We start from the raw sequence: 114,982 nt of genomic DNA, 5'->3' as shown, positions 1-114,982 counted from the left end.
GTTTGATGTTGTGAATGGTAGTGAGGGAAGAGGTATAGGGGCAGGTTTGGCACTTGTAACACTCGCAAGGTTAAGTACCGGGAGGATAATCAGTGGGGCGAAGGACAAGTGGACAAGGGAATTAGTGATCCCAGTGGTAACTGGGGGGGGGGAGGGAAAAATGTGCTTGGTGGTGGGATCCCGTTGTAGATGACAGAAGTTGCAGAGAATTATGTGCTGGATGTGGAGGCTACTGGGGTGGTAGATGAGGACAAGAGGAACCCTGTCCCTGGTGGGATGGTGAGAGGATGGGGTGAGGGCAGACATGAACAAAATGGAAGAGGTGCGGGCAGGGGCAGCGTTGATGCTGGAGGAAGGAAAGCCCCTTTCTTTGAAGAAGGAGGGCATCTGCTTGGATTTCAAGTAAATTTTCAGCTCAGTCACTCCTGTTAAGGTGGGATATACTATAATTTCTTACTTGGAGGCAGGAGTGTTTTAAAGTGAAGCAGTGCACTTGGTGAAAAATATTTCATGTTGTGGAAAAATTGCTGTTCTTTGCATAGCCAGAATTAATTAATTCAGATTATCATAGTCAGTTGCTTACGAAAATTGACTTTGAGAGAAAGCTGACAATCTCTTTGTGATTGCTTTTCTTTCTGATTTTCCGGATTGATCATCTATCAGCGTACAAATTGTGTTTTCTTCAGAGTATCTGCAAGTGACTACATCCAGCAAATCACTGAGCAGGCTGGTTTTCATCAGTTTGACTAAGGTGTTAGTCTAATTGGGGTCCCCTTGAAGAATTCATAAATGGGTTGCATTTTCTAGATTTGGGAAGAGAAAAATGTTAAATTTGTCCTGAATGTTACAATGTTAAGCCTGAGTTTGTTCTGAAATCAATTCATCTCAAGGAGATGTATTTAAGTTGCACTTTTTCCATTTTGGTACAGACCATGCCCTTCACAGTCAAACATGTGCAGCTGCTGTTTAAATATTAGTGATGATTACATGGTTTTATTTCCCAGGTGGCAGAGGCTTTTTCAGCTGCTATGAAACGTTCAAATACATACGTAATATGTGACGTGTGAAATACTTTTCACTCCAGTACTTGATGGTATTCTCCCAAACATTACATCAGCAGGAATATTCCCTTAGTTATGGAGGACAGTAAGATTTGTCAAAGATTTCCTCAAAGGAATTCTCAAAACTGGACTACCATAATCAATATGGAATCAACATTCCATCCAGCATCAGCTTTTGTGATCGTTGCTGTTTGACTTTTGACATGGAATCTTTATTTCTTTCTCAAGCTAATCTAAACAACTGTCTGTGGCTCAACCAAAGAGTAGACTGCATTTCCGACCAGAATCCAGAAACAAAAGCATCTTCCATCGTTCGTTCAGATATTTTTCAGGGTGGTCTGACAATGTTGGCTACCTCGTGGGTGCTTGGTGTGAACTCGCTGGACCTGCTTCCATGCTATGAGACTGACATCGCACCTTTTGATTCTTAAAAAATTGAGAAAAGATATATTTTCAGTAACAGTCAACCAGTATGAGATGCATCGAAGCATGGTGAAGGTTTTGCATTCACTGAAAACCTGCACATTAACCTGGGGTGTCATGCCCCTTAGGTTAAAGGACCCCTGCAAAAAAGTATAATTAATATTTATTTATTATAATTAAATATGAGCAGCACCCAATCAGACATCGGAAGCCTGAGAAGATGTATTTCCCTCAGGTTCACTGATTGCATAGAAAAGGCAATCACTCACGGCAGTTTGGAGCTTTGAGCAACACGCAATCAGCTTTCGGGATTGATTGACAAGAGCAGATTAAAGTAAGCCAGGAGAAAGCAGAGTGGCCATTGTTGGAGTGGAGATATTGAGGCTTTAGCTCCTTGAGACTTGCCAGAGAAGATTTTTAAAAACCTGTAGGTAGAGTTTCCCCCATCCCCACACAGTTTATTGTTTTTCCTCTTTATAGTTGCTCAGTTATGAACAGTAGAGGTGCCAAACAGGACCATGGAATGTTCCTCTTGTGGGGTGTGGGAAGGCAGGGAGATCTCCAGTGTCCTTGATAACTTCACCTGCGTGAAGTGCATCCAGCTGCACCTTCTAACAATAAGGAGTTGAGCAGAGGAAGGTCACTGTGGTCAGGACTCTGGCTCTGTAACTCAGAAGGGAAGCAGCAAGAAGAGGCGAGCTATGCTGATTGGGAATTCATTAGTTAGGGCAACACAGAGGAGGTTCTGTTGATGAGAACAAGATTCCTGCATGGTATGTTGCCTCCCGGGTGCCAGGGTCCGGAACTTAGATTTGAGTCCTCAGCATTTTAGTTGGAAGGGTGAACAGCCAGAGCTCTGGGTTCATGAAAGTACTAAGGACATAGGTAGGAAGAATGATGAGGTCTGCAACGTGGCTTCAAGAAGTTAGGTGCTAAGCTAAAGGGCAGGACCTCCAGGGTTGTGACACCCCTCTATCCTGAGGTGTTGCCCGCTTGTCCTGGACTCCCTCACCATGGGAAGCATCCTTTCCACATCTTCTATGTCTAGGCCTATCAACATTTGGAAGTTTTCAATGAGATCCCCCTTCATCTTTCTAAATTCCAACGAGTACATAGAGCGATCAAACATTCCTTGTATGATAATGCTTTCGTTCTCGGAATCATCCTTGTAAACCTCCTCTGAACCCTCTCCAATGCCAGTACATCTGTTCTTAGATGAGGAACCCAAAACTTTTCACAATAATCAAGGTGAGGCCTCAGCAGAGCATTATAAAGCCTCAGCATCACATCCCTGCTCTTGTATTCTAGACCTCTTGAAGTGAATGTGAACACTGCATTTGCCTTCCTCACCACCAACTCTACCTGCAAGTTACCCTCGAGGGTGTTCAAAACAAGGACTCCCAAGTCCCTTTGCATCTCAGATTTTTGGATTTTCTCCCCATTTAAAAAATAGTCTGCACGTTTATATCTACTACCAAACTGCATGACCATGAATTTTCTAACATTGTATTTAAATTGCCACTCTCTTGTCCATTCTCCCAGTCTGTAAGTCCTTCTTGCAGCCTACTTGTTTTCTCAACATTACCTGCCCTTCCACCAATCTTCATATCATCTGCAAACTTGGCAACAAAGCCATGTATTCCATCATCTAAATAATTTATATACAGCTTAAAAAGAAGCAGTCCCAACACCGACCCCTGTGGAACACCACTAGTCACTGCAGCCAACCAGACGAGAATATTTTTATTCCCACTCACTGCCTCCTACCAATCAGTTCTAACCATGTTACTAACTTTCCTGTAATACCATGGGGCTCTTAACTTGGTAAGCAGCCTCATGTGTGGCGCCTTGTCAAAGGCCTTCTGAAAGTCCAAATGTACAAATCCACTGCATCCCCTTTATCTATGCTACGTGCAATCTCCTCAAAGAATTCCAAAACATTTATCAGGCAAATTGTCCCTTAAGGAAACCATGCTGACTTTGTCCTATCTTGTCCTGTGTCTCCAAGTACTCCATAGCAGGTGGTGAAAAAGGCGAGTGGTATGCTGACATTCTTAGCAAGAGGATTTGAGTACAGGAGCAGGGAGGTACTACTGCAGTTGTACAAGGCCTTGGTGAGACCACACCTGGAGTATTGTGTGCAGTTTTGGTCTCCTAATCTGAGGAAAGACATTCTTGCCATAAAGGGAGTACAAAGAAGGTTCACCAGATTGATTCCTGGGATGGCAGGACTTTCATATGATGAAAGACTGGATTGACTAGGCTTATACTCGCCGAAATTTAGAAGATTGAGAGGCAATCTCATTGAAATGTATAAAATTCTAAAGGGATTGGACAGGCTAGATGCAGGAAGATTGTTTCCGATGTTGAGGAAGTCCAGAACGAGGGGTCACAGTTTAAGGATAAAGGGGAAGCCTTTTAGGACCGAGATGAGGAAAAACCTTTTCACACAGTGAGTGGTGAATCTGTGGAATTCTCTGCCACAGGAGACAGTTGAGGCCAGTTCATTGGCTATATTTAAGAGGGAGATAGAGATGGCCCTTGTGGCTAAAGGGGATCAGGGGTATGGAGCGAAGGCAGGTACAGGGTTCTGAGTTGGACGATCAGCCATGATCATACTGAATGGCGGTGCAGGCTCGAAGGGCCGAATGGCCTACTCCTGCACCTATTTTCTATGTTTCTATATTTCTATAACCTCATCCTTAACAATTGACTTCAAAATCTTCACAACCACTGAGGTTAGGCTAATTGGTTTACAATCTCCTTCCTGCTGCCTTCCTCCTCTCTTAAAAAGTGACATTTCCAATTTACCAGTCTTCTGGCACCAATACAGAGTCCAATGTATTTTGAAAGATCATTACTAATGCCTCCGCAATTTCACCACTACCTCTTTCAGAACCCTAGGGTGCAGTTCATCTGGTCTGGGTGACTTATCTACCCTTAGGTCTTTCACCTTTTTGAGCACCTTCTCCCTTGTAATAGTAACTGTACGCAGTAAGACGAAAGAGTTGATTGTGGACTTCAGGAAGGGTAAAATACAACCCTCAATTTTGGACCAAGCATTTTTGATATGGAAAATGAAAGGTATAACATGTTTTTGTAATTTATTTCTGGATAACTGTTTCATGTCTTTTGAACAGTTATCTAAGAAATTTGATTTGTCTAGATCCCATTTTTTTAGATATTTACATATAAGAAATTTTTTTAAATACTACGTTGCCTACCTTTCTGACTTCATACCCTACTGATATTACTGATAAAATTTTAGGTTTAAATCCGCTCCAGAAGGGATTAATGGCATTTATCTATGATATAGTTATGAAATTACAGCCAGGTATATCTGATAAAATTAAAAATGAATGGAAAAGGGAACTTCAACTTTGTCTACCTATAGAGAAATGGGATAAAATTTTTCAGTTAGTCAGTACGTCCTCTATATGTACTAAACATACACTAATACAATTTAAAGTAATGCACAGAGCCCATATGTCTGAAGATAAATTAGCCCGTTTTTATTCCCATATAAACCCTATTTGTGACAGATGTCACTCTGAGGTAGCTTCTTTAACTCATATGTTTAGGTCCTGTCCTCTTTTGGAAAAATATTGGAAAGATATTTTTGATATTATCTCAACAATTCTATGTTTTGATTTACAACCCCATTCTATTATGGCAATTTTTGGTTTGCCAATGGTAGAACATAGATCTTTGTCTTCTTCAGCCTGTTGGATGATAGCTTTTGTTACTTTAATGGCCAGAAGATCTATTTTATTGAACTGGAAGGAGACCAATCCTCCTACTACATTCCAGTGGTTTTCCCAAACTATATTAAGTTTAAATTTAGAAAAAATTAGAAGTGATATTTTTGATCCTTCGGTTAAATTTGAAGAAACTTGGAAACCTTTTATGCAACATTTTCATGTGATGTAATTTGACCTTTCCGAATCTTATTTATTAACTTAAAATATATGAATAGAGGAGCGGAGTTGACAACACTACTGAATGTGTTTGATTTGAGATATTGGTCCAGCCCTGTTTTGTTCCGTTTGCTTTTTTTGGGTTTAGTATTTAGTTCTTTTTTGGGGAGGGTTTTCTTTGTATATATATTTTTTTCTTTTTATTTCTTTTTCTTCTTTATGATTAATTTCATCATGAGTTTGGAAGTCTATGTTATTTGAAATCTTTTTTGTATATGTTTGTTAATAATAAGATTACTGTATTCCAATCTCTTTGTATCAACATTGTTACTTTGTTTATAATTTTGAAAACTAATAAAAAGATTCAGAAAGAAAGGAAGGGTAAGATGAAGGAACACATACCAATCCTCCTAGAGGGATCAGAAATGGAGAGAGTGAGCAGTTTGAAGTTCCTGGGTGTCAAGATCTCTGAGGACCTAACCTGATCCCAACATATCGATGCAGCTATAAAGAAAGCAAGACAGCATCTATACTTGATTAGGAGTTTGAAGAGAATTGGTATGTCAACAGATACACTCAAAAACTTCTATAGTTGTACTGTGGAGAGCATTCTGACAGGCTGCATCACTGTCTGGTATTGGGGGTAGGGGTGGGGGGCTACTGCACAGGACCAAAAGCTCCTGAGGATTGTAAATTTAGTCAGCTCCATCTTGGGTACTAGCCTACAAAGTACCCAGGATATCTTCGAGGAGTGGTGTCTCAGAAAGGCAGCATCCATTATTAAGAACCTCTAGCACCCAGAGCATACCCTTTTCTCACTGCAACCATCAGGGTGGAGGTACAGAAGCCTGAAGGCACACACTCAGCGATTCAGGAACAGCTTCTTCCCCTTTGCCACCTGATTCCTAAATGGACATTGAACCCTTGGACACTAACTCACTTTTTTAATATATATTATTTCTGCTTTTGTGCAATTTTTAATCTATTCAATATACATATACTGTAATTGATTTACTTATTTTTTCTTCAATATTATGTATTGCATTGAACTGCCGCTGCTAAGTTAACAAATTTCATGACACAAGCTGGTGATGATAAACCTGATTCTGATTCTCTTCCCTCACACCCCTCAACATCAGGCACACTGCTCGTGTCTTCCACAGTGAAGACTGATGCAAAATACTCATTTAGGTCATCTGCCATCTCCTTGGCCCCCGTTATCATTTCTCCAGCCTCATTTTCTAGAGGTCCTATATCGACTTTCATCTCTCTTTTAATTTTTTACATACTTGAAAATGCTTTCACTGTCCGCTTTGAATTTTTTTTTGCAAGCTTGCTTTCATGTTTAATCTTGTCAGGCTGTTTACTGGCAAATGTCTACTTAGTAAGTGGGAGGCCTTCAAAAGTAAAATTTTGAGAGCACAAAGCTTGTATATGCTTGTCAGAATAACAGGTAAAAAGGTAAGAGGTGTAGGGAAACTTGGATTTCAAGAGATATTGAGACCCTAGTTAAGATAAAAAAGGAGGTGCAATGCAGGTATAGGTAGGTAAGAAGAAATGAGGTGCTAATGAAGTATAAGAAATGCAAGAGAATATTTAAGAAAGAAATCAGGAAGGCTAAAAGATGGCATGAGGCTGCCTTAGCAGACAAAGTGAAGGAGAATCCTAAGGGACCCTACATCTATGTTAAGAGCAAAAGGATTGCAAGGGACAAAATTAGTCCTCTGTAGGATCAGATTGGTAACCTATGCGTGGAGCCGAAAGAGATGTGGGAGATTTTAAATGCATTTTTTGCATCTGTATTTACTCAGGAGATGGGCACAAAGTCTATAGAAGTAAGACAAAATGGCACCAACTTCATGGACTCAAAACAGATTACAAAGGTAAATTAGGAGTGAGGAGAAGATGGCAGCGCGACGCCACGCACGAGGCCGCTCCGAATGATATCGTATGTGTTAACTAGGGGGCCATGCACAATCTGGATTTGATGGAGACAGCCGTGAGAATCACGGAGGAACATCTGGAGTAACTTCTGAAATACCTGCTTCGCTGCCGCTGCTACTGTGCGATTGAGAATCTCCAGAGCGGAAGGCCCCAAATCCTCGGCTTTGCCTATTGCCTGTTGCCAGGGCCGGGGCCGAAGTGCTCGGCAGAGATGGTGCTCGGTGTCAGAGAGCTGGTTGGAGGCTCGGAGTTTTCGGACAGACTCAGAGTCGGACTGTGGTCGGATGCTTCCAGGATGCTGCATCAGTAAGTTTGCGGCAGTGGAGGTTCACCGTCTGTGTGAGATGATGGGACTTTCGAGAGACTTTGAGACTTTTACCGTGCTATGGTCTGTTCTTATCAAGTAACGGTATTGCTTTGCACTGTTGTAACTATATGTTATAATTATGTGGTTTTTGTCAGTTTTTAAGTCGGTTTGTCATGTCTTTTTGTGATATCATTCTGGAAAAACATTGTATCATTTCTTAACCCATGCATTACTAAATGACAATAATCCTCATAACCTCATAATCCTCATAATCTAAAATCTAATCTAAAAACTAGGTTGTATAAATCCCCAGGGCCTGATAAGGTGTTCCCTTGGACCCTACAGGAGGCAAGTGCAGAAATTGCCAGAGCCCTAGCAGAGATACTTAAATCATCCTTTGTGACAGGTGAGGTTCCAGAGTATTGGAGGATAGCCAAAGTTGTTCCACTGCTTAGGACAGGCTCTAAAATAAAACCAAGAAATTATCGGCCAGTAAGCCTGACATCAGTAGTGGGAAGGTTATTGGAAGGCATCCTAAGGAAACAGATGTATGAGTGTTTGGATAGCCATGGACCAATCAAGGGTAGTCAACGCGGCTTCGTGCATGGTAGGTCATGTCTAGCCAATCTCATCGAGTTTTTCGAGGAAGTTACCAGGAAAGTGGATGAAGGCAGGGCAGTGCATGTGTTCTACAAGGTTTGGCAAGGTCCTGCATGGGATTTGGTCAAGAAGGTTCAGTTATTTCTCATTCAAGATGAAGTAGTAAATTGGTTTAGAAGTTGGCATTGTGGGAAAAGTCAGGGAGTGGTGGTGGATGGTTGTCTGTCTGACTGGAGGCCTGTGACTAATGGAGTGCCACAGGGACTGGTGCTGATTTTGTTGTTGTTTATCATCTCTATTAATGATCAGGATGATAATATTGTTAACTGGACCAGCAAATTTGAGGATAACACCAAGATTAGGGGTGTAGTGGACAGCAAGAAAGACTATCAACTCTTGCAGCAAGATATGGATCACCTGGAAAAATGGGCAGAAAAATGACAGATAGAATTTAATGCAGACAAGTGCGAAGTGTTGCACTTTCGTAGGACCAGTGAGGGTAGGTCTTACACAATGTGTGGTGGGGCACTGAGGAGTGTGGTAGAACAAAGGGATCCAGAAATACTGGTCCATAATTCATTGAAATTGGCATCATACATGATAGGGTTGTAAAGAATGCTTTTGGCACATTGGCCTTTGTAAATCAAAGTATTGAGTACAGGAGATGGGATGTTATGTTGAAGTTGTATAAGATATTGGTGAGGCCTAATTTGCAGTATTGTGTACAGTTTTGGTCACCTTATTTACATTAAAAATGTCAATAAGGTTGAAAGAGTACAAAGACAATTTACAAGAATGTTGCTGGGTCTGGAGTACCTGAGTTATATGGAAAGATTGAATAGGTTAGAACTTTATTTCTTGGAATGTAGAAGACTGAGAGGTGTACAAAATAATGAGTGTATAAATTGGGTAAATGCAAGCAGGTTTTTTCCACTGAAGTTGGGTGGAACTTCAAATAGACGTGATGGGTTAAGGGTGAAAGGTGAAAGGTTTAAGGAGAACATGAGGGGAAACTTCTTCACTCAGTGCATCGCGAGAGTGTGGAACAAGCTGCCGGCACAAATGGCACATGCGAGCTCGATTTCAACGTTTAAGAGAAGTTTGGATAGGTACGTGGATGGTAGGGGTATGGAGAGCTGTGGTCCTGTTGCAGGTTGATGGGAGTAAGCAGTATAAATGGCCAGGCACGGACTGGATGGGCTGAAGGGCCTGCTTCAATAACTCTAGGACTCAATAAAGTTGGAGAGAAGTAACTTTGTTTACATGTTTGTTTATCAATGTTTTTCACTTGAACTTTCCTTCTGGACATTTAATAAAAAATAAGTGACCCTTAGTTTACTAAGATTATAAGTGATAGCGATAGATTTGGTTAGATTTTTCTAAGATGATGTATTCCGGAGATAATTCTAAAAATTGAATTGTGCTTGTGCTTGAGTGTATGAATTGCAACAAGGCTTTGTTCTCAGGCATTTTCTGTGTAAGGTGCAATGGTAGAGCCCTCAGCTTTGTCAAGTACTCCTCTCATTTGTCCCACAAACTCTTTGACCTCTTACCATCAGGCAGAAAATTCCACAGTATCAGAACAAGGGCTGGGTATATAGCTTCTCCCCCAGGCTGTGAGACTTCTGACCACCATGCCACCACCCAGAACACACTATTTACGACAGAGCCAGTAACATTATACGGTTGTATATTTAACAATATGTCACAAATGCACTTTATGTCAACTTGTACAGTACACTTGCAGAATATTTTATTATCTGTAAATATTTTTGTGTTAGTATTATTTTATGTGGTATATATGGTATATGTACTGTGTTTTGCACCGTGATCCCAGAGGAACCTTGTTTCTTTTGGCTGTATTGACTATGACAATGACAATAAACTTGAACTTGAACTAAATCAATATTAATTGCAGACACTAAGAGCTGCCGAGGAAAGAACTATTATAAGACGTCGGGACACAGAAAGGCATGAAAGGATTCAATTCTGTTAAAATTTCTGTTTGAGAGGTTGGTCATGACTGGAATGACCTCCTGCCTCAGCAAGGACCTGGACCCATTGCAATTTGCCTGTCGCCACAACAGGTCAACGGCAGATGCAATCTCAATGGCTCGCCACACAGCTTTAGACCACCTGGACAACACAAACGCCTACGTCAGGATGCTGTTCATCGACTATAGCTCTGCATTTAATACCATCATTCCCACAACCCTGATTAAGAAGGTGCAGAACCTGGGCCTCTGTACCTCCCTCTGCAAATGGATCCTCAACTTCTTAACTGGAAGACCACAACCTGTGTGGATTGGTGATAACGTAACCTCCTCACTGACGAACAACACTGGCGCACCTCAGGGGTGTGTGCTTAGCCCACTGCTCTACTCTCTATATACCCATGACTGTGTGGCTAAGCATTGTTGGTAGAATCTCAGGTGATGACCAGAGGGCATAAAAGAGTGAGATATACCAACTAGTGGAGTGGTGTCGCAGCAACAACCTGGCTCTCAGTCAGTAAGACGAAAGAGCTGATTGTGGACTTCCGGAAAGGTAAGAAAAAAGAACACATACCAATCCTCACAGAGGGATCAGAAGTGGAGAGAGTGAGCAGTTTCAAGCTCCTGGGTGTCAAGATCTCTGAGGATCCAACCTGGTCCCAACGTATCGGTGTAGTTATAAAGAAGGCAAGACAGCGGCTATACTTGATTAGGAGTTTGAAGAGATTTGGTATGTCAACAAATACACTCAAAATGTTCTATAGATGTATCGTGGAGAGCGTTCTGACAGGCTGCATCACTGTCTGGTATGCGGGGGGGGGGGGAACTACAGCACAGGACTGAAAGAAGCTGCAGAGGATTGTAAATTTAGTCAGCTCCGTCTTGGGTACTAACCAGGACATCTTCAAGGAGCGGTGTCTTGGAAAGGCAACGTCCATTATTAAGGACCTCCAGCACCCAGTGCATGCCCTTTTCTCGCTGCTGCCATCGGGTAGAAGGTACAGAAGCCTGAAGGCACACACTCAGCGATTCAGGAGCAGCTTCTTCCCCTCTGCCATCCGATTCCGAAATGGACATTGAACCCTTGGACACTAGCTCAGTTTTTTAATATATAGTATTGCTGTTTTTTGCACTATTTTTAATCTATTCTATATACTTATACTGTAATTGATTTAGTTATTTATTATTATTATTTTGTTTTGTGTTTTTTTCTTTTGTATCATGTATTGCATTGTACTGCTGCTGCTACGTTCACAAATTTCAGGTCTCATGCTGGTGATAATAAACCTGATTCTGAAGTCTGATAACTTCCTAAACTACCACTAGCTTCAATTTGAAAGCAAAAACTGGATATTAAATATCTGAGATAGGAACACATTGATAGATAAGCATCCTCTGTGGAAAGTGAAACAGTTATCATTTCAGATTAATGATGTTTCACCAGAACAACACTTCAAAAAAACTTCATAAGTTGCAGAGACAAGCAGAGGTTCAGAGTGAAAAAGTGGATATTTAACACTAACAAGAATAATTTCTTTGGAGATGAAATGTGTAATTACGACAATAGAGGAAGATGAATAACTCATCCGGAAATATACAGTCCCTTGTAAAAGTAGTCGGCCTCCAACTTCTTTGTTCATAAAAATTATTATTATAACCCTCTCCTTGCCTGCCAATCGCCTCCCTCTGGTATTCTTCCCCCTGTTTCTCACTTCCATGGCCTTCTGCCCTCTGCTATAAAATTCCCCCTTAACCAGCCCTGTATTTCTTTCACCAATCAATTTCCCAGCTCTTTACTTCGCCCCTCCCCATCCCAGTTTCACCTATCGCCTTCCTCCCCACCCTTCTAACTTTGTCTCCTCAAACTTTCTTCTCCAGACCTGCTGAAGGGTCTCGGCCCAAAATGTCGACTGTACTCGTTTCCACAGATGCTGCCTGGCCTGCTGAGTTCTTCCAGCATTTTGTGTGTGTTGCTTGGATTTTCATCATCTGTAGATTTTCTCTTGTTTGTAAAAGCAGTAAGAGGTGATTCAACAAAGTACTGAGCAAAGGGGGGGGGTGAATACTTTGGAACTGCTGACATTTCAGTTTTTGAACGTTTAGTTTTTCATGCTTTACAATTTTCTGTGTTTTTTTTTCTCCAAAAAGTTCAAAGTAATTTTATTATCAAAGTACACAATGTCACCATGTACAATCCCAAGATTCATTTTCTTGTGGGTCTACTCAATAAATCCATAGAATAATAACTACAACAGAATCAACAAAAGACTGCAGCATTCAACCACAGTGCAGAAGACAACAAACTATACAAATACAAATAGAAAGAAATAATAATAATAAATAAGCAATAAATATCGAGAATATGAGATGAAGAGTCCTTGAAAGTGAGTTCACTGGTTGTGGAAACATTCCAATGATGGGGCAAGTGAAGTTAAGTGAATCATCCCCTCTGGTTCAAGAGCCTGATGGTTGAGGGTAGTAACTGTTCTTGAACCTGGTAGTGTGAGTCCTGAAGCTCCTATACTTTCTTCCTGATGGCAGCAGCAAGAAGAGAGCATGTTCTGGGTGGTGGGGGTCCCTGGTGATGGATGCCATTTTCCTGCAACAGCATTTCACGTAGATGTGCTCAGTGGCCGTATTCACCACTTTTTGCATGATATTCCGTTCAAGGGTACTGGTGTTTCCATACCAGGCTGTGATGCAACCAGTCAATATACCCTCCACCACACATCTATAGAAGTTTGGCGAAGGTTTAGATGTTGTGCCGAATCTTCGCAAACTCCTTAGAAAGTATAGCGCTGCCGTGCTTTCTTCATAATTACACTGACGTGCTAGCCCAGGACAGGTCCTCCGAAATAACAACACCGAGGAATTTAAAGTTGAGGACCCTCTCCACCTCTGATACTCCGATGAGAACTGGTTCATGGACCTTAGGTTTCCTTCTCCTGAAGTCAATAACCAGCTCCTTGGCCTTGAGTAAGAGGTTGTTGTGGTAGCACCACTCAGCCAGACTTTCAATCTCCACCACCTTTGATTTGGCCTACAACAGTGGTGTCATCAGCAAACTTGAATATGCCATTGGAGCTGTACTTAGCCACACAGTCATTAGTGTAAAGCGAGTAGAGCAGGAGTCCAAACACACAGCTTAGTGGTGCATCTGTGCTGATGTAGCCAATCCGAACTGACAAGTGAGGAAATCGAGGATCCAATTGCACAAGGAGGTATTGAGGCCAAGGTTTTGGACATTATTGATTAGTTTCACAAATAAAATAACAATTCTCAATTAAATTGATCAAAATCCCTGGCTGTGAAACTCATTTATGTGAACAAATGGTTGGGGCTGAATACTTTTACAAGCATTGTAAGATAAAATATAAAATAAAACAAGTCAAAAGCCTGGAATGGCTGCTTTTTTATTCCTCACAATGAATGATCAGATATATGTTTCTATTATACTGAGGTTATAGTGGGACATTGATGATGCAAAACTGGGCTGAAAAGTGGCAGATGAAGTTCAACCCAGATAAATATGAAGTGATTCATTTTGGTAGGTCAAATATGATAGCGGAATGTAATATTAATGGTAAGACTCTTCGCAGTGTGGAGGATCAGAGGGATCTTCAGGTCTGAGTCCATAGAACACTCAAAGCTGCTGCACAGATTGACCCTGTGGTTAAGAAGGCAGACAATGCATCGGCCTTCATCAATCGTGGGATTGAGTTTAGGAGCAGAGAGGTAATGTTGCAGCAATATAGGACCCTGGTCAGACCCCACTTGGAGTACTGTGTTCAGTTCTGGTCGCCTCAGTACAGGAAGGATGAGGAAACCATAGAAAGGGTGCAGAGGAGATTTACAAAGATGTTGCCTGGATTGGGGAGCATGTCTTATGGGGATAGGTTGAGTGAACTCGGCCTTTTCTCCTTGGAGAGACAGAGGATTAGAGGTGTATAAGATGATGAGAGGCATTGATCGTGTGGATAGTCAGAAGCTTTTTTCCAGGACTGAAATGGCTAGCACGAGAGGGCACAGTTTTAATGTACTTGGAAGTAGGTACAGTGGAGATGTGAGGGGTTAAGTTTTTTACACAGAGAGTGGTGGGTACGTGGAATGGGCTGCCAGCAGTGGTGGTGGAGGCGGATACGATAGGGTCGTTTTAAAGACTCCTGGACAGGTACATGGAACTTAGGAAAATAGAGGTCTATGGGTAACCTTAGGTAATTTCTGAGGTAAGGACATGTTCGGCACAGCTTTGTGAGCTGAAGGTCCTGTATTGTGCTGTAGGATTTCTGTGTTCAGTTACTGCAGATGTAAGAAATGTGTGAAATAAATGTATGTTTGTTTGTCGAGCTAGTTGAATGATTTGTATGTGTGGATTTAAAAAAATGATTTCTTGGCCCGTACGGGGATCGAACCCGCGACCTTGGCGTTATTAGCACCACGCTCTAACCAACTGAGCTAACCGGCCAATCTGTGTCCAATGTTTAACCGGAGATAATTTATACAAATTCTCAATTATGTCAAGCAAGTTTTTTATATTTTATTATTGCAAAAATACTTTCAAAGATGATTAGATGTATGTGTTTCTCCTTTCAGACCTGCACCATCTGGTGGTCATGGTGTGCATGTAACATATGTTAAATTAATGTTTGTGCAGTACTCTCCATTTGTATCTTGCGTATTTGCAGCTCACCTTCCATGAAATTTAATTTATTGCAACCTTGCAACTATCGGACACGAGATGCCTCTTACTTTCAGTTTAATTTATGAAATGTATTTCACCTTCCTAAATGTGTTCTGATCTACTCATGGGGTGGTAACTCCATATTCTGCCCTCTGCTGTTCAAAGTTTCTTTTAGTGGGCTGTAACACATATGGAAAGTACCGGCTCTGACATTGGAGTCGCTTCTAATACCAAAAGTGATTTCACTGCTTTCTTGTAATTACAAAATAGACTGAAGTTCTGATGAATAGTTTCTGCCTATACTGATCGTTCTCTCCATCGATGCTGCATGCCCTGCTGAGATCTACCAGTACCTTGTGTGCGTTGCTCTGGATTGTAACAGTATCTGCAGAATCTTTTGTGATATTGAATTATATACCCCTGAGTTTTTAATGAATCCAATAATTTTTCAAAAAGATTTTATTCTTAAAATCTGCAGTAATGCATTTTAATGTGCCATTGTTTCCTTTACCGTACTAATTACTTGCAAAGTGTCAAAGTCATTAGCATCTCATCTTCAAATAATGCAGCAGTGAATTTTTTGAAAGGCTAAAATTTGGGCAAAGGGGGCAGCTACACTTTGCTGCTGCTGCTGCCTGTGTTTTATGTCAAGCCTGGGTGCTGGCAAGCCTCAGCTTCTTGGTGTGAATCAATCAGTGATGTTCATGAAAAAGTTGTATTTAGTTTCTTTCAACTGTTTATTTCCCTGTCATTACTAAATGCACCAAAACTGAAAAAGAATTTTAGAACTTTTTTGTATTATTTCATTCCATGTCATTTATTTTTTAGTCTTTGAAAGTTGTTTTTAACAGCAGCAAGGTGTCAAAACCACTAGGGTAATACGGTAAACAATTTGCAGTTTATTGTGCCTTTCAGGAGTGCTACGTATTAGAGGCCTTCATCATGGCCCATTCTACAGGCGAAGCAGTAATTGAATGCTTCTGTGAGATTAATTAGGGAGCTATGTGTGTAAAGGAAGTGCATGAGATTGAGCACATTCCAGCTTTTATTTCCCAGAGGGTCTTGAGGCTTTTGCAAATTGTACAATGTTGAGATATGGAAGGTGCTGAATTCTGGAATAAGTGATGAAGGGTCATGAAGTATTGGAGCACATGAGATTGGTGATCATGCAGGTTAGTATCTATCTATCTATCTATCCATCTATCTCTCTCCCCTCTCTCTCTCTCTATCCCCCTCTATTTTTCTCTCTCCCTCTCTCTTGTGCATACCCTTCTTTCCAACACTCCCTCCCTACCCCAAGCATCTTGCTTCCCCGTTTCTTTCCCCTGCCCTACCTAGTTCCATTTGCCTATCATCCACTCTACAGACTCAGCCACTCTGCCACACACTCTACCACACACTCTACCAGACATCCCACTCTGCAAAAACTCATTTCAGGGAGGTAGCACCATCAATTTGCGGGAGACTTCTGGGAGAGGTGGGATGTCTGCAATAGAGTATCTCTTTAGCAGCTCGCCAGCTAGTTTAAATAACGTTAGCTATGCTAATGAATGAATGACACCTGTTAAACTCACCTCAACATGTCTTTTACAGTCTTAACCCACAATAGAAAAGTTATTGTTGCAAACAGCGCAGTGAGCAACACTGTCATTATTTTGACCCCTATTAGGCAGGGGTACACTTTAGTGTAGTCTGGGGTGACGTACGTTTTATATATTTTTTGGAACACTCTGCCATGGCGCGCTCTCAATCGCATGCTCTCTCTCTCTCTCTCTCGTGGTCGCTCACACGCTCTCGCTTGCTTTCTGGCTGCTTGCTCACTCTCTCTCGCTTTCTCGCTCGCGCGCTTGCTTGCCTTCGCTCTCGCTCACGCTCTCTCTCGTGGTCGCTCTCTTGCTTTTCTCTCGCTCGCTCTCAAAAAAATTGATTTCCGTGATATTGTATATAATTTGCGGGCGTCAGGGAGCCACTATTAATATGCGGGAGACTCCCGGAAGTTCCAGGAGAGGTGGGATGTCTGCTCTACTGACTCAGTCACCTCTCCCAAGTGTTCCTTGCTTATTTGGTCCAATTGGCTTATGGTGGACTAGAATGTTATAGCCAAAACAGAAACATGGCTAAGAGTAAGTGAGGAGGGTGTGTTGCACTTAGAAACAAGTCGGGGTGGAACACTCTATCGGGGTTATATTGCTGTATCAGAGAATCCCCAATAGTCGGTAGGAACTAGAGGAGCAGCAATATAGAGAAATTGCTCATAGCTGAAAGAATAATTGGGCTTTGTGGGAGATTTTAATTTCCTCAGTAATTAATAGCTATCCAAAGGGTCTGTTCAGGGCAGAAGTTTCCCGAGTTAATACATAGAGGAGCAATTCTGGACCTTCTCTTCGGGATTGAGGCAGGGCAAGAAATGTAGGTGGCAGTCAAGGAGCACTTTGGCTCTAATGACTATAATTCTATTTGTTTTAAGGTAGTGTTCAAACTTCAAAGTAAATGTATTATCAAAGTAAGAATATATTGCCCTAGACTACTCTGAGATTTATTTTCTTCCAGGCATTCACAGTAGAACAAAGAAAACAATACAAATGATGAGCAGCATCTGCAGGAGGAAACAAATTGCCATTATTTCAGTTCAAAACCCTGCATCAGGGCTGAGAGTGGAGATTCGAGATGACCAGTGTACAGAGAAGAAGGGGAATAGCAAGAAAGGACTCCAAGGCAATTGGTGGACTGAAGAGCAACTTAAGAGGCAACTTTTTCACATAGAGGTTCATGGGGTAAGTAGTGCCAGGTAGGAGAGGTGAGTGGGGCTGGTCTGTGTCAGATAGATGGAGGCAGACACAGGGAGGAAAAAGTAAAAACAAGATTGAGGATGGGAGTGTGCCACAGGGGTCTGTGTCGGTATCTTTGTTGTTTATTATTTGCAAATGCACAAGGCTTACTCAGTAAGTATGCTGGTGGTATGAAATGACGAAGTGTTGTTGATATTGAAGAAGGATGTCCTTGATTACAAAGAGATCTTTATCAGTATGCCAAGGAGCGGCAAATGGATTTCAATACAGATAAGATTGAAGTGATGTATTTTGGAAAGTCAAACCAGCCTGTAGACCTATGTTATCAATGGTCTGGCATTTGGGGTGTCATGGAACAGAGAAACTTAGGGATTCAAGTGCATACTGTAGTTTGTTGAACACAGCAGCCTCACAAGTTAACAGGGCAGTGAAAAAGACACCTGGCATGCCAATCTTCATCAGTCAGGGCACTAAGTATAGGATATGCAACATCATGTTGCTTGCATAGGTCTTTGATGAGGCTGCCCTTGGATTATTACTTACAGATCTTAGTCACCTTGTTTTGAGGAAAGAAATGGTTACAACTGGAAAGAATGCAGAAAAGATTTACAAGGATGTTGCCAGTATCAGAGTGCCTGCGAAGAAGAGGTTGGCTAGGCTAGATCTTTATTCATTGGTACATGAATGAGAGGCAACTTGATAAAGATGTTTAATATTATGTGAAGTATAGATAAGGCAGATTTCACCAGGGTAGAGTATCCAAAATGAGATTTGGGGTGAGAGGGGAAAGATTTAAATGGATCTAGGAAGCAACTTTTTCACGTCGAGGTTCATGAATTTCTGGAATTAGCTCCTAGAGGAAGTGGTTGAGGCAGGTACAATAGTATAATTCAAGAAGAACTTGGAGAGGCAAAAGGAGGGGAGAGACTTAGGGGAATATGAGCTGAACACAGGAAATTGTAACTAGCTTGTTGGTCCTTGTTTGGTGTGGATTTGATTGGCTGAAGGGCCTGTATCCATGCTGTATTGCTCTACGACTCCAACTCTCAGATTCATTAATTTATCACACATACATTGAAGTGTGCCGTTTGTGATGACAACCAACACAACCTAAGGATGTGCTGAGGGCAGCATGCAAGTGTTGCCACACATTGTGGTGCCAACATAGCATGTTCACCATGTTGGAAAAACCAACAAACAAACAACAAAAACAACAGCAGCAAAACAAGCCGCTTCCCTCCGTCGCACACACACGGACTATGATTTGACCCAAGGACAGGCAACCTTCAGTGCATTCAGGCTCGTAGGCATTGGGCCTTTAACTTTCCCAGCAGACAACAGAGACTTGCAGATCCAGGCTTCAGCCATTGGGCCTTGATTCTGGACTTCTGGACTCCTGATGGAACTTAGGTCTTTGATCTTTGGTACCAATCCCAGCAATCATCAATGGGGTTTCAGGAAGAGGATCCCAAACTCCTGGCCTCAATCTCTGGACTTGTAAATGATGAAACCCTGAACACTAGGCCTCAAACTCTGATCTTGCCAACTTACATACCTGGGAGACGTCACTAGTGCTTGTGCCTCCTGCATCTATAACTTTTACCACTTTCCTTCTTATCAGATTTTATTCTACAGCCCTTTGTTATCTCTACTATCAGTCTCTGTTGCTATCTCCACCTTTCCCTCCCCCACCAGCTTCATCTCTTCTCACCTGGATGCACCCAGTTCCAGCCTCACCACTTTATGCTGGCCACTTCCCCTTTACGCTCTCTATCCCGATGCAGGGTCTCAATCTGAAACATCTTTCGGCCTACACGCAGACATCCCATCCTGCAAAAACTCATTTCAGGGAGGTAGCACCATCAATTTGTGGGAGACTCCAGGAACTTCCGGGAGAGGTGGGATGTCTGCAATAGAGTAGCTCCTTAGCAGCTAGCCAACTAGTTTAAATAACATTAGCTATGCTAATAAACGAATGACACCTGTTAAACTCACCTCAACATGTCTTTTACAGTCTTAACCCGCCATGAGCAATAGAAAAGTCACTGTTGCAAACAGTGCAGCGAGCAACGCTGTCATTATTTTGACCCCTATTAGGCAGGGGTACACTTTAGTGTAGTCTGGGGTGACGTACGTTTTATATTTTCTTTTTTTGGAACACTCTCGCTCTTGCTCTCGCTCTCTCTCTCTCGCGCGTGCGCTCTCTCACTCGTGGTCGCTCTCACTTGCGCTTGCTCCCTCACGCTTGCTTTCTTGCTCTCACGCTGTCTCTTGTGGTTGCTTTCACTCTCGCTTGCTGTCTCGCGCTGGCTTACTTGCTCCTGCGCTCGCTCTCTCGCTTTTTCTCACACGTTCTCTCACACTCGCTCTCAAAAAAATCAATTTCCGGGACATTGTATATAATTTGCGGGCATCAGGGAGCCACTATTAATATGCGGGAGACTCCTGGAACTTTTGGGAGAGGTGGGATGTCTGTACACGGAGCTTTCTTTGCAAAACAACTTTATATAAGTTAAGGAAAGCAGTGTACTTGATCAAAGGTACAATTAGACAGGACAATATCTTCAATTTATATATTTTGACATCAAAGTAGGATACTGACTCAGACACAACGAGATTAGGGTTGTCCAGTAAAAGTTTAGTCAATGAGTTTGCCTTCATTTACTCTGCTATCCGATTCCTAAATGGACATTGAACCCATAAACACTACTTCACTTTTTATATTATTTCTGTTTATCACTATTTTTAATCTATTTAATGTACATATGTATACTCACAGTAATCGATTTTCTTAATTATTTTCCTTTCTATATTATCATGTATTACATTGTACTGCTGCTGCTAAGTTAACAAATTTCATGACACATGCCAGTGATAATAAACCTGATTCTGATTCTGATTAAACAGTTTCAAGCACAAAGAGAACTTGAGGAATGTAATATCAGGCCTGAAAGATGTAGACCTTAAGATATTGCTGACAAAATAGAGCAATTAAATTCAGGGATTCGCAAGAGGCCAGCTTTGGAGAAGGACACCTTTTACAGAAGATGGGAGGAGCCATCAGAGAAAATCTTAAGTTGACACTATAGGAATTGCGAGGCAACAGTACGAATTTTGAAACTGAGGTATGAGAGCTGAGATGCATTAGCTAGCAATGCAGATATGGAGAAAACATTGATGATAACTGGTCAGAGAAGAGCTGAATGTAATACCATCCTGGCAGACATCTGACATCTGTTGGAAAGCGTGCTCAAGTGGAGAAGACAAAGGAGTGAAGGATTATTTTTATCACTGTAACAAACCACAACTTCTGATCTACCAATGGGTAGTTTCTGTAGGAACTATTTGTACAATTGATGCTTGCCATTTGATCACTAATTTAATTGGTTTGGCTCAACATTGTGGGCCAAAGGTCCTGATGCTGTGCTGTACTGTTCTGTTCTATGTACTTGCCTTCATTTCTATTCAGAATGTAGAGGATTGTCTTGTTGATTAGTCCTGTTGAAGGGTATTGGCCTGAAATGTCGACTGTTCACTATTTTCCATAGATGCTGCCTGACCTACCAAGTTCCTCCAGCATTTTGTTTGTGTTGCTTTGTTTTTCCAGCATCTGTAGATTTTCTTGTGTTGGTTGACTAACTTAGAAATCAATTTTGGCAGATGCATAGATGATTTATCTTCATTGCTGCAGAAATACCTTTCGCTGAGTCCAGTGAAAAGCCCAATCTGAAGTGACAAACAAGAGATTAGCAATATTGAACATTTATGCCATAAATTATTCCAATAAATTATTGAAGTCTTGAGTTCGAAATCAGCCAATTGACCATTAAACCCACTTCACCCATATCAAAGGTCAGAGGAACAACATTTATACACTTCACCTCTGATCTCAGATTGATGCTCATGAGTATAGTCCTTACAAAATAGCATTTCCCAGTTACAGGTATTTGGGTTCATCTGATGTCACAATGTCAATGCCAAGAATTACATCAATTTTAAGGAGCTCCCCAATTACACAACCATTAACAGAGATTAGAATATGTAAAAGAGACAAAGGAGACAGTGAATGATGGAATCTGGAGCAACAAACGACCTGCTGGAGAAACTCAAGAGGTTGAGCAACATTTATGGGGTGTGGGGAAGGGGAAAGACCTGTTGCTATGTTAAATTGAAACCCTGAAAAAGGATGAATGGAAAGAGAAGAGATAGCCAGAATGAAGAATAGAGGAGGAGGGGTGAGACAAATGAAAGAGGTGATTGGGAGAGAGGGTTTGTTGGAGAATGACAGACAGATTGAGTCAGATAGGGGAGGGGGAGGAGAGATCTTGGGGATAGAGGCAGGTAAATGACAGATGAAGGCAGACAAAAAAAGAGGAAGGCGGAGGCACCTGTCAGAGGCTGCTTAGCAGGAACATGAAGGCTGCCAGTGCTGGAACCTGACAAGTAAGATGCATGGGATCCAAGGTGACTTAGTTATTTGGATTCAGAAGTAGCCAATCCATAAAAGCCAGAGATTAATAGTCAAAAGGACTTACTCTAATGATGAGTGAGGTTCTGCAGGGATCCATATCAGGACCTCTGCTGTTTGTCATGTACAGCATATAAATGATTAGGATGAAAATGTGGATGGGTGAGTTAGTAAATATGCAGATGATATAAAGATTAGTGGTGTTATGAAGAATGTAGAAGATTGCCAAAGGAATCAGTGGGATGTACATTAGATCAGTTGCAGATCTTGGCAGAGAAATGGAATGGCAGGTGGAGTTTTATCCAGACAAATGAGAGAGAACGCAGTTTGGGAGTACAAATGGCAAGTCCCTTTTCAGAGTTGATGTACAGAGGAAACATGGGGTCTATAGCTCCCTGAAAGTGGTTGCACAGGTTGATATGGTGGTAAAGAAGGCATATGTTTGCATTTATTAGTCAAAGATTTGAGCTTGAGTTATTTAGTTATGTTGCACTTTATTAAACTTGCTTAGGCCATATCTGGAGTATTGCATTCAGTTGTGATTGTCACATTATAGGAAGGATGTGGAGGATTTGCAAGGGTGTACAAAAAAGTTTACCTGGATACAGCCAGCATTAGAGTGCACAGATTATGAGGAGAGGCTGGACAAACCTTAGTTACCTTTTCTAGGGTGGTGGAGGCTCAGAGAAACCTGATATTTTTTGAAGTACAGTGTAAGATTTAAAGATGGCGTAGACAGGTGGTATCTTTTCCCAATGGTCAAAATGTCTAATAACAGAGGGCATGCACTTAAGGTGTGAATAGGTAAGTTCAAAGGAGGTGTGTGGAATAAATTTTTTACACAGAGGGTGGCAGATGCCTGGAATGTGTTGCCAGGGATGGTAGTAACAGAGGCATTTAAGAAGCTCTTCGATCAAAACATGAATGTGAAGAGAATAGAGGGATATGTTCATTTTATAGACGTGTTCAATTAGGCATTTAAATACTAGTTTAATTTGTTTCTGTGTTGTACTGTTCTATGCTTTGCTCTACCCCATTGGTGTTAAGACCATAAGACCATAAGACATAGGAGCAAGACTAGGTAATTCGGCCCATCAGGTCTGCTCCACCATTCCATTAAGTCTGAATTATTATCCCTCTCAACCCCATTCTCCTGCCTTCTGTACCACGACTTCTGGCTGCTCACCTTTCCCCTTCAGAATGTTGTGGAGCCGATCCAAGACATCCTGACCTGGGCACCTGAGAGGTAAAATACCATCTGGGCGTCTTTTTCATACCCACAGAACCTCTTGTCTGCTGCCCTAATTATGGAATCCCCTTATCACCATTGCACTTCTCTTCTCCCCCTTCCCTTCTAAGCCACAGAACTGGACTCTAGCAGAAATCTACTTACTGTGGCTTCTCCCTGGAAGGTCCTCCGCCACCCCCCGCCCCCAATGTATCTGAAGTATTCTCTGAGTACATACAAGGTTGTTGTGAAATACATTTGAAGATTAAAGTAATCCAATAATGAGGAGAGCAGGCTACGATGTATAGTTGAGACAGATCAACTATAATGTATTGAATGATAGTATCAGTCTCATTGGGAGTATGTTATTGATAGAAAGAATGGAGGATCCAGTGCTAGAGTCTGGGCTACATTGATGCCATTTATCTGAATTCCAAGATATCTAGGGATATACATAAGGTGGAAGGCATTTAGGTGTATTGCACATCACCCAATAAATATCCAAAATATATATTTCTTATGGGATTATATTAGTGTGCAAAATTTAATCAGTAATTTATGATGCATGTTTGCGCCTCTCCAAAACATGACAAAATTTAACTTCCTGCCTATGCCCCGTGATGTCCATTTTCAACCAGCTTCAAAACCACACTTCCATACACCTACATTTTAATAGAATTATGAGGCATTTTCCCAGATATTGTATGAATGTTTCTCATCATTGTTCACTTCTTCAGAATGTTTATGTGAGATGAATTGGTCTAAAGTTTATTTTTTTGAACAAATGTACTGACTGCCCCACATTTGAAATGTGCTTATTTGAAGAAGATTCAGGAGTAATAGTTCTCAGACAGTAATGGTGTTCAGGGTGTGCCTCAACTCAAGATAAACGTGTTATCATTTACTTGCCATGATCGGCTTTGAAACAAAGTCGAAAAGGCAAGTACAGGGAGTTATGAAACAATGTGCATGAATTGTTTGGGTAATTATTACATAGAACATAGAACATAGAATAGTACAGCACAGTACAGGCCCTTCGACCCACAATGTTGTGCCGACCCTCAAACCCTGCCTCCCATATAAGCCCCCACCTTAATTCCTCCATATACCTGTCTAGTAGTCTCTTAAACTTCACTAGTGTATCTGCCTCCACCACTGACTCAGGCAGTGCATTCCATGCACCAACCGCTCTCTGAGTAAAAAACCTTCCTCTAATATCCCCCTTGAACTTCCCACCCCTTATCTTAAAGCCATGTACTCTTGTATTGAGCAGTGGTGCCCTGGGGAAGAGGCGCTGGCTATCCACTCTATCTATTCCTCTTATTATCTTGTACACCTCTATCATGTCTCCTCTCATCCTCCTTCTCTGCAAAGAGTAAAGTCCTAGCTCCCTTAATCTCTGATCATAATGCATACTCTCTAAACCAGGCAGCATCCTGGTAAATCTCCTCTGTACCCTTTCCAATGCTTCCACATCCTTCCTATAGTGAGGCGACCAGAACTGGACACAGTACTCCAAGTGTGGCCTAACCAGAGTTTTATAGAGCTGCATCATTACATCGTGACTCTTAAACTCTATCCCTCGACTTATGAAAGCTAACACCCCATAAGCTTTCTTAACTACCCTATCCACTTGTGAGGCAACTTTCAGGGATCTGTGGACATGTACCCCCAGATCCCTCTGCTCCTCCACACTACCAAGTATCCTGCCATTTACTTTGTACTCTGCCTTGGAGTTTGTCCTTCCAAAGTGTACCACCTCACACTTCTCCGGGTTGAAGTCCGTCTGCCACTTCTCAGTCCATTGGATAACATACACCTTGTGTATGCCCTATATTTCAAAGAATGATAATAAATGAGTAATGATAAGATTCTTGGAATTAATGCTGCCTAGAGCTTAGAACCGGGTCTTGCTTTCTTTCTGGCAATAATACATTCACAATAGGACTGATAGGATGGAGGACATAGTTCACTTTCTTGCCAAGGTAATGTTATATTCACAGACATTAGGTACAAAAGATAGGCTGGAGGTAGAATTATGACTTACATAGCATGGGAGATTCAGATTCAGTTTGACAGTGGAAAATTTGCATATGTAACTGGTCCCCTAATTAAATAAAGGCAATTGCAAAGATGTTGGATGAAAGCATATTGGGAGAAGAAATCAAATTCATGAACAGGCATGAACATTGACTTCTCAAACTTCCACTAATGCCCCACCTCCCCCTCGTACCCCATCCATTATTTATTTATATACACAAATTCTTTTTTTCTCTCTCTCCTTTTTCTCCCTCTGTCCCTCTCAGTATACCCCTTGCCCATCTTCTGGGCTTTCCTCCCTCCCCCTTTTCTTTCTCCCTGGGCCTCCTGTCCCATGATCCTCTCAAATCCCTTTTGCCAATCACCTGTCCAGCTCTTGGCTCCATCCCTCCCCCTCCTGTCTTCTCCTATCATTTTGGATCTCCCCCCTCCCCCTCCCACTTTCAAATCTGTTACTAGCTCTTCTTTCAGTTAGTCCTGACGAAGGGTCTCGGCCCGTAACGTCGACTGTGTCTCTTCGTAGAGATGCTGCCTGGCCTGCTGCATTCACCAGCAACTTTGATGTGTGTTGCTTGAAATTCCAGCATCTGCAGATTTCCTCATGTAACCCTGAGATTCATTCTCTTACAGGCATATTTAATAAATCTATAATAAAATAATAACCATAATAGAATCAATGAAAGACCACACCAAATTGGGTGTTCAACCAGAGTACAAAAGACAACAAACTGTGTAAATACAAAAAGGAAATAAATAAATAAACAATGAATATCAGGAGCATGAGATGAAGAGTCCTTAACAATGAGTCCATAGGTTGTGGGAACATCTCAATGAAGGGGAAAGTGAGGTTGAGTCCCTGTTTGCTTCAAGGGCCCGGGTAATAACTGTTCCTGAACCTGGTGGTATGAGTCCTGAGACTCCTGTACCATCTTCCTTATGGCAGCAGCGAGAAGAGAGTGTGGCCTGGATGGTGGGGGTCCCTGACGATGGATGCTGCTTTCCTGCGACAATATTTCATGTAGATGTGCTCAGTGGTGGAGAGAGCTTTACCCGTGATGGATTAGGCCATATCCACTACTTTTTGTAGGATTTTCCATTCAAAGGCACTAGTGTTGCCACACTAGGCTGCGATGCAGCCAGTCAGTAGTCACCACAATACACCTACAGAAGTTCGTCAAAGATTTAGATAGCATTACAAATCTTTGCAAACACCTTAAGAAGTACAGATGCTGCAGTGCTTTCTTCGGAATTGCACTTAATGTGCAGATCCTAGGGCAGGTCCTCCAAGAAATTTAAAGTTGCTGGCCCTCTCCACCTCCGATCCTCTGATGACCACTGGTTTATGGAACTCTGGTTTCTTTCTGCTGAAGTCAATAACAGGAAATAATATACTTAAGATTATATAAACACCTTCTACAGGTATGAAAAAGGAAGAGAGAAGCTCAAATAAATATAGCTGCCTTAGAATGTGGAACAAATAACGAGACAAGAGATTGTAAATTATTATTTTAGATTGATCTTCATGGTAAAAAATATAAATATAAATCCCACCAATATTCTCGGAGTTATGAGGAGCAAGGAAATATTTTAAAAAGGACTTCATGAGCGGAAAAAAAAGCAAATTAACAAGGTGAGCCAGAAAAGTCTTCTGAGGGCCTGCTTTATAAGGTCTTAAATGAAGTTGATACAAAACAAAATTTTTTTTTTGCATCCCCCTTGAGTGCTTCCTGTCTCCTTTTCATTTTACCTGGAGCATGGACCTAAAATTTGTGGAGAGATAAGAAAACCAATGGTTGTTTTGGGAGACTTTGAAAGGACAACTGTTTGTGGTGGTGGAAGGTGAGATGACCATCAAAAAGAGAGCAAGTACAGATTTCTTTTTCAAAAGTGACTGAAATCACTACCTAATAGGTCATGGAAGCAACTTCATAATCTTCAGTAGGAAATTCCTTGGATATGTTGGCAGTTGTTTTAAATATGAGTTTCAGTTTCTATTCAATGGATTTATTTTCTTTAACACCACATATTTTATATCATAAAAATGTGTTTGTGTTACACTTTCTCCATATCATATTTGAAGATTCCACACTGCTGATTACTGAGTTTTTGTGAACACTTCTGCCTGGAACTACAAACGTACTTTAACAAGGTGAGGAACATTTAAAAAGTAATTTCTCACTTCAACAACATACATTACCTTTATGCTAGTCTGTTTCAGGAGTGTTGTATTTATTTAGTATTATTGCTACTTTATTATCTCTCTTGACCAACTGCAAGCAAATGCATTTTTTCTTCTATGCTCTTATGCACTTTATGATGCACAAAAATTTTGTCATTTTCCCTCAAATTTCAGAGTACGTATTGCCTCCATAGATTTTGTTTCAATACAAAGCATTAAGACGCCCATACATGCAAGGCTTCAATAAAATCTTGTTCTACCATCATGTTCTGAACAGTCTATGAACACTACCTGGTTATTCCTTTTATAGCACTATTTATTTATTTTGTAATTTGCAGCAATTTCTTTGTCTTTGCACTATACTGCTACTGCAAAACAACAAATTTCACAACATATAAGGTAATGATAATAAACCCAATACTGCTTCTAATTCTCTCTTGAAAATGTCAAAGTGAAAATTTTTTTATTCCTGGGTCTATCCTGTCATAATTCATGTTTCTGTTTTAGTTTCTGTAATCATAATCCTCCTTAGTTTTATCAATAGTAGTTTTATTTTAATGATTTGGGTCATAGAGCAGATAGTTTAGTTGACTTCTTGCATAAAGTTCCATCTGTAGGATATGGGTAAGGTAAGTCTGTCACTGACTGGAAATTGAGATCTGCACGATATGTTGGAGGTACACATCTGTCTTCGCCTTCTGACCAAATGCCCTTGTTTCAGGATCACCTGAATTGGGCTTCAACTTTATACTCTGGATGTTCAGTAGTATGTAATTTAATTGAGCTTCATTAGTTCTGATGAAGGGTTATTGATCAGGGACATTAACTCTGAGTAGCATCTCTGAAAAGACAATGTGCTGAATATCCCCAGCATTATTTGTTTTTTTAATTTCAGAATCACATTTTTAGTTGCAGCGTACTTGCTTATCAATTCACGTTTTGACATTCATACTTGTTCTGAAGAAAAATCCTGCTTGAAAAAACAATTGTTTTTGCCTTGCAGATGTTAACAGCTGGGAACGCAATACTGTCACATGGTCAGCAAATTATATTGACTATTTTTTTGCCTATTTTTCTTAAGGATAATTTCCAAGAAGGCTAATTTTCAATGTATAAGAACCTAAGCTACTTGGAGCAGGAGAAGGCAAACTTATCTACTCAGGAAGATTGGGACTTTCCTAACCCTTTATCTCATCTGGAGTCCAAGAAACCTGTCTTTCGCAGCACTCAATATGTGCAATGAATTGACCTTGACAACTCTCCAGGATGGAGAACTCCTCAAGTTCCTACGGGTCTTTATCTCCACCATAAATGATTAATAAAAGGAAATTCACACTTGTTTTCTTTTTTGACTAAAGAAAGTTGAAGGAATTTGAAATGCTGACAAGCAAAGTAAGTATTTGTACAAATCTTTTACTTGACTTTGACCAAAACAGGAACTTAGTTTTGACCATCTTTCATTTTCTTTGACTCTCAGTACCCTGCCCACATTCTCCACAAAATGAAACTTGTTTTGTCTTTGAGTTTTCTCAATTTTGATGAAAGCTCATCAGCTTGAAAAATTAGCCTCTTTTTTAACCTCTCCATCGATACTGAGTATTTCAACATTTTAATTTTTTTAGTTCAGTTTTATTGCAACTGCAGTATTACACTCTGGGGTTTCAAGAACAAGTTGGAACTATGCCAAAATTTAAGGTTCATGTCCCCAGCCGCTGAGGAAAATAAATATGATGGAATAATAATATGCTATTATTCTAAATTTATGCTTTTTCATGTTCCTAACTGTGCATATTAAAGCAGCTCCCTGCCATTCTTGGTCTGAATTCCTTTTCCAATGCACCTATTTATGTCTGTTGACACTCACTGTCAAAATAAAGAAAATATTTTAAATGTACATAAAACAAAAGGAATGGGATGTTTCATTTTATGGAACTGCTTGAATTTTAAGCTCAGCTGTGAAAATCATGTAAAAGTGGAAGAAGTCAATCTGATAATCTTTGTTTAACTCAAAACTTTTCTAAGTGAGAATTCCTTCGGTTGGACAGTAACTTGGGTGAGGTCTAAATCTTTGTACTTCATCCCTGATTTTTATTCTGTTTTGAATTTCAGTGGAAGGAATGGAAGAAACTCATCTGAGTTACTTCCAGTGACAACAGGCAGAGGCTTGGATAAGATGATTGCAGAACTTAAGCCCGATGCTTCAATAGGCACAATAGCATTTATTGCTCATTCAGGGCCTTTCTTGGTTCCACAGAAATTAAAGACAGCTGAATTCACAGGACATGAATTATGATTTAAATTATGGATTTTATTGATAGTGGAAGTTTTCAAAAAAAATTACAGACCTTTCTCTTTTTGGTTCTTCCCACGCTTTGGTATTCCAACGTCAACAGGCACAAGTTATTGGTTCCCATCGTGGGAATGATCTTATTGCTACTGGTACACGTAGGATTGATGTACTGATGAGCATGGAAAATTAGATAATCATGGAAGGAGATCATTTGGTCTACCAGGGCCAGACAGGCTCTATGTAAGAACATCCCTTCTAAGATACAAGGACTGTATGTACACCTCAGAATTTTCAAAATTTAAACTTCATATATTTGATAGCATACTTGCACAGAATTTCAGGGTACTTTACACTCACAAGTACTTTAAAACACAGATCCATGAACTCTACCCTGTAGAAGGACAAAAGCACTGGGTGCAGAAGAGCACCACCAGTAGGTTTGTCTCCAAATCACACAGTATTCTGAATTAGAAATATGTAATTACTCCTTTGTCACTTCGAATTCACAAGCCAATGGCATTATGGTAGCAACTTCAATAGAAGGACTGTACAGTATATGTGTAAAATTGCCTTCTTCTTAAAGGCCATTGAGATGGGGTAACAAATGCTTGTCTTGGCAGTGATACATCTAGAAATTTTAAAAATACAGTTCTTTCCTCCTACTATTCAACAACTTGCAACCATGGAACTCTTGAGTGTTTTATTTTGCCGCAAACGTCTACTGTCAGAAATAACGTAGCTGGGAACTTTGTCACCCATACAATATTTAAACTTAAAAAATTCAAACCCATTTGAGGGATGTTTGCATTTCTGGGAAAGTCAGCTTCCGTTGTCACCAAGATGTAATGGGACAGCGAGTTTAAAGATTTTCCGTCAGATACTACGAGGGATATCTGATATATTTTAAAAATCAGAATTCTGTCGCACTTGGAGAAAAACTCGTAGTTGTGGTATTGTGCCCGTGCACTGAAAAACAGTTAAGTTCATGACTGGTGAAATGAAATAGACCAAGATTTTGCAAGTTGCTTCCTGGAAGGACCGTGGAGGTATGAATGGATGATCTGGAGGCATTATGTGGAAATCAAGGTTGATATAGAATATTGAGTTAACGCGAGTGAACAGTCGATTGAGAGAGTCAGTGTGGATGGGTTGATGATCTGATAAGTGCCAATGACAGAGTGAGTGGGCGATCCGGAATCAATGTGAACGAGAAACCGGTTTGGAAAGTGGTTCTGGAGTTAATGTGTATGAGTAAAGTCGGCGTGAGTGAGTGATCCGGAGTGGGTGCGCCGGCGGCGGAGAGTGATCCGGATCCGCAGGCGGGCAGGGGTCGCTCTCTCTCGCTCGCACTTGGAGCACCGCAGCCGCCGTACACACGCCGCTCAAGCACTGCCCAGCCCAGAGAGAGCGGCGGACAGGGAGGAGAGGCGAAGTGACACGGCCGCTACGGCGCCGGGGATCCTGCTCTAGCTCGAGCGCTACAGCGGAGGCCGATCCGAGGGTAAGGCCGAGGCCGTGGGCGGGCTTGACTTTCTCAGCCGGCCTCTGTCTGTCTGCTGTCGGCTCGGAGTGGGCGGCAGGGAGGACGCGGCCTGCCGGCGCCGCTCAAACGGTGACTCAGGGTGGCGGAGAGTGGGGTGGGGGCCCGGCGCTGACTCTCGTCGCCTGTGACCTCGGCCGATTCAGGAGGGCCCGGGCCGAAGCGGGGCCTGAGGGAAGATGAAGAGAGGCCACACCCGACATGCCGTTGGGAAGTGATTTCACCCCTTAAACTGCGGGTCACTTCTTCAGCGCCTTCCTTGGGCACGGTTTCCCCACTTTACCTTCCTCACCCAGGTTGTTTCTTAACCCGTATTAACCCATTCTGTACCTTATCCCCTTCCCAATTTATCGCTTTCCGGCACCCTATCTAACCCTTTACCTACTTTCCCCTCCCTACAATTCTCAAATTCTTCCTTTTCCGCTCTCCCCTCTTCCTGCCACCTTCTCCCTCCACTTGTCCTCTGCCCCCTCTCTCCTTCCCCCGTCCCTCCCCACCCATCTTCTGGCTCGCCTACTCACCTACTCTCCTGTCCCCCTCTCCCTCTCTCCGTCCCTTCCCTCTGGTTCCTCCCTTTTTCCATTCTCTACCCTTGACCCTAACCCCCACCTCTTCCCTGCTGCCTTTACATCGCACCACGCTTCTGGCACTGTGATATCTTGCATTCCCTGCCCCTATTGTATCCTCCTGTTGCCACCCAACCTTTAGCACCACCTGTTCCTCACCCCTTGGCCAACGACAATTTTATGTACTTAATATTCTGCACTCTCCAATGACTATTCAAACTTCCCTGTATTTTTCCATCTTTACCAATTTTTTTTTGTAAATCTCTTCTGACCCCTTGCAAGCACTTTTTTTATAATATGTTGACCAAAATTTTTAACCTGTGGCTTATCTGGTATTTAATATGGCATCAGCATGACCTCTACTCTTCTAATTAATGTTGGTTCATTTCCCTTTATGTGATTTACAGCATTCGACTTGGCAGATATGCTATTGCGTGTTACCTGTGGAACTTCCAAGAATATTCTTGTTAGAATTTATGTTGAATGCAAATTGTCTCAGTGGGTTTGGAAATAGGAAATAATTTTGTATGTCACAATTAAAATATGTTTTTTCTTAGCCTCTTTAAACTGCTGACGGAGCTCATAAAATGATGGGATGAATTGGTCCACTTTAAACATTACTTTCATTAATGCTCCATCATGGAGTAACTGCATAGTGGCAGAGCATACCCAGAACCCAGTCATTCTGCTCCATTAACCCAGATTGAGAACACAAAAATTAACAAGTAGTTAAATTTAATCCCCACGCCAGTTACCCTTTTAATTTTTCTGCAATTGAGTATTAGGGCTAAATCACGTGGTATAAATTGTGATTACCCAAGCATAGACAGAAAAGATTCTGCTGCTATTTGAAATCTTGAGTCACTCACACAAAATGCTGGAGGAACTCAGCAAGTCAGGTAGCATCTATGGAGGGAAATAAACAGTTGATATTTCAGGCCGAGACTTGTCACTAGAACACCGCTGTCTGCCTGGTGCCACGATGCAGGGTTCTTACATTTACAAGGATGAGATGTGATCCTTTTTAGATAGGACCATGAATTCTGTTTAAAACTGCAAGTACAGTGGATTCTAGTTAATTAGGCCATCGGTTAATCAGGGTAGCCGCTTATCTCTTAAAGAACAAAAACAAATTGAGAAAATAGCTGGGAGCCCCTTCGTTTATTTGGGACATGATACTGTTTAGTTGGGGCAGGCAACTGTTGCTGAACATTTCTAACTACCAACAGTCACTTGCGTGTTTGTGTTCAAAAGGCAGTGATTTTTGTCACCGATAGTTGAGTAATAAACAGTAAGGCAATTCAAAACTGTTTTGCCCACTGAGGTTTCAGGCGTTCAGGTTTAGAGATGCCAGAAATGGCTGGGAGTGTGAAACGATTTCACTACTTCAAGAAAGGAACTACAAAGGAGTGTTACAATTAGAAATGAAAATTTGGAGGATGTAATTGTCTAAAATGCTGTTTGAAGTCAGTCCTCTATCTGCACTAAGTGCCTGGACTGATTTTGTTCATTTACAGTCAATCAAAAGAACATTAGCATACACTTGAATGAATTCCTCCATCGATAACCATTCGGAACAAATACAGTTTTGTAGGACTGTAGTAGTTTTGATAGTGTCCTAATTTGTTCTGTATTTAATTTAAATACATAATTTGTTACCCAACACTTACAACACACTGGAGGAACTCAGCAGGTCAGGCAGCATCCGTGGAAATGATCAGTCAAGGTTTCGGGCCGGAACCCTTTGTCAGGACTGACGCGAGTCCTGACGAAGGGTTCCAGCCCAAAACGTTGACTGATCATTTCCACGGATGCTGCCCGACCTGCTGAGTTCCTCCAGCGTGTTGTGAGTGTTGCTTTGACCCCAGCATCTGCAGAATATTTTGTATTTATAATTTGTTACCCAGTTAGTTTTTTTTGTATACCTTTTAACTATCTCCATGAAAGTGGCATATTGGGCAGCCACTAAATTGGGCCAAAATATAGGTCCTGATGTGTCCCAATTAACTGGAATCCATTGTATTTTTGTGTTTTCCACATCTTCCTAATATTTAATTAGATGGTTCAACCTTGCAATGACTGACTGATGTTTATTAATCCTCCGGTGCTTTGTTCAATTTTAGCTTTAAAGGAAAATATTCATGTTAGAATCTGTGTTGCATGCCAATTGTCTTACAATTAGGCTATCAGGTTACAGGTTTCATGTAGGTATAAATCAGTGTATCCCAGTTTATCCAAATGTTACAAAAATATTTCTTTAAATGAATGGTTGTTGGGTTATATAGAAGTAACATCACAAACTTAAAAATTCTGCATCTGTGTGCCTTGTATTCATTGATACATTTCTTTGAAATCAAATAAAACTTAAGTAATTTTTTGTAATTGAAAAACTTATGCTTAAATTACATTGTTTGTAGTATTTTCTTTTTGGTATTGTTATCTTTTGGAATTTTATTATACTTTAACATTGTATTAATGTTTATATGGCTTACCTTTTTTGTATACTTACTCAATAAAAAGATTTAAAAAGAAAGAAAGAAAAACTAGGTAGAGAACATGAAGTAATCTTCGAAATATAGCATTTTTTAACAATTCCTTGATAACAGTGAATAATTCAAATTTTAGCTAAATATATCTCTGATTAGTGGTTTAGCTAGTAGTGAATTTCCATAGTTATTGAGGAAAAAACAGTTGAGATGAATAAATTAATAAACTATATTAAGACTAAGATTATGTTTTTAGCTAAATTCATAGAAAAAATATTTTTTTTACTGAAACTGTTTATTGGATGTCTGCAGTTTATCTGCTGTTAGAAATTATTCCTCCCTATATTCATAGGTAAATCATTGAAAGCATCTTTCTTGAATGTTTGGGAAGTACTTATTTTTGCTCTTTATGCACAATAGAAAATATTTATTTTAGAAAATGCTTTGGGATCCACAGTTTGATGTTGAAGCAATACAGAGTTGTCTATTTTGTTTCAACAACTGGCATATTGAAAATCATAATAACAAAAAAAATAATCAAAGTTTTGTCTTTGCCTTTTAAGTGCCCTACAATGTCCCTGAAACCACGTGTGGTGGATTTCGATGAAACATGGAACAAGCTCCTGACAACAATCAAAGCTGTTGTCATGCTGGATTACGTTGAGAGAGCGACTTGGAATGACCGCTTTTCGTATCCTTGATGATCAAATGAAAGAATTGTGGTTTTAGTCTGCTATATTATTGAAAAATGATGCAAACTCAAATGCATTTCGAAACCTTAAAAGCAAAATAGCATTCCCTCGAGGAGGGGTTTTCATTGAATTTGCAATGTATTCTATTGTGAAGAATTTTTGGATTCATTTGATTTCATCAACAATCCTATGAATATGTTTGTTATAGTACACGTGTCCTTGTCATGGGAAATTATTGCAGCCACTTGTTTATCCTTTTGTTAATTGATAATTTTACAAAAAATGGTTTTGATCGAAGAGCATAATAGTTCATAAATATTGTTTTAATCTGTGCCAATTTAATATATGTATTGCATGATAATTTTCAGATAGGCTATAATTCTGATTTTTCATCAAATTCTGTCATCTGATACTTCCAAATGATCATGGGCATATCATTACCAAAACTGAAAAAATGGACAGTTCAACACTATTCTGAAAACAGCATTTAGAAGTTATTCACCACTTAATATTGAACACTTTGAGACTTCTAAAAGTTTTATTCTTATCCTTTTTAATATATCCCATCATCGTTGATTTCATAAAGGCCCTTAATATTCTGCTCAGAGACATATATGCTTTGTGTGTGGCCTACCCAGAACCTCTGGGAGAGCGACTCTACACAGAAACAAAAATCTTTCTGGAAAATCACGTCCAACTTCTATACAAGGTATATCTTTTACTTCCAAGCCATTTAATGTAGACTTTTACATGCTGCAGTCAGCAACTGAAATGCAGAGCCAGAAAGGAATTGAAATTCTCTGCATATTATTTAATCTTTACAGGTGATCAATAATCGTGAATAGTTGTGAAAGATAGTGAAGGGAAAACTGTTAAAATGGTAAAAGTGGCAGCATAAATTATTCAACCTTATTGAGTGTTGCACAGACAAATACATTATAAGATTTTGATCAAGGTATTCAACTACATGTCGGCACTTAAACCACAATTCATGCAGACCTGTTCAACAGCGTGCTTCCAACAAATTTCCCTGTTGAATTGGTTTTAACATTTGGAATATCTTACGAGTGATAGTAATTTTAGGATCATCTCACATTTCCTCAATTTTATTATTATTCCCCATTTCATCCCAAATCATACAGATTAGCCCTCATGTTGTAGTAGTTGATTTAATCAGAATGTGGAGTATTTGGTATGATTTCCTTCACTTGACCCATTCTTTTGTGATGAAGGATGAAAATTGACTATCATTGCTGGTCCAGGTTCATATTGATAGAGAGCTTTCATGGAAAATACCCAATGAGGCACAGTTTTTAGATGAAATTACACTCACTGTTATTTAGTGTAAAACATTGAACCATTACGCTTAAGCAGTTTTAACTTTGAACTTTGTGTACTTTCAGTGCCCTCTGTGCATCCACAAGTACCAATTTTTTTGATGGATCCATTGCTGAAAATTTTGCTTTTGTTAAAAACAATTACTTTTCACCTTAACTTTTGGAAAACATTAAATTTGGATAATTAGTCCAAATCTCAAGCTAACTTTGGGAATAAATATCTCAGAAAATGACAAGTCTAAAGAAAAGCAACACACACAAAGTGCAGGAGGATCTCAGCATCTGTAGAAAAAAGTGCAGTGGACATTTTGGGTTGAGATCCTTCATCAGGGCTGGAAGAAAAAAAGATGAGTCAGAGTTAGAAGGTGGGGGGAGTGGAGGAAGAAACACAAGGTGCTAGGTGAAGGTGGGAGGCAAGGAGTTAAGGTGAGAGGGCAGAGGGAAAAGGGGGATGTGGAACAGAGAAGGTGGGGTGTTATTACCAGAAGTTCAAGAAATCATTGTTCGTGCCATCAAGTTGGCGACTACCCCAGACAGGACATAAAGTGTTGCTTGTTCAACGTGAGTGTGGCCTCATCGCGACGGTAGAGGAGGCACTGGATGGACATGTCATAATGGAAAGTGGAAGTAAAATGGGTGGCCACTGAGAGATCCCACTTTTTCTGGTGGATGGAGGGTAGGTGCTCGGTGAAGCTGTCACTCCATCTACATCGGGTCTCACCGATAGACAAGAGGCCACACTGGGAGCACCGGATATATTAGATGACCTTAACAGACTCACAGGTGAAGTATCGTATCACCTGGAAGGAGTGTTTTGGGCCCTGAATGGTAGTGAGAGAGGAGGTGTAGGGGCAGGTGTAGCACTTGTTCTGCCACACTCAGGTTAGAGGAGCAACACCTTATATTCCGTAAGGGTAGACTCCAACCTGATGGCATGAACATCAATTCCTTGAACTTTCGATAATGGTCTGCCCCTTATCTATTTCCCATCCTCTATTTCCTCTCTCACTTCATCTCCTTGCCTGCCCATCACCGCCCTTTGGTGCTCCTCCCCCTTTTTCTTTCTTCTATGGCTTTATATCCTCTCCTATTGGATTCACCCTTCTAGCCCTTGTATCTCTTTCATCAATCAACTTCTCAGCTCTTTACCTCACCCCACCTCCTTTCACAGTTTCACCTATCACATTGTATTCTCCCTCCGCTTCCTCCATCTTCAAGCTCTGACTCATCATCTTTTTTTCTCTAGTCCTGCTGAAGGGTCTTGGCCCAAAACATCGACTGCTTACTATTTTTTGTAGATGTTGCCTGGCCTACTGAGTTCCTCCAGCATTTTGTGTGTGCTTGGATTTCCAGCATCTGCAGATTTTGTCCTGTTTGTGAGTCTAAAAATCTTTTTTTTTGCAACTTTAAAGTTCCACACTTATGAGTATCATTTCATCGCAATGTGGCGTGCTTCCAGTTGTGTGTAAATTCTTGGCTCAATAAATAAATCTCCACATCAATCCTTAATTTCCATATTAAGTTGTCATAGATTTGAATATTGATTTATACCTTTAAGATCATTAAGGTTGTTCAGCTGGCATTACTTACAAAGTACTTTTGTCTTCGAAGTGATACTGTTGATATACTGTTATTTGCAGAAAGTTTTGGATTCTGAAGAAAAGATTTTGATAATGTACCATAAATATTGGGAAGAGTACAGTAAAGGTGCAGATTATATGGACTGTTTATATAGGTAAATATATTTGTTCTTTAAAATATATTTGTATTATTTTAAGGCTTATATTTGTTTTGGATAATTGTTCATTAGATGATAAAATATAAATATTGTGATTCTTATCAACATGGTGGAAATCTGAGCACTCAGTAGCTTGGGAAATGGTTTATATTGTTTTTGACATTGTAGCTCTTAAAATATATTTTGTTAATCCACTATATTCGCTGGTTGATGTTTGAAGAGTGAATTAACAAATGTTCAAACTTGCGTACATCCTTGTGATTTACTTTGCAGCTTATTATCTGCGTTGGTCGTGAAAAACTAGAACACTGTAAAAACACTTAAAATTGGAGTTGAAATCTTGATTACATTTGTAAACTTGCATGCGTTTATTTTTAGGTGTGAGTATCAAATGGCAGTTAACTTGAAATGCTGCTGATAGGTCTTCTTGCCTTGCTGAATCCCTGACGTTTTTAAAAAATTGTTCTGTTACCACAGATATCTCAACACACAGTTCATCAAGAAGAACAAACTGACAGAAGCTGATCTTCAGTATGGATATGGTGGAGTGGACATTATTGAGCCATTGATGGAGATAGGCGAGGTAAGCTCTTCTAAATAAAATATTCTTTTGATCAACAAGACAGCTTCTTAAGTCCATCATGCCTACTGTGGTATAGGCTGCCAACAGCAGCTCACTAAGAGGTCTCTGTCCTGGGCTGATAGAAGGTTGATTGCCTTCCACTTTCACCATATGACTTCATATGTCTTCTAGGCAAAGGTCCTTCCTGTCCCAGGGATGAGGTCTTTGAAGTTTCTGTATCTCTGGATTTTTAATCAGATGGAATTGCTAGTCCCATGCCCAATCCTCCTCCTTTTGCAGCCTGGGCATGGAAGAGTTATGTTAAGGGCTGTTTTGTTTGAATATTGAATGAAACCAACAAGGCAGAGCAAAATACAGCACAGAAATGGGGCCTTCATGTCCAGATTAGCAATTGATTACCCAAGTGTACTGTTACCAGTACATGGTCATAGCTTCTATGTCTTGGTAATTCAAGTACTTATTCTTAGGTGTTTCTTAAATTCCCGTTTCCATTTCCCTCTCTCATCTCATCTCCTTATCTACCCAACACCTCCCTTGGATGCTCCTCCCCTTTCCCTTTCCCTTCCATGGTCTTTTACTTTCTCCAATCATGTTCTTTCTTCTCCAGCCCTTTATCTCTTTCACCGATCAGCTTCCCAGCTCTCTACTTCACCCCTCCCCACCCCCTCCCCCCAGTTTCACCTGTCACCTACCACCTTGTACTTCTTCCTCCCCTCCCCAACCTTCTTGCTCTAACTTATGATCTTATTTTTCCAGTCCTGATGAAGAGTCTCAGCATGAAATGTGAACTTTTTTTTCCTGTAAATGCTGACTGGCCTGCTGAGTTCTTCTAGCATTTTGTGTGTGTTGCTGCAGATTGTTTCGTCTAAAGACCATAAGATATGGGAATAGATTTAGGCCATTTGGCCCATTGAGTTTGCTCTGCCATTCCATCATGGCTGATCCAATTTTCTTCTCCGCCCCAATCTCCTACCTTCTCCCTGTATCCCTTCATGCTCTATTTCTTAAATGTTATTAGATACCAGCCTTCATCATCCACAGTTACCCCTTCAGTGGAATGTGTACATAAAAGTTTCTCAGAAAAAAGATAAAAGGAGATGATCCAGCACAATTGTAATAGCAAAAGGCCACAATACTTTGATATTTTGTTGTGACAATCAGTTTGATTGAATTAGATATTTATAATGGGAGCGTACTGTAACTTGGAAAACACTTCTAAATGTTCAAATACCTTTTGTGGGACAAAGTAATTCATATAGATTGTCTGAAAGCTTCATAGACTGAATCCACACATGAAAAATTTGTGTTCTGAAAGCTGACCCAATGAATATATAGATAACCCAAATATTAGATGAGCAAATTTGCCTATGACCACATTTCTGGAAGTTCTGGAAGTTTTTTGATCTCAAAGTTGCTTAACTGCAGACATCTGATCCTGGTTGGATGTAGGCCAGTTAACGTATCCCTTTGTCTTGCGTGTGGCTGATGCATACGAGAACGTTCCATGGTCAGGTCAGTTTACAAACCATATCTCTTCAGCAGCCAGTATCCAATTGTGGACCAGTGCTCTGTAGAACTGTCCTTTCAATTTCAAAACTGATTACTGCTCGCAATGTGCATTAGAACATGTTTGACTGAAGGATTGTTTTTGTTGGAATTAATGCCTTAATAATAACAACTAATTAATAACTTCTGAATCTCGAAAAGGCTTCACCATTCATTGTGTAGATCTTATCCTTGTTTGGCCTCCCAAAGTGCATCACCTTCAATTCCACCACTATTGCTGTACCCATCTTACCAAGTGATCACCATCTTCCCACAGTCTACAGTTATCCTCCTTGCTATCAAAGCAACACTAATTTTCATGTCTTCTGCAAATTTACTTATCATACCCTTTTATATTTGTACCCAAATCATTAATTTAGATTCAGAAGTAAATGGTAGAGGAAGAGCAATGGTTTCTACTGGATATGGAACTAACATAAGAAATAGAAGCAGGAGTAGGCCATCTAGCCCATTGAATCTTCTCTGTCATTCAATCAAATCAAGGCTGATTTGTCTGTGGACTCCTGCCTTTTCCCATTAACCCTTATTTTCCTTCAATGCAAAAATCTATCAAACTGTTTCTTAAATACATTTAATGAGATGGGCTCTCTGCTTCCCTGGCCAGGAAATTCTCTGGATTCATTGCTCTGGGAAAAGTATTATGATAGCTTCCAGCATTTTCACAAGTACAGATGTTAAGCTAACTGACCTATAGTTACCCACTTTATACCTACATGCTTCTTTAAACAGTGATATAACATTCGCTGCCTTCCGATCTGGTGGGCCCTGTCCACGGTCCAGAGAATTTTGGTAAATTATCACAAATGCGTCTGCTATAACTTCCATTTCTTTCAGTATCCTGGGATACATCCCATTTGGACCGGGGACATGTCTGCCTTTAGGTCCATTAGTTTGCTCATCACTGCCTCTTCAGTGATATTGGTTGTATTGAGATCCTCACCTCCCATCACATCCTTAGCATATCTCTTTGCATGTTAGACAACCTCCAACATGAAGATTGATGCAAGGTAGTCGTTTGAAGCTTTGACTGTTTCCACAATACCCAATATTAATTTCCCCTTCTCATCTTCCAAGGGACCTGCTTTCACCTGAGCCACTCTTTTCTGCCTCATTTAATTTATAGCAGCTTCTGCCCTAAGTTCTTATATTTAATGTAAGTTTACTTTTATTGTGTCTTCCCTTTCCTTATTGTTTGATTTGTGTTTTTTTTTGTTGCTTTTAAAGGTTTTCCCAATCTTCTAGTTTCCCATTATTGATGACTTTGTATGCATAAGCTTTTAGCTTGATGCCTTCTTTTATTTCCATTGTTATCCAAGGCTGGCTGGCTCTCACTACCATTACTACCTTTGCTTTTAACTGGAATGCACACTTGTTGGGCCCTGTGAAAACTCTCTTTAAAAGTCTAACACTGTTGTTCAACTGTCTCATCATGTAGCCTGTGTTATGTTTACCAGCCTTCATCCTGTTGTGGTCTCCGTTAGTCAGATGTAACACACTGATTTTTGATCCAGCTATTGCACCCGTCATTCGTGTAAGAAATCTGGTTATACTGTGATCACTCTTTCCATAAGAATCCTTAAGTAGAAGATCCTTAATTTTACCTATCCCATTGCACAGGGCCAGATCTATGTTAGCATTTTCCCTTGCAAGTTCACTAGCATGCTCATCAAGAAAGCTATCATCGAAGCATTTTATGAAGTCCACCTGAAGAGTGCCTCAACTGACTTGTTCACCCAATTTGTGTGCAAATTAAAGTCTCCCATGACAACTGCTGTTCCATTCTTACATACATCAGATATTTCTTGGTTTGTTGCTTGTGTCACTGCAATGTTATGATTCAGTGACCTGTAGACAACTTTGCTTTTTCCCTTTATTATTCCTAATCCCTACCTACATGGACTTGACATTTTTTTCCTTAGATCTTATATCATCTCTCATGAATCGCCCTGGTCTCGTCCTTAATTAAGAGCACTACCCTTACAGTACTATGTTCTGTAATGGCCACTAAATCATATCCCTTTGCACTGATTTGTGTGATTTTGAATTTAGGATACAAGTTCACTGACCTTATTTTGAACACTTACGGGTATTCAGGTTAAATGCCCTTACTCTCATTATCCTTTTAGAATCTAATAGTCCGTGAGCCAGTAGGATTGATCGGTACCATCTGAGGGGAATAATGCTCATAGTGATTTTTGGCAAGGTATACATCCCTAGAGTTAGAAAATATGGGATAGCATTGCACTAGTGGTAGCTTTATTACTTCAAATAAGTAATCACTTTTTGTATATATTCTATATTAACATATCCCTTTGCACTGATTTGTGTGATTTTGAATTTAGGATACAAGTTCACTGACCTTATTTTGAACACTTACGGGTATTCAGGTTAAATGCCCTTACTCTCATTATCCTTTTAGAATCTAATAGTCCGTGAGCCAGTAGGATTGATCGGTACCATCTGAGGGGAATAATGCTCATAGTGATTTTTGGCAAGGTATACATCCCTAGAGTTAGAAAATATGGGATAGCATTGCACTAGTGGTAGCTTTATTACTTCAAATAAGTAATCACTTTTTGTATATATTCTATATTAACACAGTATAGCAGAAAATGTCCCCCCCCCCAAAAGGTAAAAAAGCCTCATTTGGAGAGATTTCTGGAGTTTTATCAATGTCATGATATTTTCCGTATTGTATCAAATCAAAGCAATCTTAAGCTTTTGTCATAGCATATAGAATTATAGTACAATAATTCAAATGTGGGGTTCCACACGGCCATATAACTTAGGCCCCATTTGGTTTTAAAATGTATATATTTAATCAAAGGCTGCTTTCCATACTTTCATAACTCTTAAGAATGTGTCCTGAGTTTCCCTGTTGTTGGTCAGAAGTTTTCGGGCACTTGTCTTCCCTTTGCCTGCAAAAGCGCTTACAGTGTCACATCCTGTATATGCGTGCAACCCGATGAGAGCCCTACAAACCTCTATGCCAACAGTGGCAGCAACCTTCCTGATGTCTACAAGCCTTGTATGGGTTCTAGTGCCACCCTTCTGGAACAATGGGGCCTCAATCTTGTCACAAAATGCTAAAGACATGATAAAAACATCTGTGTCTTCTGAGCAGATCACTACAGATTGGTGTCCCTCTCTTGTGGCATGGGCAGCATGGAGAAGTAGGCGGCCATCTGTTTCTTGTTGACACTGAAGAGCTGACACCTCGCTGTCTTGAGATGTGATTCTGTAACATTTGTCATTCACAGTTGCATACAGAATCTTCTCCTGTAGCTTTGCTCTGTACTCTGCCTTCCTCCATTCATGGACTATGAAGCCAATGAGACTATTTTTGTAACTGAATTTGGTCAGGAAGCTCCTCCACTACCTCACCATCTGTGTGCCTGTGATACCCTGCAACTCATGACCAGTCTCTTCACCCCGTAGAGATCTTTCACTATTAGATTATGAGAACACTCAGTCCTCTTTTATTGTCATTTAGAAATGCATACATGCATTAAGAAATGATACAATGTTTCTCCGGCGTGATATCACAGAAAACAAGACAGACCAAAGACTAACACTGACAAAACCACATAATTATAACATATAGTTGCAGCAGTGCAAAGCAATACCATAATTTGATGAAGAACAGTCCATGGGCACAGTAAAAAAAAATAGTCTCAAAGTCCCCGAGTCGTTCAACTCCCGAGTCCCCGATAGCGGCGGCAAAAGGGAGAAACTCCCTGCCATAAACCTCCAGGCACCGTCAACTTACCGATACCTTGGAAGCAGCCGACCACAGCCAACATTGAGTCCATCCATCCGAAAACTCCGAGCTTCCGAGCAGCCTCTCCGATACAGCCTCCCGAGCGCCATCCTCTGCCGAGCGCCTTCAACCTCTCCCCGGCCGCTGAAACACGCAAAGCTGAGGATTTCGAGGCCTTCAACTGCAGAGATTCTGGTTACCACACAGTAGCAGTGGTAGCAAAGCAGACATTTCAGAAGTTTTCCAGATGTTCCGCGATGCACTCATGTCTGTCTCCATCAAATCAGAATTGTGCACGGTCCCCTATTCTTGATAGAGTTCTCCTTGTATGTGTTGAACACGACATCTGTTCTGCTACTCTGACTGCCTTCCCTCAGAGCCATACCCAGACTTGTTGTGGCAACATCTCTGAAAGTAGCTTGATCACCTTTCTCTCTTTGGTCCAAGTTCATTCCATCAACCACTGTAGCAGAGTTTCCTGGGAGTTGCTCTTCTACTGCTACACTTTTCTGCAAGGTTGTGGCTAAAGTAGCTTTACTTGTCTTTCTCAGCAATCATTCTGGTGTGGACAGGGCGCAGGGCAATGGTCCAAGGGGGTGAGAAAGGATATCTTCCATACGTAGACTGTGCCCTTGTGCCATCACTATGATGCATCCAAACAAAGACCTGTCTGTTTTCAAGATGATCACCCTCCCATTTAATTTCATTTCTGTCTTCTTACACATATCACTGAATATTTTCAACTTGTTGGTTTTCATTGGGTCATGGAATTTCTTTGCTGGTGGGTCTTTCTCTAGTCTCTCATCCTTGAAGGTTGCATAGCATTGTTCACCGATCTCATATGCCTTCATCAGGTTGGAGGCAATGTCTTTGGTGGCTGTCGTTGCCGTAGAGATGCTAATGAGGTCCCTTTTCTCTGCAAATGGGTTGACCCATTCATGTGTGAGGCTAACCACTGCTGAAACTGCTTCCTCATCTTTCTGGATTCTTGGCCGCTGAAACTCTGCATGACAAAGATCTGATTTGTTGCCTTGCACCATCTCCCTTAGCTGTCCCAGGAATGCACTGCGGTGCTCAGCTGTTATGTAGTAACGCTTGATAGCTCCAGCATTCAGGCTGAACTGTGATGTGCCTCCAGGAGTCTGTGTGTCTTTGTTCACTGTGGCTTCAATAGCCTGGTCCATAGAGATCTGCCCGAAGGGGTTGCTACTTGACAGCTGCACTGAGAATTGGCCTGTCTTGAAGGCCTCATACACAGAAGGGTTCATCATCTGAGCAAAGTAAGGGGACAGGTACCTGGCATAATTCATCTTATCATAGGCAAAGCACCATGGGATCATGGTTCTTATAGCATGGAGGTGCAACTCCCAGTCCCCCTCACGAGAGGCGCGCAGAAGCCCAAGTACTACGTTCTCTACCATGTCAATGTATGATATCCAGAATGCGGATAGCTCTCCATTGTTGTGACGGAGGTGTTCCAGAAAGTCTGTCCACAGGGTTATCAGCTCGGCTAAGAGTGGACTTTGCAGCAGATTGTTCAACTTCTGTTGGTTCAAGTCACCGGCCATGTCGTTCACATAGAACATAAAACATAGAATAGTACAGCACAGTACAGGCCCTTCGGCCCACAATGTTGTGCCGACCCTCAAACCCTGCCTCCCATATAAACCCCCACCTTAAATTCCTCCATATACCTGTCTAGTAGTCTCTTAAACTTCACTAGTGTATCTGCCTCCACCACTGACTCAGGCAGTGCATTCCACACACCAACCACTCTCTGAGTAAAAAACCTTCCTCTAATATCCCCCTTGAACTTCCCACCCCTTACCTTAAAGCCGTGTCTCTTGTATTGAGCAGTGGTGCCCTGGGGAAGAGGCGCTGGCTATCCACTCTATCTATTCCTCTTATTATCTTGTACACCTCTATCATGTCTCCTCTCATCCTCCTTCTCTCCAAAGAGTAAAGGCCTAGCTCCCTTAATCACTGATCATAATGCATACTCTCTAAACCGGGCAGCATCCTGGTAGATCTCCTCTGTACCCTTTCCAATGCTTCCACATCCTTCCTATAGTGAGGCGACCAGAACTGGACACCGTACTCCAAGTGTGGCCTAACCAGAGTTTTATAGAGCTGCATCATTACCTCGCAACTCTTAAACTCTATCCCTCGACTTACGAAAGCTAACACCCCATAAGCTTTCTTAACTACCCTATCCACCTGTGAGGCAACTTTCAGGGATCTGTGGACATGTACCCCCAGATCCCTCTGCTCCTCCACACTACCAAGTGTCCTGCCATTTACTTTGTACTCTGCCTTGGAGTTTGTCCTTCCAAAATGTACCACCTCACACTTCTCCACGTTGAACTCCATCTGCCACTTCTTAGCCCACTTCTGCATCCTATCAATGTCTCTCTGCAATCTTTGACAATCCCCTACACTACACCACCAACCTTTGTGTCGTCTGCAAACTTGCCAACCCACCCTTCTATCCTCACATCCAGGTCGTTAATAAAAATCACGAAAAGTAGAGGTCCCAGAACAGATCCTTGTGGGATACCACTAGTCTCAATCCTCCAATCTGAATGTGCTCCCTCCATCACGACCCTCTGCCTTCTGCAGGCAAGCCAATTCTGAATCCACCTGGCCAAACTTCCCTGGATCCCATGCCTTCTGACTTTCTGAATAAGCCTACGGTGTGGAACCTTGTCAAATGCTTTACTAAAATCCATATAAATCACGTCCACTGCACTACCCTCATCTATATGCCTACTCACCTCCTTAAAGAACTCTTATCAGGCTTGTTAGACACGATCTGTCCACACATGGTCTAAGAATGATTTGATCATCCCGCACAGAGCACAGAAAGCTACCACCACTGCAATGCTATCACATATTTTCTAGCACTAGAGGTGTGTACCTTGCCAAAAATCACTATCAGAATTATTCCCCCCAGATGGTACCGGTGGCCCAAATTTGGGGCCCTGGCTCACGGACTATAATCAACTTGTGTCCTTTGGATTTGACTTTTCTGTACTCGACTTTTAACTTTACTCTTTGGATTGCTTCCCTGTGTTCTTCTGCCTGGGTTCTAGTCCCCCTGCCATACTCCCTCCCCAACAGCATTAGCAAACGATTCCCCGAGTATATGACAAACAAGAGAAAAGCTGCAGATGCTGGAAACCCAAGCAACACACACAAAATGCTGGAGGAACACAGCACCTATAGAAAAGAGTACAGGTTTCCCCCGCCATCCGAAGGTAAAGCGTTCCTATGAAATGGTTCGTAAACAGGAATGTCGTAAACCGAAGAAGCAATTACCATTTATTTATATGGGAAAATTTTGTGAGCATTCACAGACCCAAAAATAACCTACCAAATCATGCCAAATAACACATAAAACCTAAAATAAAAGTAACATATAGTAAAAGCAGGAATGATATGTTAAATACACAGCCTATATAAAGTAGAAATACTTCTCTACAACGATTGCCTACACAGATCTCTGTAGCGAAAATCTCACGTAAGCGCTCTGGGCAGAAAATCTCACGCAGGCACTGTTGGCAAAAACACGCTCTCCAATAACCCTTAAACTATGAAGCTGCCAAATCATACCAAATAACACGTAAAAATACACAGCCTATATAAAGTAGAATCACTTACGGGAATCAGGAAGACAGCGAGCACACTTATGATGGTGTGTCAGACTGAGTCGTCGCAGGTTGGGGTGGTGCAGTGGCCCCCACCCTCCGGGCCGCCGACCGATACATTACCGCGAAGAATGCAGGGATACAGCAGTAGCCGGGAGGCATCCAGCACATCTTTAAGAAAAAAGCCAAAATAAACATGCTAATTAATTAGGTGCTGCCCGGCACGTACATGTCAGCCCAGATCAGAGGCGATTGCATTGCCTCTGATCTGGGCCGACAATTATGTGTCGGGCGGCACCTAATTAATTAGCATGTTTATTTGGGCTTTTTTCTTAAAGATGTGCTGTGTGCCTCCTGGCTACCGCTGCATTCTCCGCGAATTGGTAATTGTCCGCAGCCTGAGGGCTGGGGTGGTGGGACACTGGGATGTCATCTGTTTCCATTAGGGCAGGCAGCTCACCTTCTCCTATGATTGCCCGCCTTGATGTCGAAGGTTGAGGTTCGTCGTCTGCTGTGGCTGATGTGGAAGGCTTGCTTGACTGCTGAGCCTCGCGCATTTTTCTACCATACAGTTCGTTGTAAGTACTCAAACCATCCTGCAAATATCCCCTAAACCTACGTACCCTTTCAAAATTAAAGTCGTACTTTATCATTGCAGCAAAAATCTCACGTAGTTGCTTCACTTTCGCTACTGCACTCGGTTCCGATTGTTATCCTTTCCTCTTCCAATTGCATCAGCTCTTCATCTATCAGTTCTTGGTCATGGGATGCCAAAACCTCTTCAACATCGTCTTCGTCAGCTTCCACAAGCTCACTTTGTCCTTACTTCATCAGCTTCCTCACTTTGTCCTTACTTAGTTCACCACGATCGAAATGCTTAATTATGTCTAGTTTTACACTAAGTGTAACACCGTTACGCTTTTCCAACTCCTTAGAACTCATCTTGCTAACGGCTGCTCACAGGCACGTATTTAAGCAATGCTGGCGAGAATGCTGTTCCGAATCCTGGGGAGAGCGGCTGCTCGGGGAGCGCGCTGCCGTTTATCGCACGCTGCTTTTCTCGCGTGCTGCTTTTCTTGCATGCTGCTTTTTTTCGTAACAGTGAAAACACCTTCTGTTTGCGAAAACAGGGAACTAATATAGGTATTTCATAACAGCGAGGTTTCGTAAAGCGAATGTTCGAAAAGCGGGGGGACACCTGTACAGGCCAAGTTGATATGTCCTGCTGAAGGGTCTCGGCCTGAAATGTGAACTGCATTCTTTTCCATAGGTGCTGCCTGCCCTGCTGATTTCCTCCAGCATCTTGTGTGTGTTGCCCCTAAGATATTGATTGCAGACCTCTCCAGGTGTAGACCATCTGGTTTGTACTGGCTCCAACTCCCCCAGAGCCATTTCCAATGCTTCAAGAATCTGAAGCTCTTCTTCCTGCACCACTGCTAAAGCCACATATTCATCCTAAGTATGGTGCTAGTTCTATTTTGATGAGCATGTGGCAGAGATATTGATCCTGAGATTATTACCTATGAGGTACTCCTTTTTGACATATGTCCTAGCTCCCCAAATTTGGCTTGTAGGGTCGCCTCCTGCTTTTTCCCTATATCGTTGCTACCAACAGGCAGCATGACAACTGGCTGTTCACCCTCCTCTTCCAGAGTGCCCTGCTGCCACTTGGAGACATCTCTGACTCTTGCATCTGGGAGGCAACACACCAACCATGATCCTTTTTGCAGCTTCAGGCAGCACTTATTCTGTGCTATTGACAAACTGCTCCAATTCTATGGCAACACACAAAATGCTGGAGGAACTCAGCAGACCAGGCAGCATCTATGGAAATGAAGAAACACTTGCTTCAGGCCGAGAACCTTCTTCAGGACTAAAAAGGAAAGGGGAAGACACTACAGTCTCTTTTAGTCTCGAGCTTTTCTGCCTGCTGAATGTGATGGATCTTACTGTTTCGCTAACTCTCCCAAACCTCGTGCCTTGTGTTGTGTAAAGAACTGAATGCTATTGAGCTTGTTACCACACAGATATCTCTAATGTGGGCAGAACAACACAGCCAAAAAGAAAGACACACCTGTGTACAATCAGGAGGTTGAGTAGAAGTTCACACTGGGTTCCCAGCACCTTAGCTGCTAAAGGCTAGCTTCCTGTTTATGTCAGTTTCTGACACAACACTATCAGCAACATTTCTGTATATCATATTGACCCCTTTTATCACTGGCCCATTAACAATCTAATTGTTGGGAATGCATTCAAGATGTCGAATAAGGGAGCAAAATATCTTCCTGTTTTTGATTTTTCTCTTGTTTATTTGTCATGTCATTGTTTATTTATTTGTCAAGTGAGAAAACCCGGGAAGTGCTGTACTTTTCACTGCATTATGCTAGCAACATGAAGAATAACAACTGAATCATTTTATTGGTTTCCATTAAATAGATTGCATCATGTGATCTGTAAAATTAGTCTTTTTCCTTGCTGATACTTGTTAGGAATCCCTACTGCATCTCATTCTTTATGACATCTCGGGATCTTGCTGCTGTTTGCACATTTTTTTTTAATGGAAATCTTATTGTAGTTCTCCTTCAATACTCCAGCTCCATTTATTCCTTGAAAGTTTGTCCCTAATTGTGTTCCTACCTCATGGTATATGTAAGTTAATTTCATTCCTTCAAGCGTACACTTTTCCTCTATATTTTTGTTTTGCCAGTTTTTAGCTGGTCTGAGCTCTCTGCTTACCCTATCTGTCAGTACACAAATCCCACTCTGGTTCAGCTTAGAACCCATCTTATTAGTACGGCTTCAGCAGCACTCTTATCCCAGAAAAAGGTTTTGTACCAGTTTTTTGCCAGTGGGGGTGAAGGGGGATTGTTGCTCGTGGCCACTTACGCGTGGGAGGGGGAAGCTGGGGGGAAGACTTTGGGGTTCTCACGTTTAACTGTTGTTCATTCTTTGGGGCACTTCTCTGTTTTCGTGAATGTTTGCGAAGAAAAAGCATCTCAGGATGTATATTGTATACATTTCTCTGACATTAAATTCGATCTTTGAACCTTTTTTTACTTTCTTGAATGTTTTTTCATCACAGTATCTGGTTAGTCTAATGCCCAACTAATAATCTAGAGCAAGGGTTCCCAACCTTGGGATCCCCTCAGTTAATGGTAAATCTCATTGGCATTTAAAAAAAAAGGGTTGGAAACCCCTGATCTAGAATATATGCTTCGGGTCCTTTTAATTTAGGTTCCAGCATTTGATTCATGTGTTTTTTTTTATATAATTTGTTCCAGCATTAATCTTGATAGTTGGATTTACCATTAACTCAACTACTTCAAAATAATTGCCATGTGCTTTGTGATATCCCATGCCTAGAGCACACCCTTCTTGATTCCAATTCAGGGCTGTAGAGGGCATTGTCTCTCGAACTACACAATCCCCTTGCTCTGCTGCTTCTGTGTCGTTTCTCATCATGCACTACATCCACCTTTCGGTCACTCCATCCTAATATTCCTTGGGAAGCCATCTGAACAATCATATTTTCATTCTCTCCTGTTCTTTTTGTTTTAGCATAACCTTCTAGATGGGGCCCATATATGTGGGACCTTTTGGTTTGGAGTCACTTAGCTCTTTGACAATCACGCCACCGTGAGCCTCTACTTTCCTTAGATATCTGACTGTGTTCTAAATAAATAAAATATATAGAGATTTCGTTTCCATCCTCATGATTTAGAGTGTCTTGATCTTTGACTACAACTTATTCTAGTCAGAATAACTTAAAATGAAAGAGCTTCCTGTTGCAAAAATTTAGTAGAGTTGCTGGCTGCAGTCTCCTATGTATTGTAGTCCTAAAGCATTATTGACTTTATTATCTATAATCTTTTAAATGTATTTGTTGATATTATGACTTGCTTATGAATAGTCTTTTGCATATAATATTAAAAATCTATTGATAGAACAATAATTAGCTTTGAAGATCATTTGAACAATTAATTGTGGATGAGGCATTGTCAGCTGAGATATTTGTTGACATTGTGTTACTTCTTAACACAAACTCACCACATTCTTTGTGTCTGGATTTAACATTATAATGCCCATTTATGGACCTAAGGCAATTGCAACTAATATGAATGTACTCAGACTATTTGCATTAATATTAAATTGATTTGTCCCTTGAAATGGGGAACTGGTGTTCATTGCTTATTTTAAACCCAGTTTGTTAATCTCATTACATTAGTCCTATGCTTCTGAGAACCAAGCTGCAAGAATTATTTCGGAGGCTTGAGCAACCTGTCAAACTATTCATGATGCAAGTCTCACCCATTCCCTGTGACAGTCTCTGCTCCATCTTCTCCTCTTTGGCCAACCTCATCATCAGATATAGCTGTAAGACCAGGGTTGGAAAATTGGTGTTCATGCACCAGGTGCTTATTTTGATAATGCCGTTCAATGAATTTAATTCATACCATGGTTCCTTTTTGGGTAGGTAGATGATCCACACTTCATGGTGGATGCAATTTCACTTATGTCTGCATGTCATACCCTTCTCAGTCGTTCAGTTTGTATTGTTTTTCTTGGAGAATTTCTAAGCACAAGGGAACGGTATTTTCAAGGAGATTATCAGATATTGAAACTTTAAAAATTAGGAATGTTTTGCTCATGGATCAATTTGGTCTGTTACATGTTGACTTTTGGCTTTGAGTGTGATAGTTCCTGGTCCCTCCATTTTCTTACTTTTTGTTTCTTGTTCACTGCATGTTTGGGCACAGGATATGTTTCAGCTTTGTTCCAATACTTGTTAATTTCCAGCTAGCTCTTGATATGTGGAAGAAGCTGATGATTGAGCCATTACAGACCATCCTTATCCGAATGCTTCTTCGTGAAATAAAAAAGTGAGTTTTTATTTACATGAAATTATTGTCTGGGATTGGTTATACCAGCTATTTAATAACAAATTTATATTACACTTCAGTGCAATTATGGAGAATTGTGGAACAGTAATCATTGAGTCATTCAGCTAAGAAATCATGTCCATATTATCTATTGAGTACCCATCATTGTTAATTCTAATTTTCAACAATTGGCCCATTGCCTTCAATGCCTTGGTGATTCAAGTACTCATCTAGATTCAATAATGTTGTGAAAGTCATTGCTTCTCCCACTCCTTTCAGCAAGTATGCCCCAGATTCCATCCAGCCTCTGTAAGGAAAATATTCTTTCTGAAAGCAACACACACACAAAATGCTGGAGGAACTCGGCAGGCCATGCAGCGTCTCCGGAAAAAAGTGCAGTCGACATTTCAAGCGGAAACCCTTCGGCAGGACTCGGGTCCAGAGCACACATCATCTGTACTTTTTTCCATAGATGCTGCCTGGCCTGCTGAGTTCCTCCAGCATTTTGTGTGCGTTGCTCGGATTTCCAGCATCTACAAATTTTCTCTTGTTTATGTACTTACTCAAATTCACTTTAAACCACGAACCTCTATGCTTTTTGGTTTTAAATCCCAAATTCTATGGGAAGGCTTCTTGCAATATTTCCTATTTATTTCCCTTTTAGCTTTGCATTCTTTAGTTAGGTTCCATCGACCACATCACTACCTATCCAACTTTTATTTTAAGTTACCAATTTAGCTTGGGTCCCATGGGGCCTAACTTTTTCGATCTGCCAGTCAGAAGACACCTTGTCAAGGACCTCACTGAAGTCCATAGAGACTACATCAACCATACTGCTTCATTTGATACACTTTGTTAACTGTTTGTAATTACTTACTGCCTGTTATGCGGCTGGCATTTAGGGCAGCAATGAATAACCTCTATCTCTGTATATGCCATTGTACACAGATACAGAAGGACCTATTAGCTATTTCTGTAACAATTTATTTGACCAGTCAGGATTATTAGCCCTGAGCTGAACCCCAAATCCTGTGGACCACTCTTAGTCTGACCGCTACCCTTTGATCTATTTGGCATGAGTGGCTCTGCCAAAAGCCTAAGTATAAGGCCCTGACTCCATCCAACAAAGCTGTCCAAGTCATTGAGGCACGCAAGCTTCCAAACCGTGACATGGTTGGGGTCCTCTTGGAGGACCTGTTTGAAAGATTCAGTCAAATTGGTCAGTCAGGATTTCTTCCTGAGAAAACTATGCTGAGTACCTTGATAGGTCAAATATGATGACAGAATATAGTATTAATGGTAAGACTCTTGGCAGTGTGGAGGATCAGCGGGATCTTGGGGATGAGTCCATAGGACACTCAAGGCTGCCGTGCAGGTTGACTCTGTGATTAAGAAAGCGTAAGGTGCATTGGCCTTCATCAATTGTGTGATTGAGTGTAGGAGCCGAGAGGTAATGTTGCAGCTATTTCGGACCCCACTTGGAGTCAGACCCCACTTGGAGTACTGTGCTCAGTTCTGGTCGCCTCACTATAGGAAAGATGTTGAAACCGTAGAAGGGTGCAGAGGAGATTTACAAGGATGTTGCCTAGATTGGGGAACATGCCTTATGAGAAAAGGTTGAGTGAACTCGACCTTTTTTCCTTGGAGCAACAGAGGATGAGAGGTGACCTGATAGACGTAGATAAGATGATGAGAGGCATTTATCATGTGGATAGTCAGAAGCTTTTTCCCAGGACTGAAATGGCTCACATGAGAGGGCACAATTTTAAGGTGCTTGGAAATAGGTACAGAGGAGATATCAGGGGTAAGTTTTTTATGTAGAGTGTGGTGAGTGCATGGAATAGGCTGCCGGCAACGGTGGTGGAGGCAGATACGATAGGTTCTTTTAAGAGACTCCTGGACAGGTATATGGAGCTCAGAAAAATAGAGGGCATTGGGTAAACTAAGTAATTTCTCAGGTAAGGACATGTTCGGCACAGCTTTGTGGGCCGAAGGTCCTGTATTGTGCTGAAGGTTCTCTATGTTCCTATCTTTGGTTAAACCCTGCCTTTCAAGATTTGATAAATCCCATGCTTCAGAATCTTTTTCTATATTTCCCTGTCATTGCTTGAATGTTTGACAGTTAGGTGTGACAAAGCTTGCATTATTCTCTGGAGAAGGAACAATATTATAAGAGATGGTTGGCGCAGTGTCATTCTTACTTTTCAATGCTGCATGATCAGATATAAAATTGTCTGGTTGGTGTAATGTTTCACATTAGTATAGACAGAAGTCCCCAAGGATTTAAACTAAGTCTCACTCACCAACTGCTTGTATCTTTTTTTGACTCATTATGTCCAGAAGTATCAAACAGCTCATAAGGGGCTTTCTGATGACAGTGCGTTCTTTGTTCTACTGTCGGGTTTTGTGGTACTTAGATTGTACAGGATAAGTCTCTGAAAACAGCAATGAGAAAACAATTAACAACAACCTGTTTCAATGATGTTGGCTGAGAGAAAAATGTTCGGCAGTATTTGAGAGAACTGTAGCATTTTCTAGTAGAAAATGCAGCATAGAAGTGAGTGAGCTAGAATAGTAAGTTGAAAATTTTGAGGGGGCCATTAGTGAATGGACTACAATTTGCCAGGCAAAAGGAGTTCAATAGATAACTCCAGACTCAACAAGAGTAGGCTGGTATGAGTTGGGAGATGAAATGGCAGAAATTGTGGGGAATATCAGTGTGCAATGAAGTGTACCTGAGCATGGTTATTTGGACAACTTTTTTTGAGGTTGCTCAGTGACTGTGATGGATGATGGATTTAATGCAAGTTGAGGCATGGCAGAACTTTGAAGAGGTTTGACAGTAGTTCAGTCTGGCAAGGGGAGTACTGGGTAAGATTTGATAGGAAGCACTATTTTTGATGCATGCTTCATGGAAGCATGTTGAAGTGAGTTGATGATGGTTAGAACAATGAATCTGAAGATCTGGACAGAAACTGGACACAGGTTGGATTGAATGCAAAATTAAGAAGGAGGTGGAATTAAGAACCAAAGTCTGGAGATTGTGATTTTTGAGTTGGAAAACGTTATCCACACCCTAGTATTGACTTTGAGTCCAACAGAAGGCAATGGTAGTGCAGCGGCTTTGAAACTTGGTATTGTTCCAGAAATATGGAAGTTTACTCTGTGAGGGTACAATGATAAAATTTAGGCACATTGTCAGGATGAGAAGTGAAACCAATCTTGGAGCTGTTTTATTTTTTGGGTACAGGTGGGTTAAATGATAGTGGAATCATATTGGGAATGTCTAGAGATTGATGTCAAGCAGCAATGGAGAAGAATGCACGAGCTGGAGTAAATAAGACCATAAATGATCATTGTATATTATTTTGAATGAAATATGATATATGTGGCCAAGTTAGGATAAACTAATTAAGAGGTGATAGTATTTGGATTTGAAGGAAATTTAGTCTGAGAATGAAGAAGATTGTGTCTAGTTTAGCCAGAGAAAATAACGGCAAGCTATATCCATTAGCTAATGGTTCAAGGGCAACTGACACAGATTTTAGGCAAAGAGATTAAATGTGGAATACAGAAAGCTTTTTTAAATTTGGTTAAACTCTTGACTTCCCTGCCTAGAAGATGGGTGGAAACAGAATCAACCATTAGCTCCGAAAGGGGATTGGATTGGAAACTGATGGAGAACAGTTTGTAGGACTATTACAGTGGATGAATGAGATTGATAGTATTGTTGCACAGGCGTAATTCTATGGCCAAAATGAAGATGTGGGAGATAGCAGATTATGGAATATGGAACAAATAATGCTAGAAAAACTCATTGTGTCAGGTATTATCTGTGAAAGCGGATGGAAGTCGTACAGCAGGATTGAGAGAAGAGGAAAAGTTGGTAGTATATAATGGATGAATGGTTGGGTGGTGGGATTGAGGCTGCTGGATAATAGGTGGAACAAGATGGGGAAGTGCATAGCAGTCAGATGGAGCCTGGGTGGGAGCGAGAGGTGGACAGGGGCTGGTAGGTAACAGGTGAAACCAGATTGGGAGGGAATGATGGGCTGATGAAGCCAGTTCCATTATGGGAAGAGAAAGTTGAATAAAGTGAAAAGAAAAATAGGTTGTCATGCGAGAGCATGTATGATTCTGTGTTTGTGGGAGGAGGATACTTGTGGGTTACCTGAAATAAAAAAATAATAAGCAACATCATTGGTTTGTAAGCTGTCTGAGCAAATATGGCTAAATGTTCATTTCCTGCATCATAAAAAACTCTTTGAGTCTTGAAATGATCTGGGTTTCAGTTGTGGTGGAACAAAACTCAAAGCTGACAATCTTATTTGCATAGTTTGGCTTGAGGAACATGAAAATGAAAATATGCCTTGTGCACATTCTCGTGCACTTTGTCATTGTGGAGAGTACTGTGGAGTGATCTCTATATTCCAGAATATGCTGGAATCAGTGTAGGATTTGACTGCGAGGAGAGTTTTGTTGAATTATCCAGTAATTTATTATTTTGGTTTTGCTGTGTATATATGATCTCAGTTTATAGAACAACTATTTGGAATTTCAGTGCAGGAATAATACCAATATGAGTCAGGGGCCATTTCATTCAGAAATTGAAAGATGAACTGGATAGAGATAGAATGTTGTGGCTGGAGAAGTGGGAAAGGATGGGGGCCTGAAATCTAAAATGAAGAAGTGGTGCTGAGAAGTCTTCCTATCCTTAGGAATGTTTCAAAAAAGGCTCATTGGAGTAACCGATCAATGATTTAAACTTTTATCATGTTCAAGAAACATCTTGAAGCACTTAGCATAAAATAAATTACAAGGAAATGCAGTTGATTTTTCTCATTTAACACAGCAGAATATTTTGAACATAAAATGAAATGAATAACTTGTCCCTTTTCTTCAGATAATACACTTAGATTTCTGAAGATGTTTTGTGTTACTAAGGTAGAGAGAGAAGTTGTGCAGACTGGGACATTAGAACACAGGAAAATGAGGGGTAATCTTATGGAGGTGCCTAAAATCATGAGGGTCATAGGTAGGGTGAATGCACTGAGTCTTTTCCTCGGGTTTAGGAAACAAGAACTAGAAGACTTAGGTTTAAAGTGGGAGGAAAGACATTTATTTGGCACCTGAGGGGGACATTTTTCCGTGCATTCCATATGTGGAAGTGGTTGAATCAGGTATGTTAAAAACATTTAAAAGACACTTGGACAGGTACATGGAGAGGACAGGTCAGTGGGCTATGGGCCAAACATGGGAAATGTATCTTGGTTGGCATGTACCAGTTGGGCCATAGGGCCTGTGTATAAGCTCTATGATACTAAAATATGAAAGCATACTGAACTATGAGGAGAATTGTAATAGACCTGGAATAGGATTTTTATAGGAACTCAGCAGGCCAGGCAGCATCTATAGAAAAGAATGAACAGTCGACATTTAGGGCCGAGATCTATTCTTATGAAGGGTCTCAGCCGGAAATGTTGACTGTTTACTCTTTTCCATAGATGTTGCCTGGCCTGCTGAGTTCCTCCAGCATTTTCTATGTGTTTCTTGGATTTCCTGCGTCTGTAGATTTTCCCTTGTTTGTGACAGGGTGTTGATACTATGTGAAGAGAAGGATGAATTTTTTCTAAATGTAGATGCTAGAAATATTAATTAAAAACAAATGCTAGAACACAACTTAGGAAAAAGAAAGAAAGTTAACATTTCAAATCAAGACCCTTCATCAGAGCTAGTAAAGTGAGAATCCAAGTTGATTAAGCTTTGTCAGAGGTAGGGGATGCTTGAGTAGGACCTGTGAGATAAAGTGGGGTGAGTATTGCTATGGCGATTGGTGAGGCCATCCAGTTGACAGATCAGGCAGAGTGGGGGAGAGAGAGAAAAAAAGGAAAAAAAACAAGTAATATTACAGGTGGATAGATAAGAGAAAATGTTAACTGAAATGATTAAGTTTGATATTGAATCCAGAAAATGGAAAGTCTGTAAGGTGCTATTCCTTAAGCCTGCATTGGGCTTTATTGGATGAATACTGAGAAGGGAATCTGGAAGAGTTATTCAACATCATGAAGAGTACTGGTGAAGTAGATAGAAGGAAGCTTTCCCAGTTGTGGAAGGATTTAGAAAGTGATTGCAAAAGAACTATAAGTGTCATGTTCACACTGCCAGTTGTTATGGTGATGAAGGCACAAATAAATTAGCAGTGGAGGCAGATTCAATTTCTCTATTCTAAAGGGGGCTAAGGAAGGAGATGGATTGAAATGAGTTATTTACAGAGGAATTAACTGTACTATATTTAAATAAGTTCTAAATAAGTTTATTATCCAAGTACAGGTTTGTCAACATATACAACACAGATTCATTTTCTTGGAATATTTAATAAATCTATAATAAAATCAATGAAAGATCGCACCAACTTGGGAGTGCATCTGGTATGTAAAAGACAGCAAACTGCAAAGAGAAAAAGAAAAAAATAATAAGTAGATAAGCAAAAAGTATTGTGAACATGAGATAGAGTTCTTGAAAGTGAATCCATAGTTTGTTGGAGCATTTCAATAATAGGGAAAGTGTAGTTGAGTGAAGTTATCCCCTTTGATTGAGGAGCCTAATGGGATGTAAAGTCAAAATGGGCTTAGTGGGTCAGTTGGCCACTTCCTTTGATGTAATCATTCTGTGAGGTAATAATGTTAATGGAGGAAAAAGTATCAATAATCACATCTTTTACTTTCAAAAATCATTTTTAACCTACATTTTACGATACAGATTAATCCTTTGCTTAATGTTTTGTCCAAAAAGATGGGCGGTTTTTACATGTGGTACTTTTTAATCTCAGTGAAGTGTTATCTGAAGTTGTCTGCTGAAGTATAAGTATCAGAAGAGAGAAGAGAAGAGCACAATATCTAGCTCTGTATGACACAATGGTTATTTGCTCCTATCATTAAAGATTAACTACTATTGTGCTTAAAGTAGAGGATTGAAACCAAACAAATATGAAAAGACGTTTTGTTACATTTTACTTTCAACATTTTGTGACAGTGATCGTTGTGGAGAAAATCTAAATCAAAAAGTAATCCATGGGGTTATTAACTCCTTTGTTCATGTTGAACAGTACAAGAAAAAGTTTCCCCTTAAGGTAAGCAAATTTCAAAATTATCGATTGTAATTTTAGGAAACATTGTAATGGATGAATTTTCTGGGTTAATGAGGGTATGTCAGTGAAGTACACAGTTTTCAGAAATGGAGGAAAACTGATTTTTATATATACTAAAATGGACATAACTTTTTTTGTAATTCCTTCATTGACGCACCATCTGCAATTGTTATTCAGTTGTCATTTAAGAGTTAGTTATGTTGTGTGTAGGTAATCACATATGGGCAAGATTAAATTGGCATATTCCTTCTCTGAGGGATATTTGGGAACTCGAGATTGTTTATTGACAGTCCAGTGGTTTCAGAGTCATCACTGGTGATATTTTTATCCAGGTCTATTTAATTAATTTAAATTCCTCCAGGTGCCTCAATGGAACTCAGTCTTGTTTCTTGATTGGTACTCGATGCCTTCCTGCAATTTGGAGTGCATACATAATTTTATCTGCAGAAATCGGAAGATTGTCTTGGCAGTGAGATAGTGTGTAGTACTTTGATTCACAAAGCATTAATGTTGATAGAAGTAGAAGCTAAATGCAGCTTTGAATCTCACATATTTCCAGGCTACCTCTTCAAAAATGGAAACTGATGTATCTATTAATTCGCAGTGTCAGTTGTAGTTCTGATATATGGTTTTAAAATATATTTGAAATGGAATCTACAGTCAAATAATATTCTGCTAATTTTTTTCTGCATCCTCCAACTCTTTGATTTTAACTTTTTGATGTTATATTTGTACTGATTTTAATCTGAACAAATTGTCAAAATTTCAATGAGTTTTCATTCATGCTTCCAAAGATTTGTGTTTCTGTACTGATTGAAACAGAACTCTGAAAAATGACCTTGTATGCATACTTCGTGTCTTGTTAAGACCTCCAATAAAATTAAATGTTATAACTGTTTATTGCCCCTTGGAAACTTGTGATAATTAAAATATGGTCCCTTGCCTATGTGAGACAAAATTCCATTTTGTCAGACATAATCACTATTAGAATGTAATCAATTATTTAACTGGTAGAGATGTGAACTACTAGCCCACTGCCTGGAATTGCCACCCACATTCACTTACCGCCTGCTGACTGAGTTCTAAATCTGGAAAACTAATCTTGTTGGCCAAGATAGTACAAGAACTGAGTCAACATTGAGTCATAATTTGGTCGGAACAAGCCCTGGCATAGGTGACAAAGCCTTGCCTCCATCTGTCAAAGCAGTCAAGTGTTCTCAATATCTGTAACATTCAGAAACTTACAGAAAGCAAATTAATGTTTAAAGAATCAATTTTAAAATATCAGACAAAAAACTTAAGAACACTGCCATATAATCTGAAACATTAGACAAAACATATCTTGTTCTTGCCCATAATCTCTACAGCTCAACAATCCTGATTCAATATTTGGTTTGCAGACAGTCTGAGAGCATTATTTTCAGCAGTTAATCTAAGTAACCACTGCTCTATGATCAGGTTGCATGGGGAGTGCATTTAGCAGTGGAGCTGGGCCAGAAAGTTTATCATATTATAGTTTCTGCAGGATTCTGAAAGCTTGCATGTACTTACTACATGGAACTACGAGCAAAACACAAGTAATTGCAGTCCAGTATGTTGATGATAAAATGTTTTAAGTGCATTGTTTCCTGTATTTCAATACATCTGTTTTTAAAAAATAATGTAACAGTTGTCAAAAAAGAACAGATATGACCTACGGGAGGCAATCATGAGAGCAAAAAGGCAATTTTATATGTAGTTAAGGGCATGATAGTTGAAGGAGTGTTTGCATGCCATTGTTTCTGTTAAGGCGAAACCTAACAGCATAAATGGTTATGATGATTCATTTGCTGATGTGATTCACTTCCTCATTACCATCATCAGGGAGGAAGTACTAGAGTATGTAGTGCCACACTCAAAATTTTAGGAACAGCTTCTTCCCCTCAGCCATCATAGTTCTGAACAATCTATGAACCAACCAACACTACCTCGCTAATCCCTTTTTTATTGTTTATTTATATTGTAATGATTTGTTTATGTCTTGCACAATACTGATTTTGATAGAACAATTATATGGCTTCATTTGTTTGACATTTTTATACAGATAACTATAATTCTGTTACTTAGCAATTGTCCTTCCAATATCAGTTTTATCAGGATCTCTTCGAAGGTCCATTTTTGCAGGAAACGGGAGAGTATTACAAACAAGAAGCTTCAAATTTCCTTCAAGAGGCAAACTGTTCACAGTATATGGAAAAGGTATGCAATAAGCTCATGATTATTTTCAGCTGCTTTTAATAAATATCAGTTGGACCTTAACTCAAAGATGAGAATATTCAGTGCACTAATGTTACTGCAGGTTTTAGCAAGATTGAAAGATGAAGAAGTTCGATGCCGAAAGTACTTGCATCCTAGCTCGTATGCCAAAGTGATTCACGAATGCCAGCAACGAATGGTAGCAGACCATCTGCATTTTCTACATGGAGAGTGCCAGAATATCATTAAGCAAGAAAGACGAGAAGGTGAGTAATGTCATCAGTTTATAGTTACTTGACTGTCAAAAGGTTTTTGTTTTGTCATTGGTCTGTACAAAATAGGATTAGGAATTTTTTTTTCTTACTTCCCCACCAGTTAGCTCACTAGGTCCATTTCTTTGCAATTAATTTCTTCCTCATCAAAGTGATTGCACAAGTAATTATGTCAGTGACGTTACTTCCTTGTTGCAAGCTTCATTCGCCTCTCATTTTATTCTACCTTAACCTTACCTCTACTATTATATCATTAGGAGCTAATTTCAAGATTTTTCCAACTTGTAAACTTGGCCCACTCACCTGAAATTATTTAAAACTCCTTCCATATGCATGGGATTGATGCTAATAACTTTCAGTCTTTAAATTCTGCAACTCTGTCCACATGTCTGATAATCGGGCTGCCAGTGAACTGGAATTTTGCCCAGCAAAAATTTGAGACGGATCCAGTTTATTCATCTGGCATCACATAACTTCATCTGCTTTTTCATTGCCTTGCTCAATTGTTTTCTCAAGTTGAACTACAACTATCATGTTTTTATACTGTGTTGTTAATGTTCCAAAATATGCAATTGTATGGAGATGCATACACATATTTTGGATCAAGTGACCAAAAGTGCCTGCAGGAGGAACGTGAGATCATGAGGTGTGTGGTATGTTGCTACGAAGTTTTATTTTACACTAAGGTTGAAAGAGTATGTGCTGCTTATCATGAAGATCCCATGTTTTCATAACATTGCCTGTTTCTGCCATTACTCATTGATCAGTGTTTATTTCTTCTGTGCATTCCAGTTGGAACCTCCAAGCTTCAACATCAACAATAATTTTTCAAAGTTCTTCTGCCCTCACTTCTGTAGGAGCTTGACTTTAACTACTAGAGTTCAGCGGTTACTATCCTCAAATGTGTATTTCACAAAAACTTCTTTTTATTTCAGATTGTCGGTGTCTGCAGTTTTCACTCATTTGACAAAGCTTGACATTTATTATCTCCTTCTCATTGACAAACTACTGTATAAGTGGCTGGAGAGGCCAGTTAGCCACAAGGACACTGTCCAGCTGGAGTTTTGTGCCATCTTTTATCAGTATATTTTTAGAAATTAAAAATGACCCTGTGAACATTTGAGGTTAATATACTTTGAATTATTAATTCTAACAATTACCAGAGAGGCGACCACATTTTGATGTTTTGGACTCTATAGTAAACTGGTTCATTTTGCTACTCATATTAGAAGACATTTTCTCTCTTGTTGACCAGTAACAACTTATGCTTTTTCCCCACTCCATCTCCACTTCCATATTCAAGCAGATATGGCAAACATCTATACTTTACTTCGCGCAGTTTCAAATGGTTTACCTCACATGATCCAAGAGCTTCAAAATCATATTCATGATGAGGGCCTTAGATCCATCAGTAACCTCTCTCAGGAAAATGTAAGTATAATTCTTGAGGATTCCTTGTCCTTATCATTAAAGCATATTGAGCTTTACTTGTTTACGGTTTGGAGACAATGCTGGTGATGTGTACAATTTGCAGTCTCATTCATCAGATTGTTTGTAGCTTATGCATATGATTACAGTAGTTATGAATGAGATTGTTTCTCTTCCTGTGGTGTAATGGCCTTCTTTTCCATTAACAAGTTACTCTTTAAAAGAAAGCAAATCAGCTTGAAAAATAATACCATACATTTATCTGCTGTTGTCATATTCACTATTTTGTATTTCAGTGACTCTTTGATTATTCAGTCAAAAATGAAGCACCCATAATCCTTCCAAATATTACCTCTTTTTTGGGAAGTTTTCATTGTCTTAAACAAAGAGGATCTAAAGTAATTTGGAATAACACCTTGTAAAATCATTTAGTTCACCCCCAAGGTTCTGTATCCAATCTCAGTTAAGGACTAAAGATTGAACATTCACTTGACTCTAAAGGGCAACACTGAGCTATATTCAAACCTCTTCCCAATTATGACTTGAAATTCCATTGGGTTTTATTTCTGAATTGGCACAATGTGTTTGCCTACAATCATTCAACCAAAGCAAGTCACACATCTCTCCTGATGGTTACAAAATATTGCTCTATGCAAAATGGGTGTCTCAATTATCAAAAAATATATAGCCAGCTGTCCTGTGGAAGTTGTGTGTTTTCAGAATGTCTTAGTTAATAGAAGATTTTATCAATATGTATGTAGATAAGTGTCAAAACTTTCATAGAAGTTAGATAGACTTTCAGGGAATAATGTGGACAGCTACAGTAAAACTGTCCCAACAACAATTGTAAGTCTTAACCGTTTTCCTTTAACAGATTTATTTTACTGCACACAGTTTAGCCTCTTCATTTAAGCAAGAATATACCTACAATAAAGAGGGCTCAAAATAGTCTCACCATTGATTCATTGGGTTTAAAATTTTGTCCAATGTTCACTGTAGTTTAAGAATTGAATCTTTAAGGTTAGAATTGAATCTGCCTCCACGATAACCCCTGCTTGTGCATTCCAGGCCCTCCATGCTGTGTCCTCATCACCTTGGGTTACTTTACCAATGATCTTCATTCTGTATCTCTTGGTCCTTGATCCTTCCATCAATGGAGACAGTTTCTCTCTACCTCTCTCTGTTCCAAGAACAACAACCACTGCTTCTTTAGTTTAGCCACCCAATGAGTCTCTCAACACTGAAATCATTTTGCGCCTTCCGTAAGGCTTTATATCTTTCTTTCTTTATTAATCTTTTAATTGATTTAGAGAAAACATATATACAGACAAAGGGAGAATTATCTTAAATATATATATCAGCAACAATATAAACAAAAGATGAAATTGATACTATCATAATCATAGTAATAAGCAAATATGCAATATATAATAAAAAAGGACAACTAATTCTCCTCTTATCAATTCATAAGGAAGGGGAAAAAAACTTTAAATTTAAAATGAAAGGGAAAAAACCCCTACTGCACTAAAAAAAAGGGGGCAGTCCATTTGGAGGATACAGCCAAGAAAAAAGGAAAGACTTGCTGATCAAATCTAAAACTTCAAAAAAAAAATTGGAAGAGTAATAAATCAAATCAAATGAAAATATAAAATAATAAGGTTGCCATATTTGCTCAAATGTAAAGGGTGTATCAAATGTCCGACTTCTTATTTTGTCTAAACGTAAACAGGACATAATGGAGGAAAGCCAATAAAAGACTGTAGGTGGATTAGAATCCTTCCACTTCAATAAAATGGCTCTCCTTGCCAATGAAGTCGAAAAGGCTATCATACATTGAGCGGAAACAAAAATATTTCCAGCTTCCGATGGGATAATCCCAAAAATTGCCGTTAAGTAAATTAGGTTGTAAATCCAGATCCAAGACTTTTGATAGCATTTTAAAAACATCTCTCCAAAAGTGACCTAGCTTTATACAAGACCAAAACATATGAGTTAAAGTGGCCATCTCAATATTACATCTGTCACAAACAGGATTAATATTGGAAAAAAATATGCGCTAGTTTATCCTTTGACATATGGGCCCTATGCACTACCTTGAACTGTATCAAGGAATGACGGGTACAAATAGATGAGTTATTAACCAAATGAAAAATTTTACTCCATTGATTATCTGAAAATGACTCTTGAACTTCCAATTCCCAAGCGCGTTTAATTTTATCGTTAGATGTCATTCGTAAATTCAATATCCGTTTATAAATTATAGCTATCAGCCCTTTTTGAAGTGGTTTATGCTGAAAAAGAGCATCTGTCATATTAAGTGGATAAACAGAAGGGTAATTTGGCAACAGACCATGTAAAAAATTCCTAATTTGTAAATATCTTTTTTAAAAAAGTGTACATTAGATAAGTCATATTTATCCTCTAACTGAGAAAAAGACATTAAACAATCCCCTAAAAACAAACCTGAAAAAGTTATTATTCCCTTGGTTTTCGAAATTAAAAAGGCCTTATCCAAAATTGATGGTTTAAAAAAATAATTGAGATGGATATTACTAGAAAGAATAAAATTATTTAACTCAAAAGATCTACGAAACTGAAACCAAATTCTTAATGTATGTTTAACAATGGGATTAAAATCTTGTCCACTAATCTTAGAAAACAAAAAGGGAAGAGGAGCTCCCAGTAAAGAGACCAAAGAGAACCCCTTCACTGAGTTTTCCTCCAAATCCAACCATGAAGGACATTCATGTATATCTGAATAGTGAATCCATAAAGTAATGTATCAAATATTAATTGCCCAGTAATACATTTTAAAATTTGGCAAAGCTGTACCACCATCCTTTTTTAATTTCTGCAATAAGGGTGTACTCAATCTGGGAATTTTATTGTTCCAAATATAAGATAAGATTATAGAATCTATTCTGTCAAAAAACGTTTTCGGAACAAAGGAAGGAACTGCCTGAAATATATATAAGAATTTCAGTAAAACTATCATTTTAATAGCATTAATTTGACCTATTAATGATAATATCATGGGCGACCATTTAGAAAGCATTTGTTTGGTGTATTCAATTAATGGGAAAAAAATTATATTTATAGAGGTCCTTAAAATTTTTGGTAATTTTAATACCAAGATAGGTAAAGTGATCTTTAGCAATACTAAAAGGTACTTGATGATTTGGATCCGAGTAATTATTAATAGGAAATAACTCACTTTTATGTAAATTTAATTTATACCCAGAAAAACTACTGAATTCAGAAATATAGATAACATAAAAGGAATAGATCTTCTAGGATCTGAAATATAAACTAACAAGTCATTGGCACATAGCGAAACCTTGTGTATTTTGTCACCTCTGTTAATACCCTGAACAGTATTAGAATTTCTAAGAGCAATAGCAAGGGGTTCTAAAGCCAAGTTAAATAATAGAGGGCGAAGAGGACATCCCTGCCGAGTACCCCAATATAATCTAAAATAGGGAGATTTTTGATTATTAGTTATAACTGCAGCCATAGGGGCATGATCCAGGAAATAAACTTGATCCAGGAAATAAATCCTGGGCCAAAATTAAATCTTTCCAAAACCTCAAATAAGTAAGACCACTCCACCCTATCAAAGGCTTTCTCTGCATCAAGAGAAACAACACATTCAGATTCTTTAGATGGAGAAGAGTGAATAATGTTTAATAATCTTTGAATGTTAAAATGTGAATATCTATTTTTAATAAATCCAGTTTGGTCATTGGAAATAACATTAGGTTATTAGCCAAGATCTTAGAAAGAATTTTAAAATCCACATTCAATAGAGAGATTGGTCTATAGGAAGCGTATTCAGATAAATCTTTATCTTTTTTAGGAAATAAAGAGATTGAAGCTTCTTAAAAAGTTTTCGGGAGAGTCCCAGAGGATGTAGAATCAGTGAAAATTTGACATAAATGAGGTGTAAGTGTATCAGTGAAAAACTTATAAAATTCCACTGTATATCCATCCGGTCCCAGAGCCTTAGCTCATTGGAAAGAGGATATAGCCCTTGCTATTTCCTCTTGTTTAATAGGTGCATCTAATGTATTCATATCTTGAATAGAAATTTTAGGTATATTCAATTTTTGCAAAAATCTACTCATAAAAGTAATATTGTCTGAAAATTCAGATTTATAAAGATTAGAGTAGAAATCCATAAATATCTTATTAATTTCATAAGGATCTACCGTTTCAGTTCTATCAGGTCTTCGTATTTTCAGGATCTGTCTTCTAGCCATATTTACTTTTAACTGACCAGCAAATAATTTGCCTGACTTGTCTCCACGTACATAAAATTGGCTTTTGGATTTAAGAAGTTGCTGTTCAATGGGAAAAGTCAAAAGCAAGTCATGCTGTGTTTGGAGTTCCACCCTTTCCTTAAAGAGACCATCACGAGGCATTACTGAATAAACTTAGATTAAATTATGAGGACATGCAGTTCTCTTTTATTGTCAATTAGTAATGTATCCATTAAGAAATGATACAATGTTCCTCCAGAATGATATCACAGAAACACAAGGCAAACCAAGACTTAAAAAAACTGACAAAAATCACATAATTATAACTTACAGCTACAACAGTCCAAAGCAATACTGTAATTTGATAAAGAACGGGCACGGTAAAAAAAAAAGTCTTGAAGTCCCATCATCTCACGCAGACTGTAGAAGGAAGAAAAACTCTGTTCCTGCCATGAACCTCCAGCATCGCAAACTTGCCGATGCAGCACCCTGGAAGCACCCGACCACAGCCGACTCTTGAGTCCGTCCGAAAACTTCGAGCCTCCGACCAGCCCTCCGACACCGAGCACCATCTCTGCCGAGTGCTTCGGCCCTGGCAATAGGCAAAGCCAAGGATTTGGGGTCTTCCCCTCCGGAGATTCTTGATCGCCCAGTAGCAGCGGCAGCGACGCAGGATTTCAGAAGTTTCTCCAGATGTTCCTCCGTGTTTCTTACGTCTGTCCCCATCAAATCAGGATTGTGCACGGTACCTACTTACAGATACAATATCATTTCGGAGCAGCCGTGCGCGCTCTTTATCTATTTCTTTAATCCTATTAGTACTCAGTAAAAGTTCTGCCTTAGTTTTCCTTCTTAAACCTACTGAGTATGAAATTAAAACACGAGGAATTCTGCAGATGCTGGAGATTCAAGCAACACACATCAAAGTTGCTGGTGAACGCAGCAGGCCAGGCTGCACCTCTAGGAAGAGGTACAGTCGACGTTTCAGGCCGAGACTCTTTGTCAGGACTAACTGAAGAAAGAGCTAGTAAGAGATTTAAAAGTGGGAGGGGAGGGGGAGATCCAAAATGATAGGAGAAGACAGGAGGGGGAGGGATGGAGCCAAGAGCTGGACAGGTGATTGGCAAAAGGAGTATGAGAGAATCATGGGACAGGAGACCCAGGGAGAAAGAAAAGGGGGTGGGGGGAAAGCCCAGAGGATGGGCAAGGGGTATAGTCAGAGGGACAGAGGGAGAAAAAGGAGAGAGAGAGTGTGTATATAAATAATGGAAACAACAGGAATTCTGCAGATGCTGGAAATTCAAGCAACATACATCAAAGTTGCTGGTGAACGCAGCAGGCCAAGCAGCATCTATAGGAAGAGGCGCAGTCAACGTTTCAGGCCGAGACCCTTCGTCAGGACTAACTGAAGGAAGAGTTATATAAATAATGGATTGGGTACAAGGGGGAGGTGGGGCATTAGCAGAAGTTAGAGAAGTCACTGTTCATGCCATCAGGTTGGAGGCTACCCAGATGGAATATAAGGTGTTGCCCATCCTCTGGGCTTTCCCCCACTCCCCCTTTTCCTTCTCCCTGGGCCTCCTGTCCCATGATCCTCTCATACTCCTTTTGCCAATCACCTGTCCAGCTCTTGGCTCCATCCCTCCCCCTTCTGTCTTTTCCTATCATTTTGGATCTCCCCCTCCCCCTCCCACTTATAAATCTCTTACTAGCTGTTTCTTCAGTTAGTCCTGACAAAGGGTCTTGGCCTGAAATGTCGACTGTACCTCTTCCTAGAGATGCTGCCTGGCCTGCTGCGTTCACCAGCAACTTTGATGTGTGTGGCTTAAGTATGAAATTATCTGTCCCCTAAGAAATGATTTCGTAGAATCCCAAATAACCAAATTTGACATTCCCTCAGTTGTATTTAATTCAAAAAATAGAGAAGTTTGCTCTTTAGTAAAATTTACAAAGGTTGAATCTTGTAACAACGAAACATTAAATCTCCACTGAGATAGCTGAATATTATCAGAAAACTTCAAAGTTAGTTTTGTAGGTGCATGATCCGACAACGCAATCACATCATATGCACGCTCAGCAATAGAGGGCACCAATCGCGTGTCCAGCAAAAAATGATCAATTCTTGAATATTTATGCTATACATGTGGGGAAAAAAAGATCTTTTTCTTTAGAGTGTTTAAATCTCCAAATATCTACCAAACCGTATTCTAATAAAAAAGAATTAATACAAGTCACAGCTTTATTAGGAAGCGATGGATTGGTGGAAGATCTGTCAATTGACGGATTGAGACAGCAGTTAAAGTCACCGCCCATAATCAACTTATACTCATTTAAATTCGGCAATACAGAAAACAGCTTCTTAAAAAATTCAGGACTATCTGTATTAGGTGCATATACATACAACCAAAGCCACCTTTTGACCACATAACAGACCAGTGACAATTAAATATCTTCCAATTAAATCAGTAACAGTATTAAAATGAACAAAAGGGATTTTAGAATTAATAAAACTAGATACCCCTCTTATTTTATTTACTGATAAAGAATGAAATAAGGGTCCCTTCCAAAATTGAAAAAAAAAAACAATTTTCATCCTGCCTGCGGACATGAGTCTCCTGCGCAAAAATAATATCCGCATGGTGTTTTTAATTTCTTAAAAACCTTTCTGCACTTAATAGGTTGATTCATACAGTTTAAATTCCAAGATATTATATTAATTTTATTAAGATTCACATAACCATATAACAATTACAGCACGGAAACAGACCATCTCGGCCCTTCTAGTCTGTGCCGAACTCATACTCACCTAGTCCCACCGACCTGCACTCAGCCCATAACCCTCCATTCCTTTCCTGTCCATATAGCTGTCCAATTTAACTTTAAACGACAACATCGAACCTGCCTCAACCACTTCTGCTGGAAGCTTGTTCCATATAGCTACCACTCTCTGAGTGAAGAAGTTCCCCCTCATGTTGCCCCTAAACTTTTGCCCTTTAACTCTCAACTCATGTCCTCTTGTTTGAATCTCCCCCGCTCTCAATGGAGAAAGCCTATCCACATCAACTCTATCTATCCCCCTCATAATTTTAAATACCTCTATCAAGTCCCCCCTCAACCTTCTACACTCCAAAGAATAAAGACCCAACTTTTTCAACCTTTCTCTGTAAATTAGGAGATGAAACCCAGGTAACATTCTAGTAAATCTCCTCTGTACTCTCTCTATTTTGTTGACATTTTTCCTATAATTTGGTGACCAGAACTGTACACAATACTCCAAATTTGGCCTCACCAATGCCTTGTACAATTTCAACATTATATCCCAACTCCTATACTCAATGCTCTGATTTATAAATGCCAGCATACCAAAAGCTTTCTTCACCACCCTATCCACATGAGATGCCACCTTCAGGGAACTATGCACCATTATTCCTAGATCACTCTATTCTACTGCATTCTTCAATGCCCTACCATTTACCATGTATGTCCTATTTTGATTAGTCTTACCAAAATGTAGCACCTCACATTTTTCAGCATTAAACTCCATCTGCCATCTTTCAGCCCACTTTTCTAACTGGCCTAAATCTCGCTGCAAGCTTTGAAAACCTACTTCATTATCCACAACTCCTTAGTGTCATCTGCATACTTACTCATCCAATTTACCACCCCATCATCCAGATCATTGATGTATATGACAAATAACATTGGACCCAGGTCAGATCCCTGAGGCACACCGCTAGTCACCGGCCTCCAATCTGACAAACAGTTATCCACCACTACTCTCTGGTGTCACCCATCCAGCCACTGCTGAATCCATTTTACAACTTCGGTATTAATACCTAACGATTGAACCTTCCGTGTGGGACCTTGTCAAAGACCTTACTGAAGTCCATATAGACAACATCCACCGCTTTACCCTCGTCAACATTCCTAGTAACTTCTTCAAAAAATTCAATAAGATTTGTCAAACATGACCTTCCCCGCACAAATCCATGTTGACTGTTCCTAATCAGACCCTGTCTATCCAGATAGTTACATATACCATCTCTAAGAATACTTTCCATCAATTTACCCACCACTGACGTCAAACTCACAGGCGGATATTTGCTAGGTTTACTCTTCGAACCCTTTTTAAACAATGGAACAACATGAGCAATACGCCAATCCTCCGGCACCATCTCCATTTCTAATGGCATTTGAAATATTTCTGTCAGAGCCCCTGCTATTTCCACACTAACTTCCCTCAAGGCCCTAGGGAAAATCCTGTCAGGACCCGGAGACTTATCCACTTTTATATTCCTTAAAAGCTCCAGTACTTCCTCTTCTTTAATCATTATAGTTTCCTTTTTTTTTGTGTTTTTTAAATTTTATTTTTATTTGGATAAGGAATTCACAAGTATCATGTACTTTTTTCACATGTATAACCTTTTCCTTTTTTTTTATATGTATAAAACTATAATTATTTATACATTCTTAAGTACACACTGAGAAATTAGACACTTAGATAATTATGTACAGTGGAAATTCTAATCTATTAGGCTAAGTAATGGTATTAATTGTTAAGAAAAATAGTAATAATAGTGGATTAGTAATAGTTTCCATATATCTCTTCTGGATCATTTCTTCTGGTCTAAAATGTTGTATGTAAGCCTATGTAACAACCATTGTAGGTGTTTATATCCTAACTTGTTCATACTTGCTCCTGCCCCTAAACATAATTATCCAATCCCTATGTACTTATTTACTTAATTTTATCACTTTTTATCTCTTACCCAAATCTTTTCCTTTACTTGTATTAATTCTCTATTTTCCAAAAAATAACAAAAACTGTAAACATTTAGACTAGGGGTGCTTACGTTAGCAATATTACTGTGTTGATGAGAAGAGCAGTATAAATCATTAGGAGAGTCATCTAAAGTCTGCTCGCATTGGGGTTATATATTCAATCCATTTATTTCAGATTTGATAAAATTTTTCTTTTTGAATTCTCAAGGAGTAAGCCAACTTTTCCATTTAAAATATTTCCAAGATAATTTTGTGCCAATCTTCTAATGTAGGTGGTATTGGATTTAGCCACTTTCTAGTGATTGATTTCTTACTTGCCGCTAAAAGGGCCTGAAGCAACTTTATATCTTCCTTCTGTTCAAGAAACAATACATGCCCCAAATAGAGCGTCTCAAAGTTCAGAGGTATCTGGGTCCTAAGTACCTTAACTAATGTTCTATGAATACCTTCCCAATATAGACTTAATTTAGGACAATCCCAGAAAATATGGAAATGATTTGCCTCCTTGGAGCCGCACCTTCTCCAACACGTCACGTTTGTATCTTTATATTTTTCCTGATATGGGGTCTTGAAGTATCTTATATTTTTCCAACAATGTTCGCTCCAAGTCAAAGAATTAGTCGAAGACCACTGAAAGCTGCATATTTTCCCCCAAGCCTCCTCTGAAAGTACCAACCCCGCTTCTTTCTCCCACTTCTCTTTAATATACAATGTGTTTACATTTTTAGCATGGGAGAGTGCATTATATAATCGAGAAACTGATTTACTAGGTATTGAACCGCAAGCCAAATTAGGAATCTTGAAAAATTCTAATTCTACTGTTGATAGGTCTGTATATCTACAACTCTGGTTAACATAATTTTGTACTTGAAGGTACCTAAAAAAGTCATTGTGTTCTAGGCCATGTTTGTCCTGCAGGATTTGGAAACTTTGTAAAACTCTTTTATTTATAAATGAGAGGTAGGTTGTAAGACCTTTCTTTATCCATAGTTCAAATCTTTTATCTCCTCTGTTGGGAAGGAATTCGGTATCATCTGCACACCATCTGAAGAGTTTTAACATGTTATTAATTCCACGTGAATTAACCACCTTCTGCCATACTTTTAATGTAAGACTTATCCTACTGTTTTTAAAGTTTTCCAATTAGGCCATCAATCCTTTGTCAGCTATTGAGGCCTGTAGAGGAAAACTGTCAACCAATCCAAATTCTATTTCCTTCCATCTAGTCTTATATTCCCTATTACACCAATATAACAGAGGGGTTATCTGTGAGGCATAAAAATAATTTCTCAGGCAAGGAAGAACCATACCTCCTCCTTCCTTCCCTAACTGTAAGGTGTTATATGGAATTCTAGGTTTCTTTCCTTGCCAATTGAAGCGGGAAATCCATTTGTCCCATTCCCTGAATTGATTATCATCCACCTCCACAGGTAAAGTACGGAAAAGATACAGTAACCGAGGAAGAATATTCATTTTTATAGTATTTATCCTTGAATTTAAACTTAAAAAGGGGATAAGATTCCATCTATGCATATCTGCTTTTATCTCTGAGATTAATGGCCCATAATTTACCTGTGACAGCATTGAAAGATCCTTCGGCAGGGTTATTCCTAAGTACTTTAATAATTTCGCTTCCCACTTAAGATCATATGTATCCTGCAATTTTTTGGATGGTGTATAATTTAGGGACATAACCTGCGTTTTCTTTACATTTATTTTATAACCTGATATTTTAATCGTCATAGTTTCCATAACTTCCCTACCTGTTTCCCTTGTCTTACACAATTCATTATCTCTCTCCTTAGTGAATACTGAAGAAAAGAAATTGTTCAGAATCTCCCCCATCTCTTTTGGCTCCACACATAGCTGTCCACTCTGATTCTCTAAGGGACCAATTTTATCCCTCACTATCCTTTTGCTATTAATAAAACGGTAGAAACCCTTGGGATTTATTTTCACCTTACTTGCCAAAGCAACCTCGTGTCTTCTTTTAGCTTTTCTAATTTCTTTCTTAGGATTCTTTTTACATTCTTTATATTCCTCAAGCACCTCATTTACTCCATGCTGCTTATATTTATTGTAGATATCTTTCTTTTTCCGAACCAAGTTTCCAATATCCCTTGAAAACCATGGCTGTCTCAAACTTTTAACCTTTCAACCTAACAGGAACATAAAAATTCTGTACTCTCGAAATTTCACCTTTAAATGACCTCCATTTCTCTATTACATTCTTCCCATAAAACAAATTGTCCCAATCCACTCCTTCTAAATCCTTTCGCATCTCCTCAAAGTTAGCCTTTCTCCAATCAAAAATCTCAATCCTAGGTCCAGTCCTATCCTTCTCCATAATTACACTGAAACTAATTGTATTGTGATCACTGGACCCGAAGTGCTCCCCAGCAAATATCTCCGTCACCTGCCCTATCTCATTCCCTAACAGGAGATCCAACACTGCCCTTCTCTGGTTGGTACCTCTATGTATTGCTGCAAAAAACTATCCTGCACACATTTTACAAACTCCAAACCATCCAGCCCTTTTACAGTATGGACTTCCCAGTCTATGTGTGGAAAATTAAAATCTCCCACAATCACAACCTTGTGCTTACTACAAATATTTAAAGTTTAATTTAAAAATTTTATAAAGTAAACTCATGTGCAGGCGCAAACTAAATCCGAAGAAAGGATGAAGCATGACTTGATCAGAAAGAAAAGCAAGGTGACTGACAAAAAAACCCCTCAAGATTACCCAGTCAAAAAAAAACTAATCTAATAGATCCACCCCTCCCCTGGAAACCCAGAAACCGTCCAATAGGCGAACGGCATGCTATTCTTTTTTTTTAATTTTATTTTTATTTGGATAAGGAAATCACAATTATCATGTACTTTTTTCACACATATAACCTTTTCCATTTTTTTATATGTACAAAACCACAATTATTTATACATTCTTAAGTAGACATTGAAATGATATAAAAGGAAAATAAACATTTAAATAGATAATTATGTACTGTGATAAATCTAACCTATTAGGCTAAGTAATGAAATTAGTTGTTAAGAAAAATGGTAATAATAGTTTCCATACAACCCTTCTGGACCATTTCCACTGGTCCAAAATGTTGCATACAAGCCTATATACCAACCATTGTAGCTGTTTATATCCCAATTTGTTCGCGCTTGTTCCTGCCCGCAGACATAATTATCCAATCCCTATGTACTTATTTACTTAATTGGCATGCTATTCTTATAACTTTTAACCCGTCTCCAGATAACAGCCCCTACTTACAAAGTAATACGTTACCACCACCAAAAAGACATAACAAAGAATACATAAAGAAGTAAACAGATTCCAAATATTTTCATGTTATGTCTAACAATAGTTAAGACCGAATTAATGACGGCCATCTTAAATCCATTTAAAATACGCAACAATGTATTCAAAAAAAAGGATAAATCCAAACAACTAATATTAAAGACTTACAAATCAAAGAAAAAAGAAGTAAATATATACATGTTAAATTCAAAACTACATTAACTATTAAAGCAAACAACAACAGATCTAAATAAATCAACCAAATCCATGTCTAAGCACTCATAAAACATGGAGCGAACTTTCATTGAAACAGTAACAACTCCCAAATAAAGATTAATTCAAATCAAAGAAAAAAATAAGTAAATCTATATATATTAAATCGAAAACTATATTAACTGTTAAAGCAAACAACAACAGATCTAAGTGAGTCAATCAAGTCCGTGTCTGGGCACTCATAAAGCGTGGAACGGCCTTTCATCAAAGCCATTACAAACAACTCCTAGCTAAGGATCAACTTTTCAAATTGCTTATGAAGTGGACTTGAACTCCTTTATAAATTTTCAACCGTCTTCTGGAGAGTCAATCCATTTTAGACAAGCATTGGGTGAGGTAATCATCAGACGAGCCGGATAACGCAGAGAAGGGCGACAGTTAATCTTAAAAAGTTCCACCATAACTTCCCGATATTTAATTCTTTCAGCATAAATCTTTGGAGTAAAATCTTCAACTATACGAATCTTAACTTTGTTATAAATTAGCTTATCCCTTTTCCTTGCATCCCGAAGAATAGCTTCTTTGGTTGTAAAGTAATGCATTCGCAGAATTATAGGACGTGGTTTCATTTCAACTGAAGGCTTAGGACATCGAATTCGGTGAGCTCTCTCCAATATCGGACAGGCTTCAAGAATGTCACTAAAGAGTGAATATAACATGTCCAAAAAGAAACTTCAATGGCTCACCGGTTTCTGTATTTTCAGGCAAACCCAGTATGCGTAAATTCATCCTGCGACTTCTGCTTTCCAGATCAATCGTTTTCTTCTTAATTCTTGATAATTCCGAAGTAGTCTCATTAATTTTCTTTTCCATAAAAGACATCTTCAAATCCTGCTCTTTAATAGTTTGACTCATTAACTCCTGTTCTCTTTCAATTCTATGAGTGCTCTGCTTAAGCGTCAGATATCGATCTTCCAGATTCTTCTAAGATTCCTGAACAACGAGAATAGTTTTTTCAAGCAGTTCATTAGCGTTAGTCAATTTATCGATTTTGGTATCCACTGTACCGATCTTTGCATTAATAGCTTCTATTAAAGAGAGCATTCTTTCTGAAGTAGAAACTTCCTCTGATTTCTTTGTTTGTTGAGCTTCAGGAAGAGTTTTGCCACTTCGGTTCCAGATCGAATGTCAGCCATCGTAATTAAATTGTAAATCCTTCAGCAAAAATAATAAATCTTCAAACTTGAAACAAATCTAGCAGTGGAAAGTAACTTGTGAAAGATGGAGCTACAACAAAAATGTCTTACTCCATGAGCTGCCAAGTGGAGACTCCCCGGCTTTATATCTTTCTAAGTGTGGCAGCCAGCACTGAGCATAATATTCCAATTGTGTCCTGCATACTTGATTATCTGGAGCTCCAGGCAGGCCACTGCTCTCCCAGTTGAAGCCCTGGGGAAGACTATTGGTCTCCCAAACAGAGCCCTGGGGCAGGCCACAGCACTCTCAGCTGGAGCATATTTTTAAATTATAGAACTTGCTTTTGTGCTCTGAAAAATCCCCCTTAGTGGCATTGAATAAACAATTGAATAAGGATGTTGCATCACATTAATTACAAAATATTTTGCAGGAACTGAAGCAACTTTTTACATTTTAGTATCCATGTTACCACATTTTCTATGAAGAAGCTTCACTGCAATTTCCTTGGTAATTAAGTCAACTTTACAGGACAGAACCACACACCCAACTCTGCTGTCCAAAATGTTTGCTGGTGAATATTAAGCCCTTGATCACTAACCAGCCTTTGAGCCAATGCCCCCTGCAACAATTCTGCTATGACACCACACTGTGTATTACTTTAAATTGTGTGGCTGATATGGATTAATGAACTGATAAAGAAATATAGTAGTGAAAGTCTTTTTATCATTACTAGTTATGATCATGTAGAATAATTTATATTCATGACATTTTATTCAAAATATATTCATAAAAGAAAGTTTCCATAAAATACACCTTAAAAGAAAAAGTTGGTGGTTCAGGCATCTTATTGTCCAAAACATCTCTGAGTGTTTCCTTCAGAAGGGAATAAAAATGGACATTTATTAAATATTTATTTGTTGCATCAGAACTTAAACTTGTGCATTTTCTATTTTGGCAGTATTATCCAAATATTAAATGATAGAGATGGTAGGAAGCAGCTTTGTGGTTAGGATTGGGTACGATGAGTACTGTCTGGAGACTAATCAGGTGATGGAGTGATAGGAATCAGCTTTGTGGTTCGTTTTGGTATGGTGAGTTGTGTCTGGAGACCACCTCAGTAAAAGTGGAAAGAACAAGAATGAGTAAGACTAGACAAATATATATACAGAAATTATATGTGAGAGAACATCACAAAGTTGATGGAGAAGAGAGAGACAGTGAAAGCAGATATAGAAAGAGTGAGTACATGGAAGAAGGTCAGAAACATAAAGTTTTAAAAAATTTTTTGCTCACAGGCAATGCCATGGTGGAGAGAACTGAAAGTATTAAATGTTTGTATGATTTTTCCTTGGGTGGTCGACAGTGCCAATTTGATGTAAAATCCTCAAATGTTAACATTTTCATGTGATTTTCCCATCTGATAGTAATAATTCTTCTGTTTTTTTTTAAATCAGATGCCTACGCTGTTTGTGGAATCTGTTCTTGAAGTTCACGGTAAATTTCTTCAACTTATCAGCTCAGTCCTTAATGGTGATCAGCATTTTATGAGTGCACTTGATAAAGTAAGTTGCTTAAAATAGTGAATAATTTGTGTAAGGATCTTATCTTAGAGCATTATTATCATTAACATGTCTGATTTAAAAATCTTGAGATCAGTGTTAGCTTCAGCAAGAAGCTAAATCACTAAAGAATCCACTTTCCCCCATGTCTGTTGCTCAAGTGTATGGGGACATTCAGAAGAACATGTTCCACATTTACACTAACAACATCCTGCTATATTTCACTGCCTCCATTGTCTTGAAATTGTCAAGCTGGTTGATTGAAATTTTGTACTAGTTGAGTGGAAATTCTTTCCAACCATATCTGCAGCTTCAATCCCACTGTTGTCAGACTTTTGAACGAATAAGAAGATACACTCTTGACCTCACGATCTACCTTGTTATGATCTTGCACTTTATCGTTTATCTGCACTGCACTTTTTCAGTAGCTTTTACCCTTATTTTGCACTGCTATTGCTTTACCTTATTCTAGCTCAATACGCTTTGTAATGATTTGATCTGTATAAACAGTATGCAAGACAAACTTTTCACTGTACTGTGACAATAATAAACCAACATCAGTACTCTTGTCCCTGGTCCCTTCTGTAATCTCAGTTTGACAAACTCCAATTCTGACATTCCGAGCAATTTTCTAGAGCTTAATTGGAATGTAAGCAAACTTTTGGTTAATTAGTACACTTCGGGACCAGTACATTTTGGCCCAATTAAGCGGCTGCTCTGATTAGCCGAAGTTTCATGGAAATAGTTAAAAAGTTATTTTTTAAAAATAGACAAAACTACCCTGTGAATTGAGTAAATTATGTATTTAAATGCTTCTATCAGTACTACCACAGTACCATAAAACTGTATTAGTTCCAAATTGTTATTGATGGAAGAATTCATCCAGTGTATGCTGCTGCATTCTTTTGGTTGACTGTAAATGAACAGAATCAGCGCAGACACCCAGAGTAGATGATGGATTGCCTTCATACAATGCATCCTTCAAATCTTCATTTTCAGTGTAACATTCAAGATGATTGTGAATACCATCGACTGCTTCTGGCATCTCAAAGTGCAGTGAGCAAAATAGTTCTGAAATATCTTTCTGCTCATTTCTCACCACCTATCAGTGACAAAAACCTCTGCTTTTTGAACACAAGCAACTGATGCTATTTAAAAATTGTTCAGCAGCAGTTTCCTGCCCCAGTTCAGCAGCATAGTCTCCCAAATAAGCGAAAGGAATCCTGGCAATTTTCTCGATTTGTTTTTGTTCTGTAAGAGTTGTCTCAAATAGGCGGCTTCCCTGATTAACTAATGGTCAAATTAACCAGAATCCACTGTATTTCAGGCTGAATAAGATCCCAAATATGTATTGATACAATTGCTAAAACTGCCTGTTTTTAGCAGTTTAACAAAAATTGGGAACTTTCTTCCCTCAATAAGGCTGGACAGATCATTGACCTCCTTTCTGTTGACTTGTTGATTTCTGGATTGGAGCTTTCCAAAGATTCACAGTCACCTATGAAAAAATGTAGGAGCCAGCTTCCTAGCTTGAGACCATACCTGTGAATTCTAAACTCACCATCATGGGGAACAGGTGACTACAGATGCAGGAATTTAGATCAGGTAGCAAACTACTTAAGAACTCAGTAGGACAGGTAGCATCTGCAGAGGAAAAAGAGCATTTGGCATCTGGACTGAAAGAGTAGAGGGGAAAGGGCCAGTATAAAAACATGATGGAGTAGAGTGGGTGGATCTTGGTGAAGGGGTTGATTGGCAGATGAAATCAGATGGGAGAGGGAAGGGTAGAATTTGTGATAGAGGCTGGGAGGTAGAGGCACCCAAGGGCTGTCGATTATGGCATCTGATTTTAAAAAAAAGATGAAGAGGAGCTTAATAAGGAACATAAGATGGGTGATGGGAATAGTAAGATTCCTCAATTTTAATTGCTCCATTGCTGACAGTTGTGGATTTAATTTCCAGGGTGCAAAACCTGAGAATTTCCACAGTAAACTCCAGAATTTCCATTCAAAACTCCGTGGCTTCTCTACCTTTTAAAATTATCATTCAAACTTATCCCCATAGCCAAGCATCTGCCCTAATATCATGTTTCTCTGACAAACTAAATCAAAGCACAAAACAAACTCCTGGAGGAACTCAGTGGGTCAGGCCGCATCTGAGAGGGAAATGGATAGTTTTTGTTTTGGGGTTGATACCTTTCATCTGAGACCAGATCTGACCCTTATCTCTCTCTGACTTATGGCTATTTTCCCTTCCAGCTGCTGGTTTTTTTTTTTGATGATACAGTAGCTACAAGTACGGTAGAATTCCAAAAATCCAGCACACTAGTGACTTTGATGCCAGATTGGCAGATTTTACAGGCTTATGGATGTTATTTCCATTAATACACCAATATACTTTGTTCAGATGTTATGCAATAGTAAATTTTCCAATGAGCCATTGAAATCAAAAGGAGTGCGGGAACCGGACTCTTGAGTTTAAAAGGAGCCTGGGAATGGGTATTCCATAAGTGTAAAGAAACAATGGGAAGCAATCAGATGATCCAGATGCTGAACCACCAGTATTTCATAAAAATTGGCTTGCTGATAATCGGCTTGCTGTATTGCTTGAGATGAGTAAGAAGCCAAGGAATCAGATTTGAACCCATTCATTGAGCTACTACTTCTGTTGATGCTGTTTTGGACTGAATGAAGAATCATATGGCACCAAGTTTCTTTAAATTACTGCATGGAGTTCCTCCCATTTTGGCTCTGAATGGTATTCTGAAACTCCAAAGATATAAAGCAGGAATTAAGAAAGTACCTCTTCAAAATATGTTTTGCCTTGGGTCTTGAGATGTTCTGATACTGTAACCAGCAGTTATTTGAAATTATCTGCTCAGGTCTATGGTGTGGTTGCTTTTGTACTCTAGCAAGATGTAAAATTTTAAACAGAAAATTGCAGCTTCTCTCTGTAACACACATCAAAGTTGCTGGTGAACGCAGCAGGCCAGGCAGCATCTGTAGGAAGAGGTGCAGTCGACGTTTCAGGCCGAGACCCTTCGTCAGGTCTCGGCCTGAAACGTCGACTGCACCGCTTCCTACAGATGCTGCCTGGCCTGCTGCGTTCACCAGCAACTTTGATGTCTGTTGCTTGAATTTCCAGCATCTGCAAAATTCCTGTTGTTTCAGCTTCTCTCTGTGGAAGGTGTTTTAGTGACCTCTGGTGGTGGAATCCCAGACTGTTTTCCTTGGATTTGTGTTGGTCATGAAATCCTGCTTGCTAAAATAAAGTGCAATTGGTCCTGGTCAGAGACTATGAACAGTTGATTTTTGTGTTTTCATCCTCTTTGACAGCGGTCCCCAACCACCGGGCCGCAAAGCATGCGCTCCAGGCCGCGAGGAAATGATATGATTTGGCGATATGAGTCAGCTGCACCTTTCCTCATTCCCTGCCACGCCCACTGTTGAGCTTGAATGCGCAGGAGGTCATTACACACGCGTCATCCATGTCAGCGCGGGAAGGAGATCAACTCCTCGAGCTTGCAAATGACGGCGGGCTGAAAAGCATATTTGATATAACATCTCTGCCGGTATTCCGGATCAAAGTCAAGGCTAAATATCTTGAGATAGCCATGAAAGCGCTGAAAATGTTGCTTCCATTTCCAACATATCGCTGCAATGAATGCAACGAAAACTAAATTGCAGAATAGACTGGACATAAGGAACCCCCTTTGAGTATCGCTGTCTCCCATCACCCCTTGATAGGACCGTCTTGTTGCAGGGAAACAAGCCCAGGGCTCCCACTGATTCAGCGATATTGGTGTGTTGCAATGATTTTATATGTTCATACGGGGAAAATATGTGCTGTGTGTTTAATATTCAAACGTTACTTGAAATGCTATGATGCTATTGACTTATAAGTGACTTATATAACCATATAACAATTACAGCACGGAAACAGGCGATCTCTGCCCTTCTAGTCCGTGCCGAACGCTACCTCACCTAGTCCCACCGACCTGCACTCAGCCCATAACCCTCCATTCCTTTCCTGTCGATATACCTATCCAATTTTTCTATAAATGATAATATTGAACCTGCCTCTACCACTTCTACTGGAAGTTCGTTCAACACTTACTTCAGGCTCCCCTGATAATTGACTTATCGCTATATTCATGTGAGGAAAATATGCGCTGTGTGTTTAATATTAAATTCGTTAGATAAACCCATTTAGAAACGAAATTGAGTGTACTAGCCACTTATCACCTATATTCTGGTGGTGATTAACCCCCCCACCCCCAAACAGAATCACCAAAAACGATTTGTAGAAAAGAATCGGCACATACACCCATGAGCAAATCATGCATGTGCACTGGTGCCCACGCAAGGCTTCATGGTCATTGTAGTCTTTCTCGGGGTAAACCCAACGTATTCGACTGCTACTCTTGTTCGTTGGCAACCCTACGTTCCTCCCCCCCCCCGTCACCCCCGGTCGGCCGGTCCGCAAGAATGTTGTCAATATGAAACCAGTCCACAGTGCGAAAAAGATTGGGGACCCCTGCTCTTTTGCAAAGTCACTTGGTATGTTTAAATTTTAAAACATTTTCACAACAGAGCCTATTGGAAATGGAGCATAATTTGAATGTGTCTGATGCATTACTCGAATGTTTGTTAACTCACAGTTGCATAGCGTACAACAAAATTTCAGTTGTGCGTGTATATCAGTGTATCTTAATAAGGTTTATTATCAGTTGAAGTTTTCTTGATGGACATTATGTATTCATCAAAGAAGAGCTATATATCTCAGTTTTGCTAGCTATTAGGTAATTGTACAAAGTTATGCAGTGCACCACATTTTCTATCTGAGCACTCATATTACTGGAGCCCTAAATACTGAGATTTTTACCCAAAACTACCTTGCTTTATACCTCTTCAAGGAATTCTTTAAACCTAGTTATATAACCAAGCAGCTGCCCAAAAAAATTCAAATGGCCTGATTCCACTGGCGGAGTTGGAGAGTGTGAACTGGATTTGCTTTTGGCCCTTAATGTGAAAACAATATGCTTTTCTCAATACGATTTCAGTAGCATTCTTCTAAGGACGATGGAGAAGTTTGATTATCTGCTTTCATGATCAAAAGAGCTTTTTTTAAAACTAAATTTACACATATCCCTTCTGTATGTTGGTTTGGATTTCACTGAGTTGTAACTTGATTTTTTAAAAGTAACAATGAAGGAAAATGATAGTGTTGTGTTCTTGTGGAAATATTCTCTGAAGCATTTATATTTGGTCTTGCAGGCTCTAACATCAGTAGTCAACTATAGGGAGCCCAAGTCGTCTTGCAAGGCTCCTGAACTGGTAAGTATGACGAGCATAAGAAACTACATTTACCTGTCACCTCTTTGATTGAATATCTGGAAGACATGTTTAAAAAAAAAGTCTCCAAGTTTTGCATTTATGTTCTGAACAAACATTGACAGTTGCAGGAAGGCTTATGTATCCTCAAAGTAACTCCTGATCTGGAGAAAATAAAATGTTGCAGATACTGGAATTCTGATGAATGAGTTCTGGGAATTGCCTGCAGATCAAGCACATTTGTAGTGAATGACCAACTGAAATTCAATATTCCTTTTAAGCAGGGGTTCTAACTTTTTTTGTGCCAATAACTGAGGGGTCTGTGGACCCCAGGTTGGGAACCCCTGCTGTAAAGCCATTTTTTTCACTGCCCTTCCAAGAATGCTGCAGCATCACATTTACCTGTTGCTGCAGGATCATGATGCCTTTGAGTTGTGTTTTGTCTTCCGCTTCCCTTATGATTTCGTCATTTAAAAATGGAGCTAACAGTCTTTAGTGTCAGACATGAATTATACTTGACCCTTGGTTAGCTTTTCTCAGCCAAAGCTGCAAGGGAGACTATCTAATTTTACAGATTTCCTGGTTATATAACTTTTTAGGAGCATCTGTTTACAGAAATTGCTGATGGTTGTGATGCAAACACGAGGAATTCTGCAGATGTGGAAATTCAAGCAACACACATCAAAGTTGCTGGTGAATGCCAGGATGGGTAAGGGGTATAGTGAGAGGAACAGAGGGAGAAAAAGGAGAGAGAGAGAAAGAATGTATGTATATAAATAAATAATGGATGGGGTACGAGGGGGAGGTGGGGCATTAGCGGAAGTTTGAGAAGTCAATGTTCATGCCATCAGGTTGGAGGCTACCCAGACGGAACATAAGGTGGAGTTCCTCCATCCTGAGTGTGGCTTCATCTTTACAGTAGAGGAGGCTGTGGATAGACATATCAGAATGGGAATGGGACGTGGAATTAAAATGTGTGGCCGCTGGGAGATCCTGCTTTCTCTGGCGGACAGAGCGTAGGTGTTCAGCGAAACTATCTCCCAGCCTGCATTGGGTCTCACCAATATATAGAAGGCCACATCGGGAGCACCGGACACAGTATATCACCCCAGCCTACTCACAGGTGGAGTGTCGCCTCACCTGGAAGGACTGTCTGGGGCCCTGAATGGTGGTAAGGGAGGAAGTGTAAGGGTATGTATAGCACTTGTTCTGCTTACAAGGATAAGTGTCAGGAGGGAGATTGGTGGGGAGGGATGGGGGGGTGGGACGAATGGACAAGGGAGTCGCCCTCCCCACCGATCTCCCTCCTCTCACGATACCCCTTACCCATCCTCTGGGTTTTCCCGCCCTCCCCCCTTTCTTTCTCCCTGGGACTTCTGTCCCATGATCCTCTCATATCCCTTTTGCCAATCAACTGTTCAGCTCTTGGCTCCATCCCTCCCCCTCCTGTCTTCTCCTATCATTTTGGATCTCCCCCTCCCCCTTTCAAATCTCTTACTATCTCTTCTTTCAGTTAGTCCTGACGAAGGGTCTCGGCCCGAAACGTCGACTGTACCTCTTCCTGCTGCGTTCACCAACAACTTTGATGTGTGATGGTTGTGATGTTTCCCTCCCTTCCCACTCTCACTGCCTGGTTTATTTTGTGAGCTTGCATTTGAATCTAGCAACTAATTAGCAGTGACATGTATTAAAATAGAAAATGAGATACAACTTTCAGAGCAGATCAGGAGAAGGTGGAGTTGAAATCTTTTTTTACACACAAAATACTAGTTATGTGGAACAGGTGTCATTGATACTGGTGGAAACAGATATGCTCGTGGTTCTTAAGAGGCTTTTCGAAAGACGTGAATATTCAGGGAATGGAAGGATATGGTTTATGTGGAGGCAGAAGAGATTTAAGCAATGCATACAAAATGCTGGAGGAACTCAGCAGACCAGGCAGCATCTATGGAATAAAGTACAGTTGAAGTTTCAGGCTGAGACATTTTGTGTGTGTGTTGCTTGGATTTCCAGCAGCTTCAGATTTTCTCTTGTTTGCAGGAAAGATTTAGTTTGATTGAACGTCGTGTTCACACAGATGTTGTGGTCCTGTCCCTGTGTTGTCTACTAATTCTACATTTACTTCCCTTCTCATTTGGTTGAATGACAAAATAGTGAGAATGGATCAAACTAACACAAGGATAAAAAATAGTAAATCAGGGTTTATAATTTACACTGATTGAAGACATAATGAATATCTTCATTCAACTTTCTTCACAGCTAGCTAAATACTGTGACAACTTATTAAAGAAATCTGCGAAAGGAATGACAGAAAATGAAGTTGAGGACAAACTGACTAGCTTCATTACAGTTTTCAAGTACATTGATGACAAAGATGTCTTTCAGAAGGTAAGTGGTAGTTATCTTTGATCTTTGGAAGATTTGAGATTTTTCTGAATTCATAATCTACACTGGAGAAATTTGCTTTTGTACTGAACAATTTGTGCGTAGTGATTCATGTGGGATTTGCTGATCAGCACACTAAATAAGAAGAAAGTTGGTCTTGTAAACAACTTAATGTTATTTCTTTCTTGCAATTTCCCACCTTTGAGCTCATTTTACTTATTCTCCAATCTCAGTTCTATGCCAGAATGTTGGCGAAGCGATTGATACATGGTCTCTCTATGTCTATGGATTCAGAGGAAGCAATGATTAATAAACTCAAGGTTTGTAACATATCTGTCTAGATTTATTGGACAAACATGACTTGTTAGAATTTAGAGACACGTTGGGGGAGGTGCCATGATCTGAGCAAATCACAAACTGCTAGAGGAACTCACCTGGGCAGGTTGGAAGAAGTGCATGAGAATCAGGGCGAGAGTGATCCCTGCCAAGAGTAGAAAGGATGTGGGAGAAGATGTGATCGGTGGTGGGAAACCATTACAGCTGGCTGAAATGACAAAGGATGATGTGCTGAATGCAAGTGCTCCTGGTCGGTGAAAGGTGAGGACCAAAGGAGCTCTTTTTCTCTCCTGTCTGTGGGAAGGTGGGGTGAGAGTTCAAGTATGGGAAATGGAGGAAATATGAGCGACGGCTTTATCAGCCACAGTGGTGGGAAAGCCATGTTTCATGAAAAAGGAATTTCAGATGTGCTGAAATGAAAAGTTTAGTCTTGGGAACAGATAGGATGGATATAAAGAAACTGAGAAAGGGGTAGTGTTTGTATTAAAAAAACTGAGTGGTAGGAGATGCAGTAAATGTCAGTATATAGTTTGTTTCTTGAAGTGAATACAGGATGCTCCAACAAAGGAAGAAAGGTGTTAGAACTATCCAAGTAAATTTGAGTGCACAGTGGAAGTTAACTGCAAAGGTGATAAAGCTGCAGATGGCAGCCATAATGCAAATACAGTCGATGCAATGGAAACGCTGTTGGGAAGTGGCGTCAGAATAGGTTTGCAACTGGAACTGTTCCACATATCCAGTGTGAAAGCAAGCATCACTGAGGCCAATTTGAGTACCTGCAGCAGAATGAAAGGAATCTAAAGAGAAGTTGTGCAGGGGAAGATTCTGAATGAGGATGGATGCTCATTGTGATGATGAGACAGTGGGACCCAGGGAATTGCCAGGTGTCAAAGTGATGGGCATGCAAAGTGTTCTGAATGTAAGTGGGAAGGGTCTCAACAAAGGTGAGACAGGATCAAGTTGAGGTCTGAAGTGGTATGTTCAGTGGGGCAAGAGAAGGAGGAAACCATAGGCCAACCACAATAGTGCTGTTTTGGAGGAAGTAAATATGAATCTTTACCTGACATGAAAGGGCTTTTTAGGTTTCTGGATAGAGTTAAGGGAGGATATGAGGGTAAATATCACACCTCCTACATCTGTTGGGGAAGGGAAAGAGTGTTGTGGGGTGGTTGTGAACCAAGGAGTCATGGAGAGGTCCCTGTGGATAGCAGAAAAAGGCAAGTGGGATCATAATTGTTGATGGTATCCATTTGCAGTTGGCAGAAATACAAAAGGATGATGTGCTGGTTGTGGAGAACGACCATCATTCTGCCTCTGTAGATGCTGCCTGACCCTCTGTGTTCCTCAAGCCATTTGTTTTTTGCTTTGTAAAATTAGTTGCTTTTACAACTCTATTTCTTTTCAGACCTGAAACTGTAAATTCTAAGAATCTTTAATTGTTAAGCTAATTGATACTATTTATTTTGAAATATTGTAAATCATTGTATTCATGTGAGCACAGAAAAATACAAACATTTGTGCATAATTGTGAATCATTTGTTGACTATTTTAAACCATGAATATGATTTAAAATGAAACTATAAATGTTTCAAAAGAAAATTTCTTTTTCCATTTTTCAATTGGATATTCTGGAAAATATATGTACCTTCCCTTGAAAACTTAAAAGCTAATTAAGTACTGGAACACGTGGATAATGATGATGCATGTGTCAGGATGCTCTTCATTGACATAAAGTGGTAGTCACAGCCAGTCTATCACAGGTAAAGCTCTCCTCACCGTTGAATACATTTACATAGATCACTGCCACAAGGAAGCAGCATCCTTCATCAAAGACTCTCACCATCCAGGCCATGGCCTCTTCTCAATAATGCCATTGGGCAGGGAGTACAGAAGCCTTAGGTCCCACACCACCAGGTTTAGGAATAGTTATTACCCAACAACTATCAGACTCCTGAACAAGCATGGATAACTTCAGTCACCACTACTCTGAACTGATTCTGTGACCTACAGACTCACTTTTAAGGACTCTTTACAGCTTATGTTCTCGATATTATTTTTTACTTGCACAGTTTGTCTTTTGCACACTGGTTGTTTATTAGTCTTTGTGTATAGTTTTTTTGTAAATTCTATTGTATTTACCTGTAAATGCCTGCAAGAAAATGAATCTCAAGGTTGTATATGGTAACATGTACCTGCTTCGATAATAGATTTACTTTGAACTTGAAGTACTTATGATTTCTGTTGTCATTAAATTTATATTAGATTTATAACATTTCTTCTAAATTCTTGAATAATTTAAAGATGGTTTAAAAATTAATTGATCTTCAAGAAGAATGTTTTACAAAGTTAATATTTTCCCCCAGAAAATTACTTTAACCATTAATTTGGGTTGTTAACAGAGGAAAGTAGTCTATGTCGCAGTGCGTTAAACATTTTCAGTATTTTAAAATAATTGTGATGAAATTGAACGCCTTGAAAGACATCTCAGGAAAAATAGTCTAGATATCGTTGCATGTTATTTGATGTAAAAGCATTTATTTCTGCTATAACAAAAGCCTTTATTCATTTTGTGCAGCAAGCCTGTGGATATGAGTTTACCAGCAAACTTCATAGGATGTACACTGATATGAATGTCAGTGCTGACCTCAATAACAAATTTACAGCCACTTTCTTAAGACAACAGGACACTGTAATAGATCTTGGAATCAGCTTTCAGATCTATGTTCTACAGGTAGGTTAGACTGTACAATAAACTTAATCTTCTACACAAGCCTTTCCAACTCCTTTATGAAATAATTCACAGCCACTTGTAAAGTTTGTACTGTTACATATATTTTCCAAAAGGAAAAACATTTAATACCTTATTGATGTATTTCGTTACAAATAAGGGATTGAACTTGTCTGCTATTTGTTTTGCTGAGCATCAAAGAGAATAAAAGTAGAGAAAAGGTCATTTTTTAGCATTTTGCAAATCTGTTAGAAAATTAGATAATAACAAAGACTTGTGAGTTGTATGTGACTTGTATATTAACAGACTTTTTGTATCCTCTTAATTTTTGATACTGAAACACATTTTGAATTATTTTAGGCAGGTGCATGGCCACTGACACAAGCACCCTCATCTACATTTGCCATCCCTCAAGAACTGGAAAAGAGTGCACACTTGGTAGGTTAATAGATAGCTTTTCATTTGAAATTTAAAAATGGATTTAAATTGATGAACAAATTGTTTTTTCTATGCAATAGTAAATCTCTTGCATGATTGCTCATGTACAAGTTTGTTATGCCCATCTGCTAAGCTGGCTTGTCCTTTTAAAGAAAGTTGTAACTGGGACAAAAGTGAGGCAGTAGAAAGGAAATGAACTCAGGAGTTCACTGCAGTGAATTGTGTACATTGGCCATATGGGGGATGTTGTTATTGTGTTTAATGTTAGTGCCACAATTAAAAGAACATGTTCTGTTTATTATTGCTATGTATACTATTTGCTCTGTGTCCTTCATGGGAGCAAGGAATTTCTTTGCATCTTGGCACTTATGAAAATAATCTTATTTTATCTAATATAGAAAATACTTGAGGTACTTATTGGGTCAGACAGCATCTATGGAGAAAGCAATGGTATTGAGAATTAAAGTTGAAAACATTTTGTCAGAACTGGTTAAGTTGGAAAGCATACAAGCTTTTGGACTCAGAAAAGAGGGAGAGGTGGAGAGAAGGAAGTATTTTGTTGCTATGTTGAATACAGCAAAGGAAGTGGACCAGCTTTGAGTTCATGATTTCCTGTCATTAGAAAGGAGGAGTTCAAGTGTATATGTTGATATGTAGCATTGAATGTGGAATGGCAAGAAATTGATTTGAGAAGTGTCAAATTCCTTGGTAGTACCTGTCATGGGTATACACTCCCACAGCTACATTTCTTTTCCCAGTCTGAAGCCAAGGAAAGAGACAGAAATGTGAGAATCTGCACCTTGGCAACAAAAAGGAGAAAAACAGAAATCCATTGAAGTGAACAGAGTAACAGATACAAGGAAACCATATTGAGATGGGGGGAAGGACTTCTTCAACCAATGAAAGGGACACTAAACTAAACATTTCTTTACATTTTGTTGACCTGTTTTGTGTGGTTTCGGGTATTGTTCTTGCAGTAACTATTACACACCTTGTCATCTGCTAGTTTTCCTTGTGTTTCATGCTGGTTTTAGGAAGATGTTTGGAGGCAAGTCGCTTATTGAAGCCCACATACTCTGCTTTGCTTCTCTTAATTTGGATGGTTTAGTAATGTTTTTGATGACTGCTAGTAACACCTCCCTCCTATCCCCATCACCCCGACCTCCCAAGGCATTCATGAATGAATGGCAGTTATGAGGTTTTACATGGAGTAATAACATAGCCTGGCATATGGATCACAAGTTCAAGTTCAGTGATTTTGTTCATGTCTGAATTAGGCACAGAATAAATCAGGAGAGACCCTGGTCAGAGACTTACTGGTGAATATTAATTCTCCAATTGTTTCTTTTCTTGTCAATATATTAGAACCCTTCATGATTTTCCCCCTTAACTTTTTCTCGAAGAGGAACAATCCCAGCTTCCCTACCCTTCAATCATAAGTAGCATCCTTCACCTTTGATATGTCCCTCTGTGTCTTTCCTATGCCTGTGATGTACTTTCTAGAGATTTGCCACCATACTACTGCTGAGGTCAGATCTCTAATAAATTAATGCTTCGTGTAATTTCCTCCTTTTGTGGGTTATGCCAATATAAATCAGAGACTATATACGCCTTTTTCACAGCTTCATAAACTTGTCCTGCTGTCTTCACACAGATTTCGCTGTTCCTTTACTACCTTCCCCACTGCCTCCTACCCCTCTCTGTGAAAGGTACCTTTCAGTTTATATTGTCTCTTTTCATACTGCAGTACTGTGCAAAAGTCTTAGATATATCTATCTATCCCAAGATTTTTGTACAGTACTGAAGTAATTTTATGTATTGCACTGTACTGCTGCCGCAAAACTAAATTTCATGATGTGATTGATGATAAACCTGATTCAATTGGGTTTCAATTGTGGACTGAGAGTGGAAAAGGGGGCAGGGAGATGGGAATCATAGTTGGGGGAGGGAGAGGGGAGGAAACAGGAAGCACCAGAGAGACATTCTGTAATGATCAATAAACCAATTGTTTGGAAATGACCTTGCCTGGTGTCTCAGTGCTGGGTGTGTTTGCACCCACGTCACACCTGACCCCCCCCCACCCCCCCCCCGGCACTCCTTCTCTGCTATCTGTCCCACACTCTGTCCTGCAATACTCCATCCTCGCCATTCCCAAAACCTTTTGCTCCCAACAGATTTACAAACTCACTCTCTGCTCCATGTTGACAAATACAGTACTGTGCAAAAGTGTTCGGCACCCTAGCCATATATGCGCCAAAGACTTGCACAGTACTGAACTTTTCTAATGAGCATCACAGAGTTCTAAAATTGTTCATAGCACAACTACTAGAAATCCCAGAGAGGAACTAGCCAGTAGAGGAAGAAGAATGAGAAACACAAACAGAAAGTGATTGTTACAAATGGGAAGAATTAAAGCAGAAGATGAATTAAATGTTTCAAGAGTAATAGTATTGCATGTTATTGTAACAGGAGCAATACCATACCAAGACTACTTATCCATCTGCACTCTTTATACTTAGAAATTTAAATGTTTTGAGAGCATGGTGCTGTTGCAAGTGGCTAATAGATATCTATTGTAATAGATATTTAAGGCATTTTCCATTTTACGTAAAAGAGCAGATCATATTAGGATTTCTTAATTTCAGTGTAAGTTACTCTGTAACAGTGGACTCAAACTTCTTCTGAAGGTAGAGATATATTTCAAAAAATTGTGCATCACCAGGGTGACTAGAGCAAACTTGTATTACTATACAGAACTTAATTTTGTAGAGTCTGATCCAAGTTGTGGAATAATTCTCTCTCAGAAGTTTATTTCCCTGGCAATTCTTTTACTGCAGTTATGTAGTCATCTCCAAGCTTTATCATCACTGGAAAAAGGTCATTGGTGGCAAGTTTTGAAGTACTCAGTGGTATAATTCTTTCCTTGCAGTTTGAATTGTTTTACAATCAACACTTCAGTGGGCGGAAGCTTACCTGGCTGCACTACCTTTGTACAGGTAAGAATATTTCAAGTCATATTCCAACCTCTCGAAAAACCTCCTTTTTCTACTTCCAGAAGGAAAATAAATTTGGACAGAGGTAGATTTGGATTACTCTTTGTCAAATATATTCTAATTTCATAATTCAGGACCGAAATAGAACTTGGTCAGTTCAGTTAAGTACATGCATTTGTGTCTCCAAACTATTTATATACAATTACGTAACACATGTCATTTAAATAAAAGACAGTTCAGATTTACGGCATTTTTTTGTGTAGTGTGTAACTTTGGGAAGATTTTATTCTCATGAAATTATGATGTAATTTTTGCGGAAGAAAAGTAGAAATTGAAGCAAAATCTGAACCTTCTTTGGCTTTTGCAAAATGGCACCTTCTTTGCCATTTATCTGAGCACTGCTTCTGTCAAAATCTAAATGTTTATCTGTCTGTGCTTTGTATATATTTAGCAACTAAGCTCCATTTGAATAGTGAACTTTAAGGATTCACCACCCTTTGGGTGGCGAAACTTATTCATTTACAGTATCCTCTATTCTTCTCTTTAATTTTAAACCCTGCTAAAGAAATGTTTTATCCTTTGGTTCATCCAGGCTTATTACTTGTCAAAACTGACAAATTTATTTTAATATCATATTCAAAGTGGGTGGTGTATTCCTTATCATTTTCTAAACTGGTCAAGTTTTTAGCCAATTTGCTTAGCATCCTTCAAAGTCATGATGACAGACCAAACTAATCTCCATTTCCAACCTGTTAATATGCTTGTCTGAATGCTGCTTTATTATTGCTGTTGTATCTCCTTCAGGCACTGACCACTTCTCATGCAATCTGTTGCAGCCATGATGCTGTATACATTTTTAATACTGCAAAACATGTTTCCCTGTATAAAACACCACTGGTAAATGGCCTCATGCATTTGTAGATAACACCGTGATCTTGCAAGATGTGGAATTGGCTATTCAGGAACATGGTGGAATAGTGTTTCAAAAAGAAGCTTATGAGATGATTAGCAGAGAAAAAAATAGAAAGCTTTGGAGAAAGAGTAATGTGCAGTAAATATCAAATTCAGACTGACTTCAGTTTTCTGTCCCATTGCATACATGCTGTTATATAAAAAAAATGTACCAATCAGTTGCTTCCTACTCATGCCATTTAGTGTAATTGTGCTGGTAATTTTGTGGGTTTGTATTTTTAATTTAAGTGATTGGATGAAATTGAAATGCATTTGAACAGTTATTAAAATATGAACACAGTAATTGCACATTTCATTTTTCTTTCCTTTTTTTTTCAATGGGTCGAAAAGGTGAAGTAAAAATGAACTATTTATCAAAGCCTTACGTGGCTATGGTCACTACATACCAAATGGCGGTGTTGCTAGCATTTAACAACAGTGAAATCGTCAGCTACAAGGAACTCCAAGACAGCACACAGATGAATGACAAAGAACTTAGCAAAACCATTAAATCCTTGCTTGATGTAAAAATGATCAACCATGACTCTAGCAAGGCAAGTATGTTGATGAAATACTGGTAATATGATTAAGAATCTTGATGTAGAATGATGCTCTTATTTTCGTATTGTTTGGTGCATGTTAATGTATAATCCCCCCCCCCCCACCCCATGCATTTAAAATGATGAGAATATTTTGAAGTGTGTGCAATATGGGAGGCTTGAGGGGAATGATCAAACCTAAATTAAGCAATGGATAAATTAATTCATTTTCGATTTAGTTGTTCAATTCCAGAGACACTTTGGAATGAGTTTTTAACAGGAAAGGGAGTAAGTATAATGCCCCAGTTCATGGATGAACACACAAGTCAGGAAGTATGAGTTTGGAATTCTGCTGAGTTGTAGGAGGAGTGCTTTGAGTGTTCCCAGATTCCCAAGGTTGGGTAGGGAAGTAATCCAAGATGCAGAGTCCTAATCATTCTGTGACCCTGGTGGCAGTAACAAGCTTGTGAATGTTGGGCCATGTTATCAAAGGCTTCGGTGTTATTCCTTCATGACAGATTAGCATTGCTGTCTTTCAAATTACAGTGAATGTTGAGAGAAACAGTACTTACACATAGAGAAGGGAAATCGGTAACCTATTAAAGGCTCTGTAAGTAAAGTTTAATGAAGCATAGACAAAATCAGCCGCAAGAGTAAGCACAGATTTCCAAGTAGGTTCAGAACAGAAAGGTAAACCTTTAGCAACACACATAAAAGTTGCTGGTGAATGCAGCAGGCCAGGCAGCATCTCTAGGAAGAGGTGCTGCCTGGCCTGCTACGTTCACCAGCAACTTTTATGTGTGTTGCTTGAATTTCCAGCATCTGCAGAATTCCTGTTGTTTAGGTAAATCTTTAGGTTTCTTTGTCTCAACAGGTATCTTGAGAAAATGCTGCTCAGGGGAAATTTTATTTGCAATCATGCAGCCTCTTAATTTAGAAAGTCATGTTAGTGTATTTTCTTTCTGCAGGAAGATATTGACTTGGATTCAATTTTCTCTTTGAACATGGTTTTCAGCAGTAAAAGGACAAAGTTTAAAATTACAACCTCCATGCAAAAAGATACACCCCAAGTAAGATTTTTGTTGTCTTGAATGGGCATCTTTCATAGAGTTATTATATGCTTGAGACTAATCATAAAAGTGGAAGCATTATTTTTCAGCTTCAATTGTCATAGCAACAGGCCCTCCTGTCCACTATGTTGAAGTAGGCCATCAGGTCTCCATCAGTACTGATCCTACTTACCACCACTTGGCCCATTGCCTGTCTGCCTTGGCTACTCAACTGCTTATCTGGATACTTAATGTGTGAGGATTTCCTTCCACCACTTCTCAGGCAAGGCAAGGTCATAATGGCTTTGACATTGCATCCATCCTCTAGGTGAAAAAAATTCCTCAGATCCCTCCCTTCCATCCCCTTAAATTAATTCAATGCCCACTAGTTTTAGGTATTTTTTCTGAGTATTTTTCCTGTTAGCTACTTCAACAGTGCCCTTTCTTCAGTGTCTTCTCCTCCAAGGGAGAGCAAACACTGTCTATCCATTCTTCTTCAGAACTGAAAAGCTCCGTTCCAACCAGTGTCTTGGTGAATCTTCACTTCATGCTGTCCACTTTAATCACATCCTATAGTGACACACAGAAATCTAGCTGTATCCTGTCCAGTGTTTTCTCCCCCAGAGTTTTACAATAAGGTCCCAGCTTTTATATCTTCTATCCTAAATAATTGAACACAAGTATCCCTTGTGTCTGTTTCAGTTATTTCTCTACCTATGGAATCCTTGAATTTGTACATCAGGATCCCTCAGTTTGTTCATAATCCTTAGGGTCCTACCTCTGTGTATGTAGTACCCCTATTTATCAACTCGTAATGAATCACTTCACATGCATCAGTATTAAATTCCATTTGTCATTACTCTGACCATCATACCAATTGATCAGTGGCATCCTGCAGACTATGACTATACTCCTCACTATCAATACCATCACCAATGTTGTGTCATTTCCAAACTGTTGGGATTAATATCCAACACATCATTCCAGTTAGCAGCAACTCTTATGTAAAAAAAAATTGTCTCTGATCTTCGTCCATTTACTGTTATTATGATTCCATGTGTTATATTTCTGAATCTTAACTTTCTTGATGTAATTGTTCCTCTGCTTTATGTTTACAATGTTTTTTGTACTGTCCCTAAGACTGGATAATGTTTTAGAAGTTTTCACATAGCTTCTTTATTTTATGCACCGTATTTCTTTATCAATAAAGCCAAAGAATCTGTTCTTTCATTGTCATATTTTGAGTATTTTACCTCAGTTTTCTACTCTTACTTGAAAGCACTACTTCATTCTTCCTACCAAAGTTTATCATTTCGACAACTTCCATTATATTTTCCCACTCTGCTGCTTCAGGAAGTCTGTTAATAACCTCATAATCGACTACAGTTCCAACTTGGGTGTCAAGTTTTGAAATCGTAACGCCTGCTCTGAATTTTTGTCCATCAATATATCTCAAACAGGGAGCCAGTCTAATCTCTGGAGAACACAGCTGTATATTTCTCTCCAGTTGTAAAATAATTGCTGAATATCATCTTCTGCATTGCCAGTTTCATGGGATTAAGGGGGAAGGGTGTTCTGGTGAGAAGTGTGATATCTGTTGAAAGCTGCTATGACTTGGTTCATGATACTTTGTTCTCTTTTTGCATGTCTAATTAAAGGAGCAATGCTTTTGTCCGATATGCCTCTTAATGTCTTGTTGGTGGCTGGTTTTCAAAGAACTATAATTAAATCTTTACTTAATTTTTGGTGTCCAGTTCTATTTTTAATTGAGTCATCATTGCGGATGATTGCATTTTGAGTTGAATGAGCCACAATTAGAATAGATGTGATGTTTCAGACTAAGTTATATTCTAGTTCTGAGAGGAAATATTTTCTCCTTTTTTTGAAAAGATATAAAACAGGGGTTCCCAACCTGGGGTCCACAGACCCCTCGGTTAATAGTAAGCACAGCATAAAAAAAAGGTTGGGAACCCCTGATATAAAGGGTGACTTGAGAAACTCAACTTTGCAATTGTTTGCAAATGTAACCTGTTCTTGTCATACATCATTTCCTGGATTGTGAATATGAAACTGTCCTAATGAATTGGAACAGAAATCCTAAAAGTTACAAAGGATGGTTCTTGAACGTGGCGAATGAAAGTTGTTAATCAGTAGCAGTGTGTGGTGACTAGTCCACAATGATAGGAGAATCTTTTCTTCATTTGCTACAATTGAAACAATAACTGATGAGATTAACAAACAAGAGAAAATCTGCAGCAGTACAATGCAATACATAAAGCTGATTTACAGTAAATGTATATATGTTAAATAGGTAGTGCAAAAAATAGAAATAAAAAGTAGCGAGGTAGTGTTCATGGGTTTAATGTCCATTCAGAAATTGGATGGCAGAGGGGAAGAAGCTGTTCCTGAATCGTTGAGTGTGTGCCTTCAGGCTGTTGTACCTCCTTCCTCATGGTAGCAATGAGAAGAGAGCATGTCCTGGATGATGGGAGTCCTTACTGACTGCCTTTTTGAGGCATTGCTCCTTGAAGATATCCTGAATACTTTGAAGGCTTGTACCCATGATGGGGCTGACTAATTTTACAACTGTCTGCAGCTTAATTCAATCCTGTGCAGTAGTTCCCTCCCCCCCCCCCCACCGCCCCCAGACAGTGATGCAGCCAGTTAGAATGGTCTCCGCAGTACCTCTGTAGAAATTTTACAAGTGTTTTTGGTGACGTACCAAATCACTCCAAATGCTGTCTTGTCTTCTTTATAATTGCATAGATATGTTGGGTTCAGGTTAGGTTCTCAAAGATATTGACGTCTAGGAACTTGAAATTGCTCACTCTTTCCACTTCTGATCCCTCTATGAGAACTATGAATTTCCTCGTCTTATCCTTTCTGAACTCCACAATCAGTACTTTGACCTTACTGACAGTGAGTGCAAGGTTGTTGGTGCAACATCACTCAATTAGCTGGTATACCTCACTCCTTTACGCCTTCTCGTCACCATCTGAGATTCTGCCAACAATGGTTGTATCATCAGCAAATTTATAGGTGGCATTTGAGCTGCGTCTTGCCACACAGTCATGGGTGCAGAGAGAGTAGACCACTGGGCTAAGCACAGACCCCTGAGGTGCACCAGTGTTGATTGTCAGCACTAAGCTTTATACTGGTTTGTTTTTGAAATTTTAGTTCATTATTTATTAAGTACAGCTGTACAGAACAATTAGGATCCCTGTGTTTAAATTTTGTACAGATTATAAATCACATCAGAAGTCTGTTGAAACAGCTATATTGGGTTTCTCTTATTTTTTCATTACTTAAAGGAGATGGAACAAACTAGAAGTGCGGTCGATGAGGACAGGAAAATGTATCTGCAGGCTGCTATAGTGCGCATCATGAAAGCACGTAAAGTGCTCCGACACAATGCACTTATTCAAGAGGTAATGGTTAACTGTTTGTAGGTTTCCAGTGAGTAAGTAAAACCCACCTATGTATTTTCATGTCTAAATTAATTTTTGCTCTTGGTGATTTGAAGTACATTTCGTGCAACAACTACAGTGGACTAGAACATAGTCCTTTCATTTCAGGACCAGGGCTTGTAATTAAATATAGTTGAGAAAATGAAAGTCTCCTTTAGTCTACACAAGCAAATTCAAGTAAAATTACTTTGAACAGCCTCACCTAAGTTCCTGCTTAGTCTGTGTGTGCGCAACAAAATAACTTCAAATGTATAATTCGTTGTTTGATAAAAGGAATAATATGCTCATTCACCATTTTCTAAACAAGCCCAAGAAGCACTTGGTAAATTGGTTCATTATTGTCACGTGTATGAGGTACAGGGAAAAGCTCTTTTGCATGCTGTCCATGCATCTCATCAGTATATCGAGATAGCACAAGGGAAAAGCAAGGGCAGAATGTAATGATACAATTACAGAAAAAGTGCGGAATCCTGTGGGCGTCAGATTTAAATGATAGCCAGTCCCCTTCTCATGTAATCATGTCTCCTCAATTGAGACATTCCCACTTATGGAAGCATCTTATTATTTACCCTGTGATGCTCCCTTGGGATCTCATGTTTCCATGCGATAACCCCTTATTCTCTGAACTCCAAAGAATGCAGATCCAACAGGACATACCTGTCAACTCAGCAATAAGCCTGGGTGAATCACTTTTGGACTGCTAATGCCAGATTATCTATTCATAAAAATGGGAGTGAAATTGTGCATAGTATTCCAGGTATGCCCTCACTAGTACTCTCTGTTAATGTCAAATATAGAAACTGTAGTTGGTTTCACCACTTTCACTGGCAGTGCGTATCCCAGATTCCATTCACTCACAGTGAAAAGCAAAATCCTTGCTCCCAAGTTATCCCCTTTAAGGATCCTGCTTCTTGCCTTAAAACTATGCCACCCTGTATTCAATACTCCTACTGTGGGAAAACAATCTTGACAATCTACCCAATCCATATCTCTTATAATCTTGTGTACTCTTATCAGGTGACCCCATGGCCTCCTTTGCTCCAGCAAATAGCAGTTGTTTAGTGTGATCTTCACTGTCAGTGTCATTCCAAGGAGGTGTTTAGTTAGCTAGTCAAAGGGAAATGAAGACTTGCATTTCAATGTAAAAGTCATTACAGGTGCTTCATTCAAGTGCCATTATGCTTATGCAAGGAAATATAGGGGTTTTATGCCACTTCATGCCCAACTTAGAAAGGACTTTAGAGTAAGAAATGCCTTGCCAATGTGGGCTGACTCTTTCACAATCTAAAAAGTGATTGACTTCATCCTTGGCTCAGCACTTGAAAAACTGGTTGTTCATGTAAATTTTCAGCCCAGAAAAACTTAAAACAAAATTTAGATGGATAGTTCATCTTGTACATAGTTCATGATTGTACATAGCACTATCTTTTGGATGAGATGTTAAGCTGAACCCTAAGATATCCCTGTGAGTGGGCATAACTACTGACTAGTTAGGTCAATGGCACAAATTGTTAATAATCATTAATAAAATGGCATACTTCCAGTATCTCAGCCCATATTTATTCCTGGAAAAACATCACTGAAACAGATTGTGGGCATCATATCAATGTTGGTATGTGAGCTTGTGCACATTATCTCTTGCCAAGTTTTGCAGTATATAACCATGCCTACACTTAAAAAGTACTTCATTGGAAAGCTGTTTGAATTATCATGAGGATTCATAGAAAATTGGAATTAGTGTAAGTAGACTCTCGACTCCTGAACCCTGTTCAATCACACATTGAGAACATGGCTGATTTAAGCATACATGGAAGGCTCTTCATAGAATGTAGTCGTTCTTTTGACAGAATGCAATGAGTTGGTATATATACATCTGTTAATGAAGGAAATATACGCCTGAAAAGATGTTGAATGTATGTAGCCAGTGAGTTAATATTTAAAACAGAAATGACAATTAAGTGTGTAAGATTTTTTTTGTTCCAGCATTAATCAAATTCAGTTTGTTTTCATTCTCCTTTCCACCGCCCTCAGATTATATTTCTCGATTATCTGTTTTAAAGACTTCTTAATGTTTGTTCACTTTTCAACAGGTAATAAGCCAATCAAGAGCAAGATTCAATCCTAGTATCAGCATGATCAAGAAATGCATTGAAGTCCTCATTGACAAACAATATATTGAGCGTAGCCAGGCCTCGGCAGACGAGTACAGTTATGTAGCTTGATCCAAACTGTTGGCATTTGGCTTTGTCTGAGTATGGTGCAAAGACCTGCTGTGTCACTGTTTGATGTGTTCCTGTGAAATGAAGCAGAGCTGTGCCTCCACCAGGTTTTTCAGCCCACCACCTGGCAGTCCTTTCTCTGCTGTTTACAGTCTAACCAGTGCCACATTGCAAGCGTCAATGCCGATAGATCTCCCAACTCATGTCATCACAACATTAGAGTAAAGTGGGAATATTCTGGGTGCCATGTTAATCTCACCGGTTCAGTTGAAATATTTTAAAAGATAATTTAAAATTAAACTGTAATATGACAAATAATTGTGTTTACACTGTAAATTTTGCATCCAATATTGCATATAGCAAACATGGCACTGTTACTTCACAAATAAAGCCTGTATTCTACCTGGGGTTTATCTAGGTTTCAATGAAGTAAACCATTACACCAGTGTACTCTGCATATCACCCAGATGAGCAGATTTATGTACTTCATAAATACTGAGATTTTCCTGAACTGTCACTACAGGAACATCATGAGGAATGTCTGAACTGGTTTGCACTTCCATTAAAGGGATTTTTGTCCGGTTGATTTCTTTCAGTGTTTCTCGTGTGCATTGATGATTGTCATAAATCCTCCAAGCCTTAATTCTTTAACCTGGATGCTGCAGTGTTTTTTTTTGTGGAGGGAGGGAATGTTTTGTGAACCTGTCAAAAAGGTCATGTCTTTAATAATGTTTTCATTTTTTTTCTGCCTGAATTTTATCCAACGTGATACAATGTCAAAGTCCAAGACATTTGAAAATCTGACTTAAGTTTATTTGGTAATTGATTTTTACAGAACAAATTCCATCACAGAGCAGTAATGAAAAACTGTTGACCTTTGCTGCTATTGACCCACCATGGTAGGCTCTCATCCCCCACAAAAATATACTTGTAAACAACCACACACCCTGCCCAGTGTCTTGCTTCACTAGGTATGACTTCTAAGAAGCAATTAACATGGAAATCTGTTTTTCACTGGTAATCCCCATTTGGTAACAGTTGTTGAACAATTTTACAAACTGCCCCCAAGAATGATCCTGTCACAGCTTTTCTGATCTGATTTGTATTTAGCAACACCAGACTTATTTTTGGGAAAAATATCTCTGTCAGTAAATTTATCTAATAAAATTATAGATATCTATTATTAGCACCCCAAGATGTTTAAATCAGGATCTTGCATAAAATTATTTTAATGTGTTAATTGATGAATTAAATCAGATGGCTGGTTTGTTAATGAACTAGTAGTTTGAAGTTTTTGCACACTTTGAGCTCTTCACGGTGTTCACAATTGCCGATTTTTAAGAAGATTGGCTGTCTCCATTCTTACCAGTGGTATCTTTAAAAGCTTATTTATTTTTTAACACTTTGGTGTGTCATTGTATTACCAGTAGCCGAGTGCAGCTGGAATAGTGGGGAATAAAACTGTTAAACTGCAGTTTGAGTTTTGGCTGTTCTTGCCCTTTGGTAAAATATTTTTACTACCATCACAGTTTTAAAAATCTGAATGTAATATTTTGCTTTTCAAAGTATGCATAGTAATACTAATAAAAGCCCATTGAGATAAAAGGCCAACTTTCAGTGTCCTGTCCCATTTTCCCCTACCAGCACTCTCCTCCTTCCCCATTCAAGTATTAAAATGCTGGAAGGCAGTGCTGTGCGGGATTCTACTGCTCTGTTTATCCTGCATCCTTCCATTGGCTTTGTCCCAATACTGTATAAAATTACCAGTAATAAAGGAAAGAAGAGTTGTCAACCACCAGAAGGCAGGAGCCTACATTATGTTCTAAAACATTTTTTTTAATGTCCAGTGTTTTGACTATATTGCAATATCCCTTTTGCAATAGTCAAAAGTAGGCCACAATAAATTTTCCAAAATGTAGTCTCTCTGCACAATCACTCTTGGAAGCCTGGAAGTGGAGCAAGGCAAGAAATCCATTAACTTCACTTCTGTTAATGCCTATCAACAAGCTTCAAAACTAGTGACAAATTCTGTACCAGGGACATTCCAGAAGATTCGAGGACCTTTCCATTCCCCCAGCCTCATGTTTGCTCAGTGATGATTCCTGCCAGCTTCAGGTGAGGAATTGTTGTCTTGTACGCAAAGAATGCACATGGCTCCAAGTGCCAGGTATCCCTGCTTCCCCAACCACCACTCCTGGTCCGAATCGAGCTCCCAATTAAAAATGATCCATTGCATTACAGTTTCTTCAAAAAACCTCAAAGGAATAGAGTTTGGTGGCTACAGAGCCAGATGATATTTTTGTACAGACTGTTTTTGTAAAACAATTTTTTTGTTGCTGTCATTTGACATGCATGTCATTGTCTGATTGGACTTTTGTTTAATGTTATCCAGTCATAGTGAAGATTGGAAAAATTATGTAACATAAACTTTATTTCCAAAATGGGTTGTTATTTCTTTAGTTTTATGGATTTGGTTAGATTTCAATCACCGAGCAGATGCTTTTTTTTGTTAGCTTTCAAACTAAACAAAGGCATAACCCTCATGTCTTAGATGAATGTCTTTGTAGGCAGTGAAGAATTGGAAACCCATCTTAATTTGAAGGTACCAAAATCCTCAGGATATTTTAATACAGCTTTTAAATTATGATGAAGTAATTCCTCAGACCTGTAAATGGAAGGGTTTCTTTAAATTTTCAATTATATTAATTCAAAAGCTTTTAGTGGTTTACTTCAGTTTGCCTACCTGGTGATACGAATCTACTGCTTTTCAAAACAAAGGATCCCTTTGTATTGAGACAAATTGGATTCAGCTCAGCAAGCTGGGACCATCAATCAAAGATTGCAAACTCATAGACAATATAAACTGATGTTTATAATTAATGCAGCTACATACTTGCGTTTCCAGTTAATTCAGTTCCTTACATGTTTTGATGACTGGATATTTTTAATGGAGGTGTGAAATATATTTTCATTCTTCCATCCTTGAGCAACAATTTTTCTTGCATTCAGGGTGTGTGAGGTATCTCCACACAAGTGAAGGGTGTCTTATTTCATAATACTACCAATAATCTGAGCATTTAGGAATCAGTAACTGTTTTGCTATTTGAGCTATCCGTTTTTCATCTTGCTGAAGAACAACAACATGAAGTTCAGGCTGGGAATTCATGGATATTCCTGAGATATTTTGATATCCAATGCCAAATTATGCATTGGGTTGAGATGTTTCAGAATTGAAGTAGTTTAAAAATGACTCTGGCTGAATAAACTTAGAATTTGAGGTGAAAAGTTCCTTTACTTTAATAATGTGATTGACATTGTGAGGGAAACCATTGCCATGCACAAAAAAGCTCAGAATACTTCTGGGTGAGTTCATGATACGTTTTCATTGGTGGAGCTCGGAAGCAGCAGTCTAAGGCAATAAAAAGTTTGCCTTCAATCTGAAAGGAAGTAGTCCTGGATATGGTTCTCTGAGCATTTCTTGTGGAAATGCACGTTTGAAAAAAAAGTAGATAATCATGATCCAATTGGCTTTGAAGTCTGCGGTTGAATATCCTGACAGTTCACCTACACATGACAAATAGGCTTGATTGTGTACAATAAGAAGGCTATTAACATCAATCGAACAATACGTAGCTAGATAAATGGAAGAATTGGTCAATGCTCAACAATCAGAAATGCATAGGAAAGACAATCTCAATTCCCTGGTACAGATGAGAAGAATCCCACTTTACAGTTAGCTGAACTGCAATGTTTGTGATGTATATTTGCAAAATGAAATGAAGTTTATTTTTTAAAAAATTACTTGCTATTTATTCAATCTAGAAGTAGTCTAACTGTCTCCCATTGTCTGATGTGCTTGACCCCAAAGCATACAAATACGTATAAAGGTTAAGCCCTCAGCTGATTCCTCAAGTGTGAGTTCATATTTTACTTTGATTATAATGTTCCTACATATTCATCTGTAATAATTTGTTATTTTGAGTCGGTGACCACATTTTAAGTATTTGTGTTAAATCAATTTTAGACATCCTTATGTGAAAAGTATAGTATATGAACAAAGTCCCTTTTTAATGGTTCTGTTTTGTTTTTACTGATGGTACTAACATCTGTAATTTTTAATACAGAAAATGATGAATATGAAGACATTGTTGAATCTCCAATGTTATAGGGATTAGTTAATATAGTGTTAGAATCCAAAATTCTTTAAGACGAGGCAAAGATGAGGTACTGGAGGAACTCAGCAGGTCGTGTAACATCTGTGGAGGAAGGTGGGCAGTTGATGTTTAAGGTGAAGGGTCTTGATCCAGAAAGTCCACTCACCATTTCACTCCACAGATGCTGCCTAAGCCACTAATTTTTTTAAAAATTGTATTTGCTCCATATTGCAGAATCTGCAGTTTAATGTGTCTCCATTATTTGAAGAGGAATATTTTTCAAATATTTGTTGTCAACATCCCAGCATCCTTTATGGTACAGTCCCAAACAACACACCTGCCTTCTGGTACCTCATCACAATGGTTTATCGCCATTGCTGAGAGAGAAAAAAACAAGGATAGTCAACTTATTGTATTGTTGAACTCCTTGCTATGCCAGTTCCTGCCAAAAATATTGCAGCTAAATGCTTGCTGGTCTGAGGCTAATCAGAAGTTGAGCTGATTTATCTGTTCATCTGATGCTAAACCAAGAACATAAAAGCAGCTGCAGTGCCCAAATGCAAAGCAATTCTTTTATGCCAATATTTGCCTTACATGACATCAACTAATTTAGCACAGGAGTAAAGCCTGAGCTGTCCCTGATATGCATTATCTAATTATGCAATGTATTTTTGGGATGCCTCAAAACATTTTAAAAGCTCAAAAGCTTGGCTGTTACATTGTTTGACAGTAGTTTATCCATGATAAACTTGTGCGAGCGCACAGCTCTAAGAGGAACATAGTGACACATATCGTGATTACTGACCAGTGTGTCTTTTGCAAGGTGGTATTGGTGGCAAAAACTGATGGAACAAACCACAAATGGTAAAATTGTATCATTTGTTAATGCATGTACATTATAAAAATCAAATTAAAGTTTGTTTTATTTTGTTATGGCTATTCTAGTAAATTGAATTATAAATGATATTCTTACGAAGTGCCATTTAGCTACTATGCAGTAAATCATGCTGCCCTATCTAGTGATGATCAAGTTTGCAAAAGTTTGTAACCTGATAGTGTGTTACAGATTTCCTCAAGAATTAATATCCAATACTGTGCTTATTTATATTGTTCCTGTGGGTCCAAAGAAATATTTTCATAAAGGTAGCTTATAGAATGCAACAGACTTCTTTAAGGAATATAATTTATAGAATTATGAAAATATATTCATAAATATATTTATAGATATCTATCCACATCTATATATAGATAAATAAAATTGAAGAGCAGCAAAATCATCCAAAACCATGGAATCAATTTAAATGTTTGCTGATAGTTTACAGCAGTTCCTCTCTGTTGTCAGCTTGCTTTAACAAAATGGATATGAGTTCACACAGAAGCAAAATATCACGTTGTTAGAATTGGGAACATAAAATAATATCCAATCCACACCATGAATTTTTACTCCTGACCATTAATCCACAACTTTATATGAGCATATTGTGCTAATATATTTGCAACATCAGTATCTCAAGAAAGAAATACAGCTTAAAGTCAGGATAGCATGAGAATAAATTATTCAGGCCAGATTAAAGATTGTGTTCTGGTGTAAGAAAAGACGTAGCATTTCCAAGTTTCTTTAATTTTATTTACAAAGCATATTCTTCATCATCATGGCCCAGACCTTCCTAATAAACAGGTTGAGTTTACCTGATAAAGTAAGTCTTTGATTTGTGTACATTTATTGCCAAACAGTAGGAGTTGCAAACCGATTCTTGATGCAAAATTCATTGTTCTCCCATGTTTGGTTCTGTGTATCAAAGCTGAGGCATACTGTGATATACCTGGCTGGCATTCATGAACCGATTTGCTTCAACACGGGTTGGGGGGCTGCGGATATAACGAAGTAAAATTGCATTTAAAATCACTTTAGTTTTCAAATCCAGCAAGTACATATGTGTGAGATTTCTCCTGTAGTACAATTATGTAGTGAATTTGTAACGGTCTTCAAACATCCTTGGGCTGCAGAATCGACAATGGCCACAAGAGGGAGAGGTTCAAATGAAGCAAGCAAACAATAGACTGAGAGAACTCAGCTTTTAACAATTTTTTTCCCCTCTCGTCAGTGTCGCTTGATATGCGGAGTTCTTCTAGTAGATTGTATAATGCTCCAGATTCCAGTATTTGCAGTCTTTTCTGCCTCCAGCGGTTTAAAAGGGATTGCCATCAGTGATAGCATCATCTAATTAATTACTTTATTTCTGTTGATTCAAGTGCTCTGAGATGTATGGTCGTACATAACGAAGTGTGTTACAAGGATTAAGTTCTAACATCAGCAATTTATCTACCTGGATGAAGAGCACTTGCAAATATATAGTCAATGTAGTTACAAGATGCACGTACATAATCCCAAACATCATTTTCCCAAAGGCCAGCGCTGTCAGCTTTGTCAGCTGATATAACCTTATAACAACCGAGAATAACCATGAGACTCAACTGGATTCTTGATATTTTTATTGATTAGTAACAAAGGTCATTTTGAAAAGTTAATGAACCAATCGCCTCTTCACATACCCTGTGCTGCCACCATCACAAACTCTGAATTCTACCTCTTCCATTATTGCCACCTTGGTGTTTCTTCTTGCCATTACTTCAGTTTACACTACTCTTATTTTGCACCATGCTGCTTGTGCTCATCACTGTCCTTATCGTTGTACATATTTACCAAGACCGTGTAAACTACTCCGTGAGCTTCGTGCAAGCCAGGAAGTTCATTGCAGTCTGCTGTAAAAGACAAACTAACCTGAGTCTGTAGTCTCAGGTACAACTTTAAAGAGTGTCCAACCTTTCTGACCAGAACAGAAAAATGGAAGATATCGTTGGACAAGCGTGGGTTGTTTTCTCTGGAGCACCGGAGGCTGAGGAGAGACCTGACGGAAGTTTACAATATTACGAGGAACTGAGATAGAGTAGTCCCCAGTATTTTCTCCCTCATGGTTAAAACATCTACGACTAGAAGGCATCCATTTATGATTGAGAGGAGGAAAGTTGAAAGATGCTAGGGCAAGTATTTTTTACGCAGGGTTGTGGGTGCTTTGAATGTTCTGCTGGCGGTGGTAGTGGAGACAGATTTGATAAAGGTATTTCAGGGGCTCTTAGATAGGCATGTAAATGTGCAGAGAATGGAAGGATATGGACCGTGTGCAGACAGAAGGGATAAGATATCCTTAGCTTAATATTCACAATATCATGGGTGATAGGACCTGTTCTGTACAGTAAAGGGCCCGAAGGATCATTGGAAACCCGAGTCACCCCAACCGCAAACTGTTCTAGCTGCTACCATCCGGGAAATGGTACCGCAGCATAAAAGCCAGGACCAACAGGCTCTGGGACAGCTTGTTCCACTAGGCCATCAGACTGCTTAATTCATGCTGACACAACTGTATTTCTATGTTCTATTGACTATTCTGATGTACATAATAATTATTATAAATTACCATAATTGCACATTTAGACAGAGGCGTAACATAAGGATTTTTACTCCTCATATTTATGTAACATGAGAGAGCACAGTTAAGGTGCTTGGAAGTAGGTACAGAGGAGATGTCAGGAGTGAGTTTTTTATGCAGAGAGTGGTGAGTGCGTGGAATAGGCTGCCAGCAACGGTGATGGAGCCAGATACGATAGGGTCTTCTAAGAGACTCTTGGATAGGTAAATGGAGCTTAGAATATAGCGCCATGAGTAACCCAAGGTAATGTCTAAAGTAAGTACATATTTGGCACAACACTGTGGGCCAAAGGGCCTGTATTGTGTTGTAGGTTTTCTATGTTTCTATATGTAAATAATAAAATCAGTTCAATTCCATTCAGTTCCATGTTCTACTTCTAAAAATAGTTTCCCCCACGTCCTCCCATAAAACTCAGCCTCCAGTGCACAATAAAGTCATACCTGCCTGTTTGCTTGCTCTTCCTACAACTACCTTGTTGGTGGTGATGTGTTGCCCATTGCAGCTGCTTCAGTTGTTTATGTCAGAATCCTGCTGCTGCTGGCCTGTGACCTCCAGCCCTGCGTCAGCTGCTTCAGGGTCTGCTCTGTGGCATTGATTTGCTGCAAAACAACAGCCTAAAACCAATATGCCTCAGTTCACCTCCTACTCATGATGTTTCTTGATACAACCCTATCCACCTCCTGACCCTAATTTTATAATAGTTTAAGAGTACATGTTGGTAGTAAAATGATTGAATTACAGTATATCTAAATCAGCAAGAAGTTTTCTGTCACCTTCTAAGGCCAATGAATTTGAGCAACTAAAATAATTGCTTTCCCATGTGTTCATTGACATGGATAGAGTCTTTTTCCTGGAGTGGTGGAGCTGAAAAGGCTGAGGGTGGAGTCAGTTATACAGCATAGAAACAGGCCCTTTGGCCCACCATATTAATGCCAACCATTATGCCTATCTACACCAATCTCACTTGCCTGCATTAATTCCATATCTCTCTATGGCTGGCTCATTCAAAGGCTTGTCCAATGCCTCTTAAATGTTACTGTTCCTGCTTCCATCATGTCTATGCCAGCTCATTCCAAAAACTCTCATATGAAAAATGTACTCCTCAGATCTCCACCATCAGAGAGGAGATGCAGGAGCCTAAGACACCCACTCAACGTTCCAGGAACAGCTTCTTCCCCTCCGCCATCAGATTTCCGAACAGACAATGAACACTACCTCACTGTTTTTGCATGACTTATTTAATTATTATCATTATTTTTAATTTACTTAGCAATAGTGCAGAGTAAGCCCTTCCTGGCCTTGGAGCCACATCGCACCAGCAGCCCCACAAGCCCGATGAGCCCTAACCTAATCAAGGGACAATTTACAATGACCAATTAACCTGCCCAGTACGTCTTTGGACTCTGGGAGGAAACCAGAGCACCTGGGAAATCCCACCCGTTCCAAGGCGATACCTGACAGAATGAGGCTGGAATTGAACTCTGAACACCAGAATGCCTTGAGCTGTAATAGCATTGTGCTAACCACTACACTACTGTGGCATCCAGATATTATTTACTATATAATTTATGTATTGCACTGAACTGCTGCCACAACAAATTTCAGGACATACTTCTGCGATAATAAACCTAATAAAACTCCAATTCTCCTTTGAACTTCCACTTCTCACCTTAAACCTATACCGCAAACAACAGGAATTCTGCAGATGCTGGATATTCAAGCTAGTCCTGACGAAGAGTCTCGGGCTGAAACGTCGACTGCACCACTTCCTAGAGATGCTGCCTGGCCTGCTGCGTTCACCAGCAACTTTGATGTGTGTTGCTTAAACCTATACCTTCTAGTTATTGACATCCCCACCATGAAAAATAGACTAATCTGACCTAATCTTGAAGGTTCTTGTTTATTCAAATTTGAACAAGAGTTTTTTTTCCCTTGTATTGTTTAGTTTTCATATTTGCAATCAAGTAGTGCTTCATTTGTATTTGCAGTTTTATTTATCAACCAACACTGCTTTATTGTTGAACAGTCTTCAGGGCCTTATTGTACATGGTCAAATGAAGAATCCGACATGAGGTCCCAAGAAGTTAAGAAGTCTTGTTATTTAATGGAAACTCAGCATGGGGGTGTGGTAAATTCCAATCTTCTCAGAGCCTGACTGATGGAAATCATTTTATAGCACCAACAAACAAAATTCATGAAGCACACATTGCAGAAAAATAATGTACGATATTTATAAAATCATTTTTGGACAATAATTAACAGGTAAGCATCTCAGGTGTAAAAAATTGGAAATGCAGTCAGAATAGGTAGTCGACAAATATTTACAATAACCACAAAAGAAGCCGCCATACTTGAATAACCAAAAAATTATGTCTGTTGAGCAAACAAATTGTTTCTCTTGAACATCTATTGAGCTCATGCAAGAAGAATGCCAACGAGCTTGAGGTACCAGTACTGGAACCAGATATCAGTTTGTGCTGGGACCAGGAGCAAATGGGGCATTGAGAGAACAAAACAAAATCAGTTGAGTAACGTTCTGGAGATTGGCAATCCAAATCTGATAAGGATCTCTGTCTTTGAGATGGGAAGCAATTCATAAAAACTTGGACGGCTGTGGCAGAAAGAATGATAGAATGTGCCTTAAGTTCTAAAACCACCGACTACTGTTCTAAATGACTATTTCTGCAGCAGTAAATCTGAACAATGATTCTATAGAAGAAATGTGAACAGGCTGCGTAAAAGATGACAGATTTTGTCAGAAAACCCAAAACCTTCCACCTGTTTCTACCGCCATCAGAAATAAAAAGTAGCAATCGCTCGACTCTATTTTTGAACAAAGAAATAGGTGACTGTAATAATAGTCTGCGCAGCATGTACATCTGTTGAAAGTGAATTTGACAGATGAGCAGGGATCTCAAATATCAATTACACTCAGAGCTTAATTCTGGTAACGGCATACACTCAGTTGGAAAAACTACATTACTTTAATGGTATCCTAAACAATTGCGAATTTTAAACACTCCAATGATTAATGCATAGATTAAAGAAATAGAATTTAAAATTTATCAACTGGGACAGAATGTAGCACATTGTATTCAAGACTAGCATTTTAGTTATATTTTCAAGAGCTTATTTTGATTCATACAAAATGAAACTATATACACCAGTAGATCTATGATTTTCCCATCAGGTCAACAGAGAGATTGTTCCACTGAGTAAAGATATCATGCACAATATATTTACCAGAATTTCTGACATTGAGTGATTGAAGAAGTTAAATTATTATTTTCTACTCAGTATTCCAGGAATTTAACTTTATGTCTGCTCAGTTTTCTGTAGAAGTAACCATCAGTTTTCTATACATCAATGAATGGTATTTCAGAAATATCCAATTGAATTTGTTTTGATTACTTACCTGTTTTAAAGCTGAAGATGGACAATAATTTAATATGTAGTGATGTAATAGGCACTGTTGTTACGAAGAAGTATGATGTGATGTACTGTATAGCAAAGGAAAGTCATTGCAGATATTACCAACTCTGCAAAAGCTCTCTATTGGAAAGCGCTTTACGGCTATTAAAAGAAAAACTTCACACCATCTTAAAAGTTTCTTCTCCCAGTTAGTTAACCTGATCAACCATTCCAGTTAGCAGCCCCCATTCTCACTCTTTCTATTACCCCTGTCACTGCACTGTACCGTAAACACTTCAGACCACTTTTTATAATGGGGTTTCCCATTATGAAATAAAATGGAGTTTCCCTTCCTCCATCACTGATGCTGATCTCATCTGTATCTCTTCCATTTCCTGTACATCTGCACTCACCTCATCTTCCTGTAGCCTTAACAGTGAACGAGTTCCTCTTGTCCTTGCCTGCACATCCAAAACATCATTCTCCACAACTTTCGCCATCTCCAAATCTTTAACTTCCCCCCCCCCCACCCCGCTTGGCTTTCCACAGGGATTGCTTCCTCCATAGTTCCCCTGTCCATTCGTCCCTCCCCACTAATCTCCCTCCTGGCACATATCCCAGCAAATGGCCAAAGTGCCACGGATGCCCATTGACTTCCTCCCTCACCTCCATTCAGTGCCCCACAAAGTCCTTCCAGGCGAGGCAAAGCTTCACCTGCAAATCTGCTGGGGTCATCTATTGTGTCCAATGCGGCCTCCTCTGCATTGGTGAGACCTGTTGTAAGTCGGGGGACCACTTTGTCAAACATCCTGGCTCCATCCACCAAAAGTGGAAATTCCCAGTGGTCCAACATTTTAATTCCAATTCCTATTCCTGTTCTGATATGTCAATCCATGGGCTCATGTTGTGCCATGGTGACACCACACTCAAGGTGGAGGAGCAGTACTGTCTAGGTAGCCTCCAACCTAATGGCATGAGTGTTGATTTCTGCTTCTGGGGAAAAAAAATTCCCTCCCCTGTTCTGTAATTCAGCACACTGGCCTCTTATCTCTTCTCACCTGCCGATTACCTCCCCCAGGTTCTCTTGTCCCTCTCTTTCTCCTATGTTTCACTCTTCTCTTCTGTCAGATTACTTCCTCTCCAGCCTTTTACCTTTTCTACCCATTTGTGTTCACATATCACCTTCTACCTATACTCCTTCCCCTCCCCCACCTTTTTTTTATGGCAACCTCCCCCTTCCTTCCCAGTCTTGAGGAAGAGTTTCAGCCCAAAACATCAACTGTTTATTCAGTTCCATAGATGCTGCCTGACCAGTTGTGCTCCTCCAGCATTTTGTGTGTGTTGCTTTGGATTTCCAGCATTTGCCAGAATTCCTCATTTTTATAATGCTATTTACATTGTAAATACATGCTGGTATTTAGGTATTTATGCGCATTATCCCGTAACAATAATTTAACATTTAACTTTTTTTTGTTTTGTGGCATGTCGCACCCTGACCAAATGTATATGGCAGAACAATTGTCAAATATTTTCAGCTTTGCTCTGGCTGTATACATGGCACAAATTGCAACCCACAATTTCGGCTACATAGAGAAAGTACAGCACAAAAACAGGCCCTTCAGCATATCTAGACTGTGCCGAACCATTTAAACTGCCTACTCCTATCGGCCTGTGCCATGACCGTAACCCTCCATACCCCCACTAAACATTTACCTATCCAAACTTCTCTTAAACTGTGACATCAAGCTCGCATGCACCACTTATGTGGGCAGCTCACTCCACACTCTCACAACCCTCTGAGTGAAGAACTTTCCCCTTGTGTTTCCCTCAAATTTTTCACCTTTCAGCTTTAACCCATGGCCTCTGGTTGTAGTCTCATCCAACTTTTGTGGGAAAAATCTGCTTGCATTTACCCTATTTATACCCCTCACAATTTTGCATGCCTCTATCAAATCTCCTCTCAATCTTCTATGTTCCGAGGAATACAGTCCTAACCTATTCAATCTTTCCTTATAACTTAGGTCCTCCAGCCTAAGTAAATTTTCTCTGTATTCTTTCAACTTTATTTACATCTTTCCTGTAGGTAGGTGACCAAAACTGTACACAGTACTCCAAATGAGGCCTCACCAATATCTTATACAACTTCAATATAACAACCCATCTCCTGTATTCAATACTTCGATTTATGAAGACCAATGTGCCAAAAGCTTTCTTTACGACCCTGTCTATCTGTGTCACCACTTTCAATGAGTTATGGACCTGTATTCCCAGATCTCTTTGTTCTACCACACTCCTCAGTGCCCAACTGTTCACCGTGTAGGGCCTACCTTGGTTGGTTCTACCGAAGTGCAGCACCTTGCACTTGTCTGCATT

General features: G+C 39.4%; 1 protein-coding gene and 1 non-coding gene across 3 annotated transcripts; one reads left to right on the top strand and one right to left on the bottom strand.

Annotated features, from left to right (window-relative positions):
* Positions 1–14,637: 14,637 nt before the first annotated feature.
* On the bottom strand, positions 14,638–14,711 carry trnai-aau (transfer RNA isoleucine (anticodon AAU)). Its single transcript has one exon. It is a non-coding gene; the product is annotated as a tRNA-Ile (tRNA).
* Positions 14,712–31,077: 16,366 nt separating this feature from the next.
* cul2 (cullin 2) lies at positions 31,078–102,207 on the top strand. Of its 2 annotated transcripts, none has more exons than XM_063044365.1 (21): positions 31,078–31,422; positions 35,077–35,204; positions 35,812–35,914; positions 38,183–38,277; positions 38,758–38,863; positions 52,634–52,716; positions 59,749–59,845; positions 61,991–62,101; positions 62,202–62,364; positions 63,674–63,801; positions 79,014–79,121; positions 84,395–84,454; positions 86,711–86,839; positions 87,070–87,156; positions 89,748–89,903; positions 90,261–90,338; positions 93,268–93,334; positions 94,634–94,836; positions 95,790–95,891; positions 99,182–99,298; positions 101,428–102,207. In XM_063044365.1, exons 2-21 carry the CDS (start codon positions 35,086–35,088, stop codon positions 101,557–101,559), a joined length of 2,244 nt encoding a protein of 747 aa, XP_062900435.1. In that variant the 5' UTR covers positions 31,078–31,422; positions 35,077–35,085; the 3' UTR covers positions 101,560–102,207. The 2 variants fall into 2 exon arrangements, with proteins under 2 accessions (XP_062900435.1, XP_062900436.1); XM_063044366.1 differs by having other exon boundaries at positions 31,080–31,422; positions 63,677–63,801.
* Positions 102,208–114,982: the final 12,775 nt, after the last annotated feature.

This window comes from Mobula hypostoma, chromosome 3 (assembly GCF_963921235.1).
Source record: "Mobula hypostoma chromosome 3, sMobHyp1.1, whole genome shotgun sequence".
Lineage (NCBI taxonomy): Eukaryota > Metazoa > Chordata > Chondrichthyes > Myliobatiformes > Myliobatidae > Mobula > Mobula hypostoma.
This window is presented reverse-complemented; position numbering and strand designations above follow the sequence as displayed.

What these genes read in the sequence shown, in the direction of transcription:
- cul2 (XM_063044365.1), top strand. Translation starts at nt 35,086, where the DNA reads ATGTCCCTGAAACCACGTGTGGTGGATTTCGATGAAACATGGAACAAG. An exon ending in GTTCACAGTATATGGAAAAG is followed by an intron (nt 62,102 to 62,201) that starts GTATGCAATAAG and finishes ATGTTACTGCAG; the next exon opens with GTTTTAGCAAGATTGAAAGA. An exon ending in TGGAAAAGAGTGCACACTTG is followed by an intron (nt 90,339 to 93,267) that starts GTAGGTTAATAG and finishes CTTTCCTTGCAG; the next exon opens with TTTGAATTGTTTTACAATCA.